At 43.5% G+C, this 108,171-nt stretch overlaps 2 protein-coding genes across 11 annotated transcripts in view; one reads left to right on the top strand and one right to left on the bottom strand.

The window, feature by feature from the left end:
- Positions 1-14,611: 14,611 nt before the first annotated feature.
- Positions 14,612-53,611, top strand: EGLN3 (egl-9 family hypoxia inducible factor 3). Of its 4 annotated transcripts, none has more exons than XM_084631470.1 (5): positions 14,612-15,301; positions 47,516-47,635; positions 50,713-50,849; positions 51,702-51,775; positions 52,200-53,611. In XM_084631470.1, exons 1-5 carry the CDS (start codon positions 14,717-14,719, stop codon positions 52,235-52,237), a joined length of 954 nt encoding a protein of 317 aa, XP_084487596.1. In that variant the 5' UTR covers positions 14,612-14,716; the 3' UTR covers positions 52,238-53,611. The 4 variants fall into 4 exon arrangements, with proteins under 4 accessions (XP_084487596.1, XP_084487597.1, XP_084487599.1 ...); XM_084631472.1 differs by lacking the exon at positions 14,612-15,301 and adding an exon at positions 16,769-17,430; XM_084631471.1 differs by lacking the exon at positions 47,516-47,635.
- Positions 53,612-107,307: 53,696 nt separating this feature from the next.
- NPAS3 (neuronal PAS domain protein 3) overlaps positions 107,308-108,171 on the bottom strand; it is a gene marked incomplete at its 5' end in the record, with an annotated part of 847,295 nt that continues 846,431 nt past the window's right edge. For all 7 annotated transcript variants that reach the window (XM_084632755.1, XM_084632756.1, XM_084632754.1 and 4 more), the window contains one exon: positions 107,308-108,171. This exon is cut by the window's right edge and continues 3,115 nt beyond it.

The raw sequence follows: 108,171 nt of genomic DNA, 5'->3' as shown, positions 1-108,171 counted from the left end.
GTATGGGAGTTTTAATAAGCACACAAATTGATGAGTGATGAAAAAAGTGAACAAAAAGTGATCCATTCCATTATCCATATATGAGCCACTGATGTTGTTGACATCTGGAGTGCTTAAAAACTCATATAAAAAGAATATGTATATTGGGCCTGATCCAAAACACTCTGACATCAATGGAAAGACTCCCATTGACTCAAATGGGCTTTGAATCAGGCCCTTTGGTCCTACACATAGGAAGCACATACAATCAAGGAGTAAATATATCTTGGCCTCAATGATAAACTCCTTAGCCTCAAGAATAGAATCCAATACAGCACACACTTGATGTATCGAGGTAATTGACTTCTCAGATCTCACCCATAGTGTGGCAGAGATCTCTTGTTTAATTATTTGTTTTTAAAACAATAGTTTGAGTTTTTCTTCCTTATGGGAGAGAGAAATGGGACAACTTGAAGCCAAAGTTGCAGCCATTAACCAGATTGACACTAATGTATTGCACCGTAACGAATATTTATGCTCCAATAATCACAACTTAATTTTTAAACTAACTTCTTTACCTTAACTAATTTCCAATTAGTTTTTGGGAGGGGTGGTTTAGTATGAAACTTTCTGATTAAAGGATAGATCTGTCCCTTCCCCCTTCAAATCACATCTTGATTACATCCTGGCTTCCTGGTAGATACCCATCTAGAACTAGCCCATAGAATCGATGTAATCTATTTATTAGATCATGTCCTAATCTGGCAGAGGTCTCTGTGATATCTCACTTTCCAAGCCAGAAAGTATGATTAGAGAATCCCTGTTAATTAAAGATGTGGTTATTTAATGATTCAATTAAAATCTATGAGAGTTGAGGGCGCTGATGGCCCTTATGGGTGGAGTCATGGAATTTGCCATGGAGTTTATCCCATGCTGCAGAATAGTATCTCAGAATCTATCTGCCTGACAACAGGATACTTCACGTAGTGTGAATCATGTGTTTCAGTGGGCTAGCCCCACTGAAAACAAGGCGTTAGCTTCAATAAAAATGTTTCTTGTTCTTATCGTTGCAAAGTTAACCTTTCAAATGTGACCCAATGCAAACCAAGGCTGCATTGATTTAATAGACTCAAAGAAATGTAGGGCTGGAAAAGACCTCAAGAGGTCATTTAGTTCAGTCCCCTACACTGAGGCAGGACCTAGTAGACCTAGATCAGGGGTCGGCAACCTATGGCACATGTGCCAAAGACGGTACGCGAGCCGATTTTTAATGGCACGGTGTTGCCTGCCGGATCCCAGCTGCCAGCCTCGCTCAGCCCGCTGCCGAACACAGGCCAGGGCCCCGGCAGGCAGCAGCATACCATTAAAAATCCTGCCCACCCTGGGCCGCTCTTCTGCGCCTCCCACCCTGGGCCGCTCTTCTGCGACCCCCGAGCAGGGTGAAGAAGCTTGGTCCTGCCAGCTGCTGCTGCAGGGCAGGCAAGCTCCCCCCTCCCCCGCCTCTTCCCCCAGCATGCTGCATTCCTGTCCCTCCTCCTCTCCCTGCCGCCAATCAGCTGATGGCCCTCGCATGGGAGGGGGAGAAGCAGAGCCGCAGCACACTCGCTGCTCTGGGGAGAAGGCGGAGAAGAGGTGGGGATGGTGCCTTGGGGAAGGGGGGTGGAGTCAGGGCATATCCCCTCCAGCCCCCTGCCGTGAGCCGCTCTGGGCAGGGGCCTGGGAGCACCCCCACAACCCCAGCCCACACCCCCAGCTCTCTGCCCTGACCCCTACACCCCCCCACACACACTCCCAGCCCCATGCCCTGAGCCCTGCATCTCCCTCACACACTCCCGGCCCTCTGCCCTGACCACTGCACCCCCCACACACTCCAGCCCTGACTCCAGTACCCCATACATACCCAGCCCTCCCACACCCCATGCCCTGACTCCTGCACCGCCCACACATACCCAGCCCCCTCACACCCGATGTCCTGATTCTTGCACCCCACACATTCCCACCCCCACCCTGAGCACGAAACAGGAGCTCCTGCACTCCCCGCCCCACATTCCCACCTGCACCCCTCGCACCAAATGGGAACTCCTCAGGTAAGCACTCTACACCCAAACCTCTTGCCCCAACCCTGAGCCCCCTCCCTCATTCTAGCTCCTGACCAGACCCTGCACCCCAACCCCCAGCCTGCTCCTCCACCCCCAGCCCTGTGCTCAGTGAACTCTCACCCTCAGCTCAGTGCAGACAGAGAGGAAGAGAATGGGTTGGAACCAGGGAGAAGGTAGGTACCCACTCTATGTGGGCAGAGCCGGGATCCCAGACCGGCAGCGGGCTGAGCGGGGCTGGCAGCCGGGACCCTGGCTGGCAGGAGCAGGCGGACGGAACCCCAGATTGGCAGTGGGCTGAGTGGCAGCGGGCTGAGCCGCTCAGCCCACTGCCGGTCTGGGGTCCCAGCCGCTGGCCCCGCTCAGCCCACTGCCGGTCTGGGGTTCTGGCTGCCAGCCCCTTGCCAGCCAGGGTCCCGGCCGCAGGCCCCGCTCAGCCTGCTGCCAGCCTAGGTGAACGGAACCCCAGGCTGGCAGCGGGCTGAGCGGGCCGGCGGCATAAGATCAGCATTTTAATTTAATTTTAAATGAAGCTTCTTAAACATTTTGAAAACCTTGTTTACATACGACAATAGTTTAGTTTTATATTATATATAGACTTATAGAGAGAGACCTTCTAAAAAACATTAAAATGGATTATTGGCAAGCGAAACCTTAAATTCAAGTGAATAAATGGAGACTCGGCACACCACTTCTGAAAGGTTGCTGACCCCTGACCTAGATCATCCAGACAGATGTGTGCGTAATCTGTTCTTAAATACTTCCAACATCAGGAATTCCACAAACTCCCTTCGAAGCTATTCCAGTACTTAACTATCCTTATAATTAGAAAGTTTTTCCTAATATCTCACCTAAACTTCCCTTGCTACAGATTAAGACCATTACTTCTTGTCAGACCTTTAGTGGACATGGAAAACAATTGATCACCATCCTTTTTAGAACAGCCCTTAATATACCTAAAGACTGTTATCAGGTCCTCACTTAGTCTTCTTTTCTCAAGACTAAACATGCCCAGTTTTTCTAACCTTTCCTCACAGGTTTTCAATACCTTTTATCATTTTTGCTGAGCTCCTCTTGACTCTCTCCAATTTGTCCACATCTTTCTTTATGTGTGTGACCCAGAAGTGGACACTTCATGCAACACTTGTGTTAATATACTCTAGAATGATTTTGCAACTGCATCACATTGTTGGCTCATATTCAATTTGTGATTCACTATAACCCCCAGATCCTTTTCTGCAGTACTCCTGCCTATTCCCCACTTTGTATTTGTGAATTTGATTTTTCCTTCTTAAGAGTAATACTTGGCACTTTTCTTTACTGAATTTCATCTTGTTGATTTCGGAGCATTTCTCCAAGGTGTCATGGTCATCTTGAATTCTAATCCTGTCCTCTAAAGTGCTTGCAGCCACTCCTAGCTTGGTAGCCGCAAATTTTAAAAGCATATTCTCCATTCCATTATCCAACTTATTAATTAAAATATTGACTAGTACCAGACCTAAGACAGACCTCTGTGGGACCCCACTAGATATAGCCTCCCAGTCCGACGGCAAACCATTGATAGTTGATCTTTGAGTATGGTTTTTTTTCAACCAGTTGTGTACCCACGTTACAGTAATTTCATCTAGACCACATTTCCCACTTCCCTGACCTTATCTACACTAGGAAGTTCTGTAGTCATATTTCAGCACGAGTGTGTCTGCATGGTGCTACTCACTGTGTAAGCTCTAACACTGACTGGACAAAAATGATTTACATAGGCAGAATTAGGTGGTATGGAAGTAAAATGCCTGTACCAATCTATTCTACAGCTGTCCTCTTCACAAGATAGTAAAACGTTTGCACCCAGTCTCCACTACAGTTTATACTATGACCCAGTAGTAAAAATACCTGTGCCAACTCAAGGACTGAGTTAACACCATCATTAAGACCTGTGCAGCTGTAGCAGCACTGAAAAAAAAAAAGAAGTTGGTTTCCTGGTGTAGATATACTCTCTGAATCTGTAGACAGCCTGATACAATAGTTCTTTGCGAAATGTGAGCCGCTTCCATTCATCTCAAGAGGGTATTAACCCAAAGATGTTACATGGCCAGACAGTTAACTATTTTGCTGCTGAATACTTTTGCAGAAACATCCCGCTAATGTGTTTATCGCATAATTCCAAACCATTTCCCATACCTTTATAGTGTCAAAAGCTCTAACTCTCCTTACCCAGCTTTCACAACCTTCATTCCATGGCAATTTCTGTGGTGTAGTTATGTGTTGTCAGTTACTGAATGTGCTTGAATGTGTTGAAGAACTTCCATTGAGCTTTTGTCAGTAAATATCTACTCACACTGTAAATTGGAAAGAAATTGTATAAGTCTTGACAGTTGTTGTACAGTCATTATATGGCTTATCAGTATGCCTGTGAAGCAATTAGAAAATGGAAATGATGTGCTTATATGTATTATGTATCCTAGCATAACAGTGTTAACCAAATATAGATGTGCAAGACCTTAACAGGAAGGCCAGTACAAACATATCACTTGTGAAAAATAGTCTACTTTGTGGCTCTAAAAATATATGCTTCTTCAAAAGCAGGTTATAGATATAGCAGGGGTACCAGTTCCCCACCATCTCAACATCTTGTTGGGTTATAGTGGGTATTAAGTGGGTTGAAGGAATAGTGACATGACAAGGTTCTCTCTTTAAAAGGGACTTTTATATTAGAGTACAGTTGAATAAAGACAGCATCTATGTAAACAGCTATTTCCTTTCATTGTGATACTTTGCATTTCCTTTGCTATTATTGCTAATTATGTAAGATAGTTGTTCTAAAAGGTCTTTCTCCCTCAAAGCCCACTTTGCTCTTTCCCCTTTATCCTGCAGTTAAGTCATAATCCTGTGCTCGCAACATACAGATTCTGCTTCACACGTCCCATGGGTTGTAGAAACCATAATAAATAAATAATTTCGACTCTTTTGAAAAAAGAACTTGACTGTGTCTTTTAAATAAGATTTTTTTTAAATTAAAATCCTTTTAATAACCCTCATTTTACTGTACATTGTAGGAATTGGATTTTCTTTTGGAAGATTCTCTGAGGAGAGACATTTCATACTGGCTATAAACTGGGCAATGTGTTTGAAAAGACAGTTTTTATATTACAGTTGGTGTTTTTCCTGAGCCTAGCATGGCCTACATGCTGGTGAAAGGGGATATAATTTGGGAAGACAACAGTGTGGGAGGCCAATGTCACAGATTGTAAAGCTGTTTCCATCCTGTTTAAACATTAGGATAAGAACTTTAAGAAATAGGGTAATGTTTGCCCAGCATGAGTTGAAAGCTGTGTAAGCGTGATAGCTACTGAATTCATACTCTTAAGTTTTAACGTATGATAATCACCTAATAACGTATTGATTTTTGTTGCTAATAAATTGCTGGATGGCATGTGAACAGCTCTGGAGACAGGAAGAGATTAAAAGAAGAAAAAATTGCCTATCGGAAGATCAAATTTATGACTAATGGGGTTGCCACCAGCAGGATTCTCAGAAGGGAAGAAGTGCCATGTTCTTAATTAAGCCTTATTTTCAGAGAGGGAATTAAGATTTTAGACCTAGCAAAGAGTGTTCTCCACCATATTGGATTCAGAATTCTGCACTGAACAAAACAGCTGCAGCTTAATGTTAAGGCTGACATTGTGGTTGTTCAGATACACCTACATATGAGGCTATATAAATTGAACAATTGATGTTTTTAAATTGTCTGTTATTTTTGGCTATTTATAATCTCAATACATGAACAATAGGTGCTCAATATACTCCAACCGTTTTAAGAACTAGCAGCCATATTTTGCTTCCATTTGTGCTCAGAGAACTCCAGTTAAGATGTTCCAGTGTAACAGAGCAAAATTTGTTCTTTGATTTATCATATCAACTTTCATGGTTTGTACTTGAGCTAAAGTTTACACTGCAAAAGAGAATGTTAGGGAGCAGACACTTTCATAACTCTGTGAGCCTGAACTGCCTATGCAGTTGCTGTGCTTAGATACGATAACTGATTAATTGTGCTTGCTAGGACATAGGAAAGCAATTGTAGTTCTGTAACTGCATATGCAACTAAGGCATCATCAGTTATAAACTAATAACCCTAATCAGTACATTAAAAAAAATTACACTTGTATAATTTTTATAATGGACAAAAAGTAAAACCCCCAACATTGTACGGCCTAAAATAAAAAAGTTATCCTCTTCTCCTTTTTATCTTGTAGATAACACATTTGTAAATACTAACCAATACACTCCCCAATTGTTACAAACCTATTTACTGCTATACTCGTCGTTTCCAAGCTCAACAAGCTAGTAGAAGTTACAACCACAAGTGCCTACCTTCACTAGGATGTTAACATGGGTTTATTTAACTGTGGTAAAAATATACTGTTTTTCCTAGTGAAGCCACAGGCTTAGCCAAGGTAAAGAATAAAGGTCTGCAACCTGGGAGTGTCCACACTAGCCTTTACAAAGGTGTTGGCTATCTTAAGTTAATTAGCAATCAATTAACTCTAGGCAAAAAAACTATTGCAGGCAGGACCATATCAAATTACATGACAAGAATGAAGAGACTGAAAACTAAAGCTATGTGTACACAAGCACTTTGTCAGCAAAACTTTTGTCGGTCATGGGTGTCACCCTGCATGCCTCCCACCCCGCACACATTGCCCCTGCACTGGGGTGTGAAAAGAATTCTTCCGCTGACCTAGCTCAGTGGTCTTCAAACTTTTTTTCCCAGGACCCAGTTGAAGAAAATTCTTGATGCCCATGACCCAACAGAGCTGGGGATGAGGGGTTTGGGGTGTGGAAGGGGCTCAGGGCTGGGGCAGAGGGTTGGGGTGCAGGGGTGAGGGCTGCAGGGTGGGGCTGGGAATGAGGGGTTCAAGGTGTGGGAGGGGGCTCTAGTCTGGGGCAGGGGGTTGGGGTGCTGGACGGAGCCAGGGCTCTGGGCTGCGGGTGCAGGCTCTGGGGTAGGGCCAGGGATAAGGGGTTTGGAGTGCAGGAGGGGCCCCAGGTTTGGGGTGGGGCTCAGAGCTGGGGTTGGGATGCAGGAGGGGGTCAGGGCTCTGGGCTGGGGGTGCAGGCTCTGGGGTGGGGCTGGGAATGAGGGCTTTGGGGTGCAGGAAGGCATTCCAGGTTTTAGGGTGGGGCTCAGGGCTGGGGCAGGGAATTGGGGCTTGGGGTTGAGGCGCAGACTTACCTCCGGCGGCTCCCGGTCAGCAGCGCAGCGGGGGTGCTAAGGCAGGCTTCCCGCCTGTCCTGGTACCGCAGACCGCACTGCACCCTGGAAGCAGCCAGCAGCATGTCTGGCTCCTAGGCGAAGGCACGCAAGCATCAACCCCCCTCAGAAAGAAATGGAGTATTTGTGGCACCTTAGAGACTAACACATTTATTTGAGCATAAGCTTTCGTGAGCTACAGCTCACTTCATCAGATGCATGTAGTGGAAAATACAGTGGGGAGATTTTGTATACACAGAGAACATGAAACAATGGGTGGTACCATACACACTGTAAGGGGAGTGATCAGGTAAGGTGAGCTATTACCGGCGGGGCGGGACACCTTTTGTAGTGATAAGCAAGGTGGGCCATTTCCAGCAGTTGACAAGAATGTGTGAGGAACAGTTGTGGGGGCGGAATAAACATGGGGAAATAGTTTTACTTTGTGTAATGACACATCCACTCCCAGTCTCTATTCAAGCCTAAGTTAATTGTATTCAGTTTGCAAATTAATTCCAATTCAGCAGTCTCTCCTTGGAGTCTGTTTTTGAAGTTTTTTTGTTGAAGAATTGCCACTTTTAGGTCTGTAATTGAGTGATCAAAGAGATTGAAGTGTTCTCCGACAGGTTTTTGAATGTTATAATTCTTGACATCTGATTTGTGTCCATTTATTCTTTTATGTAGAGACTGTCCAGTTTGGCCAATGTACGTGGCAGAGGGGCATTGTTGGCACATGATGGCATATATCACCTTGGTAGATGTGCAGGTGAACGAGCCTCTGATAGTGTGGCTGATGTGATTAGGCCCTAAGATGGTGTCCCCTGAATAGATATGTGGACACAGTTGGCAACGGGCTTCATTGCAAGGCTAGGTTCCTGGGTTAGTGGTTCTGTTGTGTGGTGTGTGGTTGCTGGTGAGTATTTGCTTCAGGTTGGGGGGCTGTCTGTAAGCAAGGACTGGCCTGTCTCCCAAGATCTGTGAGAGTGATGGGTTGTCCTTCAGGATAGGTTGTAGATTCTTGATGATGCGTTGGAGAGGTTTTAGCTGGGGGCTGAAGGTGATGGCTAGTGGCGTTCTGTTATTTTCTAAGGTGCTACAAGTACTCTTTTTCTTTTTGCGGATACAGACTAACATGGCTACTACTTCGAAACCCCCCTCAGTTCCCATTGGCTGGGAACTGGAGCCGGTGCTCGGAGCGGGGGCAGCATGCGAAGCACCGTGGCCCCCGCTGCCTAGAAGCCAGATCCGCTGCTTGCCGCTTCTGGGGCGCAGCGCAGTGTTGGAAAAGGTAGGCACTAGCCTACTAGCGGTGCTGACCAGAGCACGGCAACCCAGTAGTGGGTCACAACCCACAGTTTGAAAAACACTGACCTAGCTAATGCCTCTTGGGGAGGTGGATTACCTACGCAGATGGGAGAATCCCTCCCGTCCGCATAGGTTGTGTCTACACTGAAGTGCTGTGCCAATGTAGCGTTATGCGTAGACATACCCTAAGAGCTAAATTCACATACTTGGAGTCTGTCAAGCCATTCTCCAGCAAAACCAGGTAAGGACAGAGTTCATATTTCTGACATTTCTAAGATTAAAAGACCAACAGATGTGCACACAAAAAAGTTCTCTCTTTCAATAAAAACTTTTCAGGCCTTTATATACCTCATAAATAAGCAAGAAAGGGCATAAGCTCCGTTTTTAATAAAATCCTTTGCAGATCACCTGTAGAACGGCTTTTTAAAGCTTGTACTGTGATTGGAGTTTCAGCTGGACAGTCATAGTTGGGAGTCTAATGGAATTTCAGTTTCAGTGGATAGAAGGAGAACTCCCAGAGTCAAGTTAAAAGTATACTAAAATAGTATGTACTCAGAACCTCACAGTGGAGCCTTGAATGATTAAAATGCAGCTAATAAGCTGCTTACTTTGACAAGCTAATAGAACTGGAAAAGTGCAAGTCAGTTGCTTAACTTTAAAGGTGATCTGCAAAGGGGAAAAAATTATTGGATTTGTGCTCTTTACTTTTCTTTTGCTTCTTTATGATTTATAAAGAAGGCCTAAAAGGGTGTGTCTCTCTCTCTCTCTCTCTTTTTTTTTTTTTTCCTGGTTGTTGTTTTGTTTGTGTTTTAATATTAGAAATTCAGGTCTAAACTGTCTTGAAACATCGGTCATGACTGGAGAACTAGTGAAATGATGACATTGTAAGAGCCAAAAGAGTAAAAGATGAGCAATTGAGAGTAGAAGAATAGTCAATTTTTTGGGGGCGTGGGAGTGTTGTGTGTGAACAGTTTGTACAACTTCAGTGTCTAACTTGAATTTTGGAGAAAGAAAGCTGTGATGGGGTGTGCTCCAAACGGCCCTGAGAGAGTAGAATTAGGCCAGGAAGGTGCAATTGGCCAATTAAGCTGCAAATAGGGGAGATTTAGGCTGTGTGGAGGGCACTAACTAGAAGGTATCTCACCTGTGAGGGAACAAGCAGTGATTCCATAAAACCAGGCGGCTAGCAACAGTGTAAGGCTACATGAAGGAAGCCTGCCGTGCAGTCTGTCTCTCTGAGGAACCTCTGAGAAAGCGTTTACCTAGCAGGCCTAAGGGAGAAGGATCTCAGTAGGAAGGCTAGAAAGTGAAAAGCTTTGGGAAGGTTGGCAGGAAGTATTCCGGGGAAGAGAGTGGTAAGGTAGGTCTAGCCATACACTTTAACTGCTTGCTGTAGGGCCCTGGACCAGAACCCAGAGTAGAGGGCCATCTTGGATTCCCCTACCATCCACTGTAGAGTGGTATTGCTAGGGGCAGTGAATAGGAAGACTGAGGGCTTGTCTACACTACCTGCTGGATCGGTGGGCAGCGATCGATCCATCAGGGGTCAAATTATCGCATCTAGTATAGATGCAATATATTGAGCACTCTCCCATCGAGTCTGGTACTCCACCAGAATGAGAAGTGCAAGTGGAGCCGACGGGAGAGCGTCAGCTATCGACTTACCGCAGTGAAGACTTAGATCGACCCTGTGCGGTAGTGTAGACAAGCCCTGAGGGAGGGACCTAGGGCATCAGGCATGAGTCTTGAAAAGACTCCCCTTGCAGGGGACATGACTGATCTGGCTGGAGGGCTGAGTCATAAAGCAGCTGTACTGTGACTTTGTGAGTGGGAGGAGAGCTGTGTGTTGAAAGACCAGAAAGGGGATGCTGAACTAGGTGAAGCTAATTGCCAGAAGGAGACTCCACCCAGTGGTGAGCAGAGCACACCCTGATAGAAGCCTTTGGTAGAGATTCCACACCCTCATCCCATCAATAAAGGTCACCTTTTAGATAACATGTGGGTTTGCTATTTGGCTGTGTAAACTTTTCAAAGTTTGCGGATATATGACTCTGAGGGCCCCATGAGATCCCGCTAGAATAGAAAAGGAAAAAGAGATCTGATGCTACTGTTATTTCTAAGCTAAAAAGCAGGCAAATATGTTATGAAGCTTTCAGGATTTCTTTATATCTCCTAAAAAGGCCAAAAAAAGGGCATATCCAATTTAAAAAAAAAAAAAATCCTCTGCAGACTGTTGAAGTGTAAACAAGATACAATAAAATACTACTTCTACTAAACTCTGTTCATACCCTGATAGCTTCCCCTACCTACCCCTGACAGTTGCATATAAACTAGCTACAGTTTCTGTCTCTTCATTGGTGACCTATGAATCTGTGGTTCAGTAGAGAGCAGTGTTCTGTGCAGACCTGTACTTATATCACTGGGATTTAGTGTTTAATTCTAGAAACACTGGAATATGATTTTGGGAGAGGGGGTTGATGCCTGTTTAAAAAGAATCCCCTTTCTTAATCAAAAAGTGATTTATGAGTCACAGGTTACTAAGCAAGATCTGAAAACTTGCAAGATAGGAGGGGAAAACAGTTGATTCTGTTAGGACCAGAAAAAAAAAAAAAAGTCAGTATTTCAATGTATTCTCTAGGCGACAACCTGAAGCAAATACTCACCAGCAACCACAGAACAAAAACGGTAACCCAGGAACCTAGCCTTGCAACAAAGCCCATTGCCAACTCTGTCCACATATCTGTTCAAGGGACACCATCATAGGACCTAATCACATCAGCCATGCAATCAGAGGCTCGTTCACCTGCACATCTACCAATGTTATATATGCCATCATGTGCCAGCAATGCCCCTCTGCCATGTACATTGGCCAAACTGGACAATCTCTATGCAAAAGAATAAATGGACACAAATCAGACATCAAGAATTATAACATTCAAAAACCAGTCGGAGAACACTTCAACCTCCCTGGACACTCAATTTCAGACCTAAAAGTCGCAATTCCCCAACAAAAAAACTTCAGAAACAGACTCCAATGAGAAACTGCAGAATTGGAATTAATTTTCAAACTAGACACCATTAACTTAGGCTTGAATAAAGACTGGGAGTGGATGGGTCATTACGCAGAGTAATAACTATTTCCCCATGCTAATTTTTCCCCCTACTGTTACTCACACCTTCTTGTCAACTGTTTGAAATGGGCCAGCCTGATGATCACTACAAAAGGTTTTTTTTCTCCTGCTGATAATAGCCCACCTTAATTAATTGGTCTCGTTACAGTTGGTATGGCAACACCCATTTTTTCATGTTCTCTGTGTATATATATCTTCCTACTGTATTTTCCACTGCATGCATCAGATGAAGTGGGTTTTAGCCCACGAAAGCTTATGCCCAAATAAATTTGTTAGTCTCTAATGTGCCACAAGTACTCCTAGTTTTTTTTTGCTGATACAGACTAACACGGCTACCACTCTGAAACCTATTTTAAGATAAAAAGAAAAGGAGTACTTGTGGCACCTTAGAGACTAACCAATTTATTTGAGCATAAGCTTTCATGAGCTACAGCTCACTTCATTGGATGCATACTGTGGAAAGTGTAGAAGATCTTTTTATACACACAAAGCATGAAAAAATACCTCCCCCCACCCCACTCTCCTGCTGGTAATAGCTTATCTAAAGTGATCACTCTCCTTACAATGTGTATGATACTCAAGTTGGGCCATTTCCAGCACAAATCCAGGTTTTCTCACCCCACCCCACACACAAACCCACTCTCCTGCTGGTGTGTGTGTGTGGGGGGGGGGGTGAGAAAACCTGGATTTGTGCTGGAAATGGCCCAACTTGAGTATCATACACATTGTAAGGAGAGTGATCACTTTAGATAAGCTATTACCAGCAGGAGAGTGGGGTGGGGGGAGGTATTTTTTCATGCTTTGTGTGTATAAAAAGATCTTCTACACTTTCCACAGTATGCATCCGATGAAGTGAGCTGTAGCTCACGAAAGCTTATGCTCAAATAAATTGGTTAGTCTCTAAGGTGCCACAAGTACTCCTTTTCTTTTTGCGAATACGGACTAACATGGCTGTTACTCTGAAACCTATTTTAAGATAGTGCATCTGTAAAACATGTGGCATTAAAAACTACACGATGGTATGTATAATGTAGTGTAAAGGCTTTACCGGTACTAATGAGTTATGCAAGTCATCCCAAACAAGAGCCATTAATACCATGCTATCAACACAAACTTTACTGCATGTATTACAGAGAAACTACTGCAAATGTAAATGTAAGCAATAAGCTTATAATATCCTCAGGGCTTCTAACTGAGAATTAAATAGAATCTTTCAAAAATGAAGGTGTAGGATGGCACAGGGGCAGTTCATCTATCATTGAAAGACAAGTTTTCTATTTACAAGGTGTCATCTGTCAAACATAGGAAACACAACAATTATGAATAAGGCTTTTTGTACATCCAGATGTTGAGATGACATTTATAAATAAGCCTAGCTTCACACACCTTTACTTTGTTACATTTGTAACATAATTATTGGCTATTCTGTGGCATTTTGCCATGGTAGGGAGTTGTGTGAAGCATCTCCAGCAGGTGCTTGGTGAGGCAAGGTGCTTCAGGAAGCAAAATTTCATTGGGTGCTCCCCATTCTGCAGGGCAATAAACACATGCTACATTATTCCTTGGGTTGGTACAACTTGCTCCTCAATGGGCTTGTTGTGTGGGCTGGTGCAGACGGGTAATAGGGCCATGGTCCCAGTTTCTCTCCATTCCCCTTTGGGGCAATTTGCATCCCTTGGGGTGCTAGAATTATTCCCTGCACACGGCCTGAATGGCAGGTGAAAATGTACATCCTCCCTGCACACATGTCCTACTATCAGGGACCATTTGGTCCTATAGCTTAGCTGTAATGGAAATGTGTGTACAACTTAAACTATGGCATTTGTTGTTGCAAATGCTACCTGTAAAATAAATAAGATAGAATGCAGCATGCTTTGGGGTCTGGATTTTTGCAGTGGAATTTTAGCAGGTCACTTTTCTGTACAGCTGACAGAATTCTTTGGGTTTCAGATAAAAACTAATTGGACCTAGCAGAATCCAGATGCTGGAGACAGATTTTTCTTGTGCTGCTGGACCATTTTGCAACAAGGTCTAGGATTTTTGATGTATAGGAGCTGCTGCATTTTTTCTCTATGTAGATTATAAACTGGGATGATCCAGGTTCTTCCACTCCTGTTGGACCAGCATCAGATTCTTTTAAGTGAAAGAGGAATTTAGGGATTTGGAGGCAAAAATTACCAGGATCTGACTGGATCTAGGTGTTGAATCTGGGGTTTTGCACCTGCCATGTTCCAGCATGCATGGGAGCAGGATATTCTCGGTGGCGCCTGAGGCAGCTACAGTTGTTATCTATTTGGGCAGTGGTGGCAACAATTGGCAGGATCCCTCTGGAGCCAGGTGTGGATTTGGGGGGGGGGGGGTTGCAGCAGTCCTGTGCCAGACTCTATCATTTTTTGGTGCAGGAGAGGCTAGACTTTTCTCAGATACTCAACTTTGGGGCTTTGTGGCCAACATTTTGCTGGGACCCAGCAAGCTCCCCTAACTGGATCCCGGTTTGTGCAGCCCTCCCACTTACAGCTGCATTGAGGTCTCTGGATTGTTCTCCGCCCCCCCCCCCCCAATGTTTTTGATGGTCTAATTTGGGAGCTTAGGGCCAAAAATGAACCGCACCCAGCTTGTCCCCTGGGCGATCACTGGTGTCTTTCAGCTGGGAGGAAACGCACCTTGCAGGCGGGGGCTGCCGCGTTCTGCACGTTCGGCCTTCGTGCGCTTCGCTGGAACTGGCATGCTCCCAGCCGCTGTCCCCCGGGATGGAGGCGGCTGTAGGGCAGGGAGGAGGAGGAGGAGGAGGCGGGTGAGCCTGCGCGCTCCCGCCGGTACGTGTGCACGCTCTCGCCCGGCGGCTTGTCCTCTGTAGCATCCTGTTGGTGGAACATGGCACTTCCCATTCCCTCGCACGGCTCAAGGGCTGGCAGCAGCGTGTGAGCAATGCATGGGGACGGGGGACCGCAGTGCAAATGGCAACGAGCTGGGGAGCCGAGCCGCCAATAGGCAAGAGCAGTTGCGAATCGGTAGCCAGCATGAAAAGGGGTTTGATCCATGCGGATAACCCCGAGAGCAGCGAGAAAGCCCAGGGCAGGAGTGAGGCGCAGCGAGCGGACCCGTCGAGATGCACAGGAGGAGGCGCTTGCCCAGTGAAAGCGGGGGAGCCCAGCGCCAGAGCGCGCTCTCTGAACCTGACCCCTCGCAAGAGGGCTCCTGCTAAAGAACACAGAGGTGGCCAGAGACTAGTGGTACAGTACCTCGTGCCCTGCATGAACTCCTACGGCTTGTGCATAGTAGACAATTTCCTGGGACACAAAACTGGAGACAAAGTCTTGCAAGAAGTCAAAGCTCTGCACCTGAGCGACAAATTCCAGGATGGAGAGCTGGCAAGTCAGAAATCAGGCAGCACTAAGGCTATTCGCGGGGACAAGATATTGTGGGTGGAGGGCAATGAGCAAGGATGTGAAAATATAGGCTACCTTCTGTCCAGAATGGATAAACTCATCATGTACGCTGATGGGAAACTTGGGAATTACAAAATTAGAGGAAGACATAAGGTTAGTAACGGCAGTGACAATTACTTGTTTTAAGGTACCCCTACCCCCCACTAGTTTCTAGTCTGCGTTAAATGCACACAACATCTTACATTCAGATTTTCAGCAAATCCTGGGCACGCTGAGTGTTAGCGGACTTTGTTAAACGAGTCTTTATTTGTACCGTCTCATAAACTAATTACTTTTCATTAGAATACATTTTATAAACGAGTAGAGATTAAATGCTTTACAAGTAACATGGTATCATATTTGATAACTGGAGGGGAATGTGAAAATCTTACAATGCAGTGGTTACAGTAGCTGCAAGATTGCTGGGTTGTTTCTTAAAAGTGAAAATTGAAGCTGTACGTATCAGATTGAATTGATCACATGCAGTGTTACTTCCAGAAACTGACAGAATCCCATGCACTTCATGCCACAACACAAAATAGACCATTAAAGCGTTTTCAGTAAATAATTGGGGAAAGTACAGACGAGGCTCTTAAACAAACTTTTTTAAAACTTCCATTAAATTTTCCTACCCCCCAAAATTGTACCAGGCTGTTCTGATGTTGAAACTGGCATTGCTATTATTTCAGGGGACAATTTAAATGACGGACAGTTTAAAGCAAAAAATGAATGAGATCTTTAGTTTTAAACGTCTCATTGAACCATATAAGAGCGTTTGTCACAAGAAGGAGATACTTTTAAAAACTGATTCGGGAATGGGGGATTCTGTCTCCAGATGAATAAGACTTGGGGCAAGTTTGTTTTTAAACTAACTTTAAATCACCTCCTGGTAGTTTGTGTGTCAAGGTGTATGGGTTGAGGGGCGTCTCCCCCCTCCCGGAAAAAGATTATAGACCCTGGCAAACTCTTGCCCCAGCCCGTGTTATTGAGTTAAGATAATTGCCACGAGCAGTTCGATTAGCACTTAATCTTTCAGCACCATTTGTTTACATTGCCTTGTAGTATGTGACTGTAGTAGCTGTGTACATGTTGAGGGAGAATTCCTCAATGGCGGAGACCACGCCCCCGGGATGGGTGGGTGGAGCCTGCTAAACCACAAGACACACCTCCTTTAGACTCATGGCAATCCCCCCGCCCCCCTCATGCGATTCCAACGGTGAAGCCTTTGAAGGGCTGAACTCGGTGTAACGCGTTGGGGGTTCTGACGGAGGCCACGCCCACTCGACCCACTGATTGGCTAGGTAAGTGCTGAATCGGGTTGGAGGGGGGGGGGGGGCTCCACCCACGTGCTGATCGCTGCTGAGTAAGAACACATTCTGCACGTAGCAGACGTATTAATCAGAAAGGGGCCATCTGCTGCTTTGGTAAATAAATCGAAAGGAGTTTGCACTTTGCAGGACTCATGAGCTCCAAAAAAGGGGGAGTTCACACACGTGGATCACATACAACCAGATAAAAAAGAACTCCAGAATCAGCAGCCTTCTGGTTAAGCACTTATCTGTCAGCAAAGGTGCGGCTGGTAGGCGGGAGGTGGGGGAGTCAGTTCGGGGTAGTAAGTGCACTCAGCGTGCATTTAATTATCTAGTCTGGTAACCCAAAGGCTGGGTGGAACTGGAAATCTCCACTGAGGAGAGACATTGCTGCAGCTAAACTTTCCCACGCTGTCTTCGTACTTAACCTTGCACTCGTTTGCTTCGTAAATTAAAAAGTTGTACCTGCTGGTTGACTCAAGTTCCTAGAGCGATTGTTCATCTCCAGCTCTACTAAGCACCGCTTTGGTGCATATTTGACTTAACTCTGGGGTGGGGGGAAACGACCTAGTCAAGATGCCTCTGGGACCTATAATGAGATTAGATCTAGAGAAAATAGCCCTCGACTATATTGTGCCCTGTTTGCATGATATCGGCTTCTGCTATTTGGACAATTTCCTGGGCGAGGTGGTAGGGGACTGTCTGTTGGAGCGAGTGAAACAGATGCACTGTAACGGGGAGCTGCAGGATGGTCAACTAGCCGGCCACAACAATGGTATCTCCAAAAGGCATTTGAGAGGAGACCAGATAAAGTGGATCGGAGGCACTGAGGAAGGCTGTGAGGCCATCAACTTTCTCTTGTCGTTGATAGACAGGCTGGTGATGTATTGTGGAAGTAGACTGGGCAAGTACTATGTCAAGGAAAGGTCCAAGGTAAGAGAGTGGTTCAGTCACTATTTGGATTTGTAACAGACTCTGGCTTTGTGGTTTTTCCTAAATGTATTTCCGTGTTCTAGTTTTACCACTGAGTTATAAACCCCCTGCAATAGCACCTTACACTTCTAAACTCATGAACTGTAGATATTACTGCTCCCAGATTTTTCATCCTCCTCCCCAATTTAAACCACACTGTAGATTTTTCTTGTGAAGCACAGTGTGTGCATTAGCTGCCAGATCTGAAAGTACAGGAAATTGTTTATAAACAGTTCCTGTCAATTGTAAAGGGGAGGAATGAATATGTATGTTAAATAAGAAAGTTTGTAAGTACATGACATACATTGACTATCTTGTCAGATTACTCTCCTTTTACTTTGCCTAAGAGAGTCTGCTTGGTCACTGTAGTATTAATGTTCATCGCTAGGCAGGCGCTTGGCGGCTCGTTATTATAAAACGTAATACATTTAATCTCTAATTTATGCACATGTGTACCAGTAGAGGCCACAGCTGAGTAAATAAACAAATTTACATAGCAATCATTTAATTTTCTAGTGAGGGAAGACCAGAGCCTGGGTCCCAGCATAAAATGTTTTCTGGTATTTGACCCAAAGGAGAAGCTTTGTTTGCTTACAACCCTGTCCACCAGTGCCTTTCTTATAGTGCTAAACACACCTGGAAGGGATGGCAGAAGTGCACCTAAGCACCCACTAATTGATCACAACAGACTAGAGTACTCTAACATGGGCTCTTTTTATCCCATCCCTTTTTGTCTCTAACTTTCAGAGGGGTTTTGAGGTAGATGGCTTTCCCTGTCTGAAGGTGGGGAGGGTGATCTACATTTCCTTGTGCACGTCGGCTGTTCAAATATGTTTGATTTTATTTGGCTGTTTAATACTATCTGATGGATGAAATGTTTCACTCCAGCTAGTTTCAATTCAGTGGTCACGTATCAACTGTTTCATAACTAAAGAGGGGATATTGTGATTGATTGAGCCATTAGTATCGCCATTATAGGTGTGAAGCCTGAAAAGAGAGATCTAGTGCTTTAAGAAAAGGAGTACTTGTGGCATCTTAGAGACTAACCAATTTATTAGTGCTTTAGTGTTAAGAGCAAGGAGGTATAGTTCTGTGAAAAGGAAGGCATAAACTGCCATTTCAAGTCCCCATTCCCAGTAGAGTTTGAACATTAGTTCATTTAGAGTGGGCTAACTTGGTTTCTCTTCAGTCTGTTTCACTATGGTAGAGTGATCCTGTATGGAATTACAATGGACAAAGTTATTAATTGTTGAAAACTTCCTTGCCTATTGCCTGCAATTTAGGACGCTGCTCGCCTCACTAATGCTGAAAGTGAGGCACTGCATTATTTGGCCACTAGGGGGAAGAAAGGGGAGTTTGTGCTAAAGCTAGAGCCAAACACGAAGGGGGATCACCATAATTTTTACATAATTGCACACACAGACCCTCACTAGATGTAACTTGTAGGGTTAGGGCAAGTTCTTCTGGGACTCACCTTGAGTAGTGGAATTTTTTTTATAACCAATCTGTGGTATTCCGCCAGCCCTCAATGTTTGTGAATCATAGTAGTTATTACTCTTTATGGATAAGGAGTAATAACTGACTTTCATATAGTATCCTACAGAGAACTCAACCACTTTACAAACAGATGACAAAATATTTGTATACATAGATCTCTTCAACCATGAACATTTTTGGGTAGAAGGTGGCAGACTTTAAACTGTGCATAGAAAAATTACATAACAATTCAGGACTGAAAGGGAGGAATGTGGTATCTGATTTTAAATGCAGGGAGAATTTCAATAGGAAATTAACAAGAACATGCAGGCTAACATCCCTATTCTCAAAAAAAGTGCTGTGGAATTTTTGAGGATCACAGGTAGCCATTGTTCTACATCTCCACTGAAAGATGGCAGCTTCAGTAAGACAGTGCCTGCTTGCACCGTACAAAGTTGTTGATTCAGAGGGAAAGATTTTTTCCCCTTTTGAATTGCCATAATAACTATCACAGCTTCCTGCACTACATGCCTGTTTCTTTGAAGCCTCCAATCCAAAATCAGGCCCATCTGGCTTTGTCTTGTGAGATTGGTGAACTTGGACAACAATTGCAATTATTTTAAATCTAGATATGTTTTGGCTATATACTATATTGCATCCTTTATTAAAAGATGCTTTGAGTTTTTGGATACTCGAAAACCTTCAGTAGCCTCGGCATGAGTGTATGTGTGGGGGTTTTTTTGTTGTTTTTTTTTTCTTTTTTTTTTTTAAATCAACAGTCTCAGCATTTTTCAGTTTGACATGTTGTTATAATTACTCTTTTAGGAAAACTGGCATTTTGTGGGAGTGGGCTAGATCATGGGGGTGGAAAGGGGAGGGGAGGAAGGGAGGGTCACAGAAGGTGTTTACAAAAAGAAAAGGAGTACTTGTGGCACCTTAGAGACTAACCAATTTATTTGAGCATGAGCTTGCTCATGGTTAGTCTCTAAGGAGCCACAAGTACTCCTTTTCTTTTTGCGAATACAGACTAACACGGCTGTTACTCTAGAAGGTGTTTAACAATCCAGAACAATTTGTGGTGTTTGTGTGTGTGTTTCCCCCCCCTCCCATGTAAAACTTTAGCTATGTGATAAGTATTCTGATTGTGGAAATGAATACAAGTGTCACAAGACTGATAATTATTTAGAAATCTACTCAAACTTTACATTTAGTAAAGTTATAGCATATTCAATTAAACATGAACCTTGAGTATTGATGGAAAGGAATTGATGGAATTGCTTAGGCTATGGGTATGTGTACACTTAAACTGCTTCAACGGCACAGATGCTATAGTGCTTCAGTGTAGGCCCTCCCATCAGCATAGGTAGGCCATTTCCCCAAGAGGTGGGTGACCTAGCATTGTCTACATCAGGGATTGGGTTGGCATAGTTATGTCTCTCGGGGTGCAGATTTTTCACACCACCTATGCTGATATAATTTCCATCAGTTCAGGAACGCCACCTCTCTGAATGAAATTAGCTATGCCAGTCTTGGTTTACACTTGGAACAACCCGTTCTTTTAAGGCTTGTCTGCACTGACACTTTACAGCCCTTTACAGCCGTGAAAAAACACCCCCCTGAGTGCAGCAAGTTTTAGCGCTGTAAAGCGCCAGTGTAGACAGTGCCCCAGCACTGGTAGCTACGCCCCTCGTGGAGGTGGTTTTTTTAGAGCGCTGGGAGAGCTGCGGAAGTGCTTTAACGTTGCCAGCGAGTACAAGCCCTCAGCGTAGGCTGTGTCTACACTAGAGGGCTATGCCGATATAGCTGTTCTGGTGTAGTCTGCGTAGTGTAGACATACCTGTAGGGCCTGGTCTACACCTGAAACTTAGGTCAGAATAGCTGTGACACTTGGGTGTCGACTCAGCAATTTCAATGGAAGCATCTTCCATTGATCTAGCTACTGTTGTTCAGGGAGGTGGAGTTCCTACAGCAATGGAAAAACCCATTCAATTGTTGTAGTCTGCATCTACGCTTTGGGGTTATGCCAGTATAGCGATGGCCCCAAAGCTATCCCACTGTAGTCCAGACATGGCCGTAGTTTTAACGAACTAAATAAAGCTGAGAATCTGGAGCACAAGATTGCTGGTGAGAAGAGGTGTTGGTGCACTATCCTGCCATGCACCCCACAGTTCAAGCCCTGGGGGAAATTATATTGTTATGTAGTACTGTGCAGGAACTGGAATTTTTGTCCCATGGAAAAATTTTCATTTCTGAAAAAAAAATGCAAAATTTTCTGCAGGAGGGATGTTTTCAGAAAATCCCATTTTTGGAAGAACCAAAATGTACACTTCTGAAAATTTACCAGTCTGAGCTCATCAGGCTCCTGAGAAGCCCTCAGAGGCCAAGCACCCTGCCAGCTGAGCTGCTGAGGAGCTGGGAGTGGTGGAGCTTGGGAACCCAACCACCCTGGCAACCAACCAAGTGCTGGGGAGCCTGGGAAGGCAGGTAGGCTGGCCAGGCTGATCCCTGTCTGCTTTCCATCAAAAGCTTTCATGGATTCAACGCATTCCTGTGACCCCTTCCTATTCCATTGAATTGGCAATTTCCAAGAGAGAACTTTTTTCCACTGGAAAAATATTTCAGCCAGGTATATTGCTCCTCCCTTTGCTGTTTGTTCACTGGATAAATCTGTCAGCCTTGCACATTTTACAGGCTCTAAATTCACTTACCTTAAGCCTGGTCTATGCCTAAAAGTTAGGTCGACAGACCTTTGTGAGGTAGGGGTGTGAAATATCCACAACCCTGACCGACATAGCTATACTGACGTATAACTGCGTCTACACTGGGGGTTGTTGATGGAAGAATGTATTGGTCAGTGTAGCAACCATAGTTCAGGAAGGTGTGTTCTCCTACGCTGACGGGAAAAACCTCTTCCATTGGTGTAGACTAGACTGTATCTTTTTTCTGAGGTTACACCAGCATAGCTAGAATGACATTGCTATGCCAGTGTAGTCTTCATAGCATTAGATGTCACTTGTGCCTCCATTTCCTCATCTTTAAAATGGGGATAGAGAGATTTACTTTACTTTGCGAAGGCCATTGAGATCTATGGATGGAAAGATGTATTACTGCCGTTGCTTTTTTTGTTTCTGTTTTGTACAGGGAGCATTTTAAAACTGTAAAGTAATAGATCTGTTTGGCGTATCCTTTCACGATGAGCAGGTGTGCTGTTCGAACATTCCTTTATGTGTACTCCCGAGCTCCATTCGCCACCCAGTGCTAGTATAGAGAGATGCAACCTGCATTCCCTGAGCTGTAAAGGCAGCTATGCTCTTTGAGAGGGGTGGTTCATCTGTTGGTGAAGAGCATGGTGGTGATTCCACCCTTGCCCTCTGGTTTTGCCAGGAAATGGCAGCTTTAAAGTACAGCTGTGGCCCCATAAGAGTCCCACCAGCAATGACTCTCCAAGGAAGGCACTGACTCAGACCATCACTTGGCTGATCTGGCCAGGACCACTCCTCGGTCAGTTTCTGGCACTCGGTCAGAAGATTGCATACACCTCAACGGAGCAGGGGTTGCAGGCACCTAGCACTCATGCAATTATGGTGGAAGTTTTCATAGCCCACTTGCTCATTTTATCAGAGATTCCGCCACTACTTGGTGTGAACGTTGGAGGCTGTGACGGTCTCTGGAGGCCTGACCTCACAGAGGCAAGTGAGTTCCACTGAGTATAGGAAATTTTGCAACCAGTAATAATCACAAGAACTCAATTGTATTTAAGAAACGCAATGACATTGTTTTATACAGAGAGCTCAGAACCTAACCACTTCCAGACAGGACCCTGGATAAATGAAAGTGCATGGAAACCTCTTTTGAAAATCTGGGTGGTTCATTTAGGTGTCTTAATGAGGGCTGAGCTCTTCTAAGAATTGGGTCATATTCTGTATAAAGGGTGACAGTCACTGGAATGTGTATAGCAGAGAGGAGACAATCACTAGCATTTTTTGTCTGAGTAGTCTCTCCTCCCACCCCTTCCAACCCTCTCCATCCATGTCATCGTTCAAGGTAATGACTAAAAAAACTTCAGTCAGTCCAAGTAGGCACCTTCATCCTCTCCAGCACCACCCTACATGAGCCCATGCTGCCTTTGCCCTATAGATGGGAAAGTATTTATTTACTCTCCAAGATTGGGTGGTGTGGCCACAACTAGCAGGTGCTGGCCCCAAATCTGGGAGGATCGCGTTCAGAGCTCCCCGCTTGGCAGAGGCCCGAGAGTCCTAAGGTGGCTTCTGAATCATGGCCTCCAATGTAATGATTCCTTGCTGAGATGCCTGCTCCACTCCCCTCCCCCACCCACCCCTTGCTCATCACAGGGATTTAAGGAATGCATGAATCTTCAGAAGCTCAGGTTGAGGATTTTCATCAATAGTCTTGTAATTCTGGGGGGAGGAAATATAATTTTTGTGTGTGTTTTTAATATATTAAAAAAACAAACCTCCCAGCGATTTTTCTTGTTTAACATTAAAATCCAAAGTGAAACCCCTTAGATTCTGGTTCTGGGTACAAACCTAAGGAGCAGTGTAACAGGTTGATGATCAAATTGCAGAGGAACACAGGATGTAGAAATATAATAGTTTGTTATGTTACAAAGGATTTTTATGATACTTGCACAGCAGCATGCCTTGCAATTAGCTTACAATGGAAAGTCTGATGAATACTGCCATCCAGAAGAACCATGCATAATTTTTCTTCTAATCAAATGCACATGTTTTGGCATAATGGTCAGGTTCAAATCTGTTCTTGTGGATGAGTGCCAGAATGTCCAGTGCTCAGCAGAGTCCAGAGCCATCGGAACTGTAAATACAACAGACAAGTCATTTTATGATATCAGACTGAGGAATTCAGCTTTGGCAGAGATCCTAGAGCAGTTGCCTTGGATCACTGTCAGGACTGATTTCTATATCTATGTTTGTCAAGCAAGATTAGTTAGCCAGGTTAATTATACACAGGAATAGGGATATTTTTCTTGACAATCAAGCATTAAAACAAGATACCAAAGTTTATATCTACTCTTAATTTTGTTCTGACTCATTCTGCTCAGTGACTTTTTTTTTTTTTAAAACACTTCTTTATTGAAATGAGAACGCAAACAGAATCTCAGGGCATGGTTACACTGGAAACTTCAAAGCGCCGTCGTGGGAGCGCTCCCGCAGCAGCGCTTTGAAGTGCGAGTGTGGTCGTGCGTGAGCGCTGGGAGAGAGCTCCCCCAGCCCTCCTGGCAATCCACCTCCAGGAGGGGATTAGCTCCAAGCGCTGGGAGCTTGTTTACACTGCCTCTTTAAAGTGCTCTGACTTGCTGTGCTTGGGGCGGGGAGAGGGGTGATTTTTCACACCCCTGAGCCAGCAAGTTAGAGCGCTATAAAATGTAAGTGTAGCCAAGCCCTCAAATTCCTGCTCCACCTAGCAGGACTTTGATGTTACAGAGAGAGGGTCTGATCCTACAGACAGTTATTCATTTGAGTAACTTTACAACTTCTAGTCCTTTGAATGTCCTTTAAATCTGCATTTAGGCATCTAAATAGTGGATCTTTGGACTTGTCTACACCCCCCTGAGCAATGCAAGTTTCAGTGCTGTAAAATGGGGGTGTAGACAGTGCTAGAGCACTAGGAGCCATGCTTCCAGCGCTGATAGCTATTCCTCTTGCGGAGGTGGGGTGTGTTTTACAGTGCTGGGAGAGCTCTCTCCCAATGCTGGAGCCGTGACTACACAGCTAGGGTGACCAGATGTCCCGATTTTATAAGGACAGTCCTGATTTTTGGGGTCTTTTTCTTATATAGGCTCCTATTACCTCCCTACCCCCGCCCCTATTTTGTCACACTTGCTGTCTGGTCACCCGATACACAGCTGACACTAGCATCTGCTGTGTAGACATACCCTCAGTGTCTAAAAGCCCCAGAGTGAAAATTTGGCATACGTATCACCACTATCAGATGCTAAATGTAATGCACCTGCAGCCTGATCCAAGTCAGGAGTCTTTCCACTGTTATGTTCAGGTGGCTTTGAGTCAGACTCTTCGTCAGCAGGATTGCTATTGCCAGTTCACCTTTTCCTGTGAAAAGGAAGTTTGTGAAACACTTCACCACTCAGTGACCTTTCCTGTGGCCTTTGTCAGAGACCATCCATATGCTTTACTGTCCTAATACAGACAGGAAGACTGATGACCAGCTAATCCATTCAGGAATGGGAAATATTGGGGAACATTTGAATACTGTAAAGAACAGAGTTGTCAATATATCCTGAAGGGAACTCAGTGGGACTGCACATGCATTCGAGGTGGCAGAATCAGGGCCAGAGGAAATACAATTTAAGGATTAGTTTAGTTTATCCCACTGTAGCCTGGGATTCAACAGTTTTTGAAAAGCCGTATTATTACTCACTTTTCATTGATAGCAGATGGTGAGACTTCTGGAATCCAGTCATGGGCCACTGGGCCACTTTCTGATTTTTTCCATTGCCATGTTTCAAACTAGGATTAGTTGCATCAGTACAAGCCGCCCTATATAGTGGTGCAGTGGAGGCCTGCACTGATATTGCTATGCTGGGATATAACTACACCAGGGAAAATTCCCCACCATAAACAAGCCCAAAGTATTCATGCCTGAAACTCCATGAGAGTTGCTTTTTGTGAAGGTGCATATAGCTTGCTAACTGGCAGCATAGCTCCTGTGGAACCAGAGCTGTGGGCCTGAACTGTTACGGGAGTGAGAGTACTCTTTCCTGTGGATTTACAGGGTCTGTGGGACTGCATGGCAGCATGTCCCACCCCTTCTGCATCCCCAGATACATCCACAATTTTCTGGAAACTCTGCAAGATTCACCTTGTGGACTTTCCTGACCCCAGACCATTCCACACCTATGCATTTCTCCATGCAATGAGATAATTTTCCCTTAGCTGTTATCATTTGTATGCAGTGTGTTTAATAACTCTCTCATATGAATCTCCTTAGCATTCAGCTGCAATGAAATGAAAATGCATGGATGCTCATTACACTGAGGTAGGAGAGCACATATACTGCAAGGTAAACCTGTTTGCTGGCATACGGAGTTCCTTGTATCTAATTAAGTTAACAATTTACTTTGGTGTCTTTATTACCTTATGGAATCAACTCCTTTAGTAAATGTCCTTTTCCCCTCCCCAACCCCTTCCAAATTCATATACGTGGTGGTTTGCTGGTGTAGAAGGTTTATCCATGACGTTATCACAGCTGGTCGTAAGGGTTCAAATTTTACATCATCCACAAGTGAAAATAATGATGGGGATTTGGTCCTAAATTCTGGCAGAGGTTAAGGCCCTGATCTTGCAATCCGTTCCTCCTGGGTGGACCTGTGTGCCTGTTCAGAACCCCATTGATGCTAAGGGTCGCTCTCATGAATCCAGGTGCAGGATTGAGCCCTTATCCTGGTATAGCTAGACATGATTACCAGTCTCTGGCTTGGTCTACACTTAAAGAATATGTTGGTATAACTGTGTCAGTCAGGGGTATGAAAAATAATCCCCCTGACCAACAGCTATTCTGACACAACCCCCAGAGTAGGCGCAACTATACTGCTGAAAGAGTGCTTCTGTCAACATAGCTAATGTCCTTTTCAGGAAGCTGGTGTTCCTACACTGACAGAAAAAAACTCCTGTCAGTATAGGCTGTGTCTGTGCTCGGGGGGGGGGGGGGGGGAGTCTATGCTGGCAAACATGACTATGCAAGTATAGGTTCTGTAGTGTAGACATCCCTCTGCTGAGCAGCCAGAGCAGGGGTGTTGCAGGTCAGGGCTCTGGCAGAGCAATGGAGAAATCCTGATGGGCAAAAATGATCACCTCCTCTCCCCGCCCCCCCTTTTTTTTCCAGTTGTGTTAACTTAACTGAGCTAGCTAACATGACTGAAAAGCTCTGTTAGGATGCCAGTTATAACTTGAGGCTGTGTTAGCTGGCTGTGCTGTAGCCTACATTCCCCCTTAGAACACAAGATGGCCAGCTGAACATGGCTTCAGACGTGCTGGCCTGCAACCTCACTTCTCAACCGTGTTAAGCTAACTTGATTGAGTTAACACAATTTAAGAAAACACTTTTTACCCAGCAAGAGAGGGCCTTTGTGAGGAGTCTTCATAATGCCTGAGCACACCAACAAATTCTAGCCATAGTCATTCCTCGCTTTGCTGTGAAATAAATTCCCCTTCAAAATGGGTGCGGGGTAGGAGGGAGGAAGGAGAACACCACACAACCCAAACATGAATACAGTGGTGATTATATTAAGTCAGTGTTGCTAAGCTGATAAGGACATAATTGGTAGGCACCGATTTGTTACACACTTTGATAGGGGTCTTATGAACAACAGACAGTAGACACAATTTTTTTTTTAAAGTGTGTGTCCATGCTTTTTGACTTGATTGAGTTTCCCTACCCCACACCATAATAGGCAGTGGCAAATTGCCAGTTGAATGCTGCCTGGTCTGCTGTGACACTAATATTACAATAGGTTTCAGAGTAGCAGCCGTGTTAGTCTGTATCCGCAAAAAGAAAAGGAGGACTTGTGGCACCTTAGAGACTAACCAATTTATTTGAGCATAAGCTTTCGGGAGCTACAGCTCACTTCATTCGATGAAGTGAGCTGTAGCTCACAAAAGCTTATGCTCAAATAAATTGGTTAGTCTCTAAGGTGCCACAAGTCCTCCTTTTCTTTTAACATTACAATAGGCAGCCTGTGAGAATAAGCAATTCAGTAAGGTTTCCAAGTAGCAAGGGAACTCAGTAAGGGAACCTGTGCAAGTAACAGTCTCCAGCTTTAGATTCCTGGAGAGAAGGGTATGTATACCAACAAGAGTGAGTGTCACAGACCTGGCTTGTATTTAGCATGGCCATAATCCTTCTGTGATCAAGTGTAAGACTAAAACAGCAATGTTAGCAAGTCATTAACAAGACAAGACTCTCTCTAAGCTTCAGTGAAAAGGTTTTAATGGATTAAAAGAGGAGCCTTGTTTTTAGAAAAGTATTGAAACTGCTTTCAGTACGTGCGCTCTAGGTGGTGGATGGCTCATTGCAAACGCATGCCTTAGCAGGTCTGAGGGTGAATAATTGCTCTGTTACTACAAGATATGTTGTTGTATGATACCTTGGAAATGGTTTTGGTTTACGCATAACATTGCTATGTGACTTTTAGATGAATGTGGAAGGGAGTAGGCCAGAAGTAGCTCATCCTTTCTGTTAGACAGAGAAACAATGAAGGAAGGGAAAAGATGAAGGCAGCTCATGCAAAGTAGACTACATCCTTCTGTCTAAATGATTCACGGCCATGGCATTTTGTCGCCAAACCATCTCTGACTCTGTTCCCTCAAGCAATTTGGCAGAGCCCTAAGCCCCATTTCTCCTCCCTCCCTGCCTCCGTCCCCGCACTCTGTGTGTGTGAGAGAGGGGCTTTTCTTTGTAATAGTTTTCACTGTATTCTTAAAGATTATTAAACAAAGAAATTTAATGATGCCAGGCAAAACAATTATTAGAAGCTAATTAATGCAAGCAGTTTTGTCACTATGATGATTCAAAACCAAAATCTGAAGTAAATTATACTGGACACCAAAATGTCCCCATAAAGCAGGTAAATGTTAAGCATTGTGAATGCTAAAGATGTCACCAAATCAGCGGCTAACTACGCTGTCCTCCTTAACTTTTACTTGGCACAAATTACTGGCGTAATATATGCAAAGACCTTGCCACAGTTCTGAAAATAAAGATCTGCTCTGATACAAAACTCTGCATGCTTGAATTAGGAGTTTAATTAAATCTTACAGTGAACACAAAGAAATAGGTATTGCATGCTTCTTAGTACCAAAATGATTAATACCTAAATTACATTTATAACTTATACTGATTTGAGGGTCACATATTAGCCCTTTTCTGTATTTTGTTTTAAAAACAGTGTGTGTTTTCATTCCTCTGTCCTGGAGTCAATAATGATTATTGTATCAATTTAAAAATCTTACTTATTGCACTGGATTGGTTTTGTTTGGATTTGAATGTTTCTGAAAAAAAAATCAATAAAAGAAATATTTTTAAAAGGTTCAGCCCTAATTCAGCAAAGCACTTAAGCATATGCTCAAAGAGTCACTCTCTCTTTGTAAAATCAATGGGACTGAAGCATGTGGACTTAGGAAGGAAGGAATCCTATGCACCACTACAGGTTGGGGACCAACTGGCTAAGCAGCAGTTCTGCAGAAAAGCACCTGGGGATTACAGTGGATGAGAAGCTGGATATGAGTCAGCAGTGTGCCCTTGTTGCCGAGAAGGCCAACGGCATATTGGGCTGTATAGTAGGAGCACTGCCAGCAGATTGAGGGAAGTGATTATTCCTCTCTATTCGGCACTGGTGAGGCCACACCTGGAGTATTACGTCCATTTTTGGTCCCTCCACTACTGAAGGGATGTGGACAAATTGGAGAGAGTCCAGTGGAGGGTAATGAAAATGATTACAGGGCTGGGGCACATGACTTACAAGGAGAGGCTGAGGGAACTGGGGTTATTTAGTCTGCAGAAGAAAAGAGTGAGAGGGGATTTGATAGCCTTCAATTACCTGAAGGGGGGTTCCAAAGAGGATGGAACTAGGCTGGTCTCAGTGGTGGCAGATGACAGAACAAGGAGCAATGGTCTCAAGTTGCAGTGGGGGAGGTCTAGGTTGGATATTAGGAAACACTATTTCACTTGGAGGGTGGTGAAGCACTGGAACGGGTTACCTAGGGAGGTGGTGGAACCTCCATCCTTAGAGGTTTTTAAGGCTCGGCTTGACAAAGCCCTGGCTGGGATGATTTAGTTGGTGTTGGTCCTGCTTTGAGCAGGGGATTGGACTAGATGACCTCCTCAGGTCTCTTCCAACTCTAATATTCTATGTGCTTAAGTACCTTGCTGAATAGGGATGGTTTGCTGGATTGGGGGCCTTAAATAAGTTATGAGGAAAATCTTGCACTGTTTCCCCTGCGCTCCCCCCAACGTGTTTGTATCCACCACTTGTCCTGCTTAGGTTTTAAGCAGGGACCATCTGAGAGGGTGGGTGGATAGATTTTGGTATGTACAGTGGGCCCTAATTTCTTTTGGGTGCTACTGCAATCCAAATAATATTCTCTCACTGTCTTTGCATCAGGATGTGTACTTGACAGTGTCTTGTAGCAAGCTCGTCTCACATTAAAATTAGTAATAGCATTTATTCCAGTAGTGCCCACAGTGTGCTAGGTGCTGTCCAAACACAGAGGAAGACAGTCCCTCATCTGAATAGTTTACAATCTAAGGCCCTGATCATCCAATGAGCTCCAGGCAGGTAGATCCTTGCACCGACGTATAGCCCCGTTGACTTCACATGGGAGCAGGGGTCTGCCCAAGCAGAGCACATTGCAGGACAGGAGCCAAGAAAACAAGCAGCTCATAGAGGTGAGGGAACAATCAGAAAATGTATATATACACGTACACACACATTTTGATTTACATTAATAAAACAAATATCAAGAGCTGCTTAACCTGGCTGGTGGTGTCTAATTTATTGTAGGCATCCTAGTAGAAGTGAGTTTTGAGAAAGGATTTGAAGGAAGAGGGGGCAGTGGCTGGAGTGCTATAGAGTGTCCTCACGCTAAGGTATGTAATTCACTTTCTGCCAGCTGGTGGATATAAATAGAACAGGCTCCCCTAGGCTATACTGAACTCTGTTCTTTCCAGTATTCACCAATATTTCCCTTTCCTTAATGGATTAGCTTTTCATCTGTCTTCCCCTGCCTGTGAAGCATGTACATGGCTGCTGAACCAGGCCAACAGGAAAGGTCACTGAATTGTTAAATATTTTACAGACTGCATTTTCACAGGAGGAGGAGGAAGAGAATTAGCAATACCAGTCCTGCTGGCCGGGTATATGAATGTCAAGTTTGCACATTTCAACATTAAACATCTAAAATCATATTTAGGCTCCTGATTTAAACAGACAGTGTCGACTTAGGTCACACTACTGATTTTTAAAAATCTACTAATTTAACACAATAACTAGCATGACTGTAAAGGATTAGAGCAGTGGTTTTCAAACTTTTTGTATTGGTGATCCCTGTCACACAGCAGGCCTCTGAGTGTGACTTCCCCCACCCTTTTAATTTAAGAACGGGGGGGGGGGCAGTATTAATTTAATGGGGGCTCGGGGCTGTCAGCCTCATGGGGCTGTCAGCTCTCAACCCCCATGTAACCACCTTGTGATCCCGTGAGGGGTCACGACCCCCAGTTTGAGAACCCCTGGATTAGAGAAACATTTGTTTTGTGTATTTGCTGACCTATGGTTGTTCATCTGTTTCATTGCTTTCCCTGTATAAAAATGATTATTATTTATATTCTAATACTTGGGCTAGTGGAGCTCATGCTAGCCCTCTAAAAAGAGCAGTGTAGATTGTGCTTTGAAGTTGTATCTTGAGACAGAGCCCGGGCTCTGAAGCCCGAGGAGGGAGGTGGGCTGACTACTGTCTACAGCTATTTTTAGAATGCTGGCATGAGCCCCACTAGCTTGAATTTCTTGCCCTGGGCTGGGAGGCTTGCTCCCGCAGCCTCCAAAATGCTAGACATACCCTTAAGCTTTGAACCTGCAAACATGCTTGTGTACTTAAAATTAAGTCCCATTGAAGCCTTGATCCTGCAGGTTACTCTGCCTGGTAGATTCCTGAACCTGTACAGAGCCCCACTGAAATTTGCTCTCTGGAAATCTCCGACAACCATAGTTACAGCAAGGTGTATTTGGAAGCACTGTGTAAGCATCCAGAAGATAGTACAATGGAGCAGAAACAGTTGGCTAGCATGAGTGTCGTGCCACATTGGTATTTACCCTGCTGCTGTCCCACCTAGAAAATTATCAAGGCTTTTGTTTTCTAGTGTGGATATGCAGCCAGAATTCATGGAGTAGCAGTCCTTGCTGTCATATGGGAATTGGGCAACTTATGTTCAATTCTGGACTCTGAAACTGGCTTGCAGTGTGAATTTGGGCAGCTGCTTAACTTCTCTGGGCCCTGGTTTCCGCACCTGTAAAATGAAGATAATGGGTTAACTGCCTTTATGAATCATGTTGATCTCCAGATACAAAATGCAAAAGTATAATGAATATAGTGCTGCATGCTGAGGGTTTATTTGTTTTGCACTGGATTATTTTTTAAGTCCCAGTACTGGTATAAAAAATGTGTAGAGAAGTGTTCATTGCGGGGTGGTGAAGGTTTGTTCTGTGGGGTTTTTGTTGTTGTCTAGTCTAATCCTAGTATGGATGCAGTTATGCCGGTACAGTAGAACCTCAGAGTTACGAACTGACCAGTCAACCACACACCTTATTTGGAACTGGAAGTATACAATCAGGCAGCAGCAGAGACCAAAACAAAAATGCAAATACAGTACAGTACTTAGTACTTTACATTTAACTGTGTTAACACAATTAAGGGAAAGCAGCATTTTTCTTCTGCATAGTAAAGTTTCAAAGCTATATTAAGTCAATGTTCAGTTGTAAGATCAACCATAATGTTTTGTTCAGAGTTACGAACAAACTCCATTCCACACTCACTGAAGGTGACAGGGCAAGGAAGAAGAGAAGAGCGGTTAGCCCTATAGGAAAAGGGGAAGAGTTAATGGAGATTACACCAAATATGAGCCCCAGGAGGATACAGGATGGGTTAAAAAGGATTATAAGGGAGAATGGGAATGGAAAAAACTTGCAGCCAGAGGGAACAGGGGATAGACTGGAGAATAGCACCGTCACTAGGAAAAGGCAGGTCTATGTGATTGGGGACTCTTTACTGAGAAGAATAGATAGGCCTGTAACCAGAGCTGATCCAGAAAATAGGAGGGTGTGCTGTCTTCCAGGTGCTAAGATACAGGATGTAGACCTGAGGTTGAAAAGGATTCTAAAGGGAGCGGGAAAGAATCCCCTAATTATCCTTCATGTGGGAACAAATGATACGGCTAGATTCTCGCTGGAAAGTATTAAGGGAGACTATGCTAGGCTGGGGAGGACGCTTAAGGAAATTGAGGCTCAGGTGATCTTTAGTGGGATTCTGCCTGTTCCTAGAGAAGGGCAACAAAGGTGTGACAAGATTATGACTATCAATAGATGGCTTAGGCAGTGGTGCTATAAGGAGGGCTTTGGGATGTATGGCCATTGGGAGGCATTCATGGATAGAGGACAGTTCTCTCGGGATGGACTTCATCTGAGTAGGGAAGGAAATAGACTTCTAGGATGGAGGCTGGCACAACTGATTAAGAGAGCTTTAAACTAGGAATTTGGGGGAGATGGTTGGGAGATGTCCAGGTAATCTCCACGCCAGAATTTAGCATAGAGTGGAAAGAAAATGAAGTAAGAGTGGATACAGCTGTAGGTAGGAGGAAGGGTAGTGTAGATACAAGTCTAATAGGTTATACTGGTAGTAAAATAACCGTGCCTAATAGGGTACAGAATGTGAGTGAGGCCAAACAGCAAAAATTAAGATGTTTGTACACTAATGCAAGGAGCCTAGGTAACAAAATGGAGGAACTAGAGTTACTGGTGCAGGAAGTGAAACCAGATATTATAGGTATAACAGAGACCTGGTGGAATAGTAGTCATGACTGGGCTACAGGTATTGAAGGGTATGTGCTGTTTAGGAAAGACCGAAATAAAGGTAAAGGTGGTGGAGTAGCACTGTATATCAATGATGAGATAGAATGTAAAGAAATAAGAAGCGATGAAATGTATATGACTGAGTCTGTCTGGGCAACAATTAAATTGGGGAAGAAAACTATTAGAGCCTCCCCTGGGATAGTGCTTGGGGTGTGCTATAGACCGCCGGGATCTAATTTGGATATGGATAGAGCCCTTTTTAATGTTTTTAATAAAGTAAATACTAATGGAAACTGTGTGATCATGGGAGACTTTAACTTCCCAGATATAGACTGGAGGACGAGTGCTAGTAATAATAATAGGGCTCAGATTTTCCTAGATGCGATAGCTGATGGATTCCTTCAGCAAGTAGTTGCTGAACCGACTAGAGGGGATGCCATTTTAGATTTGGTCTTGGTGAGTAATGAGGACCTCATAGAGGAAATGGTTGTAGGGGATAATCTTGGCTCAAGTGATCATGAGCTAATTCAGTTCAAATTGAATGGAAGGATTAACAAAAATAAATCTGCAACTAGGGTTTTTGATTTCAAAAGGGCTGACTTTCAAAAATTAAGGAAATTAGTTAGGGAAGTGGATTGGACTGAAGAATTTATGGGTTTAAAGGTAGAGGAGGCCTGGGATTATTTTAAATTAAAGCTGCAGAAGCTATCGGAAGCCTGCATCCCAAGAAAGGGGAAAAAATTCATAGGCAGGAGTTGTAGACCAAGCTGGATGAGCAAGCATCTTAGAGAGGTAATTAAGAAAAAGCAGAAAGCATATAGGGAGTGGAAGAAGGGAGGGATCAGTAAGGAAAGCTACCTTATTGAGGTCAGAATATGTAGGGATAAAGTGAGACAGGCTAAAAGTCAAGTAGAGTTGGACCTTGCAAAGGGAATTAAAACCAATAATAAAAGGTTCTATAGTCATATAAATAGGAAGAAAACAAAGAAAGAAGAAGTGGGACCGCTAAAAACTGAGGATGGAGTGGAGGTCAAGGATAATCTAGGCATGGCCCAATATCTAAACAAATACTTTGCCTCAGTCTTTAATAAGACTAAAGAGGATCTTAGGGATAATGGTAGCATGATAAATGGGAATGAGGATATGGAGGTAGACATCACCATATCTGAGGTAGAAGCGAAACTCAAACAGCTTAATGGGACTAAATCGGGGGGCCCAGATAATCTTCATCCAAGAATATTAAAAGAATTGGCACAAGAAATTGCAAGCCCATTAGCAAGAATTTTTAATGAATCTGTAAACTCAGGGGTTGTACCGTATGATTGGAGAATTGCTAACATAGTTCCTATTTTTAAGAAAGGGGAAAAAAAGTGATCCAAGTAATTATAGGCCTGTTAGTTTGACATCTGTAGTATGCAAGGTCTTGGAAAAAATTTTGAAGGAGAAGGTAGTTAAGGACATTGAAGTCAATGGTAAATGGGACAAAATACAACATGGTTTTACAAAAGGTAGATCGTGCCAAACCAACCTGATCTCCTTCTTTGAGAGAGTAACAGATTTTTTAGATAAAGGAAACGCAGTGGATCTAATTTACTTAGATTTTAGTAAGGCGTTTGATACTGTGCCACATGGGGAATTATTAGTTAAATTGGATAAGATGGGCATCAATAGGAAAATTGAAAGGTGGATAGGGAATTGGTTAAAGGGGAGACTACAACGGGTCCTACTGAAAGGTGAACTGTCAAGTTGGAGGGAGGTTACCAGTGGAGTTCCTCAAGGATCAGTTTTGGGACCAATCTTATTTAATCTTTTTATTACTGACCTGGGCACAAAAAGTGGGAGTGTGCTAATAAAGTTTGCAGATGATACAAAGCTGGGAGGTATTGCTAATTTAGAGAAGGACAGGGATACCCTACAGGAGGATCTGGATGACCTTGTAAACTGGAGGAATAGGATGAAATTTAATAGTGAGAAGTGTAAGGTCATGCATTTAGGGATTAATAACAAGAATTTTAGTTATAAGCTAGGGACGCATCAACTAGAAGTAACGGAGGAGGAAAAGGACCTTGGAGTATTGGTTGATCATAGGATGACTATGAGCTGCCAATGTGATATGGCTGTGAAAAAAGCTAATGTCGTCTTGGGATGCATCAGGAGAGGTATTTCCAGTAGGGATAAGGAGGTTTTAGTACCGTTATATAAGGCACTGGTGAGACCTCACCTGGAATACTGTGTGCAGTTCTGGTCTCCCATGTTTAAGAAGGATGAATTCAAACTGGAACAGGTACAGAGAAGGGCTACTAGGATGATCCGAGGAATGGAAAACTTGTCTTATGAAAGGAGACTCAGGGAGCTTGGCTTGTTTAGCCTAACTAAAAGAAGGTTGAGGGGAGATATGATTGCTCTCTATAAATATATCAGAGGGATAAATACCAGAGAGGGAGAGGAATTATTTAAACTCAGTACCAATGTGGACACAAGAACAAATGGATATAAACTGGCCACTAGGAAATTTAGATTAGAAATTAGACGAAGGTTTCTAACCATCAGAGGAGTGAAGTTTTGGAATAGCCTTCCGAGGGAAGTAGTGGGGGCAAAAGATCTATCTTGCTTTAAGATTAAACTCGATAAGTTTATGGAGGAGATGGTATGATGGGATAACATGGTTTTGGTAATTAAATATTCATGGTAAATAGGCCCAATGGCCTGTGATGGGTTTTTAGATGGGGTAAGATCCAAGTTACCCGGGAAAGAATTTTCTGTAGTATCTGGCTGATGAATCTTGCCCATATGCTCAGGGTTTAGCTGATCGCCATATTTGGGGTCGGGAAGGAATTTTCCTCCAGGGCAGATTGGAAGGCCCTGGAGGTTTTTCGCCTTCCTCTGTAGCATGGGGCACGGGTCACTTGCTGGAGGATTCTCTGCTCCTTGAGGTCTTCAAACTACAATTTGAGGACTTCAATAGCACAGATATAGGTGTGAGGTCTTTTTTAGGAGTGGTGGGTGAAATTCTGTGGCCTGCATTGTGCAGGAGGTCAGACTAGATGATCATAATGGTCCCTTCTGACCTAAATATCTATGAATCTATGGTAACTCAGAATTCTACTGTGTAACAGTGCTTTAAGGTATGTCTACACTTACATTTTATAGCGCTCTAACTTTCTGGCTCAGGGGTGTGAAAAATCACCCCCCTGAGCGCAGCAAGTCTGAGCGCTCTAAAGCACTAGTGTAGACAGGCTCCAAGCGATGGGAGCTGGGCTCCCCAGCGCTCGGAGCTAATCCCCTCGTGGAGGTAGATTGCTGGGAGAGCTCTCTCCCAGTGCTAGAACGCGACCACACTCACACTTCAAAGCGCTGCCGCGGGAGCGTTCCCATGGCAGCAGTTGGAAGTTTCCAGTGTAGACATACCCTTATACTGAAATAGCTTATTCCCCATACCATATGGGGACAAGCTGTACTGGTACAAGAACGTTTATACTGGTATAACTGTGTTTACACTAGGAGGGATTGTACTGCTTTAACTCTAGTGGTATCTTCAGAAAAGGTCTTAGAGCTGAAAGACAAAAATTCATCCATTCCTTAGAGAACAACATAAATTATTTCTGAGGGTAATTTATCACTGGTAACTTTAATGGGTTTTACCCATAAATATCCATTTATGCACAAATCAGTGCAGGCATGAATGTACTGTTAGCTAGTCGACTTTCAAAAATGTAGAATTAGCTTTATTCCAAATTTACAGCAGGGATAACTGGTCTCATCAGTTAGCCTTAATTTAGCGGTACTGCTGGGATCAACATTTGTGTGCCATTCATCTCAGTGTTCATGCTGCGAAGTAGTGTTTGCATAGCTTCAGCAGCCAAGCTGGCCTTGAGAACTTTGGGATGGTACACAGATGAGATTTGGGGTTCCCTCCAAATTCAATTATATGATTTTTAAATTGCTACAGCTGCTCTGGCTCCGTATACAGGGATTGTAACTGTGCCACCAGAGAGAGGGAAAATTCCTCGGGTGCAGAAGCAGCATAGGATCAGTGCAAGTAGCCCTATGCTGCCTTCCCTCAGAAGCCCTGTCATAGGAGGCATGCTGTGGGCAAGACGGCAGGGTGTCTGGGCAGAAAGGTCAATAGCTATAGACTCAGTATTGTGAGGGATTCTGGTCTGCAATGTGACGCTGGGGCAGCTGTTGTAAGTTGGAGTAGCCCAGGGTCCCCTCAGCAGCACTGAATCGGGGTAGTGCAAAGATGGCTTATTTATGCATACAGTACACCACATTGAAAGTCCTGCAGGCAGTATTACCATCTCCCACAGCGTCCATAAGTCAAAAAGGGATATAGGCCTGATCTTGCAGCCCTAACATAGGCAAAATTCCCATTTAAGTTTTGCTTCCATTAAATCTAGGATGACGCCCTATATTAATGTTCTGGGACAGAGACTAAAATATATGCAATTACTTTAATTGTTTCTGGGGAAGGCATTACTTAGTCTATCAAAGTCTCTGTCAATATTTCTCTGGGTGATTAAAAACAGAATGGTAAAGCTCTAAGTGGTGACAGGGAATACAAGGATCAAATATTAAAGGAACTATGACATTATCCCCCACAATATATAAAACCACTTGATTAAAAACTTTAAGGAGATTTATTTTCTGCTTACCATGCCTTTATTCCCCATTGACAACTGAACTTAAGGCGAGACTCTTTACAGATTTCCTTAATGAGCTTGTGTTTATGAACTTGTTTTTCTACAAGGTTGAGCTCTTGGTCACGGTCTCTCTTGTGGCTCATTACAGAGTACTCTGTATTGAATGTCTGATGCTTTCTAGTTAGAATAGTTCATCCCCGCTTTGTTTCTGGACAATAAAAAATGTAATAGTATGGAGTTTTTTTGGATGATGAGGTGGGGAGAGAGGAAGACAGTGGTTTAAAACACAAGTAAAAATGTTCTAAAAATCTATTTAGACCGTAGTGTCTCTTTGGTGTCTAGCATTAAAAGAATATATATAGGAAATGAGAGTGCGGGAAGGAAGGAGGGCGTTCAGTAAGAATCAGAAATGAGAAGTACATTGACTGTATGTACTGTAAGTGTGTGTTTCCTTTCTTCCGCAGTCTCTCTGTGAGGTGTACTCTGGAGTAAAGTTTGTGTTTGATTGCCGATACCCTCACGCTCTGCACGTAGCACTGTCATTAAGCCATCATCTAGCTGGCCAGGAGCCAGAACTCAGTAGTTAAGGGGCGGGCTTCCTAAACCGAAACAGCTTTTATTGATACAATGGTGCACCAAGCCTGTTTACATCTGCTAATTGGAGACTAAATCTGAATATCCTGACAGAAAGTAATTAATTGGCTTATAGCCTCATAAATTTCAGGTTTTATGGTGATAGCATGGCTGCTCTCAACATGCAGTAAGTGAATCCATTCTCAAACTGTACTGTCTGTGGGCACATAAAAAGCACACCAGCTGAATAAAATTTCAGCATAAAGAGAAGTTTAAATTGGAACATAATTTAAAACAAAACAAAAACAAAGCCCTTTTTTCAGCATTGTAGAACATAATGAGCAGGGGAGTCCATGAGCAGTGGGAAATCAGAGAAATGTTAATCCTAGCAAATACAAACATATGTGCGTTAAGGAGCATGACAACACCCTTCTTACACAAGTGAAGATTAATTCTTTTGAAGATTAGAAGAGACAAGGATGTTACTCTAAGCAGAATTACAATCCTATTGTCATGATATTCCATATAACTTTGGTTTTATTTCTTTAGCTTTCAGCATTCTCCTGAAAATGCAGAGTTGACAAATGATACCTATCCTTTGCAGTTGGAATAGTTTTTGGATCATCGGCTGATCCTTCTTTGGGGACTTCTTCTTCTAGTCAAGGAAAGACCCTTAACCAACCCTGTGGCAATCAGAATAATGACAGATGGTAGTATATTGGGGGAGCTCCTGAAAATTTCTCATAAATGCATCTCTGTACATGTGGAAGCAGCTACAAAGGTACAGCTGAATCATCAAGGCAGAACAAAAAGTAGATGCAAGCAAAGCAAGAATTTTTTTTCTGTTCCTGGAACATCCAGATCTGTCCCACAAGTATCCAACTACCAGGCCAACTGGCTAAGCTGATGTGTCCTGGGAACAGAGGAAAGGAAGCTAAATCAATGGATTTTTTCCACAGTTAATTGAGAGATAGTTCCTGCCTGACAGGAAAGTAGTAAAATATTGCTACTGACACTGGCAGTCCTAAGCTTGGAGAACAGATTCATGGTCATTGCTCTGGATGGTCTAGCACAGTGGTTCTCAAAGTTTTTTACTGGTGACCCCTTTCATACAGCAAGCCTCTGAATGAGATGTTTTTATATATTTAACACCATTATAAATGCTGGAGGCAAAGCACGGTTTAGGGTGGAAGCTGACAGCTCATGACCCCTCATGTAATAGCCTCGTGACCCCCGTGGGGTCCCGACCCTCAGTTTGAGAACCCCTGGTCTAGAATATGCCTTCCCTTCTTCCGCAAGCCTACGCTTAATTTTGCAAGTAGTCGCAAGTCTCCCTTTGAGCCCAGTAGGTACCCTTGTAGTTTTGTCCTTTCTCATTCAGCACTGCCATTGAAGAGAATGGAAATTTTTGGGAGAGTAAGGTGAGCAGAATGTAACCTATTGGAACTGGCGGTTACCTTTCGAATGGACATGAGACAGATTGTTTAGGTTTTTAACATCATTCTTCTCTCCCTTCTGTTCCCTCCATTTATTCCTCTGTAAAGACTATTACATTAGGCCAGTATGGCTAGTCTATTCCTTGGTGTGGTGGTTGGGTGTTTGTTTGAATTTATGAAAATCTAAACTAATATTTAATACTAGCCATGTAAACCTTATACCTGACCACTATAAATTACACAATGGAAAACATTTGGGCACAATTGGGTGCAAAAAAAAAAGGTACTTGAGAAATGTTCCATTGTGCCCATGTTATCATAGGAGACTTGATTGAGAATCTCTTTGCTTTGAGCATTAGATATCAGACTCTTCATGCTGTTTTAATGTAGTGCATGCTGTGTATCTTCTTTTTTTTTCTCCCAGATGCACAGAATATTTGCAGTCTACAAACTACTCAACCTGTTTTTTAATGTTCACTCAGACCTGGGCCTCTGATGTGAATCCTGGTGCTCCTTCTCCAAATGTGTGTGTTTAATCTTTTTAGTTCAGGATTGCAAACCACATATTACACTCCACTTTTAGGCAACTTGGAGTCATTTAAAAATATATCCTAAAGCTTGTGTGTCAGAAGTAATGCAATTAATTATTAGTATTTTGGCTTTCCATCTCATGACTTATAAATGAGAGGATGCAATTACATAAACCATTATTGCTTTGTGTTTACGTAGCACCTTTCATTTCACAGAACCTCAAAGTTCTTTCTAAACTTAACGAGCTCAACTGTCTCAAATTTCATTGCACCGCGACCTCCTTTTGACAACAAAAATTACTACACGATGCCAAGAGGGGGTACTGAAGCCTAAGCTCTCCTGAGCCCCACCACCCCAGGTGGGGGGCCAGAGCCCAAAGGCTTCAGCCCTGGACAGGGGGCCTGTAACCTGAGCCCCACCACCCAGGGCTGAAGCCCTCAGGCTGTGGCTTCGGCCCTGGGTGGTGGGGCTTGGGCTGTGGCTTCAGCCCCGGGGCCCAGCAAGTCTAATACCAACGCTGGCAACCCCATTAAAATGGGGTTGCAACCCATTTTGGGGTCCCAACCCACAGTTTGAAAACTGCTGAGAGGGATCACTGTACCCTTTCCTGGGATCAAATATAGCAGCTGTTTAATGACAAACAGCAACACTACACAACAATCTGGTGCAGGAAATGGAAAAAATACCGGAACCAGCTGATACCTATAGAAGTAATTTATGCAGGCAGATGGTAATTATCCAAGGCAGAATTTTATTGGGTCACTGGAAATAACAGCCCCGGGATTGGAGAAAGGTTTGGAACCTATAGTGGTCACAAATGTCAGTACCTTTATATTTACATCTTATCCTAAAATGTCACCTTTATAGTCCCTACTAGCATGACACTGGCTCAATGCTAACATAAAGGAAAAATGCCACCTTCTGACCCACCATCACCACCCAGGAATTCCCTGAAGAACTCCTTTTCGAATAGTGACTAACCCAACCCTACTTAGCTTGTGAAATCATCTGACAATTCCACAGTGTATTGTGAGGTGGCTGCAGGCCAGTAGTAAGAGAAATTAACCAGGGCTTTTCCCTAGTGGAAACATTGAGGGGAGAGAGAATGAAGTGAAGGGCGGGGGATAGGGAGACTATTTATACATCTGTAGTTTTTTGTATACTTCCAGTCTTCATTTGTATTTCCTTGCCATCTTCTATGACTTGCAGAATTCTTCCCCTGGTAATTCAATTTGTAATATATGGTATTTGACTTTATCATTATTTCCTTTTGTAAACCTTTTTGTGCAACATGTAATTCACTGATGATCCCTGGCTCCTTGCTACAGATAATAATTACTACTCTTTTAACTGGTGGTTAGGTTTCCCAAGTGGGTAAACAAACATCTCAGATAATGACAGTGCAGAAACAGTAGAATTCTTGATTCCTTCATGGTATCCAAGTTCCCTAGGTTTGCTACATACAAGAAGACTTGAGACACACAGAAAACCAGTCACTAGCCCCCTCTATGATCTAATTACAGACAGGTAGTAAATAACACTCCAGGATTTTAGGGTTTTAATTTGTGATTGTCAGCTAGATAGCCTTTAACCAGCTAAGTAGTTTGTATGTACATTGATGTGTGAGGTTTTTAATCTGGAGTATTAGACCATAGTGTATTTTTTGGCATCAACAAATTGCAGACTAATGAAAGCAAATTCACCTGCTGATTCTGAGATTTACTCTTGAGTATTTGCAGTGGGAGGTTAAGCCTATTCACACTCCTTGCAGCTGATTTCACTGCTATAAAATAACAGCACAGGGCACATTCATACTTCCTACTGCCTGATTGATTTATATTAAATCAGAATTGGCTGTTGGATAGACTTTCCCCCAAAGGAAAGTATTCTCCTTAACACATCAACACAAATCCATAGGGAATAATTGTTGCTAGCTGCACTAGCTGCTCCCCTATATAGGGGATAGTGATCTTGTTGATCTGATCCAGTCTCCATTTTTTGCATCAAGCCCGAGTGCTAAATTGGCAAAGACCAATGTTCAACAATTACCTAAATTAGGTCTAGGTCACTCGGCTCATCTCCTGTTTCTTGTTTGCTTACCAATGAATCCAAAAGCAGTAGTAACAGCTGGAGGCCCTGCTGAGGCTAGCTTGATCTATACTGGAGCTGCTCCAGTCAGTGCTCTGATAAAACTTGATATCATTTCAACAGGCTCTAGGAGGACCACAATGATTTCCCTTCATTGTTTAAGGCTTCATTCAAATATTACTAGTGCCAGGAAAAAGGATATTTCACTTCTGCTCTTCTGCCCCTGAGTCTGCTGCTGCTGCTGGAAAGCTCCTATTTAACCTTTTATATAAACACGTTCAGTGCTTTGGATGATACGGTAATTGTTCTACTCATTCATCCCCAGGGACTCCTATAAGTTGCAGATGCAGACAATACAAAATAATAATAATTAATACCTTGCGGCATCTGCTGAGTAAAAGCACATGTTTCTTATTAGAATGTAGTGTGTGGGGAGGCCTGGGAAGATTCTGGCCTCAGTGTTAAGGCATTAGATTCAGAGCCTCAAAGATATTTAGGCACCACTGACCCTTTCATAACCACCACTCAGTTGCTGCCTAACCCCTACTCCTTCCGCTAACTTGCCCCCGGATGACACTTGGAAAGCCACCTATGTTCTGACATTGCCCCACAGCTAATGAGCTTCTAGCCTGTAAGGTGGCAGATTGTTGTGCAAATCCTTTATTTCACATCAGGGGCTTCAACCAGGGTCTCCCACATCCCAGATGACTGCCCTAACCACTGAACTGAAACTTATGAGGGAAGGCCTCCTCTTCCCACCTGTTTTTGTGTAGGCTCTCCAGTTGGAGAGCTCTGAAGATGCCTACCCAATAACTCACCTGTGGGGCCCAAAGTGGAGAAATGCCTGTCTGTCCACCCTCCCTCCAACCCCCAAATCCTGCATCGCTGTGTGGCATAGGCATCTGGACATGTAGAGTGAGGCAGCAAAGCGCACACACTGAGGCAGAAAATAGGTGCTGGGGGAACTTTTACTGTAGAAACATAGGCACCAAGAGCGTTGAGGCACCTACACGGTTCAGTGGCCGCTGAGCGAGGGTTTTGTGAATCCCCATGGGGCCTGATTCTGGAATTTAGGTGTCTACAGTGGCAGTGAGGCAGTTTTTGTGACTGGCCCCAAGTGCATGGCGTCCTAGTGTGCTGTAAATTTAAACCCTCGCTCGCTGCATTCAACAAGACCAGGGAGAAGGTTCCAGCTGCTAGAGCATGGGCTACCTAAGCAGCTGAACTGGCTTCGGTGTGTAACTTCAGGGGAGGGTTTGCAGCTGAGGATCTTGAACAGAACGAGGAACTTATCTCTAGCCCTTCAGCCAGATACCTCATGTCAGCCAGTTAAGGGCCTAAGCCCTTCTTCTTTCCCAGCCCTGCTCCTAGGCATTTCACTCCTGGTTAGCTTAGGCAGCTCCTCACTAAGCCTGCCGGCTTCTGAGGATCCCTGTCTTAAGCACAAAGAAAAGGAGGACTTGTGGCACCTTAGAGACTAACCAATTTATTTGAGCATGAGCTTTTGTGAGCTACAGCTCGCTTCATCGGATGCATACCGTGGAAACTGCAGCAGTCACTTCATCGGATGCATACCGTGGAAACTGCAGCAGACATTATATACACACGTGTATATGATGTCTGCTGCAGTTTCCACGGTATGCATCCGATGAAATGAGCTGTAGCTCACGAAAGCTCATGCTCAAATAAATTGGTTAGTCTCTAAGGTGCCATAAGTACTCCTTTTCTTTTTGAGAATACAGACTAACACGGCTGTTACTCTGAAACCTGTCTTAAGCACCTACCTCTCCCCATGCACTGTATAGGGCAGGGGTCTCAAAGTCCTGGCCCACGGGCCATCTGCGGCCCGAGAACCTCCCCACAGTGGCCTCTGTCTGCTGCAGGTGCCACCCCCTGCAGCTTTCCATTGGCTGGGGGAGAGATACCATCACTAGTCGCCGGGCAGAGTCAGCCATGGAGGCGGCGTCACTTTTTTCCACGATGAATATAAACAAGTCAAAATACCGAACACAACTACCTGATGCACTCCTTTCTGCAATCCTGAAGGTTTCAACTGCTCCGTCACTGAGGCCAAACATCAACAAACTGACAGCACTGAAGCGTTGCCAGGTGTCTGGCAAACACTAAAAACTCTCTGGCAGGCAAAGAATTGTATAAAGTTGTTTGACGGTTTTATTACTTCTAAGAAATTCAAAATAAAAAATACAATATAAACGTTTTCTTTTCTGAACATCATCTTCAGTGACATTATTGGCCCCTGGGAGGATTTGAGGACTGGCAGTGGCCCTAAGGTAAATTGAGTTTGAGACCCAGCGTATAGGGAGTCTGGGTACCTAGCTGTGGGCTGAGGATTCCACTAGGTGGCAGGGCACCTACGGGGCTGGCATTGAAATACTGAGCTGATCAGCCCCTAAGTACCTTTAAGACTCTGGGCCTTAGGCTGTAACACAGCAGCTGGGAGGTGTAGTTCACAGCTGAGGAAGATGTACACACGTGCTAGCTCTGATTGAGTCAGCGCACTAAACATAGCAGTGTGGCTGCCGTCAGCCTTGGCGGCAGCTCTGGCTATCCACCCAAATACAACTCTGTCTGAGATCCTGGTATGTTCATGTCATGATGGGGACACTGCTCTTTTGGGGCACTAGTTTGAGCAGAGCTAGTACATATGTCTACCAGTGCTGGGGATTACATCTCTCAGCTGCTGTGTAGATGTACCCTTAGTGACAACCTCTGACTTATTACACCACAAGAGCTCACTTTTTTCAAACTGCAGTCACTCTGAATTTTTATTTGAACAATTCATTGCTATTCAAATGATGTTTGCCCATTGAAGAAAGCCTTCCTCAGCCGTCCAGCACCACCATAATATTGTGTAAACGCCTTGTTTTCAAGCCAGGGCATCTCAATCAGCCAAAGAGTATTGTTCCTGTGGTACAAAGAATTAGTATTGTCCTTCCTCTGCTGCCAGAGCTCACAGTCATCTGCTCCCTCTACATTGCAAATACAATGGTCAGGGAACCTGGTTCCAACCAGGTTTGTCCCTTAGCCTTTTTACTGAGCTATATTTAGCTATATTTCCAGTACTGCCATGGAGAATGGACCTTAGCACAGTTCCTCAGTCTGGTAATGAAATATCATTGAGGTTCAGCCTCCATTACAAATTGACACCCAACTTGTAGCCAGGTTCCCTGAAATGACTATAGTGAATAGGGCCTTAGAGACCTATCCTGCAAGGTGCCAGCACATCCTAAGAGTGCCTATTGATATTGATCGGAATTAAGAGCATGCATCACCTCCTTGAGATTCTCACCTTACTGTGTAGGATTGGGCCTCAGAATAGCTATGTCCATAGGGGCTTGAACAGCAGAGCAGATTATAAATTGCATCCTATAACAACTTGTTAGTGTCATTCTGGCAACCTTTACAGGAAAGGACAAGCAACGTGAAGGAAAGTAGATTACTGTAGTATTAAAAATAGAGAACTGTATGTGTGCAACTGTGTGTACAATCATTTCTGCAATTGGCACACCCTTGAGGGAACAGAGTCTAAGCTTAATTAGCAGAGGTTCAGAGGGATCCACTGTGCTGGCTGACGGTCTGCCACCATTGCTACTACCTATTCCATGCCTCCAGTGTTAATAATAGAAGAAAAGTTTTTGTGGGAAAAAGCTAGTATGGCCATATCTTTAGGACTAGAGTTTAGTGCACTTAGGTTGTCACTACCAATTCAGACTAATAATTTAGACAAGTGAGGCATGGTAACCAATTGATAATCCCTTGAGCATCCAGTGCCCTGTCTGCTAATATCATTCTACTGGGTTGAATTCATGTTAAATGCGTACGTGCTGCAAAAGACCACTTTTTTTTTTTTAAGTGCTCGATACATACTCCTACTAGTCATCTGTAGTTCTCTCTTGTGGTTCAAAATGATTCATGTTTGTGTTTCTGTTGATTCTTCTCACCATTAAATGTGAAATTAACCAAACCTTGACTTAAATGGCCACATCAGCAGGTTTGAGGATGATCAAAGAAAGAATTGTGATTATGAAAACTTCTGGTTACTTCTGTGGCTCAGCCCGTGACAGCAAACATGTACGGCCTGGTTCAAGCACAGCCTAAAGATTTGCATCTCTCTGCACGCTTCGCTCCTGAGGAACCTGAATTTGCAGTTGCATGTGGTGTTTTTGGATATGAGCTTTGTGTGCAGGAAACTTGGAGTGGAGGATGGGGACACAGCAAAACTTCGGCATAGTAAGATTGCTGTCTGCTTTCACTATGACCAAGAACTTCAGATTAATAGTGACCAGGCAGCCTTAGAAACCCTAGTAAACCTTTATTGAGATACTCTCTTGAACAACAAGCTGCAGTTGAAAGTTATGTTGCTTTTAAATAATAGTAACTTGGTCCTTTTATGTTTTAGCATATTACTCAAAATAAACTATTTCCCCCCTCCAGTGTACTTGCTCTTATACACCAAAGACGTTACATGTATGGAATTGCCCGTAGGCAGGATCATATGGGGGAAGAAATTTGTGACTGGTCCTCTTGTTAGTATCCACTGGAATCTTTGGATTGATGCTCTGAATAATTTAGTATTTAGAGTCAAATCAACTGTTCAGGAAGGTTTTAAAAACAAAGCGAGAGTCTTGGGGAATTTAGTTGATGGATATTTTTCTTTCATTTAGGCAATGGTAGCTTGCTACCCTGGGAACGGAACTGGGTATGTTCGTCACGTAGACAATCCAAATGGCGATGGGCGCTGTATCACCTGTATTTATTACCTGAATAAGGATTGGGACTCAAAGGTATGTGAGCCATGGGTTCCAAAAGCAACCCCATATTTCTAGGCAAGGGAAGGCTGGCTCAGAAACGGTTCGTTGTTGCTATCAGTTGTTTACTTGCATTTCATATTTTCATGAACTCTTGAACAGCTGGTTTTAAAAACTGCACTTTTCAGTTACATCTTGGGTTTTCTTGCTGTTTTTAGCAACCCCTTTGGAAGCTTGAAACTGAAATTGTTTCCTTACCAGTTTTTTTTTTCTTCCATTTCCCCTTCTTCCCCCCCCCCCCGCCCCCTTCCAGTTTGTAGTCGTAGAACAGCTCATGTGCTGGGCTGCTGGCATTTTAGTTTTGTTTAGAGAAAAGAGTAATGAAGCATCTAGAAAGAAACCACATCCACTCAGGACTAAGTGGAATCTGGGAGCAGTTTTAACCAAAAAATGGTAGGTCACTTTTGGGGTCTGTCCCTTTAAGTTGACCTGCAAAGGATCTATGAAAATTAGGTTTGTGCACTTTTCTGCTTCTTATGATTCATGAAGAGGGCATGAAAGACATTTATTAATTTATGCTTGTTTTTTCACATTAGGGATATTAGGAATGTGAAGTCTGATCTTTCCTGACTTTTCTAGAAAATTTCTTGCCAGAAATGTTTATGATCTCTCTCACCTTAATTTAAAGACTTGGGTATTGTGACTGCTTCCTGGTTAAATAAAGGCTGCTTTATGTCTCTGTGGAAACATAAAAGTGCTACAAAGTGGGTGTAAAAGCCCCATGGGAATATCCTTGTTCAGGGATTCCTCCCCGCCCCCCTGGCTAAAGTAGAACTGATGTAAATTCTCTACACGAGCCCTTGTCTAGCATAGGGGGCACAATGAATGCATGTTGAGCACCAAGCCCCAATGTTGCTATGCCTTATCCTGGGAGTCAGTCAGGGCCTTGCATGGTCCTAGAATACTGAGAACACAAAGGTGGTTTAAAGCTATCTTTTGGCCCCAAGCACAAGAACGGATTAACTACAGATTGGGTCCCTTAAGTCCAGAAAGACTACCTGCCTTCCTTCCCATTAGTCAGGCATACAGAACGTTTGGAGACTAGAATTCTCATGGTAGCCCATCTTCCTTCTACTCTAGATCCCTGGTATGTTTTATTTTCCTGACTGCCTTTGGCACTATTAGAATCTGTCAAAGATGAACTTTCCATGATGGTTTGGTATTTTAGGGGTGATCTGTTCAGGCTTATGGGCTTGCAGCTTCAGACTCCATTCTGTGTGGCCTCTAGGAGTTTCCTCAGTGGATTGGAGCCATTTGTCATGTTTTCTGGCTCCAACTGTCTCATTAGACCCCTTAATACATGAAAGATGCAAGTTTTTGCTCAAGTGGTCTGATCCTGCTCCCACTGAATCTTGTGGAAAAACTTTCATTGACTTCAGCTTAAAGTACGATAAGACCTAGCAAAGGAAGCACTTCCTGAGTGTGAGAAGTAGCTTCGTTTCTTTATGACACTACCTCCAGGGTCAGAGCCAAAACTGAGGTTCCTCTGCAGCACTGTCCCACCCTCTCTGTACTCCTGTCCTGTGTAAAACCCCTCTGGAGAAGGAGCTCCTGTGGTCTGCAGTGGGGCTAGCAGCCAGAAGGCAGGGAGCTTGGCTGTATTTTGTGACACTGTCCCCTGCTTAACCTCATGGACATCTGAGTATGCATTTCCCTCTACAGCCACTGTTAAGCCAATGGCAGCAGGGCTGGGTGAGGACTAATGGGGCAACACTGAGGCAGGGGCTGTAAAGGCAGATCATTTCCCCACAGATTTCCTAGATTCATGGGATTGGGAGGCCTTGCCCCCTGTATACTCCCCACGTCTTTAAATCCCTTCCATTCAAGGGGTCGCAGCACACTTCATAAGGGGAATCGGGTAGAGTTTCCCTAACTCTCTGGCCACATCCCATGAGTTTCTTTGCCAAATGGGGTGAGCTGGCTCTCATTTCTGTTTCTGTGCATATTGTATCATTACAGGGCAATTAATTCAGCCCTGAGCAGGGGATTTATCAGACCTTAAATAATAAACAAGATAAGGGCTTGTAAAATCAAAGACTGTTTCTTCAGATTTCTGTTGTTAGAATGCTTTCAAACCTGTTCCCAGGTTATTTCCTGGTCAGATAATACTAAGGTCACCTTCTTCTTAACATGCATTGGTCATGTAAAGCCGCCATCCCTTTAAGTGCCAACACGCTTCCTCCACTAAATCCCAACAAGTGATTTAATATTGGAGAGATGCTGCCACTGAAAAATCCTGTATTATAGAAAAACACAATCCTGTACCTACAGCATGTTCTGAATAATACCCCCACATATTGAAATGGAAAAAAATGTAACCATCTGCTTGACCTGTTGCACTTCCCTTAGTCCTCTAGGAGGACGGTAGCACAGACTTGTACCCTGTGCGCTTCCACTGATGCACGTAAATTGGTGCAAACTTTGTCCCATAAGATTGTCAGAAACCAGAGTGAGAGATGTGACAGAAGCCAGACCAGAAGGAGTGAGAAGAGTGGAGGATGTAGCCACAATTTTATGTATAAAATGCAACTTTAGATGGCTGGGTACACCCGCATATTCATGTCCAGTGCAGCATTCCACTGTCAGACCCAAAAGAGAACTCCTATGTGGGCTCAATACCAGGGTTTTGAAATGCCATTTGACAGTCATGCAGTGAAGTCTGATCTCAAACCAGAAAGAATGAACAAACAATCTTCTTATGAGTCTTAACTAATTTTAGAAATGACTGTGAGCTCAAGTGGTTTCCATGTGTTTGTGACAGAGCCTCTGTGAAGGGGGAAGTCCTGTCTCAAAAAAGCAGTTGGTGTTTCATCTTGGCTGACTTTTTTTTTTTTTTAAACAGACGTTTATTATGCTCGGTCAATCCGAATGGTTTGCTAAAATCAAAGTGACTAACGTGAGGCAACACACAGCTTTCCAGCACTGCCATGTGCTGCTGTTGCGTTGCCCTCAACGTTTACTCCACATTTGTTGTGTGTTAAAGAGGAAACAATTGTCATTTTAAATGTGGGTGTATGTATGTGGGGGAAAATAACCCTTCACTCTACTTTCAGCTGCATGGTGGAATTCTTCGAATATTCCCGGAAGGAAAGTCCTATGTAGCAGATGTTGAGCCCATTTTTGACAGGTTACTTTTTTTCTGGTCAGACCGAAGGAACCCACATGAAGTGCAACCTTCCTATGCAACCAGGTAAATACGATGTTCAGTACTGACATGTGGCCAAAGATTAAAGAGCTTGGCTCTTTTCCAACACACACATAGTGTATAAAAATATATAACCTTTATGTGGGGGGGTGTATCTGTATATATGCACACATGCATATGTACAGTACAAATACTAATGTGAATGGAGTTTATCTGGAACCATTGAAGCCAATGTAAATTTCCCCACAAAAATGAGCAGCAGGATCAAGCCATATACGTGCATAATATATATGGTGAAGTTCCCCACTCCCTCTACCCCATTTGCTGCGGCCCATGTATGCTGCTGTGGTAGCATATTGGAGCTGTAAGCCCTTCAGCTGGTGAGGAGAGAATTCCTCAGTGGCAGGCTCTGCACAAAACAGCCATAGTGAATATGAGTGTGGGGGTCCTTGGAGTAGGCCTGTATCATATAACATTACAGGGATTGGGGGTGCTGCAGCCAACTATAGGCAAGCCAGGCTACCATAAGTTAGAGCAACCCCTAAGCTGGCTAAGTCACCCCAGGGATTGTTTTAACATCTGGAGCACCTAGAATGGGAAGATCTTAAAGTGATTTCTGCCCTCCCTCTGCCAGATCTGTGCTATGCCTCCCAGAGGTACAGCACAAATTCTTCCCTGGATTTTACTTAGTCACACACACAGAGTTTGTCTACAGAGATTCCCTGGTTTGTTTTATCACCCAGAAATCAAATTAGTTCTTTATTCGTCTGCTTCCAATTTTATAATAGACAAACGAGAGTTTTGAGCTCTCTGTATGAGAATAAAAACCCAGTGTCCTTAGGTGTTTTAGTGTCTTCTTGGGAGTCTAAGAAATAAATCCTTTCCTTTTGTTCACAGATATGCCATGACTGTGTGGTATTTTGATGCTGAAGAAAGAGCAGAAGCCAAGAAAAAGTTTAGGAATTTAACTGGTATGATTTTCTTTCATAAATCTATTGAAAATAATAATTCAAGGCATTTCTGTTTCACTATGGCTACCCAGCATGCACCGTGCTGTGATGTCACAGTCACTGCAGAACTACATGGGACCACAGAGCTGGCCTAACTCTTCCATCAACCTAACTCTGTAGTGTAGACAGGTCTAAATCTCTGACTGCCAAAATGAAAAGTCAAGGATAGATCATTCCAACTGTCCTGTTCCATACACTCTCCCTGAACCTCAGATACTGGAGACAGGATACTACTCTAGATGGGCCATTGGTTTGACCCGGTATGGCAGTTCTTATACAGATATATTCCTTTCCCCAACTGAGTCTTCTGATTACTGCTATTACATTAGATGTTCAAAACACTTACTTACTATAACTTAATTGCATTTTCAATTGTTCATTGTAGATGCAGGGAAGACAGAAGCAGCTCTCCATGAAGACTGAAAGTTATCTGCTGGCATAGTGCTTTTATCACAACCGTTTCTGAACTCTTTGCAAATGATGAGATCCAAAGACGACTTGTCCTTTTCCAGTGAAACATTGGACATTCTTCCTACCCACAGGAATGTACTTATTTGTCTGTCTAACACCTGCATATTACATTGATGGTACTCACAGTAGCCTCCCATCATGCCTGCATTTGGCAGAAGGAACCCTTGTTTTCTATTTGCCTTTAACTGAAGAAAGTAACCAGGATTTTAGTAAAAGAAGAATGTCACCAAAGCCTAATGCAGGTGGCTAAGCCAGCTGGCTTTTAGTAATAGTGGTAATAAAGATAACAAGTATTAGAACCAGTGGGAAAAAACCTGAGTCTTATTTGCACTTTATGTAAATTTCTTAGCTCAATGGAAAGGCGATTTACAAATTAAAATCTGTTGCAGATGCCGATGGGCAATGCAAGATATTGGAAATGTGAAATTAAACTAGGTATTTGTAGAGGGTCATCTTCTGTTATGCTTAACGTGGGGCTATTGATGGGCTGCTAATCACTTTTTTGCTGCACAGAGCATTGGCTTTACTCTCCTGTATTTTTACTTTCTAAAAGGATAATCTTCCATGTTGCCATCAAACTGCCTGGATTTTGTTCACGTTTCAACAGTCACGCAGTAGCAATTCAGTTGCTTTGCCCTTTTACAGCCCCCGGACAGAGGGTGGGGAGGCAGTTATGCATCTGTTCACAATTTTGTGAACTATTTTTTTTTCTTTTTGATTTGAGCTGGATCAATGTTCACTTCCCATTTTCAGTTTGTTTTTTAAAGCAGCTGGTTTCTCCGAAAGATTGGTAAGCTGGGGAAGTTGATGGCACACAAAATGCTTTAGCCCTTAGAGCCAAGAATTTTTAATTGAGTCTCCGTATACCAACGTTGTGTACCATAGAAGTGTGAATTTGGAAGGTAAAGATATGTTTGGCAGCCTGACAAATGTACGATGAATAACTATGTCTAATTTAGAGTTTTGATTTCTCTCTCTGCTGCCCATCCTGAGCTCGGACATTTGGTTAATTCGTATGTATGTGCACTTTGAATGAAAAAGTGATGCTGTCCCAATTATTTCAAATTATTTTCCCTCCTGCATTTGAGCCACAAGATATACAAAAAGAGGATTAGGCTCAGATGAGCAGGAACACATTTTCTTCAAGTGTGTGGGGTTTTTTTTTGTTAATTTAAAAGCTAGATGAATAACTTCCAAGGTGTCCCTAAGCAGCTTAAACTTCCAAAACCAGGACTTAGCTGCTCAGTGTAGATCTCACTGATGTTGAGAAAATTGTCATGGTCACATTGAGCACATAAATAAATCGTTCTTGTTTTAACAATTGTACACCTAGTGTGTAAACTTTCCCTCTTCATTCATATAGTTATACCAGGCTTGTCAATGTATGTCAGTACCTACTAACATCTTCCAAGTATATGCTTTCCCCTCTGGCCCATACTCCCATGTGTCAGGGGACCCCAATGGTTTTGAGGGGCCCTGCCAATTATGATTTTTCTTCCCCATTTTAACCAACCCACCCTTGACTCAGCTTGTCACATGCCTGACCAGAAGGGGAGCAATTGGCAGGACAGCCTTCATGGGCAAGCACATGGCTTCCACAGAACTTGACCCAGAGAATGAGTGATGATGTGAGTGCTAGGCACTGCCAAATTAGGACCTTTTGACATTATTCAGGCTTCCTAGCTAGGAGAAAAAGTACAACAGCAACACAAAATGTAAAAGCAGCAGCTTTTCTGGCATGAGAAATGGCAAAAGGAATTGAGTATTTTGAGCCAATTGTATTCTTTAAGAAAAAGAGGGTCATCCTTGTGCCCATTTTTTGAAGTCTGAATTTAAGTGAACTAGTATTGGCCAACCCCTCTTCCTCTCAGACTTCTACTGGGGATCCAGGTGTGATCATGTGGTTTTAACTCCAGTTGGTCTGCGTGTCTGTGTCTTCAGGGCACACATCCTGCTGAATGAGAGAGATGTATTTGAGGAGGGGAGATGACACAACCATCCCTGATCCCTGTAAATCCTACTAGGTTCCCTCCAATAAGGCATGTAATTTGATACATTTCTTCTGTAAAGTAAAATTCTTCCACTACAGATGCATCTAAATAGCACAGAATGGGCTTGAAGGAAACTTAATCAACTTAAAATTCTAATTCCAAAGGAGTCAAAAGTCTTAACTGAAAGCAATAGGTGACTCCTTGAAAGACGAATTTATGTAAATAGTTAAATGTTGAACTCTCTAAAAGACTGGCTGCAGGGGAATATGTTGTAATAGTTTGAGTATCTCTATGCAAAGTTGACATTTTCTACATTTTAAAAAGTTCTTTAAAGGAGTTTTTTTAAATTATTTGAGGGGCCAAACCTAATAAAAACTCATTGCTTCTGATAGATTTCAGAAACACTAAACTTAATCAATGTTGCCTATTAGATAGTAATGTTAGTGCAAATCACATCAACTGCCTACAACAAAGTAGCTTGTACAATTTTTTTTTTTTTAAAAGGGTCTGGATATTAAAGGTACTTTTGTTATCTCTGTTGCCAGCATAAGGCACCAGCAGTGTGCTTGGGGTGTGTGGAGAAATCGGTGCATTTATTGTAAAGAAAATGTTTGCTAAATGTTTTCAGTTTCAGCCTATATTCTCTTGGTCTAGGTAAGAGTGTTGATTGATTGATTTTACCTGGAAGAGACAGACCTTTCATCTCTCAATATGTAAAATTTAAACATCAAGAAAATGAGTATACAGGATTATAAAATATTCCCCCTTTCCCTCACCACAGATCTGAGATCAGTTGAAGGATCTCTGTGGATGTTTCACACATTAATTTTAACAAGTCATTAATGAAGCCTTATTCTTGAAGTCTCTCCCACATTCTTCCCACTTTTTTTTGAGGGGAATGCTTGAAACTGCTACACAAGAACAAAGTTTTCTTTTAGCAGCTGTACCAATAATAAAATGCATGAATTGCTTCTCTAGATATGGACTTAAGGAGTTTCTTTCCAGCTTTGGGTTTCATGGCAAAGTGTTTAAAATATACAGTATATAGCTAAGCAGCGTGTGCCATCTGGCTATGAAAATGGACTTATTTCTCCAGTGTATTTAATTTTCAGTCTTCCCAAAGCCACCAACAGCTTGTTTACACATTTAGGTAAATGTGTGCCTTCATCATTCACGTCTGCAGAACTGCTGTACACCAAATGCAAGCAATGTGAAAGGTGGAGGTTTGTTTTGTTTTTGTTTTTGTTTTGTTTTTCTTCCATAGATTCCAAGGACAGAAGGGACCGTTTTGATCTTCTAGTCTGACCTCCTGTAGAACACAGGCCATAGAACTTCCCCAAAATATTTGCTAGAGCAGAGCTTTTAGAAAAAAATTAAAATAAAATCCAATCTGGATTTAAAAATTGTCAGTGATGGAGAATCCATGGCTTTAAAAAAAAAAAAAAATTAGTTGCCCTTCCCAATGTGACTTCATTTCACGTTAGGTGATGTTGGAAGATCTGCAAGCTCCACTAAGCTATCGTTCCCAACAGGGCCTACTGGTTGTGAAAGAAAGCTGGGAGAGGACAAACAACTTTAAAAACAAAAACAAGGCATTGAGAAATAGAGAGAGGCTATTTGTATTCTTAAGCCTGTACCTGACTTGTTGGCCTCTGGAGCAAAGTGGCCTCTCGTTAATCTTTTTTCCCCCTCTAGTTTACCCTTGCTCCTGTGAGTAAATGACGTCTGCAGAAGTGGAGTTTGAAAAGATCGTGATCTTTTCATTTGTTTTAAAACCCCTTGTTTCTGTAAAGTGTTTTATTCCATTTCTGTTGAATTTAAAATGTTTGAATGTTTTTTTGCAAATAGCTCGAACGCCACTCGCATGTAAAGGAAAATGTATCTATTTGCAGGCAAATTAATTATTTTTACTTCAACTGTGATGCACTACCAGCTGTTTGAGAGTGAGTTATGGGTAACCCTTCTCTTGTCAGGTTGTGTGCTGGTCAACAATCCTGGCACTTTGGAGTCAATAGATACTGATTCATGTGGTGGTATTTTACAATCCAGCACATTTTGTGTTCATGTTATTAAAAAAATGTGGAATGAAACAAATAAAGTGTTGCAGGAGTCAATAAACACTGGGTCATGTTAAATTCTGTGCTGAGCAAGTCTCCTCAGTCTTGTTTCTTATTCAGGAGGTATGAGATGTTACATAGCTGAATCTATAGAGTTGAGAAACGTGATGGCATCGAACATATAATCAATAATCAGCACTTTTTCATAGATGGTGGCAGTAGTCCTTTGGGGTACTGGACATTTCTGGAAAGCTGTCAGTGAAGAAATCCGTTTTGTTTCCAGCAGCTTGGTCTGTTTCCTTGGTCGCTTCCTGCTATTTTGAGGTTAGTCACCTAGCTAACTACACTCTTCTTGAAGTGCCTATTTGTTTTCACACTCCTGTTGGGCCAGATAACATTGTCAGCTGATATGTTTTATTTTTTAACAAAGTTCACATCCTTTCTCTGCTTCTTTTTCCAACTGAGTCGCAGTTTTCTCTTCCACAAGTATGGGAGACTGCTCTACGCTTGCACTAACATTTTGTAAATTGAACAACCAGGACATGTTCGCTATGCAGTGCTGTGAACTCCACTTGACTTTTTTTTTTTCTTTTTTTTTTTCCTTCTTTTTTTGGCAGTATTTTTATTGTGGGAATTTTTTTCCTAAGCAAAACCTGCCTGTGCTGGAGGGCTTGGCGTACTTTTTTAAGGGGGAACGCTACAGAATTCCCCCCTCTCACTTGAAGTATAGCCCAGGTTAATGGTCTGATTCTGTGACATTGAGGATTCCTCACTGTACAGATGGGAGAGGATCCACTGAAGTCAGTGAGGCCATTCCTGTGAATGTATGATCTTTACTGTGAACAAGCGGTGTAGAATTACGGCTCAAGTGAAATTGGCCATTGTCCATCTAAATGCCTAACATTTAGTTGTTTGCAGTGTTGTAGTTATGCTCTTCCCACCATATCAGAGAGACAAGATAGGTGAGGTAATATCTTCTATTGGACCAATTTCTGTTGGTGAAAAAGACAAGCTTTTGAGCTTACACAGAGTTCTCCTTCAGTTTTTTTCTCTGGCCAAAGTTTCCCAAACACATTCATAGTAAATTTATCTTGTGGTTATTTAGTGGTCTCTTCCCCACCCCCACCCGCCCCAAAGGAATAGGGCTAAATATATTGCACTGAGAATTCCCATGACTACTAAAACTGTTACAAATATGAGAGGTTGAAGTCCAAATTAAAAAGCGGAGGGGTTTGTAAAAATGAGCCCCTTTTCCCACAGTTTCATATGGGAACATTCCCATTTAGATAACCCCCTTCACCAATCATGGTTAAAAGCACACAATCTTATCTATCCACTGGAAAGGTGGAATGAGATCTAAAAAAAAACAGCAATAGCAACTAAAACTAGCAGCTGAACTAAAGCTCTTGTTAGTAAGTCTCACATGCTGATAACCCTAGTTAATGCCAAAATGTTGTTCTGTTCCTTAGCTGGACACCCACAGAGGTAAATCTTCCTGGAGCAAGAAAGAGATTATAGATTTTTGGTCCCTGATCCTAGCCTAGGCTTCTTTACACCCTGGAGTCTTTCTCTGGAGGGGAGTCAGAAGAGAGAAGCACTTCGGTAATGTGTAGCATCTGGATGGATCTGAGAGTATAATATATGTGTAGATTATGATTAAGCATGGAGAGAAGTAACCTGTGGAGTAGATTACTCCAAGCTAAGGAGCAGTTGACTATCACTGTAGCTGTATATTGCTGTTCTTGGTTTCCTTAGCTCTGAAACTTCTTTAGTTCCTCACTACTGAGAGTCTCATAGTAAGACATCTAGAAAGAGCAGAATCAGACTTAATCTTTATATTTGAGTGTATTTTGGAATCCCTCAAACATTGGGTTGCCAGGTGTCTGATATTCAACCAGACAGTCCGGTCAAAAAAGGAACCTGGCAATGTGCAGTCACCAGTGGTTGGGGGAGGTGCCCGATTATCAACTCATGCCAGCCACGGGCATAGTTGAGGGGAGAATTGCCTCCCCACCCACAATTTCTGTGAGTGCCAAGTAGGGCTTGCTCTGCTCTGCCTTTTGGGGCTGAGGTGGCAGCTCTGGGATGCTGCCTCCTGGGTCCTAGTGCCTGTCATTATCCTCTTCCATGTGTGCTGGGTCCTGTTTCTGTACAATGCTGAGCCCCCATGGGGGGGCAGGGTAAGGGAGGTGGAGTGGGGGAAGAGGCAGTGGGAAAAGGAATTGGGATAGGAACAGGGGACTAGGGAAGAGGAAAGGGGATGGGGCAGGGAAAGGAAGTTGCCAGGGAGATGGGGCATGGGGAAGAGAAGGGGATAGGGTAAGGGTGGCATCCGTGTCTTGGTGCTGTTTAGGGCTGCCAGGTGTCTGGTTTTTGGGACCTGGCAACCCTAAATAGCACCTAAACCAAAACTCTGATGACCGCAGATTTGCAGGAGGCAGTGGGTCATTAACCTGCGCCAGCCCCTACTCATACCTGCAGGCAGGATCTTGAAAGGATCTGAGGGGGGAGAGGCATGAGCAATGGGGATAGGGCCTTTTGGGGGGGGAAGAGGTGGGGCAGAGGGTGGAGCCTCAGTTACCAGCATTTAGAGTAGGGTTGCCACCTTTCTAACAGAGTCAATGCTCTGAAAATGTATTTAAGCAAAAACTCTGGGACAGTAATTTTTACTGTGTAGTAGCTGCCTAAACAGTGGAGTTAAGGCACAGAAAGGTGATGTGATTTGCTCAGGGTTATATGACAGGTGGAGGCAGAGCTTGGAAATAGAAAACCTTCCCAGCTGTGAAATGAGGACAATGGCAATTTATTTCTGCCCCTCCTCTTCCCTAAGCTCTATGGTAGAAAATTTCTATATAAGAGCTAGGTATTACCTTTTTGCTGCAAAGCTTAATATCTCTTTCTCAAACCTCCTGTGCCCTTATAGGATCTTTTGCCTTCCTGGGTAAATTAAGGCCTAGTTCCAAGCTAAAACTCTAGCTGTCTTGTGAGAACAAATACGTGCTGGCCCTGAGCCTGCCTTTCCAAGAAGAGGAAGAGACTTCATAGTGTTAAATATGTATACTTTTGCCAGTGTGGAGGCTGTTGAGAGTCCTCCAGTTCTCCCAATTTGTCTCTCTCAATCTTTAAGCTGAGGAAGCTGAGCTATTAAAATTTGTGAAAGATGACATTTCTCTCTCACTCCCTCTAATACCTCTAAAAGAGATCTGCTACATCTCTACCATGCTGTAATAGAGACACTGCTGCTTTGAACAGGTGCCAGGCACCAAGAAGATTAAAGGTGTGTGAGGATATGACAGCCTCATAGGGTTTCTTTGTGTTTCACTGTGTACCAGAGAGGGTGATTTCTAATGGGAATTAATTTTGGGAAGCTGCAATCTTCTGTTTCCAGCAAGCAATGCTGATAATATCAAAGAGCTCCTTTTTCTAAAGTGAGTGCAAAAATCCTCTAGGGCTAGATTCTCAAGGGGTTCTTAACTGCCACATTAGATGCCTAAGTCCAAAATTTAGATCCTCACAGCCTCCCCTGCTGCCTAAACCTGGTAGGTGCCTAAATTCCTTACTTGCCTAAGTTTGTGCTGGTAAAGTCCACACCTCAGTCCTGACACATGTGAGCAGCTCCTTGCTTGTGTCCCATATGCAATGACCAACTAGGCATTGCCACCCCTATCCTGCGTGTGGGGCCTGAGCTGGTACACGTGCTCAGAGGGTGGCTAAGAACAGGGCTACCCTACTGGGTCTAACACAGCTGGAAGAAGAGGCACACCCCCCCACCCCCTTCCCTTTACACCAGTGATTAGAGCACTCAGAGGGGGTGGGGGAGAGCAGGGTTCACCTCTCCTCTCTGCCTGATGTGGAGCAAGGACTTGAATCTAAGTCTCTCCTCCCAGCAGCACTCTTTAACCATCAGGCTACTGTGTATTTGAGAGTGCACCACACCCCATCTCCTATAGAAGCTGCTGTAGTTTGTATAAAATCATTGCCATGCTACCAAATTTAATATTTTTTCCACCAGCCACTGGAGCTGTTAAAAAGTTGCAAAGCTTGCTAATGGTTCCCTTCCCCGTGCTCTCTTGATTCTGGAATGAAGAGGAGTGGGCACAATAAAAGACAGGAAGGGCTGGGAACTTCTGGTCTTGCTAGCTCATAACAAGGGACAGTCAATAAAATGAAGAAGTAGCTAATTAAACTGCAGATCTCAGGGTGGTATCCACAAAGGTACTGATGCACCTAGGGACCTACGTGTCAGGCATCACTGCAATCCATGAAACTCCCCCATGGCTATTGCTTAACCTTGTCTGTAGGTGCCTAAACTCACTCAGCACCTAAGTTTGTCCTCTGGGCATGTGCCTTACAGCCTCATTCTATACCCCCACTGTCCTGCCTGCACATGAACACTGCTGCCCCAGGCTAGGTGGCCAGCCACCTATCGCTCACCTAACTCACTCCCCTCCCTGAGGATGTCACAAACCAGAGAAGGTAGGTATGTGACTGCCCAATCCAGTAGGTGGCCTCTGAGCACATACAAGATAAGACTCCTTCCTCCAGGTGAGCTCACCTAAAAGAGCCAGGGGGAAAAAGGGGCCCTCCCTGATAAACTGAGGGTGTGGAGGACCATCCCTTTCCTCAATTCAAGTCCCTCCCACCTCTTCCTGAGAGGGTGGGGGAAAGGGGCTTTGAACATGGATTTGGCACCTCTCAGCTGAGTGCCTGCACCCCCTACGACTGTGGAATAGTGTGATTTAGGTTTCCCTCAATCTCTCCTCTCGAAGTTCCACTTTTATTAAACTATTGACTCATTCAGTATCAAGTGGGCTAAAGGCAGCATTGGAATGACTCTAGTTCAATGGTTAGAGCAGTTATCTGAGAACTAGTAGATCCCTGGTCTAATCTCTTCTCCGCAGTAGGCTTTGAACAGGGGGTTCCCATAGCCTACATGAGTAAGTTAGGCTAATGATCAGAGAGGAGAACCCTCCCACAACTGTTTTATTTCTGGCCCTGCCCATCATTTAAGCAGCTGAACGCCTGGATCTTGGTTCACTAGCGTCTTCCAGCAGCCTGAACTTAGAAGCTCATCAAGAGGGGAGTGGGGCTTAGCAAACACTCCTCTTGCCAATGTTCCCATGGGCTAGCTTCAGCTGGGGACCATCTAGTGTGGCCATTTAGTGGCTTTGTGGCTCCCAGGCTAAGGTGCCTATGTTTCCTGATGCACCTAACTTGGCTTTGTGGATCATAGTGTTTTTTTCTCTGTGCCACAACACTCAGCATTGTAAGTTCTGTCCTGGCTCGTACCTCACTGCCACAGGACATCGCTGAGGCAAAAAATCTTAGCGAGATTCCAAAAAGGGATTGGGTTACTTCCTCTGAAGCACATGGAGCTGACCTTCATATCAGTGAAAGGATACGGAACACAATGGCCCTCATGGCCAATTCATTATGGACCGTCTTAAGACCCTTTTAGAATGGAGATGTTTGTGGAACCTTAAAGACAAGTGTTACTATAACTGTAAGGTACATTCTAATTGTTCACTGCATGTACGGTATACAACGTGAGAAGTAAAATATTCACTTTTAAGAGGTACTGGTAGTTTCTATTATGTTTTAAAAAAAAACATAGGTGAAGAAAAAGGCTTAAAGGACTTGAGTTTATCTGTATGTAGAGAGTTGTCAAAGCTTACTGCAAACACTTCTGTTTCAAAGCGTGTATTTCTTTATCTGTGAGAAGCTAAACACTGAATAATTCTTTAATTGGTTCTCCCCAAGATGGCATCTCTGTAGCCCAGGCTTGCAACAGGATAATTATAACTTCAGTTTAAAAAGAAATGTCAATACAAAATGGTTATTCTGATTTCTCTTTTTCCCCTTTAACTGCAGATGATGGTCAGTAAGGTGGGAGAATCTTTCCTCAACTCTGTGAGAAATGGTTGTTTAACACAAATTAAATTTAAAAGGCACCCAGCCCAAGTTGTAGATGTGCTATAGTGAGCAGCTGGTTTAGCGCCAGAAACTCAGGCCACATTCTAGTTCTGCTAGACAGAACGGTGTCAGTGTAGAACACCTTGGAGAAAAAGCTGGCTCTGATATATTCATACCTCAGCCTCAGGCAGGGAAAGTTTCTTATTCTTAGAGCTGATCGTATAACCTGCTTTCACTACCACTCAGGCCAGCAGGACAGCTGGCTAATCAGTTTTCTAGGAAATGTTGGGTTTTAGGGATGTTGAGCATTCATCATAAATGGAAATAATACCAGGAGAAAGCAGGACTGCTGATTACTCTAGTCCCTTTGAAAGCACTCCAGGGAAGAAATGTACAGGGTTTTATCAGAATTTATTCTTTGATAGCCTCTAGGGGTTGGCTGTGGAAAGCCACAGTGTTCATCTATCTTGATTAAAGAGGTGCATGTAACATACACACTATAAAAAAGTCAGCATTTGCCAACGGTTATCACAGTTTGCATAGGAAGCTTCTTCAGTGCCAAGCTGTGGAAAAAGCTGTCGCAATTTCAGAACACATCTTCACTTGAACTATTAGTTGTTTTAACTAATTTGATTGCTACAGTTTACAAAGTCAGGACACCAGGGTTTGGTACAAGTCATGTTTAACTGAAACCTAAGGTTAAAAACAGCTAGCAACAAACGTGTGTCCTGGAAAAAGGCATAGGTAACATCTACACTAGAATGTACAATCATATTAATTAACAAATGTTAACTCATGATTAAAAATTCCTATGTATATGCATCCTGTGTGGCAGCTATTGGCAAATGCTGACTTTTAATGATGACCACTCCATGGCCAGAGTCCTGCAAATACAGTCACTGTGATTAATCCCATGGCTATCACTGAAACCATTCCCATGAGTAAAGTTACTCACATACATAAACATTAGCAGAACCGAAGTACTTGTGGCACCTTAGAGACTAACCAATTTATTTGAGCATAAGCTTTCGTGAGGTACAGCTCACTTCATAGGATGCACACTGTGGAAAGTGTAGAAGATCTTTTTATACAGACAAAGCATGAAAAAATATTTCCCCCCACCCCACTCTCATGCTGATAATAGCTTATCTAAAGTGGGGGGAGGTATTTTTTCATGCTTTGTGTGTATAAAAAGATCTTCTACGCTTTCCACAGTGTGCATCCGATGAAGCGAGCTGTAGGTCACAAAAGCTTATGCTCAAATAAATTGGTTAGTCTCTAAGGTGCCACAAGTACTCCTTTTCTTTTTTTGCGAATACAGACTAACACGGCTGTTACTCTGAAACCTGTCCTTAGCAGAACCGGAGCCCTAAGTGCTTCTGTATGTACTGTGACTATGTACATGACTTATGGTATGTCTACACTAGGATAAAAGCTAACTCATTTGAAAATATAACACTTAACATATTCTAACAAACATTTTCAAGTGCTGGTGTATGCAAGGCAAGCTGTATATTACATGTGCTAACTGACTCAGGTCACTGAGCCATAAGCTGTCCCATAGGGTTCCCCTCAACTAGCTAATATGCTAAAATACAACTCACCTTGTCTACACTAGGTCTTTGAAATGTATCAGTTAATTAGAAACCCACAGATCACCACACTTACCTTCACCCCAAACACACCAAGAAATCTGCTAGCTGCAGCCAGTCACTCACACACCACAGAATATACTCCAAGAAGAAAGTCCATGCTATGCAGCTTAATTGCCTTCACCAAACAAGGACACTCCACTCTATGAGATAGTTGGGTGCCCCATTCTATGCCAAGAGAATCTGCTTCAATATTGGGGGGGGGGGGCAGCAGAGGCAAACAAACTAAATAAAAACCAACCAACCAAAACCTTCTGGCTGCAAAGCCCATGTTGTCACCTACTGCACAGGTTCCAGTGGGGGGATCACTGATCAGTTACAACCCAGAATGTGGTCTCCATTGAGCATAATAGAAATCTTTCCCAGCCACCTTCTTCTGGCCTTCAAACAACCACCCAAGTTCATCATCAGAAGCAAGCTCCCCACAGACCAGAACACACCAACTCAAAGCTGTGCCCAACCCTGCCAGAACAACAAATGCAAAACCTGTAGGCATATCTCTGCTGCGATGAGGATCAATACTCACTCCTGTAAACACACGTTTCACGATCCAAGGGGCCTACACATGCCGATCACATGATCCCGTGCACTAAATGCCCCAATAACTATTATGTGGGTGAAATGTGGGTGAAATGAGTTCACTCACTACGCTTTGAGTGAACTCACACAGAAAAATGATAAAAGACATAAACACCACAACATCTGTACATGAACACTTCACAAAGTGATCATTCCATATCTGACCTCTTAGTCCTCATCCTGCACAACACCTACAAGAGACAAGCCAGGAAGCATTAAATTCATAACTTTGCTAGACACTAAAAATCATTCACTCAATAAAGACATCGGGGCTTATTATAATAATCTGAAACCCATCAACACCCCCACACTGGCCTTTTTTGGGTCCTATGATTGCAGAGGTGTTAACTGGCCACTTCAGCCTGAATGGGCGCTTACAATATCTGTTATCTACACCTGACTTCTGATCTATAACATCACACTGTATGATGTCAATGTCATGGTTGCTAGGAGCAGTAATTTCTAGCTAGTGGTCAAAGGTTTTAAAAAACAGAACCAAAGTAAAAGAGGTAGTCACTGCCAGTGCCGCCTTCTAACAGATGAGTGCAAAGTAAAACCATTCAATCGATAAGATCCATCCATTCTCCTCTTTCACCCTGTTGCATAATATAAGAACATTCACAACTATGGGCCTTTAACCATTTAGAATAAAAGCAATTATTTCTTTATGCAATTTATAAACCACCTGTGGAATTATCTGTCCCAGGAGGGCCTTGAGGCAAAGACATTTGGCAGCATTTTAAAAAGTAACTACAGCCATTTACAGTCCTCACTCTATTTCTAGCTATGCTAACGAAGGCCTACGAACAATCAAAATCCATGCTACAGGATGTAAAACAATCACCCCTGGGGAGTCATACACAGTGTCTGCCCCTCACTAACTACACTGTGGATAGGGTTGCCAGGTGTCTGGTTTTCAACCGGAATGCCTGGCCGAAAAAGGACCCTGGCAGTTCCCGTCAGCAACGCTCACCAGGCCATTAAAAGTCTGGTCAGTGGTGCAGCACAGCTATGGCATGCTCCCTGCCTGCCCTGTCTCTATGCAGCTCCCCGGAAGTGGCCAGCATGTCCGGCCCTTAGGCACAGGGAAGCTCAGGGCGCTGCCCGCACCCCGACCGTTGGCTCCGCAGCTCCCATTGGCTGGGAACTGTGGCCAATGGAAGCTGCGGGAGTGGTGCCTTGAGGGCGTGGGGTTGCATGCAGATCCCCCTGGCCCCTCTGCCTAGGAGCCAGAGGGAAATGCTGGCTGCTTCTGGGAGCTGCCCGGTGCCAGGGCAGGCAGGGAGCCTGCATTAGCCCCACTGCGCCACCGACCGCTCTGCCCCAGTTCAGAACCCTCTCCAGGAACCCTAACCCCGAAACCCCTCCCACACTGCTACCCCAGCCCTGAGTCCCTCCTGCACCCAAACTCCCTCCTGGAGCCCACACCCTGCACCCCCTCCTGCACTCCAACTCTCTGCCCCAGCCTGGAGCCCCCCTCTGCACCCCAAACCTCTCATCCCCAGCAGGCAGAGCCAAGGGTCAGAGTAGAAATCAGCATCCAGGGGCCAAATTAGGGTTGCCAACTGTCTAATCACACAAACCCAAATACCCCTGTACCGCCCCTGCCTCTTCTCCAAGGCCTCACCCCACTTATTCCATCTTCCCTCCTTCTCCCACTTTCACCCAGCTGCAGCAGAGGATTGGGGTGGGGCCAAGGGGTTCAGAGTGTGGTAGGGAGCACCGGGCTGAGCCTGGGGCAGGGGATTGGGGTGCAGGAGGGGGTGCTTGGTATGAGATCTGGGAGGGAGTTGGGGTGCAGGCTCTGGGCTGGGGGAGGGGGTTGGGGCAGGGTGTGAGATCTGGGACAGGAGAGGGTGCAAGATCTGGGAGGGATTTTGGGTTATGGAGGCTCCAGGAGGGGGCTCGGGGCAGGGAGCTGGGGTGTGGGCTCTGGCTGGACAACAGTTACCTCTGGCACCTCCTGGGCAGTGGCTCAGCAGGGGTAAGGCAGGCTCCTTACCTGCCCTGGCTCCGCTCCACTCCCAGAAGCGGTTGGCATGTCCCTACAGCCCCTGGTGGGGGCAGGAGTCTCCACATCCTGCCCACACCCTGAGCACCAACTCCGCAACTCCCATTGGCCAGGAACTGCGGCCAATGGGAGCTGCAGGGACGGAGCCTGCCTTAGCTCTGCTGTGCTGCCGACCAGGAGCCACCAGATGTAAGCAGGACCAGAGGTCATAGAATCATAGAATCATAGAATATCAGGGTTGGAAGGGACCCCTGAAGGTCATCTAGTCCAACCCCCTGCTCGAAGCAGGACCAATTCCCAGTTAAATCATCCCAGCCAGGGCTTTGTCAAGCCTGACCTTAAAAACCTCCAAGGAAGGAGATTCTATCACCTCCCTAGGTAACGCATTCCAGTGTTTCACCACCCTCTTAGTGAAAAAGTTTTTCCTAATATCCAATCTAAACCTCCCCCACTGCAACTTGAGACCATTACTCCTCGTTCTGTCATCTGCTACCACTGAGAACTGTCTAGAGCCATCCTCTTTGGAACCCCCTTTCAGGTAGTTGAAAGCAGCTATCAAATCCCCCCTCATTCTTCTCTTTTGCAGGCTGAACAATCCCAGCTCCCTCAGCCTTTCCTCATAAGTCATGTGTTCTAGACCCCTAATCATTTTTGTTGCCCTTCGCTGGACTCTCTCCAATTTATCCACATCCTTCTTGTAGTGTGGGGCCCAAAACTGGACACAGTACTCCAGATGAGGCCTCACCAATGTCGAATAGAGGGGAACGATCGCATCCCTCGATCTGCTCGCTATGCCCCTACTTATACATCCCAAAATGCCATTGGCCTTCTTGGCAACAAGGGCACACTGCTGACTCATATCCAGCTTCTCGTCCACTGTCAGCCCTAGGTCCTTTTCCGCAGAACTGCTGCCTAGCCATTCGGTCCCTAGTCTGTAGCTGTGCATTGGGTTCTTCCGTCCTAAGTGCAGGACCCTGCACTTATCCTTACTGAACCTCATCAGATTTCTTTTGGCCCAATCCTCCAATTTGTGTAGGTCCTTCTGTATCCTATCCCTCCCCTCCAGCGTATCTACCACTCCTCCCAGTTTAGTATCATCCGCAAATTTGCTGAGAGTGCAATCCACACCATCCTCCAGATCATTTATGAAGATATTGAACAAAACCGGCCCCAGGACCGACCCTTGGGGCACTCCACTTGATACCGGCTGCCAACTAGACATGAAGCCATTGATCACTACCCGTTGAGCCCGACAATCTAGCCAGCTTTCTACCCACCTTATAGTGCATTCATCCAGCCCATACTTCCTTAATTTGCTGACAAGAATACTGTGGGACACCGTGTCAAAAGCTTTGCTAAAGTCAAGAAACAATACATCCACTGCTTTCCCTTCATCCACAGAACCAGTAATCTCATCATAGAAGGCAATTAGATTAGTCAGGCATGACCTTCCCTTGGTGAATCCATGCTGGCTGTTCCTGATCACTTTCCTCTCATGTAAGTGCTTCAGGATTGATTCTTTGAGGACCTGCTCCATGATTTTTCCAGGGACTGAGGTGAGGCTGACTGGCCTGTAGTTCTCTGGATCCTCCTTCTTCCCTTTTTTAAAGATTGGCACAACATTAGCCTTTTTCCAGTCATCCGGGACTTCCCCCGTTCGCCACGAGTTTTCAAAGATAATGGCCAATGGCTCTGCAATCACAGCCGCCAATTCCTTCAGCACTCTTGGATGCAACTCGTCCGGCCCCATGGACTTGTGCACGTCCAGCTTTTCTAAATAGTCCCTAACCACCTCTATCTCCACAGAGGGCTGGCCATCTCTTCCCCATTTTGTGATGCCCAGCGCAGCAGTCTGGGAGCTGACCTTGTTAGTGAAAACAGAGGCAAAAAAAGCATTGAGTACATTAGCTTTTTCCACATCCTCTGTCACTAGGTTGCCTCCCTCATTCAGTAAGGGGCCCACACTTTCCTTGGCTTTCTTCTTGTTGCCAACATACCTGAAGAAACCCTTCTTGTTACTCTTGACATCTCTTGCTAGCTGCAGCTCCAGGTGTGATTTGGCCCTCCTGATATCATTCCTACATGCCCGAGCAATATTTTTATACTCTTCTGCATGGGCAGCACTCGGAGACTCTTGCCTCCGCCCCAGGGGCCCACAGGAACATGCTAGCCATTTCCAGCAGCGGTGCAGGGCCAGACCAGGCAGGGAGCCTGCCTTTCCCCCGCTGCACCACTGACCGGACTGTTAGCTGTCTAAAATCTCCCAGTTTGGCTTCAGTAGCACCGGGAGATAGAACTCAAGTCCAGTAGCCTCCTGGCAAAACCGGGAGGGTTAGCAACCCTAGTCCAAATAGGGACAGCTGGAGCCTGGAGTGAGGCAAGGCTGGAACCAAGACCAGAAGTAGCCACTGTCACAGCCATGAGTAAATGCTTTGCACAGCCACTTGCCTGCTGGTGGGCTAAAGAACCTGTCTGCTGACCTTTCCAGTCAATCAGGAGGTGTAGCCAATCAGGCAGCTTAGCACAGGCCAGCTGCTGCATTCATTTGGCGACTGACTCCAATGCAGGCCTTCCTTCCAGGCTGGCTCTGCTGCTGGCCCTGATGCCAAACGCCTGGTGTCACTGTCAAGCTGCAGCCCCCGTCCCCTGACCAACCTCAGCAGGAGCAGCAGCAGTGCCCTAAACGTGGGGCAAGCCAGAGTTGCCTGCGCCATGGGCCATGCCCCCCCCGCCCAAGTCCCCATGCCCACACTACCCCTTCCCTCAAGATCCCACTCACAGACCTTCCCTTCCCCCTAAGAACCTGCCCGCACACCGCCCCTTCCCCCAGAAACCTCCGCCCCGCTCACTCCTCTCCACCCTTTCCCCCCGCATTGCTCATGCTTACAGCCATAGGTGCTGTAACTAGGGGTGCTGCTGCACCCTCTGGCTGAAGTGGGGTCCATCAGTTGCAGGGTTTAGTTTGGTTCAATGGCTCTCAGCACCCCCCACTATACAAATTGTTCCAGCAACCAGGCTTACAGCTGGTAAAAAGTAGGAGGGGGGAATGGCCCCCCGCCTTCCCCCGGCCTCCCCATTCCAGTGCCCTTGAACCCCAGTGCAGTACTGCAGAGTACACTAAAGGGCCAACCGTGCAAGATCCCAGAACATTAAAAATAAAGTAATTTGACAAGAACAGAATTTAAAAAAATGTTTTAAGTTTTCCATGAGCTTAGCCTTGGTGAAAGTTACCAACCTGACAGCGCTAGGGACTGAATCTGTTTTCTGTCCGCTCATCATAGGACAGAGAACAGTATCCACAAAACACTATGAGCGCACTGATGGGTCTCAGCAATACAACAGCCGAGAGTCACTCTTTGAATTATATGCTGAGGCTGCTAATAAGGTGCATGGTGCCATACAGAGGCAGATTACCATTCTGTGGGGCCCTGGGCCAGAGCAAGTGGAGGCCCTGCCCCATTCCTTCCACCTGCAGGCCCCCACATCCTTCTTGGTCCGGCTGCTGGGGAAATGAGGTTGGGGTATGGGGGCTTGCTTTGCCCAGCACCCAACCCAGCACTCTTGCTGGGGAATGGGGTTGGGGCTTGCCCCACTCCCCACCAGGTGCGCAGGGCAGGCGGAGTGGGGCAAACCTCCATGCCCTGACCTTGCTCCCTGGCAGGAGTCCTGGGTGGGCAGAGTGGGGCAAGCCCCCACACCTCTACCCTGCTCCCTGCCAGGAGCGCTGAGTGGGTGGATTGGTCAGGGTGCCAGGGTGCCTATTTTTGTGGGGGGCCCCAATTGGGGGGCCCCTGGGCACAGGCCCCATTGGCTAATCTGCCACTGATTCCAATTGTAGTGGTGGGTTTTTTTGTTTTGTTTTTTTAATGATATGGACATGAACTGGCCTTTGGTAGCAATGAGTCACTGCACTGAAGTGAGAAGGTAGGCATTTTTAGAGAGGCTTGAGCTGAAGCTAGTCCCCTGAAGGTTTATCTATACTGCAGCAGGGCAGTAGTGCATTGTTAAACATTGAAGCTATCCAGTGCCCACACCACCATTTTTAGCATCCTAGCTTGAGCTGAGCTAGCATGAGCCTGTTTACCCAGGCTGGGAGTGGGACTCACACCTTGCAGTTGCTGTGTAGCCATACCCAAAGTTACCTAGGTCACTAGGGCTGCCTTTAGAAATAGTCAGCAGAATTCACCACTCTTAAACCAAATGTCCCATCAAAACTTCCTTTACATAACACTGGCACCTATATTTTACTTTTCTTGGTTCTGCTAGAACGATGTCAGTATCAAAATCAAAATATTTCCCCTTTACTGTTAAACATCTCCTTTGCTTAGGGGCTGAGAATTTACACCGAGACCTCACACAAGGATTATGGAGGTCTCAACATCCTTATATCCTCTTCTAAGGAGGAGACTTGCAAACCCTGGTAAGAAAGTCTTTACCCGCAGTTCGGGCTATTTTGCAAGAGAGGTGTTTTCCCGCATTTCTCTAGCAGATGGCACTTCCTCTCATAGGTGAGTTAGCATTTTGAAAGCTATGCACTCCTCTGTTGCCCCCCTTGTCAATACACTCTCACGTCCATCGTTCACTGCGGTGGATACAATTGAATAAAGAAATCTAGGAGACTTTTGTTAGAAGAGCTGAAGACGAGCTAAACAAACCTTTCACACATCATGAGAATTGATGCTCTCAAGCAATTGCTGGGATAGTTTCTGTGCTGTGTGGCCTGTGAGAGACAGCACGGAAGGCACAGCACAATGGAAATGAGGTAAAGGTGGCCGTATACCACTTTTGCGCTGCCCACACTACCTATGCCAGCGGTGGCAGATTAGCCACTGGGCCAATGGGGCCTGCGCCAGGAGCCCTGGGCAACTGGGGGCCCCCAGAAAAACGGGTGCCCCTGTGCCCCGACCCTGCTCCCCTTTTTATTAAAAGTTTCTTTTCTACACTCAGACTCTGTGCTTGCGAGAGGGGAAGTATTACCTCTTAGATGCACCCAGTGGTTTGCGTGTAATTCTCCCAGGTTACTGGGTGGGGGCTTGAGCTCATTCTGCATGGTCTAGTTGAAAAGGAACCCCTAGGTATTGAACCCTGCTCTTGTTGCTGCCAACTCCAACTGGCAGAAGGTTCCAAGGTTGCGGAACATAGACAGTATTAGGGAGAACTGTTTTCCTCCATTGACAATAAAAGAAGCCTTCAGGAGCTCAGTTACAATCTAGTTTGCAGCAGGGGGCAAATTTGATAGGAAAATATCTGAAACAGAACAGCATAGACTGGGCTTTAGGCAATAGCAATCGTCCCACTGCAGAAGAATTTGAGGAGTGAAGCGGAAATGATGGAAGTCCTATTACTAAGGAATTAGCAGATTTACCTGAAGATAATGTGAGGAAAGTGATGGCGAATCGTCCAGTTTTCCTGGTGGCATAAAGGAGAGTGATGATAAAGAAGAACGTGGCTAACATGGAAAGGAGAGGAGTACTTGTGGCACCTTAGAGACTAACCAATTTATTTGAGCATGAGCTTTCGTGAGCTACAGCTCACTTCATGACAAAGAAAAATCTGGTTTACATAATAAGGAGAGAAATGATAAAGAAAAATCAGCCTTGCATGATGACAGAAACAGCAATGAGAAAAATTGCACACTACAAATCGATACATCAGATCCTGCTTTATGGCCAGCAATCCTAAATTCTGCCAATATTGATCACATAGGATGCCAACTCACTGGCAGCTTCACAGCGCCTCCCACCCACCGTGATCAGCTGTTCCACAGCATGCAGGAGGCGCTGGGGGGCAGAGGAGAGGAGCAGGAAGAGGCAGGGGGAAGGGTTGGAAAGAGGTGGGTGGGGCAGGGCTTGGAGGAAGGGGTGGAGTGGGGGCAGAACCTGGAGCAGAGCAGAGGTCAAGCACCCCTGGGAACAGATGAAGTTGGTGCCTATGATTGATCATTCAATTTTGAATAGGCTGGGAAAAATCGAGGATATGATGTTTCCAGTAGTGCCACTTCACAAAGTCACATTGCAAAAAACTGCTTGAGAATGGTGAAAAGAAAAAGAGGACTTGTGGCACCTTAGAGACTAACACATTTATCAGAGCAATTTATTAGAGCTACAGCTCACTTCATCGGATGCATCGGATCCTTCTTAACCCTAGATGCATCCGATGAAGTGAGCTGTAGCTCACGAAAGCTTATGCGCTAATAAATTTGTTCGTCTCTAAGGTGCCACAAGTACTCCTTTTCTTTTTACAGATACAGACTAACATGGCTGCTACTCTGAAGCCTGAGAATGGTGAGAAACTGAATTGGCATTGGCTAGTTTATCTGAAATCAACTGACAAAGTGTTCTGTTATTGTTGCAAAATATTTGACAAGAATGCCAAATCATTGCTTGTGTTTTCCAGGTACAATTACTGGCATAACTTAGCTGATTCTCTGAAGTAACAAGAAAAGTCACCCAGCCATTTTAAGGCCTATTCCAAATGAATGGAGGTTGAATCCAGGCTCAAACTGAATAAATGCATAGATGCAGAAAACCAGCATATTATTAATGTAGAAACCCAGCATTGGAGGAACATACTCAAATGTCTGATCTCAATTACCCTCGTTCTTGCAAAGAATAATTTGGGTTTCTGGCGCTCGTTGGATAAGTTATTCACTGAACATAATGGTAATTTCCTTGGTTTGGTAGAGTTCCTTGGGAAATACGATGACGTCATACCTGAGCACCTATATTGAGTAGTTCATAAAGAAGCTATGGACCTTACGGCAGCAAAATAATTCAAAACAAATTGATTGACCTTATGGCAAGGAAGGTGCTTGATAATATATTGATGCAGCTCGGCAAAGCAAAGTACTACACCGTAATAATGGACTCCACTCCTGACGTTAGTCACAGTGAAAAGATGTCATTTACAGTAGGGTTTGTTGACAATGAGGGTGGCTATATCCAAGTTAAAGAACACTTTATCTGTTTCCAGTCTATTTGTAACTCTACTGGAAAAGGCCTAACAGAGCTCTTTTGTTTTGAATGAAAATAAAATAAAGCGTCAGGACTGCTGCAGCAAAGGCTCCAACAACAGCACAAATATGAAGGGAAGAAACCATGGCGTCCAGGCAAAGATCTTTGTGCTGAATCCAAGAGCTTTCCTTGTGCCTCTTGGCTGCCATTCCCTTACCCTGGTTGTGTCAGATGCAGCGTAATCGTCTTTAGATTCAATATCTCTCTTCGGAGTACTGCAAAGGAGATTCGTCCTGTTTTCAGCATCAACTGTAGGTGGAAGAGCCTCACGGACAATGTTACAAAACTGACCATGAAGCCACTAAGTGAGAGTCAATGGGAGAGCCGCACTGACAGCGTAAGACCAGTGAGGTAAGATAAGTGACTGAGGTTTACGATGCTCAAATGGAACTGGCGCAGTCGAGTAAAGCAGAAGCCAGAATCCAACATGAGGTGCAAATCCTGGCAAACCAGATGACTGACTTAAAATTTCTGCTTTCAATTGTGGTTTGGCATGATATCCTGTTCCAAGTAAATGTGGTAAGCAAGGCATTACAAACTCAATTGACGGACATTGTGACCATTACTACTTTGATGAGAAGCTGTCTTGATTTCGTTGTGGCCTACAGAGACAACAGATTTGCAGATGCCATCACTGCTGCCAAAGAAATGGCAGCAAACTTAGGAGTTGAGCCTGTCTTCAAGGAATCTCATATTCATCAGAAGAAGAGACAGTACGGTTACAAGGGCAGAGATGAGGTGAGGGAAATCTTGGAAGAAAAATTCAAGAGGGAGTTTATTTGCTCGCTCGTTGACACTGCTTGAGTGTCCACTGAAGAAAAGTTTGGACAAATGAAGCATCATGTAAAGACCTGGGGGGAGAGGGAGTTGACCTTAGTAAGCTGCAGCGGACAGGAAAATACTTTTGAACAATTGTATGGATCTTCACTGGATGCCGACACATGAGGAATGTTCAGATGTCAATTCTCAAGACCGTTAATGTCGAATTGGACAACACCCATCACATTTTGCTACACGGGAAGCACTCTCCACACCAAGTTCTCCAAGTCATTCATGATGCAGAACTGAAGGACACTTTTCTTATTGTATGGATAGCTTTGAGGATTCTGGACATGCTGCTGGTCACTGTTGCGAGTGGTAAGCATAGCTTTTCAAAGTACAGGCTCATTAAAACATATCTTTGATCGACAATGGCTGACGAGAGATTGACATCGCTTGCTATTTTATTGCTTGAAAATGCCATTGGCCAGTCTTTGGAACACTCTGATGTTGTGCTTCATGTCACAAGGGCAAAGGTGAGAAAAGCAACAAACTAAACGACTAGAGTTAACATTCTAACGCTGTCACCTACTATAACGCTATTTAATACTGGTCTACCCAATGTTGGTGCACAGTTCAATTTCTTGATGGTAGTACATTTCAGTAATTCATAAAATTAAAACGTTTCTATAAGCTTAGAGGAAACAAATTTTTATTTGCTTATATATGGCATGAATAAATACAGATTTACAGATCCTAGCATGCACATTTATCATCTTATATGACAGGGCTAAATCATGCTGCAACTCAGGCATCAAAGTCATGAAATGGTTACAAATGCAATAAAAAATAAGGTGTTCAAAAGTTTAACAAATGGAGTGAGGGGTGCGGGGGAGGCTCAGAAGACACGCCTCGCCTGAGATTGTTTGGCCCTGGCTGGAGCTGCATACAGGGGTTGTGGCAGAAGCCAGAATCAACCCACAAAGTTATATGTCATCGTGTATGCCTAGCACAAGCAAAATAAGCTTGGTGATCTCAGTCCAATTCCTGGTAAAGAAGGATTCAGCCTGAAATAGTGACCATCCCCATACCACAGCTTGCATTACTTGGCAGTTTTGACAGAGAGGTCAAGAGATGAAGAGGCTGGGAGACTGAACGATCCTTCTTAACCCTAGAAATGGTCCCTGCAGATCAGGATTAAGCTATATGGGGAGGGCAATGTGAGGAAGTTTGTACAGCTGTTCTATAGCTACATAAAAAGACTTCAGTCTTCGGGGCTGACAATTTGGCCATTTCGGTACCACTAAAATTGGAGGGAGGGATAGTTCAGTGGTTTGAGCATTGGCCTGCTAAACCCAGCATTGTGAGTTCAATCCTTGAGGGGGCCATTTAGGGATCAGGGCAAAAATTGGGGATTGGTCCTGCTTTGAGCAGGGGCTTGGACTAGATTGTAGAACTGATCAATGAATTTGTTCACTTTATTAATATAACTTCATAAGCAAAGTTTTATGAATGAAACAACATTCATTCACAAAACCGGTAACCCCAATAACTGGCTAATTGAGTTTCACTTGCAATCCAATTGCTGCTTAAATCGCTGAAACTTACACTGTTTCAACATTGTAGCTTCTGCTCCCTGTTTGTCATTCATTATACTTGTCTATATTGTAACTTCTGTTCACTGTTTGCATTCCTTACACTTTTTCATATTGTAACTCAAACTCCATTTTAACTTGTCCCAAACACCATTTCAAAATGCTCACTCTGTTTTGTAAAAGCTTGCTGCAACCTTCATTTTTGCAAAACCCTGCTGTAATCTTATTAGTTGAGATGTGTGAATGAGGTATGTATGGATGATGGAATCAACCTCCAGCCCCAGCCTGTCCTGATGAAATAAAGTATAAACACCCACTGGCTGAAGATGCAGACAACAGCCCTGACAAAGTAAGAGGAGTCCACCCTCAAAAGAAAAGAACAAAAGTACAATTGAAGAAACATCAAAGCCAGGTCCTAGGCTGAAAATCATGTCTGCAATTGATCAATCACACCAAACCCAGAGGCAGCGTGACACAGCAAGACATGTAGACTCTGGATTCAAACTAAAGCCTACAAAAAGGATGAGTGAGATGGAAGACTTTGAAGGGTAACATTCTGCTCCCAACATGGAAGGGCATTGGTGCACGCCCAACAGAGACCCAGCTCTTCCCGGCTTTCCTGGCCAGTTAGCAGCCACAAGCTACAAACCCAAGCCACAAACTCAAGCTACATTCGGGACTGGTAACTATACAGCAGCTGCAGAACCTGTGTGTGTGTGTGTGTATGAACAAACATGTGAATGAATGTGAAACTGAATGAAATGTTATAACTATAACTGACTGCCTACTAGGATTCTTTTTGTAGTCACAATAAATGTGACATTTTGTCTTTTCCCCTTTAATAAGATCCTGCTGGTTTTTATTTTATTGGTATAACAAGATGACCTCCTGAAGTTCGTTCCAACCCTGATATTCTAAGAAAATTCACCCCAAATCTTAGAACAGAGCTGAAAAATACAAAATGAAAGTCCTGCTCAATTATCACATTATTCTCTAAAGTTTCCAAAGCAGGAAATTTACTGCATGCAATGTGTTGTGTGTATACAGTCATTTTTTAGGCTCCAGTCACATATAATAAGGAGAAAATTATTTGATATCAATATGCATGATGAGATTGAAGCATAACAAGACTTTTAATGATGCCTCTATGGCATCTAAGAAAATTCTGATTAAAAATATTCTGGACTCCAGGCAGCATGTGGTTGCAGTTTAGTCCGAATGGTGAACTGACAAGTCCTAATGGTTAGAAAAGGGCATTTGAAAGCTTTATCTTTTCTCTCTGCAGTAATTAGTTATACAAAAGTTTGGTCTAGGGTCCATACTTGTTCTTTCAATTATCAGAAGAAAAACAATTAAGAGTAGATTCTATAAATCAAACATGGAAGTGTTGCCACCAAGTGGTAAAAGATAGGTTAGGCACTAGCTCTTAATTTATGGATTAAAAAAAATTAAGTCTATAAAACATGCCAGGATATTTGGATTCCTTTTTTTTATAGTTAGATGTTTTCTCTTTACATTTTTCTTTTTTGAAGTGGTGGAACTGACTATATGAGCATTAATTCTATGACGGCCACTATAAAGTGCTCTTTTGGCTTCAAATGGAGAGCCTGTGATCCATGTATGAAGGGGACCTTCTGCATATGAGTGTGTACAGAAAGGGGTTGGGGCATTGTCCCTCTCTCTGCCAGGGCCATTGTAGAGAGTCCTCCACAATGTAATAGCTCTGTGCATGGTGTTTGGATGGGGAGAGAATGTGCACCATTTCCTCCCCAACACGGATGGCATGTCTAAGCAAAAGTCATATAGCTGTGAGACCTTTTGCACAGAGCCCCTGGTTTCCACATATGAAGAAAGAAGAGATTCTGAAGTACGTACTGGCTCAGAGGCTCCTGGATGGCTGGCTTAGCAGGGATCTAGAGGAACAGTCTGAGTATGTTTGACCATTTCACAGGCCCTGATTCAGCAAAGCTCTTAAGTATCTCCTTAACTTTAAGCATGTGCCTAACGGTGAAATTTTCAAAGGCATTGATGGGTATGTCTACACTGCAATAAAAGACCTGTGACACTGCTGTGGCTGGCCTGATTCAGCTGACTTGGGCTCATGGGGCTCATGCTGCAGGGCTATAAAATTGCAGAGGAGATAATTAGGCTCAGGCTGGAGAAGCAAACACATTTCATAGACGACACCAAGGAGCAGTGAGCAAAGTAGATTGAAGCGGGAGTGAGAGCTCGCACCACATTAGTGAGGAAGAATGAGGAGCTGGGGCACTGCTTGTCCACGCCAAGGAAGGATGGGGAGTTGTGCAGGAACATTGCTTATCCATGCCTGGGAGAAAAGGGAGGAGGTCTCCCTTTGCTTTTAGCAGAGGAGGGGGAAGCTTTACTCCCCGTGCTTACCTTTACTTTAGCCTGTGTCAAGCAGCCTAGATGTTGTATAGCACATTTAATAATTCTCATACTGAGAATTATTGATCAGGGAAAAAAAATGCTCCAAAAGCATCCAAATTCCACCTCAGAGAATGAGAATCTAAGTCCATAAACTTTAAGGGGGCTTGAATAGCTTTCAGTTTTTGGATGTTGTAGATGGCTTCTACCCATCCAGTTTGAACAAGTCCCTTCCCTCTCACAGGCTCTGTACCTTTCCCTGGTTATCTTTCTAAGGCCTTGTCTACACAGAAAGTTATTCTGGAATAGCTATTGGACTTCAAATTCACATCCTACCTTAATCTGAATTAACTTTCAAGTGTAGACAAGCTCTAAACCCCCTGAAATAGTTGGCTCTGCTCCAACCAATTTTAGAACTGTGGAAACAGTGCAGTTGCATGTGGCACCATTCAGTGGCAAAAGCAGTGGGAGTAGGAGCAATGGCAGTAACAAATTTTTTCCTTTGTTAGCTAGAAAGAAGGTAGAGGAACAGCAGGAACCTTGTGTTCATAGGGAGTGGAACTGAAGAAACTGGGATCTTCGTACACCTAAAAGTGATTCTTACATATCTTGTAAGTATAAGTCCAGCACTCGATCCGCTGCATGAATAAGAAGTAGAACAATAGGAATAAAAGCCAAACAGTAAAGAATTAGGTCAAAACAATGCTTTTACAAAACTGACATATTTTCTCAGCAGTACATCACTTCTTCGGTTTCTTTCAGCAACCTCTCTCCCTATCTTTGTATAATTGCCTTTTATTTCTTAGTGTAAAAGTCTGAAGTGCTCTCCCTATCTTATTCATTTATTTATTTTTCTAGCATTTTCACTGTTGCCACCATTATCTTCAGACCAAGAAAATGATGGCAAAAGGCAGAAGCATTCGCCAAGTTCCGTTTATCCCAGGTGTAGTCTCAGTAAACTGCAAATCACAGCTGAGGAGTTAAATTAGTGCAGCTGACATTATGAAAGGTACAAACTAGGAAGAAACTGGAAAATGTATGTGCTAGTGAAAGCTGACAGGAGAAGAGTTCTCCAAAAAGCACACTGCATAACTTCTTAGGCTCTTACAAGTGCATCTGTGAATAAATTCCTATTTTATTTCTCCATATTATGAGAAGGAAAATGAAAGAGAATGTTAACCTGAGTAACACCCAGCAGTGTTACGTAGGTGGGGTGGGGTATGAATATTATAATTAGGTATATCAGATCAATTTAGTATGACTTAGAAGATAAAAGGGACCTTGCTTGAAATGCTTTATATTCCACTTTATTCAATACCATATGTTTAACTTGACCAGTTAGACAGAGCAAATTCTTTTCTAATGTGGTGACTATTTTTTAACTATCACATGTATATGGATGACAATTTTTTATTAATTATTATTATGACTACTGATGATGATGGGCGATCACTCATTACCAAGTATGATCATCTTCCATGGGAGTTATGGATCCTCAGGTGGCTAATAAGGCCAATCCTTGAACCACAAGTTCTATTGCAATGAGGGCAGATGTTTTCAGACTCAGCAGGAGGGTGTTGGCCATGACTGGAAGTCAGTCTCTCCTTTCTTCTGCGCCTCTTGTCCTCTTCAGCTTGTCGGCAAACAAGTTCAAAATGCAGGGGACCATCACGTAGGACTTATCTCCATTTTAAGAGATCCTGAGCGAGTGTCTCCCAAGTGTCAGTGTCAATATTACATTTTTAGGGTGTCCTTCAGTAAGTCCTTATATCGCTTCCATTGTCCACCCATGTTACGGTACCCTTCTTTCAGCTCAGAGAACAGGACCTGTTTTGGGAGGCGATGGTCTGGCATCCAGACAATGTGACCAGTCCAGCGGAATTGCTAATGGATGATCATTGCCTCGATACTGGTGGTCTTTGCCTCTTCCAGGACACTAATATTGGTGTGCCTGTCTTCCCATTTGATCGTCAGAATCTTATGAAGGCAGGGTTGATGGTGCCTCTCAAGGACTTTCAAGTGGTGTCTATAGGTTGTCCAAGCTTCAGACCCATACAGTAGTGTTGGGAGAATAACGGCTTGATAAACAAGCAGCTTGGCGTCTGTTCGAATGTCGTGATCTTCAAAAACCATGTGCCATAAATAAGAAAAAGCTACACTGGCACAGCCCAGGCAATGTTGAAATTCTGCATCAATTTATCTGCCTTGGATGAAAGATGACTTCCGAGGTAGAGGAAATGATCAACATTCTCCAGTGCCACTCCATTGATTTCGATAGATGGGGCATGTAATACCTCATTTGGAGAGGGCTGATAGAGCACTTCACTCTTCTTAATATTAAGAGTGAGACCAAGACATGCGTAAGAATTGGCAAACACATTCAAGATAATTTGAAGATCTTTCTCAGAGTGGGCAAAGATTGTGTTGTCATCAGCATACTGAAGTTCCACAATAGATGTTGTGGAGACCTTACTCTTGGCTTTCAGCCTACTAAGGCTGAACAGCTTTCCGTCCATTCTGTAAGTGATTTCAATGCCAGCTGTAAACTTCCCAGCTACTAGGTAAAGAATTACGGTGATAAAAACCGCAAACGTGGTTGGAGTGATGATACAGCCTTGTTTTACTCCTGTTTGAAAGGTTCGTTCTGGGAGCCAGTGCTGCTCGGAACAGTCACTTTCATGTTATCATGAAGCAATTTTAGGACATTGACGTATTTATCAGGACATCCAATCTTAGAGAGTACAGTCCAGAGGGCATGGTGAGTCACTAAATCAAAGGCTTTAGTTAAATCAATAAAAGCCATGTACAGTGGTTGGTTTTGCTCCCGACACTTTTCTTGCAGCTGCCGTGCTGTGAAGATCATATCCACAGTTCCATGACATGGTTGGAAACCACTCTGTGACGCTGGTTAAAAAAAATTATGACTACTACGTTGGGCACGGTGGCATGCACCTGTAATCCTAGCTACTTGGGAGGCTGAGGCTAGCAGATTGCTCAGGGGTTCTGGGCTGCGGTCCGCTATGCCAATTGGGTGTCCGGTGCCACTGACAGCCTGGCCAGTGGCTGGCTGAAGGACAGCTAGAACAACACGAATGATGTGTTGTGATCGGCGTGCTCTCTATGAGCAGCCCAATTGATGAAGGTGATTATGACTACTACTGTAAAAACAACGAAACAAAATTAAATCTAGCAGATAGTCTAATAACAAATTCAGGACCAGGTGAAGCAATTAGGGAACTAATGTTGCAAACAGTTGAGGTTTTATTCATTTTATCTGGTTTTTGTACATGCAAAAGACCAAATTTATATGAGAAAAAGGACTAATTTTGGATAAAAAGACGTGCGGGTGCATATATACTTGCATTTGTATACACATTTACTGCAAGTGCACTCACAATTATTGAAATTATGTGTCTGTGCAGTTCCATGTGCAAAGACCTCATTTATGTGTATAATTCTGGTATTTGTATGTGCATCTGCAGGAACATATACATCTGGACCTTTGACTCCATTTTACAACAAAATACATGACCCCCAAATATTTCAGATTAAATATTTTTCTTTCTTGTCAATTATTTTTCTTTAGAAAAGTGGGAAAAAATAATGACTGAATAAACAAAGGAATAATAATGCAGTTTAAAAATGTAATAAAAACACACAAAAAGGTGATGAGAATTTGTAGGGCTAAAAACTGGACACCAGATAGTACGCTATGAATGCTGCTGAAAAATTTTTATTAACAAACCTCCGCACAATTTGCTACAGAGTTCAAGCAAATCAGATTACTCCAGAGGGAATTCTGCTCCACTGCACATGTGCAGAATTCATGTCCCCTGCAGAATTTGTTTTCTCTGCAGAAAATACATTCTGCCGGAGAGGCACTGCAGTTATGCCTTTTGCCCACCAGGGGCTGCTGTGGCACTAGAACAGAGGGCAGATGTTTCCAGCCAGGAGCAGCCAGCTGTGGAGAGAGGAGATGGAGAAGAGGCTGCTTTTCTCACAGCATCCTGCCCATGGGGCCAGGTGAGGAAGCATGGGAAATGGTGGTGGGGGAAACGGACAGCATGAGGCACATGGGGCTGCTGGGGGGCCACCGGGGTTCAGAAGGGCTATTGCGGAGACAGATTGGGGCAGGGGCTGAATGGGAGTGGGGGTGCAGGGCCACTTGGGGGTAAGGGAGAGGGCGGCTGAGTGAGGGTGCAGGGTTACATAGCGATAGTGGGTGGGGGGTGTGCAGGAACATATGGAGACAGGGGCCTGACTGAATGAGAGAGGCTAGGGGTCAGCCAGGTCTGCATGGGGGAGGCTCCCCAACTCCTTAATAATCCCTCTCCTCTCCCCGCAAAAAACTGTTCCATATGTCCCCCACCCACACCCAACAGCCCTCCAGATTCACTCCCAACAATTACTTTGTCTCCCTCAGCTCCTTCATTATGCCTGACTCCCCCAAGCCTTTGTACTGCTTCTGAGGCGGTGGAGGAAATACAGGTATCTACTGTAGTTTCAATGAATTGTTACTCAAAGTTCTGAATTAATATTCCTAATAAGGGATCTATTTGTCAAAAAAAATTTCCTGAATCTTTTTTGTTGTCTGTGTTGTAACAGACACACTTGCTGACAGGTATTTTAAATAAATTACCAAAATAATTGAAACCGGCATGATTATATTGTGTTATTTTGATAAATAAAATATGCAGAATTTTGCAGAATTTTAAAATATTGTGTGCAGAATTTTTAATTTTTTGGTACCCAATTCTCCCAGGAATAAAATCTTTAATACAGTGCAGGTCATGGTATGTGTCTATACACTTCACATCTTTATGAAAGCCAGACAATTTTCTGGATGGTGCATATTTTTGTAACTATACCATTTGGTTGCCATGCTAAATATGCCAGGATTCAAAGAGTTAATGCTGCAGTATATCTTGCACTTTGTTTCTTTGACAAAAAGCATTCTTTAAATATGATTAGTTGTATTAGCCTAGTGCTTGGGAGCCTCAGTCATGGACCAGGCGCATAGACACCGACTCCATGGGTGCTCCAGGGCTGGAGCACCGACGAGGAAAAATTAGTGGGTACTCTGCACTCACCAGCAGCTAAGCTCCTCTCATGTCCCCCGCCACACCTCCTCCTCCTCCCCTGAGTACGCCGCATCCCCGCTTCTCTGCCTGCCTCCCAGCGCTTCCTGCCCATCCGCCATCAAACAGGGAGGGGGAGAAGTGGGAACATGATGTGCTCAGAGGAGGAGGTGGGGAAGGGGTGGGGCCAGGGCGGGATTTGGGGAGGGAGTTGGAATAAGGGCAGGGAGGGGGTGGAGTTGGGGTGGGGACTTTGGGGAATGAGTTGGAATGGGGGTGGGGCAGAGGTGGGGCCTCATGGAAGGGGTGGAGTGGGGGTGGGGCCGGGGGCACAGGGGGCAGTTGAGCACCCACGGGAAAGAGGGAAAGTCGGCACCTATGACCAGGACCTCTTTGTGCTAGGCGCTGGTACAAGCAAAACAAAACTACCCTGCCCCAAATGTGGAATGTGCCCTCTGGTGGCCAAAATACTGGGCAAATTCAGGGGTTGCACTAGTGTAACTGAGCAAATTCTGGCCCAGGACCTTTAAATTCCAGTGAATGTTGTATAGCCCAGTAGTGGGAAATGTGGCTGCTTGTTGTCTCAAAGACAGGCTACTCCTGCTTAAGGCCACAGTCCTGCAGTGAGCTCTGTGTGGATAAACTCCTGTAGCCACATGCAGCCCCACTGACTGAAGCTGGGCTCATGGATCCACCTATGAGGAGCTCATTACAGGAATCTAATGTTTTGGGTTGTTTTTTTAAATTCCTCTCTGATTTTCTTCAAGACTGATTAGTAGTTAATTATGAAAAACAGAACAGAGAAAGGATCACTGATCTCAAACATTTCATATTAAAAAAAAGCCATGTTTTTTGGGGTGGGATGGGGAGGGAGGATGTAGTTCAGGTAATTAAAGCTGAAATATCTAAGAACCCCTGCCATGTTAGCAAAGTCTTAAGCATTTAATTAATCTAGTGTCAATCCTGAACTTCAGTTAAAATATATTAAAGGATTATAAAATAATCATCATATTAGAACTATAGAGAATGAACATCAGCGCAAAGGGACTATATATATATATATATATATATATATATATATATATATATATATATATATATATATACGTACACAGGCCAATATGCAAGGCCTGTGATGCTCCCCATTTCTTGCTACTGCAGTGGCTCCTCCCTTCTAGAGGTTCTGTCATTATTAGAGCAGAGAGCAGCAGCTGTTCCACCCACCACCACAGTCCACCCTATTCACGTGTAAGTGCCTGAGGAGGGAAGAGACAGAGGGAAATGGGAGTGGTCCTTTTCTCTTCCCATTTGGAGTCCTCATAGCAGGGGTTCAGGGGAGAGAGCTAGGGGAAAGGAGGCACTTGGAGATCCAGGCATAGGGATGTGGGGTGGGTCACAAGGACACGGGGAAATCAGAGATCACAGAGATAGGGTGATATATGCCCCTGGAACATGGGGAAGACATGTTGATGTGCCAAAGGGACACTGGAGAAAGGGGTCACAGAACAAAAGGAAGCCTCAAGCCTCTAATATTCCAAGAGAGAGAATGAAATAAAAAGTCCTGAAGCTTCTCCCCAGTGAAAAGAGGAGAAACCCAGACACCCATCCTCCTGGAAGAGGAGGGTAGAGATGATCCCTGAAGATGTCAGTAGGTTGTTGAATAAGCCAGCTAGCCTCCCATGGGGGCTGAGACCAGGGGCCTTGTAGAGCGTTTATGCCTGCCAGTGAGGCCTTGAGCCAGATGCTTTGTTTCTGTTCACATTGTGTAGGAATTTACACTAGTGCTAAGTCAGCATCTATAGTTACCATTCTGATCTGATAGTGTTTTTACAACCACATTGCACTGATGTAAATGATTACAAAACAGTATTGCCAACTCTCATGATTTAATCATAAATCTCACGATATTTCAGGGTTTCAAATGGTTCTCAAGTATATCTGATTCCTGGCTTAAATCTTGTCAAGATTTGCCCTTATCTAAAATGCCCACTTTCTCCCATTACTATACATTGGCCTGCAGACACAGGCTGCCCTCAACAAGATGGCACCATCCCCTTTTAACAGTAGGTAAACAGGAGGCAGCAAAGCGATGTACCATCTCCTATAATTTCCAGGGGGAACTAAAGCTAGATTGCCCTCAGTGAAGATTGTGGCCCCTTAGTCACCTTTGTGAGGATCAGGCAAGGGACTGGAGACAGTGCGGAGGTACCAGGAATGGGACTGTGGGGGCAGCAGGGAAGGGAAATCTGTTAGGAAACAGGACAGGAAACTATGTGGCGTCAGAGTAATGTGGCGAGCAGGCAGAGATTGAGGGGTGGGCAGAGGAGACTGCAGGGATGCAGAAGAATGTGGGAGCCATAAGGCAGACTGAGGGGGGCAGGGGAATGTGGTGTGAAAGAGAGGGAAAATATGGTTGAGGTGAAGGAGAAATATAAGGAGCGAATCAATGTAGGGGGCAGATGGAGGACCAGAGACAGTGTGGGCGATTGTGAGTGGGGCAGCAGCTGATCCTGTCTAGCTGGGGGGAGGATAGAGGGGGATAGAATGCAGTATTGCCAACCCCGAGCATTCAGAAATCATGAGTCAGACCTCCAAAACAATGAGATTAATGAGATCTTAAGAATCCATTTGGGGCTCTTTTCCTTTGTTTCCTTATGTTGGCACATTGACAGGGCACATTTTCTAGCTTTTCTCTGCAGCCATGAGGGCTGTAAACTTACTTTTTAAAAAAACAAAAGAATTGATTTGTTGTTGATAATTAGATTCCTACATTTGAGCTTTATGAAAAACAACAAATATCGCAAGCCAGGGAACAAAATCATGAGAGCTGGCAACACTGAGAATGGCAGCTGCCCACACCCCAGGGGATAGGGTGAGGGAAGCAGAGTTCCTTTTGAGGAGTGAACAAGGAGGCCTATCTTTTTGTTTATATGTTGAAGGTTGAATTTTGAGCCTGAGATGATCACAGATTTGTTGGCAATATGTGGCTTTGCTCTAAAGAGTCAGAAGACTGGTCAAAAGCAACATGGTTTATTCATATCTTTTTTTTAGAAATCTAATGATTTTTTTGGGGACTAACTCGTGATTTTGGAATGGTTAGAATTGGCAGTACTGACACAAGGTGCAGAACCAGGGAATCTGGCTCCATTTAGGCAAGTGTTTTCTCAGGAGGCCATTTATAACTACTTTATAGCGCTTTTTTCCCCCTGCCAGAACAGGATAAAAGGGCCTTAGTATAAATGAGAATCAGATCCTATAGGTTCAGAATAGCATCTGGATTCTGGATACCCTAAGCCTTTAAAGGCCTAAATAATTAATATACACACATAGAAAATAAACTAAAATTCCTTCTGAACACATACCTCCCCATCTGTTTGCAGCCTCCCCCATCTATTTGGAAACATTTTTTTTTAAATGTCAGCAATTTTGCATTATGGTATTAATGAGCAGCTAGATTCTAGCTGGCCTCTGTACAGCCATACAAGGATCTATCATAGGGAGCCACTTTTCCGCCTTGCTCAGCCCATATATGGACCAGGCAGAATTTTAGTAACTGAGCTCAGGGGATTGCAGGGCTGCTACAGAGATGTTGTCCTGGCAGCGCTTGGTACCCCAAAGAAGTGAGGGAGAACAGTAGGTGGAACCATGGCTACTTCTCCTCATATGTATCAGTCATCAGTGCCTTGAAGGGCTGTAGCCGTTTTCACATTCCCTGGTACTCCAGAAGGTATTTTGCCTTCTTGAGACACGACACCCCGTGCCCCCATCAGGACTGTTGCAACTCTGCACTGCGTCCAGTACAGACAATGATTTACAGGCACAGTTTGGCTCAAAGTAAATACATACTGTGATTGTGTGTATGTCCATATAAACACACAAACTCTATTATATGGTCTTAACAACATAACACTTACCAAAGAACCATATTGAATGTGCTGCAAAAGAACACACAGACACTGTACAAAAGCAGAGCTTGTCTCTATCACAATAAACGTGAGCCACTGATTCCCTATGGACTTTTAGGGTTTGTTCATAAAAAGTCGCCCATGCATCTTGCCATGTGCACATATTTTATTGTTTCTCATTCCACGAGATGTTTTTTACTGCACATTGGATACACATATTATACATCTTAGTCCCTGGGGCCACACCCTGTTTACTTAGTTCTTACTCAGGTATTCTCCTGTGGTAAAGCACGGAGAGTTCTAATTTTAGGAGATACTAATCTCAAATATTTATTTTTACAGGAAGAGAGCTACCTGATTTCATAGCGGTTTGATATTCTAGCTGACCTCCTTTCTAGTTTTTCTTTCATTGTCATAATTCCTTTAGAACATTTCCTATGTCTACTTTAAAGGAATCCTAGACCACTGGCAAAGGCATTTTTGTAAGTCCTCTTACCAGAAATCCCTGTTTTCCTTCTTTCACTATCTTGCTATATGGAGTAATCTATTAGAAATGTTTTCAGGCTTTGGTACTAATCAGTTTTGCAGATGATCTTGCTAAGCATGCCACAGGGGTGCTTCTTGTCTAAGGAATAGCTACTGGCACAAATTGACCTTGATCAGGAGTCTTTCAGATGTAGCCTTTCTCTGACTTTATGTGGAAAAAAAAATTAAGAAGACTAAGTATAATCAGAATTTACTCTAGCCTTTCAGTATAATTTAAAGATGAACTGCAAAACTTTGATAAACTATACAAGAGTCCACTGAAAAGTTCAGACTTTCTGTAGGAAATGTATTGCTACTTTCTTCCTTCACTTTACTTTCACTTTTCTTCACGTGCTTTTCTTCTGTGTGCTGCGCTGTTCTCCTGCATCTGTTAAGGGTAGACACTGTAGCTGCACTCTCTGCTTTACTCTACATTTCTTCAGTACACTTACCGTGTGAAGCGTACAACTTTTGGTGGCCTCTAGCTTTATTGTATGAACTAAGGCTAGATTATAAACTCCTACTCCCATTGCTGAGCAGTTACTCACAGGAATAGTTCTATTGATTTCAATGGAGCTATTGCTGTGAGTGACTGCTCATCAGTGAACAGAGTTCGTCTTCTGGTCCTGAGAGAACATGGGCCAAATCTTCTCCCATTAAATAGGAAGTTTTGGAGTCAGTCCTCAGCTGCACTGGATTGTTTGGTAAACTGGGTGCAAGCAAACAATATGCATCTTAATATGGCTAAATATTAATATATAAATATGGGACCAAAGCATGTAGGCCCTATTTAAAAGGATGGGGGATTCTACCTGGGGAAGCAGTGACTGAAAAAGATTTGGGGATCATGGTGGATAATGAACTGAACATGAGCTCCCAAAATAACTCTGCACTCAAAAGAGCTAATGTGATTCTGGGTTGCATAAACAGGGGAATCTCAAGTAGGAGTAGAGAGGTTATTCTACATCTGTATTTGGCATTGGTGCGACTGCTGCTGGAATACTGTGTCCAGTTCCGGTGCCCACAATTCAAGAAGGATGTCAGTAAATTGGAGAGAGTTCAGAGCTGAGCTACAAGAATGATTAAAGGATTAGAAAACCTGCCTTATAATGATAGATTCAAAGAGCGCAATCTATTACCTTTACAAAGAGAAAGTTAAGGTGTGACTTGATTACAGTCTGTAAGTCTCTACATGGGGGGCAAATATTAAATGATGGGCTCTTCAATTTAGCCAAGAAAGGTATAACACAGTCCAATGGCTGGAAGTTGAATCTAGATAAATCCAGACTGGAAATAAGGTGTACATTTTTGACAGAGAGGGTAATTAACCATAGAATCATAGAATATCAGGGTTGGAAGGGACCTCAGGAGGTCATCTAGTCCAACTCCCTGCTCAACGCAGGACCAATCCCCAACTAAATCATCCCAGCCAGGGCTTTGTCAAGCCTGATCTTAAAAACTTCAAAGGAAGGAGATTCCACCGCCTCCCTAGGTAATGCATTCCAGTGCTTCATCACCCTCCTAGTGAAAAAGTTTTTCCTAATATCCAACCTAAACCTCCCCCACTGCAACTTGAGACCATTACTCCTTGTTCTGTCATCTGCTACCACTGAGAACAGTCTAGAGCCATCCTCTTTGGAACCCCCTTTCAGGTAGTTGAAAGCAGCTATCAAATCTCCCCTCATTCTTCTCTTCCGCAGACTAAATAATCCCAGTTCCCTTAGCTTCTCCTCATAAGTCATGTGTTCCAGTCCCCTAATCATTTTTGTTGCCATCTGCTGGATGTTTTCCAACTTTTCCACATCCTTCTTGTAGTGTGGGGCCCAAAACTGGACACAGTACTCCAGATGGGGCCTCACCAATGTTGAATAGAGGGGAACGATCACATCCCTCGATCTGCTCACTATGCCCCTACTTATACATCCCAAAATGCCATTGGCCTTCTTGGCAACAAGGGCACACTATTGACTCATATCCAGCTTCTCGTCCACTGTAACCCCTAGGTCCTTTTCTGCAGAACTGCTGCCGAGCCATTCGGTCCCTAGTCTGCAGCGGTGCATGGGATTCTTCCATCCTAAGTGCAGGACTCTGCACTTGTCCTTGTTGAACCTCATCAGATTTCTTTTGGCCTAACCCTCTAATTTGTCTAGGTCCCTCTGTATCCTATCCCTACCCTCCATCGTATCTACTTCTCTTCCCAGTTTAGTGTCATCTGCAAACTTGCTGAGGGTGCAATCCACACCATCCTCCAGATCATTTATGAAGATATTGAACAAAACTGGCCCCAGGACCGACCCTTGGGGCACTCCACTTGATACCGGTTGCCAACTAGACATGGAGCCATTGATCACTACCCGTTGAGCCTGGCAATCTAACCAGCTTTCTATCCACCCTATAGTCCATTCATCTAGCCCATACTACTTTAACTTGCTGGCAAGAATACTGTGGGAGATCGTGTCAAAAGCTTTGCTAAAGTCAAGGAACAACACATCCACTGCTTTCCCCTCATCCACAGAGCCAGTTATCTCATCATAGAAGGCAATTAGATTCGTCAGGCATGACTTGCCCTTGGTGATTCCATGCTGACTGTTCCTGATCACTTTCCTCTCCTCTAAGTGCTTCAGAATTGATTCCTTGAGGACCTGCTCCATGATTTTTCCAGGACTGAGGTGAGGCTGACTGGCCTGTAATTCCCCAGATCCTCCTTCTTCCCTTTTTTAAATATGGGCACTACATTAGCCTATTTCCAGTTGTCCGGGACTTCCCCCGATTACCATGAGTTTTCAAAGATAATGGCCAATGGCTCTGCAATCACATCTGTGAACTCCTTTAGCACTCTCAGATGCAGCGCATCCGGCCCCATGGACTTGTGCTCGTCCAGCTTTTCTAAATAGTCCCGAACCACTTCTTTCTCCACAGAGGGCTGGTCACCTCTTCCCTGTGCTGTGCTGCCCAGTGCAGTAGTCTGGGATCTGACCTTGTTCGTGAAGACAGAGACAAAAAAAGCATTGAGTACATTAGCTTTTTCCACATCCTCTGTCACTAGGTTGCCTCTCTCATTCAGTAGGGGCCCATACTTTCCTTCACTTTCTTCTTGTTGCTAACATACCTGAAGAAACCCTTCTTGTTACTCTTAACATATCTTGCTAGCTGCAACTCCAAGTGTGATTTGGCCTTCCTGCATGCTTGAGCAATATTTTTATATTCCTCCCTGGTCATTTGTCCAATCTTCCACTTCTTGTAAGTTTATTTTTTGTGTTTAAGATCAGCAAGGATTTCACTGTTAAGCCAAGCTGGTCACCTGCCATATTTACTTTTCTTTCTACACATCGGGATGGTTTGTCCCTGTAACCTCCATAAGGATTCTTTAAAATACAGCCAGCTCTCCTGGACTCCTTTCCCCCTCATGTTATTCTCCCAGGGGATCCTGCCCATCAGTTCCCTGAGGTTGTCAAAAGTCTGCTTTTCTGAAGTCCAGGGTCTGTATTCTGCTGCTCTCCTTTCTTCCTTGTGTCAGGATCCTGAACTTGACCATCTCATGGTCACTGCCTCCTAGGTTCCCATCCACTTTTGCTTCCCCTACTAATTCTTCCCGGTTTGTGAGCAGCAGGTCAAGAAGAGCTCTGCCCCTAGTTGGTTCCTCCAGCACTTGCACCAGGAAATTATCCCCTACACTTTCCAAAAACTTTCTGGATTGTCTGTGCACCGCTGTATTGCTCTCCCAGCAGATATCAGGGTGATTGAAGTCTCCCATGAGAACCAGGGCCTGCCATCTAGTAACTTCCGTTAGTTGCTGGAAGAAAGCCTCGTCCACCTTATGCCCCTGGTCCGGTGGTCTATAGCAGACTCCCACCACGACATCACCCTTGTTGCTCACACTTCTAAACTTAATCCAGAGACTCTCAGGTTTTTCTGCAGTTTCATACCAGAGCTCTGAGCAGTCATACTGCTCTCTTACATACAGTGCAACTCCCCCACCTTTTCTGCCCTGCCTGTCCTTCCTGAACAGTTTATATCCATCCATGGCAGTACTCCAGTCATGTGAGTTATCCCACCAAGTCTCTGTTATTCCAATCACATCATAATTCCTTGACTGTGCCAGGACTTCCAGTTCTCCCTGCTTGTTTCCCAGTCTTCTTCCATTTGTGTATAGGCACTTGAGATAAGTCGCTGATCATCCCTCTTTCTCAGTATGAGACAGGAGCCCTCCCGTCTTGCACTTCCTCCTGGTATCCCACGTCCCAACTTACCTCAGGGCTTTGGTCTCCTTCCCCTGGTGAACCTAGTTTAAAGCCCTCCTCACTAGGTTAGCCAGCCTGCTTGCTAAGAAGCTCTTCCCTCTGTTCATAAGGTGGAGCCCGTCTCTGCCTAGAACTCCTCCTTCTTGGAACACCATCCCATGGTCAAAGAATCCAAAGCCTTCTCTCCAACACCACCTGCGTAGCCATTCACTGACTTCCTCGATTCAATGGTCTCTACCCAGGTCTTTTCCTTCCACGGGGAGGATGGACAAGTACACCACTTGTGCCTCAAACTCCTTTATCCTTCTTCCTAGAGCCACATAGTCTGCAGTGATCCTCTCAAGGTCATTCTTGGCAGTATCATTGGTGCCCACGTGGAGAAGCAGGAAGGGGTAGCGATCCAAGGGCTTGATGAGTCTCGGCAGTCTCTCCGTCACATCGTGAATCCTAGCTCCTGGCAAGCAGCAGACTTCTTGGTTTTCCCAGTTGGGGCGGCAGATAAATGACTCAGTCCTCCTGAGGAGAGAGTCCCCGATCACCACCACCCGCCTCCTTCTCTTGGGAGCGGTGGTCGTGGAACCCCCATCCCTAGGACAGTGCATCTAATGCCTTCCAATCGGCGGAATCTCCTTCTGTTCCCTTTCCTCAGATGTATCATTTAGTCCGCTCTCCGCATTAGTACCTGTGGAGAGAACATGAAAACGGTTGCTTACCTGTATCTACGTTGCTGGTACATGGACGCTCCCCTTTCTTCTTCTGAAGGTCACATGCTGCCAAATTTCTTCACCATCCTTCTGTCCCCGCTACGCAGCCTGCTCTGAATCTTCAGAATGTTGTGTCTGTAGAAGCATATCCTGACATCTGTCCACGAAATCTTCAGTTTCTCTTATGCAATGCAGGGTCGATACCTGTTGCTCCAGACCTTGAACCTTCTCTTCCAATATGGAGACCAGCTTACACTTTGTACAGACAAAGTCGCTTCTGTCCTGTGGAAGAAAGACAAACATGGCACATCCAGTGCAGGTCACAACAGTTGAATGCTCACCATCCATATTACCTTCCTTCTACGAGCTTCCTCAGGAGTTGTAGTAACTACTCAGAGAAGTCTGCAAGATGTAAGCCTCAGTGGGCTCCCCACAGGCAAATTCCCTCTGTTAGCCTCTCTGCTGTTTTGCAGCTGACTGGCTTTTTATAACAGTCAGGCCCACTCAAGGCTCACCTGGAACAAAGCACTCCCAATTCACACTTTTCAAACAATCAAACACACAGTCTAACTGTCAAACTGTCCCCGTAACAGACACTCAGATACTCACCAACACAGCTCCCCAATGCAGCAGTTAGCATACCTCCTCTCAGACAGATCCCAGGCAAACTCCCTGTGTTAGCCTCTCTGCTGTTTGCTGCTCAGCTGGTTCGCAGCTGACTGGCTTTTTATAACAGTCAGGCACACTCAAGGCTCACCTGGATCCCAGCACTGTTAGCCACTGGAACAATTTATCAAGTGTCATGGTGAATTTTCCACCACTGACCATTTTAAAATCAAGATTGGAGGTTTTTCTAAAAGATCTGCTCTAAGTATTATTTTGGGGAAGTTCTATGGCCTGTGTTATATAGGGGGTCAGATTAGATTATCACAATGGGTCCTTCTGACCTTGGAATCTCTAAATGTACAGCAGCCTCAGGGGTGCTCTAAATTACATTGGATTCCTCCAGCCACTGCCCTGGCCAAGGATTGGGTGTAGTGCCATGAACTCTGCCCACCCCAGCACGCTCCCTGCTACTCCTCCATTGATGTAAAGATTCTGGGCCAAAGTCAATGGCCCATTTACACCTCTGTGTAATTCGTGTAGTGTTTTGACACTACAAGAATATAAATTGAGCATCCAAAGCAGAAAAGTACAGGTAAGAAAAAGAAACCTCTACTCAATTATATATTAAAAGGATCAATATAGAATGAGGGGAAAAGTCACTGTCTTCAACAATTCGATAGATCAGGGCATATATTGTGCTCTCAAGGCCAATTTTGCAAATTCACACTCAAGCAAAAGGATGATTTTTTCCCTTTTCACAGAATTAGCGGATACAGGTTTTGTTGGCTTTGCTCAGTGTGTAAAATACTTTCACTCCTTTCTAGAATGCAGACTCTTTTGCAGTGTCAGGGGTGGACACAGTATTTAGACTATTAAATTGCATTAAACAGGACTCCTGTTTTGTATCCAGTGGTTTTAGGACAATCACCTCTCATTTTGTTTGTTTAAAGACTGGTCTACACAGAAATTTGCACCAAAATAACAAAAAAATCACTCAAGTTACAACAAAATAAAACATTCTTCTTCCAAAATAAGAGTGTCCACAAAAAAATTTGCAACTAAAGGTGTAAATTACAACCCATTTATCTATTTTGGGGTCTAATTTCTCTGTAGAATACTCGATTATTTTGTCTCAGGTTAGCAGAGTTATTTGTTGTAGAATTCCAGCTCTCCAGCGGTGCCAGAGAAATCAAGGAAGGCTGCCCCTTCTCCTCTCCTCCCCCAACAGGGAAAGTCAGGCTGGATACTTTTCTGAAAATCCTTGAATAAGGGTTCTCACGCTGCCACTGAAGTTATTATTTGAATTACAGTAGTGCCTAGACTCAGTGTCCCAGGTGGTACGCACTATATAAACACACAGAGACATGTAAGACTGCGCCCTGCAGACTTTACTAGGCCCCTGAAAAAGTAAACAGATAACAGGGAGGAAAGGAGCATTATTCTTTCTGTTTCACAGATGGAGAACTGAGGAACAGAAGCCTGGATGCACAAAAGGAGTTAGGCATTGGGTCACTGAGAATCACAGTACCTAACTTCCAAGTGCCTAGAAAATCACTGGGATTTGTGAAGCTGGCCCAAAAGACTAATTATTTATCCACAGTGTGACGGCTTCAGGAGCGATTTAGAGAGGCCCCTATCAGAATAACCTTTACCTCAATGTTTAAAGCACTTACCTATGTGGTGGTAGATCTCTGTTCAAATCCTTTCTCCTCCCTTTCAGGTAGATGAGGGACTGGGGGTTGCCTACATCCCAGGTGAATGCTTTAATCCCTGGGCTAAAAGTTATCAGGGAGCTCCTCCTTCACCTCTAACTTTTTTGTGTAAACTCGCCAGAGGGGCCCAATCGGCGCTTACCAAATCAGGCCCTGCACATGTCTTAGGTGGCCAAATCACTCCAGCGCTTAGGTGGGAGACAGGCCCCAGATGCCTAGAGGGAGGCAGCAGTATGCATGCTCAGAGGTAAAAACATTGCTGCCTAGGGAACTTTTACTGCAAAAATTTAGGCACTGAGTGAGTTTAGGCACCTAAGGGGTTCAGTGGAAGTTTTGCGCATTGCAGTGGTGGCAAAACTGGGTCTTAGGCTGCTATAACAGGAATGTAGGCACTCAACTCTTTTTGTGCATCCAGGCCAAGAGAGTGACTAGCCCAAATTCATGTAGAAAGCCCGTGGCAACTTGGGGAACAGAACCTGGATCCCAGACCAGAGCCTTAATCACAAACCATCCTTCCTCTTTTTCTTACTATATAAACCTAACAAACATTTAGAGAGCGAGAGAGATGTTCAAAATAAATTAACAAAAAGAAACGGGTAAGGATCAGGCAGCTTTTACTTCAAATCTGAAGATGAATTAGTCTTCAAGATATCGTCTGTTTAAGGATTACATTGTTAATAACCTAAATTTGACACACATTTTTCTCCCCTTCAGTCACTACCTGCAAAGCCTGTCTGAAAATTATCTCTTATGAAGCTGTGTTATTAATGGCTCCCTGTGAGGTTTCTTTTGGAAGCCTCAGAAAGGTAAATAAAATTGAATTAATACAGCGGTTTGGTTTGTAGGCAAAATATGCAAATAGCAGGCTGACAAAGCTTTAGCAGCATTAAAGGCTTTCATATTCTGTCCTCAGAGGCTTTGCTCATGGAATCAGAAGCCTTTAGGCAACCTTTAACTTCGTTTACATGTAATACACACACTCTTTTCCTAATGTCCTCCTGGCCCAATTCCCTCCAGTGCAGTTTTCATCTTCACACTTCATGAATTTTATTTGCTATCAATAAATAAACCTATTATCATCAGGTTTTTGTATTCTCATCATATATCATAATTTCTCATAAACCATTTCATTGTATGGGTTAGGTTCACTGAGCACATCCCACTCATCTTTATTTCTCGGCAGATGACTGAGAGATACACTAGATGGAAAAAATAAGATTTCAACTTTCTATAAAGTCTATGATGAATACTGCTTACTATTATTATTTTTACATACCTTTATAAGGCACCTATAACTGTGATATTTGAGTGCCCCTTGTTATAATATAGTCATCCTAGAAAACAACAAGCATCCTCCAGAAAAAGGTTTGTCCCATCGGATGGGGAGGGAGGGTCGCCAACATTTATTGTGCATTTAGTCAACCTGACTAAAGAGCTGCATTTTTGCATTGCCTCTGAAATGTTCTCAGGGTCAGGCAGTGGGGAATTACCAGGTGGAGTGTGTTCTAGAGTCAAGGACCCACCGTGAAGAATCCCCTGCTGATGCCTCCTGCAAGTTTCTTTGAGGAATGATAGTATGGGTAGGGCATGAAAGCATGGAAGGCAGGTGGTCTTGCCCGGTAACTGAGTGTTTAGATAGATAGTCATCAGCACCTGGCATTGGATCAGCAATCAGGACAAAGCACTGAATAGTGGTGTAATGTGCTGTCATCGATCTGTATCACTTTGACCAGACAGATTCTTCACCAAATGAAGCCTCCAGCTTGCCCGCTTTCTCAACCCTTGGTAGTACATGTGAGTATAGGCTTATATATAGGCAACAAATACACGTGACAGTGACTGAGATGGACAGATACAAGTCCCTAGACTGGTGAAGTTGGAAGAAAGCATTCCTGGTTAATCAGGCATTCATAAGCATAGTTGAGTCCAGCAGGACTTAAGAGATTGAGAACTATCTTGGTAATATCTCTAATATACATGATCATCTATGAGATAATTAAAAGAAGCTATTATGTCCTCAGACCCCTTTACTTGTCAGGGAGTTATGTTTACAAACGTAGTGGTAGCATAGTTTTAATGGTAGGGTCTGCCACAAAGAAAGGGGAAGGAAGCGAGTTTCCCACATTCATGGCTCCTTCTAGATAAGCACTGAAGATACAACTCTTAAGGGTCTTTGTGGCCCCTCACATCTGTGTCATGTCATTGTAGGTTGATTAGTAACACTTTAGTCTCACTGCATAATCATAAAGCCTGCATAATGTATGCCTTCAGAGAGACTGAGTGAGAGATACACTCATCAGTTTACTCTGAAACCACTCATCAGTTTATTTATTTCTAAGGCTATGGAAGGGCTTATGAACTTTGCCCTCTTTTTCTTGCTCTTTGCAGAGTCCTGTTGGTAAAGTCATTAGTTTATTGTTCAGACATTTTTAGTAAATTGTTTTCCTCGTGTGTTCCGTGGACATGCAGATTTTACTATTCTACAAATTGTTGAGCTCAATTTGGATGACCTAGGAATTTGTTAGCAATTTTAAGAGATGCTCAAATGGATCAGAATCAGTGTGTCACAGACAGCACCATGAATTCTCAGAGGAAAGGCTGCAGAGTTTCCTAGCTAACAGTTAATGTTTGGCCAGCATTGCAGTCTCACACTAGTATTCCAGAGTTGAAGCTTACCCCACTGAGAGTAAAAACAATACTTAAAGTCTTCAGTTTGATTTGAATCCTGTAAATGAGCAGGAAGTCATTCAGAATGCAGAATGTCCCACCAGCATTTGATTCTGATGTTGAAGAAGTATCTTATACCTCTGAAAGCGTTCAACAGCTGTCAGTAGAGCCCTGCACGGATACAAAAATGTGGATCTACATCCGTTCCGCATTCACCAGAATCAACGTGTAGCTGACCCATGAGCCGCTGGCCGTCTTTTAGGTGGATCTGCATCCAGACCGCCCCCACAGCAGCACGCTGTCTCAGAGTGTCTCTCATAGCCTATGACTCATAAGCTATGAGTTGCAGACAGTTGCTTCCCTGCCTCTGAGATCCATTGGGCTGCTAGTGCGTACTCCTCTGGGTGGGAGCGGGGAGGGATTGTTTATGGACTCTCTGCCATAAACATTTATATCAAGGATCTGGAAGAAAATTTAAGATAATCACTGATAAAGTTTGCAGATGACGTAAAGATTGGGGAGTGGTAAATAATGAAAGGAATTGGTCACTGATAGAGAGCAACCTGCATGGTTGGTACGCTGGGTGCAAACAATGTTTCAATGTAGCCAAACATCTATGAACAAAGAATTCAGGCTATACTTACAGGATGGGGGACTCTCTCTCCTGGGAAGCAGACACTGAAAAAGATTTAAGGATCAACTGAATATGAGCTCCCGGTGCGAAGCTGTGGCCAAAATGTGCTCCTTGGATGTATAAATAGGGGATTTTCAAGGAGGAGTAGAGAGATTATATTACCTCTGTATTAGGCACTCGTGCAACCACTTCTGGAATACTCTGTCCCATTCCAGTGTGTTGAATTGAAGAAGGATGTTGAAAAATTGGAGATAGTTTAGAGAAGATCGTGGGAATGACTGGAAAACATGCCTTATAATGAAAGACACAAGGAACTCAAAATATTTAACTTAACAAGGAGATGGTGAAGGGATGACTGGATGACAACCTATAAGTACCTACATGGGGCACAGCAATTTGATAATGGAGGGCTCGTCAACCTAGCAGACAGAGGTATAACAAAATTTAATGGCTCAAAGTTGAAACTAGGCAAATACAGACTTGAACTAAATTGCAGATTTTTAAGAGCAGGGATGGCTACACTAGAGTCGTGGGGTGTGACTGCAGCTCATGTAGACCTACCCAAGCTAGCTTTAATCTCGCTGGCTCAGGTACCGGTAGCAGTGAAGCTGCAGCAACGTGGGCTTAGGTCAGCAAAGTAATTACCTAGGATTCCAGGAAAGCCTGAAGAGAAAGCAAACTGCCTGACACCTTAATGCCAGAGTCTGGTAATTCCTGAAGAAACCTACACTTAATACCTATTACTCCCTAGCTTCCAACTCTCCTTTCCCCCCCAAGGTTGGTGAGAAAATAGCTACAACCAAGTTCTGGTGGTATCTACATTCTGCCAATAGCCTGACCAGACAAAGCATGGAAATAGCCCAGTTGGTGCCTATGGATGACCATTTTCTGTACTGCCATTACAGGAAGCAACCCATGAGGCAGTCTTTCGACACTGTTAATCATACAGTGCCGATAGTAAAATAATAACATGCACATGAGAGCTTGCTGGAGCAAATGAGGCAGTACTCTGCTGGATTCACTCAATTCTCTCAGACAGTCATAATGGTACCTACTCCCGTTTGCTGAAGACCATGACTTACAAAGTCCCAAAAGGTTCAGTACTCTCCTACTCGCTTTAACATTTGCATGACATGTTGCAGACTCATAAGTAGGACCGGGCAAATTTTTTTGTGCAAAAAATTGCAGATTTGGGTGGACTGGAACAATTTGCAAATTTGGGGTTGATTTTTGGCAAATTCATTTGGTCAATTTTTATTTAAAAAAAATCAGAAATTAAAAATGTTTTGACATTCCAGTTCCGAAAAAATGTTTCATTTAGGCATTTTACATTTTATTTAAAAAAATCCTCTAAAGGTTTAAAAATCTTAAAAAATGAACAAAACATTTTGTTTGACCTCACATAGAATTTTTTCCAGCTGTGTCATTTAGCCAGGAAAATCAATAACTATTCATTTTGTGTTGACCCAAATCAAACTGTTTGGGCCACCAAACCAAAAAATAAAAATAAAAATCAGTAGTTCACATAGGTCTACTCAGAAGTTATCAGTATGCAGATGACACACAACTGTATGTCTACTCAACTGACATCCTTTGCCATCACTAAGATGTCCCAATGCATGGAAGAAATCAATAGATGGATGCAGAGCTATTGGCTCAGACTTAGCTCAGGAAAAACAGAAATGATCTCAGGGACGGGGAAAGCACTTGGAGGAATGTGTCAATACTCTTACTTCACTAATGACTGAGAGCCTAAAACAGATCACCAAGGTGGCACAAAGCCTTGAGCTCACATTCAACTCATGAAAAGTCACAGCAGCACGGAGTGGTTTCTTCCATCTTTGGCTGGCCAGAAAACCATGCCCCCTCCATGTCAAGAGAGGCTCTAGGTACTGTGAGCCACACTTTCATCATCTCCTGCTGAGATTACTCCAACTGAGGGGGAATGAAACTGCCATAGAGGCTCAATGAGAGAGACAAGATGGGTGAGGTAATATATTTTATTGGACCAACTTCTATGAGTGAGCGCGACAAGCTTTCAAACCACACAGAACTCTTCAGGGTTGGGAAAGGTAAGTTATTACTGCAGACAGTAGTGCACTTCACCATATTCGAACACATCACACACATCACTGACTCCCTATGCATTTCAGAACAGAATTAAAAGTCTTGATTTTAGTCTCTAAAGCACTAATGAATTGGGACTTCATTACCTTGGAGATCACCTCACCCTGCACAACCCTTCAAGACAGCCAGCTAGAGGCAGCAAGGGCAATGAAGCTGGAATGACCCAAGTGTAGACTGTCACCCACTAGGGGGCAGAGCTTTTCCACATGTAGGGGCCCAGGCTAGAGAACTCTTTGCCACAAGAAATCAGCGTAAGCCCAAGCCTGATTGCTTTTCACCCCAAAAGTAAGTCACATGTTCCAAGAAGGCCTTCCCCCAGAAGTAGCATCTGTAAACAATAATACACAAGAGTAAGCAAGCAATTATTATGGACTCAAGCTCTGGGAGTGGGGGGAGAAAGCGGTAACATTACTGTTGACATGGCCTATGTTACTTCTTGGTTTTGAAGGAAGCTATGATCTGTTCACCAGCCCTGTACCATGATGATTGATGGTAATGAAAAAATAATGGTATTTTATTTGCCTTTCAAAAAAAATTATTTTCCCTGAAAGAGTGGTTGGAGTAGGATTTTCCAAAGCTGATATAGGTAGCTAGATACTAGGAATGATTTTTCACAGTGTATGAATTTTGACAATAGGGAAAAATGTTTAATTTATCATACTATTTCATGAAGTGTGTAACCTATATCATTGCACTTTTACCATTCAGAAGTGCATGAGCATGCTCATCCACAGGATTCAATAGTAAAAGGCAAAGAAGGCACGAGGGACAAGGGATTCGTATCAATTCATGTTCATTGGTATTTTTAATGGCTTTATTATAAATTCATAAAGTATAGCTTGGTTCCATACTCATTCTCAACTATCATATTTGCTACCCTAATAGGGAGTATACTAGACAAATACAGAGAAAAGATTTTTTTTTCTCCAAAGGAGCTCAGGCTGCCATCTCAGTGAGGGGATATAACAGCGAGCAAGTTATCAGTGAGTTATCAGAACAAGTGCTGTTAGCTTCAGCTGTGTGTGTGATTCCCATGGCTCATCTTCACATGAAGCACCCTCAGGATATATTTATGTAGCAGGCCCCCTTTGAGAGTCTTTCTGTGTCCTGATTTACTATAGATTGGTTAGAGATAGTAAGGATGGATCTACAATAGGGAGGTCATGCTTAACAAACTTGATTCATTGCTTTGAGGAAGTGACAATGAGAGTGGACAGGGGTGAAGAAGTAGCCATAATTTACTTGGACTTGAAAAGGCTCTCAATACAGTACCACATAACAGATTAATTTATCAGGTTAGCAAATACGGTACTGATGGTGAAATACTCAATTGGATATAAAATTGGCTTGGTAACAGAGGCCAGAGAGTGGTAATAATGGTTATAGATCACATAGGAGGAAGTAATATGCACTCAGGGGTGCACATTTGCAGATACAGTATCATGAAACTGGCAATATTAAAAGAAGACTTGGCTCAAAAGAGGCCGGGGGAAAATAGAGGCATGAGGCTTACAAGTAATTTATGCAATTTAATATGGACAAATATAAAGTAAAGAGGCGAGAAATGCTAAACATGGATTAAAATGAATTATGCTATGACAGGTCAAAAATTTCAAGAGATGCCAATCAGGAAAAAGATCTAGAGTGAAGAATGCTCAGAAATCTCAAATTATGAGGCTCCAGACCTTGTTGCAGCTAGGAAAATACATAGAAGAGTTTGAGAATGTATTACTACAGTGACGGGGACAAAATCAAAAGAGAACACAAAAGACCAACACTGCATCTGTGGGCACTGTGTTCGAGGAAGAAGAGTAGAAATTCAGCAAAGGTACAGGAGGGTAACAAAGAGGGGAAAGGGTCCCAAATGTTTACAATAATGAATGGAAACAAATGAGAAATTGGGCAGCCTACAGCGTACCAGGTTTTCTCATGTACATAGCATAACCGGGTGGGAAGGGCTGTAACTATGAAAAGTGGCAGAGTACCCTGCACCTCAGTGTTGGTCTGATGTACACAATGGATGAGAGGCACGTGATATCGCATGGTCTGCAAAATTCAGACTTTAAACCTTTGACCCTGATTTGTTGGGAGGTGAACTTCGTAGTCTAAAGTATTCTGAAACAAAGTATCTAAAACCAAAAATTTAGCTCTCAGTACTGCATCAAGGTCTTAATGGTTCCTGAGCCTTACCTGACTTCAGATTCCTCTGCCTTCCTAGTAAGTACTCACTTTACCAACCAAAGAGCTGGGGAAGGAGGGGAGTATCCATAGGGCAGCTACACTCCCCAAACCACAGAAAGGGAAGAAAGGGTATATCTACACAGCAAAAGCAAAAAGCGTTTGTCTCCCTGCTTCTAACTGTGCTTCTGTGTCATACCCACTCACTGGTTATAACAATAGCTTGAGTCCTTATAACCCTAGCAAAGTGTAATTCCTCACTAATGATGGATCACGCTTTTGTCAATGCCCCTTTTTCAATTAAATAAACAGGGATGCGCAGTCAATGTGTGGCTGGTTAGACCACGGAGGAGAGTATCAGTAGGGTAAAGAGGATTTGATTCACAGACTATACAGCAAGTATACTTAAGGAAATGTTTATTTATGATTTGCGTCCTGATACCTAAAATTATCCTTGTGTTGTTTCCTTATGAATATTGTCTTCAAACTTTGGACCGAATCTGTGGACCCATTAAAGTCAATTGTCAAGCTCTCATTGATTTCAACAAGACTAAGATTTGACCCATTGTGATTATTCAGAGAACACACACAAACTCTTAAATCAATAATCCACAAAGGGAATGTTCCTTCTACTGGGGTCACATTGTTAATACATCCTGTTCATGTCATTTCCTCTATAAATCTATGAACAACTTTAGAACAAGGGAAAAACTACTTCCCTCCCTTTTGCAAGTAAATATTAGACTCTTTTTTTTTAACTGTAAACAAGATAGGAGTATTTTTCCTCAAGAAAACGTATAATAGGAAAGATAATGTTAATACTTTCCTTGTGTATAGTGCTGGTGAAAGGAAATTAGACAAAGTCTTCTATATACAGAGCAGTGCAAACGTCCTAACACGGACTTGAAAATATGCTTGTACCCTGGTCTAATGGTCAAGTCCTTTTGCTATTCCATTCTCAGCCTGTTAAAGGTACTGAATGTTATCATGCTTTTTGTGAGAAGGTTTCAAGTTTTCTAGGAAATGGGCTGAAACAATTAACTCATTTCATGCGGGCCACTAAATGGCTCCTACATGGAAATGACTTTCACCCTCTACCAATGGAGGCAAAATTGTAACCACGCACCTCATTTTGTATGGCTCAAAACCAAACTCCTGAGCCATTAACTCCTCCAGTGTTACTACCAGAGCAGGCCAAAAATCAGAACCATTTACTTAACCTCCGTTCCCTGCAGAAATTTGGTGAAGTGTGTGCCATGGTATCTGGGTCTGAACTACCTTGAGTTTTAATTTTACAAACCACTTCACTTTGTCTATTCAAATTAAAATTTTTCATCCATCCTCCCCCATCTCTTGGGCTGACCTTTGGGGAACTGAATAAAATTAATTTGGAGAAAAAAACACCCTGATTTTCAGAAAGCGACAGGAAGTTCCTCTTGGGTTAAACAATATGTTACATGTTATTAGCTATGTTTAATGGAAATTGGATCTGAATTAGCATTTGGTAACTTGGAAGAGTTTTCAAATACAGTACAATATCTGTACTCATACATTACACTTTATACACAATGCTCAAATTGGGACTTTATACACAATGCTCAATAGGCACGTATAGTGAACCTCACTTCTCACCCTTGCCACATACCCTCTTCCCCTCTTCCCTATGTTGGCTTTGAGAATATTATGTATCCAACAAAATTTTCCAGTTGTGGGCACATGTCTTGTAAAAGGTTCAGATCTTACCTGAAAATTTCTGTTTCCTTTGACATCCCACTTATTCATACTTTTCCTGTGCAAACAGGAAGATTTCTGTATGGGTGACAGTTAATTAGCTTAGGATAGCTGACAATCAATCCTTGCTCCGGCACCCAAATTAAAAAAAAATAAAATAAAGTCAGTGTTAAGAAAAACACTATGCAAATTGCTCTCAAAGCAGTGACATGATACAGCGAATGCAACTTCCCGGGAGAAGTATTGCTAAGTTAGCTGTCAGCTGTAGTGCATCACAGTCACAGCATTGACATGACCACCTTGCAATAGTAGCAATGTGTTCTGTTGAAATTTAAATCTTCCTAAAGATTTTCCCCTAGTTTAATTTTTCAAAGTTACCGTGTTTCAACACAGCCCTATTCTCCCCTGCAACCACTTCATCTGGGTCTTCGGCGATAGTAAACTACGGCCATGCCTGACCAGTGCACTGAGAATTAAGATTTCCTTCCATAGGCTCTGCTTTTGCTTTCCAGACATCATTATTCAGGTGCAAATTCTTGCTTGGAGGGGGAGGGTGGGGGGGCAGGAGGGATGGATTTGGTCAACTTTCTTTCTAAAAAATACATTATTGTCTGAAAATTTTAAAAATCAAAGCAAATATTTCAGTTGGTTTTCATTTCTTTAAGTTCATAATCTTATAAGTAACAATTCACAAAATCCATACTCCACTGTATATCAGTGAAAGAATATCCTTATTTAAGTTTGGCTTGCCACCATTTTCTTTCACATAATACACTGGCATCTCATCATTACTTTGCTCACTTTGGCTGTTATTGTATCTCTCAACCAACGCTTAGACAATAACATTGCGTATTTTTAAAAAAAGAACAGGAGTACTTGTGGCACCGTAGAGACTAACAAATGTATTTGAGCATAAGCTTTCGTGTGCTACAGCTCACTTCATCGGATGCATTGGGTATTTTTATAGTTCAGAAAACCTCTCAGGGGATTAGCGGCTTTAGCTAATATTGGTTAAAACTAATTTGGAATGGATCTGTTATTCTTCCATTTCCCCTTTATTCTGGGCATTCTTTCTAGCTCGTTTTAAATTCCCTCTTTCTCTTTTTTGGCTTCTTTGCCCCTAGTTACCTCATAAACAAGAAGCAATGCCAACTGAAATGTGAAAGCAGCCTGCTGACCTCTGCTCCTTTCTACCTCCTGCAAACTGGAGACATATCAAACTCAGTCTCTGGTAGCCTGGGAAGCAAGAGTCCTCAATTGCTTGGAAATTCAGGGACCCAGACCGTATGCTGTTAAATCATCAGGCAGGCTCACTGAACTATAACGGTGCATAGAATTTAAAAAAAAATATATAAATCTAATGATCAGATTCACACGCTTACTTCCATTGAATAGTATCTTACTCTGGAAGTAGTTGCATTGAAAACAATGGCACTATCTGTGGAGTCATGTATTACTCAGGGCGAGTGAGGTATTCTGAAACTGGACGAGTGTTATTAGAATGATATGTCAAATATTTAACTTTGTTAGGTGGAACCCAAAGGGGAAGAAAGATTCAGGCACCCAACATTATAGAGAGTGGCCTACACTCATGTATGGATATCATAACCACTGCCCTGTCACCCCATTGTGTACTCTCAAATGTGCTCTTTTATCTGAGCAGAGATCACAGAATCAGCTACACAGGGTTTTTTTCCCTGAATGAGTGGAATCAGCACAAAGTATGTAAAGTTTGTCACAGCTCAGGTAGGCAGCATAAAGAAATCCAATCACTGAAATTGCCCGATTCATAGAATTTCACATTAGGAGGGGTAAGGGTGAAAATAGCTGTTCCATTCTGTCTGCTTCTTCTTTCAACCCACTATATGCAAGTCTCCACACCTCATATACAAGTTGCCATTACAGAGTCAATGCTTACCAATACTATCTCCTAAGACACAGTTTCCCCCTATGTGCAGGTAACAGGAAATAAGCAGAGTTTTTCAGATGCTGTGCAGAGGAATTTCTTGATAATTGTTTACTTTTTAAGGTCAACCACTGTGTATGGATTTCTGGTGTAATCAAAACTGGAGTCCAATTTGATTTTTGTACTTCAGTCATGAAGACAAGGTCTAGAGCCTTGTGGGTTTTTGGCATCGGCAAACTCTTCTGCCCTCAGTTTGCAAGGCAGACAGTTTGGCCAATAAACACATAAAATACCAACAACTTACATTTTGCCAATCTGGAGGAAGAAAATACATATTCAGAAAAATCAACAGCCTACATAGAACGAAGGTGACTGAAGAGTTTGGTTATAACATTGTAGAGGATCATAAATGAAAATATAAAGTGCATTTTAAGCGATTAATGTATGTAAGCAGCCCTCTTCCAGTGTGCATTAATCAAGACAAAATGCACACCTTCCATAGTGGTTAATGTTACAGGTCCATTATACAGCTTTGATAATGTGCGTAACAATGCTCAGTATGACAATGAATTGGGGTAGCTGAGAATTTAGGATGGTGGCAAATTGATGTAGTATTTGGATTAGCATTTTTAACCTGCATCTCGACAGCTTCTTTTCTTCAGTTCACAAGCGATAATAAAATCTAGCTGTGGCTTTTTTTTTTTTTAAAACAAAACAATTAAAAAGGTACCTGCTCAAACAAATACTACCAGCATTCATTAGTCAGGATGGTTATATGTAAAAGAAATGATGCCAGATAGTAACAAATCCAAGAGAAGTTTATTATGAAAATGGCACCTGCGGGATGAAAAAAATTAAGTTACATAAAGACAACCATGTATGACATGTATGAGAATCTACAAAAGTATAAAAAGAACCCTGTTGTAAATGAAGTATGTACATTTCTGATTTGCAGCATTATCAATGATCAATGAAAAAAAATGTTTCAAATAAGCCAGGCACTCAAGAAGTTAGATTCGGTTAGCTTAACACAAAATAAATGTACCATAGCTGTCACTTTTTAACATTTTAATTTTTTTTTGTATTGTAGAGTTGGTAACACTGCTAAGATTTATACGAACAGAATCCCTTTCCCCATTATTCAGCTACTTGGCACCAGTCTCCTCATAAAAGATTTCATATATTTGTACAAGAAATAGTTAAAAACACAGACACAGTCTTCACAGGTAATGAAGTTTTTTTTCATTTTGTAATTTTAAACACTATGGATTTAGACAGCAGCTGTGATTATCTGTTAGTTTAAATCACCAGAAATCATTCTGACACAACACAGAAACATTTATAAAAATAAAATAAAACAACAACAGCTGTCTAGCTGTTCTTTGTAGCCGATAGGTGCACTCCTTTGATAGTTCAACAGCTAGAGTAGAGCTTCCAAAATTAAACTTTAAATTTCCCAATCAGTTTTCTTGGCTTTTTAGACCCACTTAAATCCTTCACATATAACCTTTAAATGCTCATTATTAAAATTTGTGGCATCCTTTTCACTATTATTCCACTGTGGGCTTGGACCTACTCCTCAGATTCAAAGCAGGAATTGACTCAACACAGTGAGTGATCAAAAATTCAAAGGACAGCTGAGTGAATATATTAGCATTGTACACATAAGCAAATATATATGACAATCCTAAACTCAGTTTCCCTTTTTACCAATGTCGGTTGACTTTTCAAAGAATTTTCTATCTCACTGGTAATTGCTCTATATATTACTCCATCAGCACGCCTGGGAGAAAACCAAAGAAATGCACCCTCTGCTTACAAGTAGAGCACAAGGGACTCTGGGAATGTTAACAACTGAGGCTATATGGCATCAATTTGTTTAATATATCTGAGCATTACTCTTCAGTGCATTGTGTG

This window comes from Lepidochelys olivacea, assembly GCF_965140295.1.
Source record: "Lepidochelys olivacea isolate rLepOli2 genome assembly, chromosome: 6".
Lineage (NCBI taxonomy): Eukaryota > Metazoa > Chordata > Testudines > Cheloniidae > Lepidochelys > Lepidochelys olivacea.
This window is presented reverse-complemented; position numbering and strand designations above follow the sequence as displayed.

Coding starts and splice junctions, on each gene's coding strand:
- EGLN3 (XM_084631470.1), top strand. CDS start 14,717: ATGGCAACGAGCTGGGGAGCCGAGCCGCCAATAGGCAAGAGCAGTTGC. Junction 15,302..47,515: donor AAATTAGAGGAAGACATAAG/GTTAGTAACGGC, acceptor TCTTTCATTTAG/GCAATGGTAGCTTGCTACCC. Junction 47,636..50,712: donor ATAAGGATTGGGACTCAAAG/GTATGTGAGCCA, acceptor CTCTACTTTCAG/CTGCATGGTGGAATTCTTCG.